A 144179-nucleotide genomic window follows, 5' to 3' on the forward strand; every position below is an offset into this window, starting at 1 on the left:
TGAGGCTGCAATGCTAACCAGTGTGCCGCCCAAACAGAAAACCTGGCAACTCCAATTTCTGGTACTGTTTTGAAGACGTTTTGAACCATAGAAAAGTCATCGTAAATTCCTGGCTCTTCGAAAGAACTGTGCAGTTAATCCTATTGCCTTTTCTTTATAGCCCTTTGATCTCCTCCCCCATTCCCACCCACCCCGCACTTTTTAAGTATATATATTTCATTTTGAAAGTTACTATTGAATTTTCTTTCACTGCGCACCCTTGTTTTGGGGGTCTCAAAGCTGGAGGGAGAGGAATCTGGTGTTCATGGATTGCAGGACACATGAACGTACACCACTAACAGTTACTTTTTATCTGGAGCACAATCGCTTATTCTATAACCAAATATAGATAACTAAATTTGTAGATCACACAGAGATGGATGGAAAGTATGTTGTGAAGTAGACATAAGAAGATTGTAGGTAGATACAGATGGTTTGACAGTGTGCAGAATTCATGCAGATAGAGTATAATGTGGGAAAATGTGAAGTTGTTCACTTTTACATAAAGAAAATGTGAAGTTGTTCACAGAAAGAATAAGCAGCAGAGCACCACACAACTGAACAACCAGTGCAGAATTCGAACGTCCGGTCTCCATGTTGTACTCGACGGCTGGCGATACCTCCAGGGCTGCGGGCGTCGCTGTGTGTGGAGTCCGGGCTGTACCTCGAGTACTGCAGGTGGAACTGTGCCCTTAGTCCGAGCACGACCTCCAGTGCTGCGGATGGCGCAATGTCGGGAGTCAAGGCAGCATCCCTAGAGCTGCGAGTGGCGCTGTGTCTGGAGTCAGGGCAATCCCTCCAGTGCTGCGGGCGGCGCTGTGTCTGGAGTCCGGTATCCAGGTTATGCGAGGCTGCTGGTGGAGCTGTGTCGGCAGTCCGCATTGTACCTCCAGGGCTGCGGGTGGCGCTGTGTCGGGAGTCAAGACTGTACCTCCAGGACTGCGGGTGGCGCTGTGTCTGGAGTTCAGCGTCCGGGCAGTGCCTCCCGTAGCTGCGGATGGCGCTGTGTCTGGAGTCCGGGCAGTTCCTCCAGTGCTGCGGGTGGCGCTGTGTCTGGAGTCCGGGCAGTGCCTCCAGTGCTGCGGGTGGCGCTGTGTCTGGAGTCCGAGCAGTGCCTCCAGTGCTGCGGGTGGCGCTGTGTCTGGAGTCCGGGCTCCGGGTTGTGCGGGGCTGCAGGGGACGCTGTGTTATGTTGCTGTGTGGAGGTGCTGGTGATGAAACTGAGTCGCGATCCGTTGGGCGTCCATCTGACATAGGGGCCGGACCCCGGCTTTCCGTGAAGAGGCAGAATCGGCTGCTGACACGGAGCGGGTGTATGGGGTAAGTAAGAGCCGCCCGGAGAGTTTGAAGTGGGCAGTAGCGGGGCTGCTGTTAAGGCCCAGGTGGAACGGCGGTGGGGCAGGGTTACAGCCAGAGCTCCATCGCTGACTGTTACCTCTGAGTGCCTGAACAATACTGTCTGCTCATTCACAAGCCTTTACCTAACAGGCTCTGTGATGTGAGAAGCAGGTCAGTAAGAAATCTGTCCAATTTAATTCATTCAGTGTATCTGGTTGAAGGTCAATGAAACCTAACAGATAAATACTATACTGACTGGCAAATAACTTTTAGGATCTGGTTCCAGTGAGTAGATTGTTTACTGGATCTGAATTCTATATTTTTTTTTAAGTTTATTTATTATTATCACAAGTAGGCTCACATTAACACTGCAATGAAGTTACTGTGAAAACCCCCTAGTTGTCATACTACAGCGCCATTTCGGGTACACTGAGAGAGAATTTAGCACGGCCAGTGCACCTAACCAGCACGTCTTTCAGACTGTGGGAGGAAACTGGAGCACCCGGAGGAAACCCACGCAGACGTGGGCAAAACGTGCAGACACTGCACAGTCAGTGACCCAAGCTGGGAATCAAACCTGGGTTCCTGGTGCTGTGAGACAGCAGTGCATTGCCCTGGGATAGATTCTATCTATCTCTGTATCTGTCACTGTATCTATTGTTAGTGTGTGTGAAAATGGCAGCTTTGTTTGTTATTACTCCAACTGGAAAATTAGATTGATATGGAAATTGTTTATTCAGTAAACATGATCAGAGGTTTATGAATGATGCATGTAAATTAGTGTTTGGGAAGCTTGTTTTCTTTCTATTTGGGTCAGAAGGGCGGTGCCATTTGCAAACGTACTAAATTACATGATTTCGTTTGTGTGTTGCTGTTAATGGGTTTAATTTGGGAGATCCTCAAGAAGATCAAAGATCAGTAACGGATCTATTAAGTTGGCAGACCCACTTGCCCGAATAATGAAGTGACCTGAAACCAGAAAGTGAGCTGCAGTCAATCTGTCAGGGGTACATCTGCAGAACGTGAAGCTACACCACACCAAACATTTACTCAGTGTGTGGCCACAGTGTCCTGTTGGAATGCATCTAAGTGGCCGACAAGGGCAAAAAGCCTGAATGCTTTATAGAATGATTAGTTTTATGAACATTAGCTGTGGAAAGATTATTTAATTTTGTGCATTCTACATATATTTGCACTTTGAGTTATCAATCTCTCTCGTTTGGGGGGAGGGGGGAAGATTCAACAGCCCATGTTTCCCCTGAGACCTGCCAAACTGAGAGAACTGGCTTCATGATTCTTATCCAATTGCAAACTGGCCACGATTCCCAGGCATTGGAAGGGCGAACAGCCTGATGAACATTTGGCAACAGTGTGCTTTTCTTCATATTGCTCAACTGATAATGACCTCATTTTCAGCTTCCTTATTCTGACTCATGGTTTCAAAGCTTGTGATTTGTACATGACCTGCAGACTTTATTCCCTTAATCATCATCCTTCAGTGTGCTATACTGGAATAGTTTTGGACTGTAAAATGCAGATCTTTACCCATGCCAACCTGTGTGTGGAGAATTTTTACAGCTTTGAAGACTAATATCTAGCATTTCTAGCTGTGCAGCAATCAACCAATCCAATACTGCTTACAGGAGTCAGTGACTTTAATCACCATCAATAGTTTGGTAGAATTTTCCAGCCCTTCCCACTGGAGTCTTCCAGTCCCGGTGAAGTCAATGGACTCTTGGCTGGCTTCGCGCAGGATGAAAATCGTGGCTTTTGCCTTTGGAGGTATGCAGTGAAAACCCTTTGCCAGCTGGGAGGCTGTAAATCTGAAGTAATATAGGCAGCACCATATTAATAATGAGCCAGTGTACACGTCCTCAGATATGACAGCTCAGTCTCCCTGTCTGAAATTGCATCCAGTGATGCGTGTGTAATGTCACCTGGATTACGCAGAAAATAAACGGGGGTTTCACAACACCAACTCAGTTTAAAGTTTGCAACCCAAAGTAATCAACTGGTGTGAATGAATGAATGAACGAATGTGTGAAGTTTTCCTCACAATTCTAATACTATTATTGGGCATTGCTAAACAGCCATCCTGTCAAATATTCTAGGCTGCTAAAATAGCACCAGTAACTGGAATGGCTATAGCTCCAAATCTTGCTTTGTACAACAAATGCATTTGAATACAAGAAGTCTGTATTGCCACACTCAATTTCTTCCCATTTTCTTATTGTGAAAAATGGGATATGCAGAATATTAATAGGATATTAGATAATTTTTACTCAAGTCATAAGGGCTGTCGACCAGACTTGGGGGAATTTACTTGCAGTTATTTGAGTGTAACCTTGAAGGGGACAAAATTATCATTTGCTCCGGAGTATTTCTACCCTTGGTTGCATGTCCTTGCATCCTAGAATTATAGGCTAAGATATGAAGTTGTGTGCCATATCATTTCCAAAGATCTGTCACTGTAACGTGACAGTTCAGCTGATACGGTAGCTGTTGGGCAGTAACCTATTAAACCTCCTGACTTAGCACCTGGGAGACATTTTGCAAGAAGTTCAGATATTAGTATGTCCTGTGGGTATTTGGGTCACTTATTGCAAGCAGGAGGGATACATGTTTGTTTAAGAGGTGAACTGAAAACAATTAGAGTAAGGTAAGGATCAAGTTTTACATCAACGTTTTAGTGCATGTGGTGTGATTAATTCTCCATATTCCAAGGCGCAGGAACTGAATCCCATGAATCTGATTGTCTTAATCGACTGTTTACTTATTTAATTACTATAAATAACAATATGTTACTAAATCTAATTGGTACCTTAGCTGCAGTATAATTGTGATGCAATTTACTTGCTGTAAGAGTGTGGAGGACTCGAAGACAAAGGATTCACATAAATGAAAATAGTGATTTATTTAAAAAAAAATCCTCAAATGTGCTCAATGACCCAGACAATGAGCATGTAAGGCTTACACTGAGTGTATGTAGTGAGTGAGGACTCGCATACAGATGTGGTCACAGAATCCTACAATGCAGAAGGAGGCCATTCGGCCCATCAAGTAGACAACGACCACCATCCCACCCAGGCCCTAACCCCCATGCATTTGCCCTAGATAGGGCCTCTGATACTAAGGGACAATTTAGCATGGCCAATCCACCTAATGTGCGCATTTTTTGGACTGTGGGAGGAAACTGGAGCACCCGGAGGAAACCCATGCAGACTCCGCAGACAGGGTACCTGAGCCGGAAATTGAATCCGGGTGCCCTGGCACTGTGGAGCAGCAGTGCTAACCACTGTGCTACCAGCACTGTCCCTGTTGCTGGTCATGAGGAAAACAACTATGGTAAAAGGCCAATAAAATCTTGTACGAATGATTATTTGCAGCTAACTTGGTCCGTTGTTTGCCTTTTTTAAAACTTGCCCCCTGCCTGCAGCTGAACAAACTTTCTGAGCTGGTCTTCTGTGCTGACTCTTATCAAAGTCTGATAGATTTCACCAACTCAAATAATTTAATGGGATAAATGACATTCTAAAATGTTTGTTCAGACCAAAAGGCGCTGACCTGTCCCAATTGTGTGTTCTGTTTTGTGGAATAGAAAGAATGATTTTTCTTGCTGTTGTTTAGTTGAGTTTTTGAAGGAAGGAATCAGCTTTCAGGAGAGATTAAAATGTTACGTGCTTCAGGGACGTTGGAACAGATTGCTAATTGTTGCTGATACTGTGATTTGTTGGCGTACACTTCAGAAAGATCCTGGGCAATGCTCTGTACTGTATTTCACTTTCAGCTGGAGCGGAGTGAGATTGCAGCTTTCAGTACAGTGCGAGTGGAATAGGAGTATGTGAGCTGGTGTTAAATTGCTACTTTATTTGCTTCTGTGAAGCACCTTTGGATGTTTGACTATGTCGCAAGTGCTGTATAAATACAGGTTGTTGTTCTGCAGTACCCTTTTCAAATGCTTTTTGAACGTCTGAGTTACACTGTTCCTCCTTACCTACCCTGCTAGTTACAGCCTCAAGAACCTCTAATAGATTTTTCAAACATGAATCTCTTTTCATAAATCCATGTTGAAACTGCCCAAATGTGATTTTGTAAGTGCCCTGTTACCTAAATAATAGATTCTAGCATTTCCCCTACTACTGTCAGAGAAACCGCCTATAGTTACTTCCCTGTTTCACTTATCCTACTTTCCTATGTTTGCTGCCTTCCACTCTATTATAAAATCCAGGGAATTCTTGAAGATCAAAGCCAGCATGCCCACAATCTCTGGAGCCACTCTTTTAAAACTCCAGGAATTAGGCTATCAGGTCTGGTGGATTTGGTTTCATTAATTTCTCTAGTCCTATTCTCGCGCTAGCACTAATTTCTTTCAGTTCTCATTCTCACTTGACCCTTGATTCCCCACTTTTGTCGGACTGTATGAAGTTGTGTTTAACATCCATTTGAAGATAAAGGGGGATTAATGGCTGTCCAGTATTTGGATTTTCACTGTGAAGGCTGATATAATATATTGGTTTGATGTCTTTGCCATTATTCTGATTATAAGTTTAGTTTTTCCCTAAAAGGGAGCTGTGTTTAGTTTTGATCTGTTCCCTTTCACATACCTATAGAAACAATTAAAATTATTACAAGCTATTTTATCTTTTTTGTTAATTTACTCGCATCTGTTTCCTTTCTGGCCATCTAAAGGAATGAACCATAGGTTGGAACTAGTGGCACAGACGGTGTGAGCTCTGTCACAGGGTTGGAGGCTGTTGCAAATATTTTGAAACAAACATTCAGAATGCTCTTCCATGTGTTGGGGCTTCTCAAAGCCTACCTTGAGAGAGGAATGAAACAGGATAACCATTGTACCTTTAAATAGGCATGGACGATAACTTCTGAATACATTGCATGCTTGTGACAAATCGTAGATGAATGATTCTGTTGGAAAAGCCCACGTTGACTTGGGTGTTCTGTGTATGAACTGAGAGGTGTTAAGTGGAGTCCATTGGTTGTCTTTGTCCTGCACTTCTGTACATTTCATTGTATTTACGTTAAAGTTTTAGTTAAAGCAACCTGAGTTCATTGACCTTAATCAACATTCTAGTTGCATTTTATCAGTCTCTTCAATTAAAATTGTTACAATCCAGCTGGGCGACCCAGGCTCTGTCCTGTAAACAACAAACCTCGTGTTTCTGACCTTGCCTGTACTGACATCCTGAGGTTGAAGTTTTGAGCTCATTGGCCAAATATTGCTGCAGATCACTTGAGCGTTCGGCTGTGATAAAATGCTTAAACTTTTGTGCGTGCGAGAGGAGAGGAAAAAGCCTGTATGTTATGTTTTTTATTTGCTGAAAATTCAAGCAGTATGTATCCTGAATTCCATCGGAACTTACTGGCGACAGAGTGACAGTGCTGGTGAAAAGGGATTAGAAATAGCAAAACATCAAGGTAACATTTTTAAAAGCCTTGTCTTTAAAGCATTGGAATCCATTAGTTATTTTCCGTACACAAGTGCCCCAGTTTTATTTGGCATATTAATAATGTGCCAGTATTCTCTGTGAATCACAAAAACGATCATGCAGAAATGGCAAATAATTGGGAAGGAAGGAAAGTGGAATGTTAGCCTTTACTGCACGAGGGATGGAGTGGGGCTGCACCTGAAGTACTGTTAGGCTCCTTTACTTAAGGAGGGATGTATTTGCGTAGGAGGCAGTTAATGTTCACTAGGCTGTGGAATGAAGGGGTTGTCTTATGAGGAAATGTTGAGTAGGTTGGAATTTAGCAGAATGAGAGATGATCTTATTAAGACATCTGTAATTCTGAGGGGCCTTGACAGTGTAGATGCTGAGAGGATGTTTCTGCTCATAAGACATAGAAGCAGAATTAGGCCACTTGGCCCATCGAATCTGCTCCGCCTTTCAATCATGGCTGATATTTTTCTTGTCCCCATTCTCCTGCCTTTTCCCCATAAACCCGATCCCCTTATTAATCAAGAACCTATCTATCTTTGTCTTAAAGGGACTCAATGACATGGGGGGACACAGTTTTGAAAATATAGAGTCACCTATTTGAGACTCGTGGAGATGCCGGCATTGGACGGGGGTGGGCACAGTAAGAAGTCTCTCAACACCAGGTTAAAGCCTAAAAGGTTTATTTGGAATCACAAGCTTTCAGAATGCTGCTCCTTCATCAGGTGCACCGAAAGGTCATGATTTCAAATAAACCTGTTGGGCTTTAACCTGGTGTGGTGAAACTTCTTATTTGAGACCGAGATGAGAAAATTTTTTCTCACAGAGAGCCATTAGTCTTTGGAACTCTCTTCCCCAGAGAGCAGTGGAATCTGGATCAGCAAATATGTTAGTTAGGCCGCTTTTTCATCCACAAGTGTTATGGTTTAGAGACAAGAAAGTGGAGTTAGGGCCACAATAAGATCAGTCATGATCTTATTGAATAATGGCGCTGGTTCCAAGGGCCAAAAGAATTACTCTTGCTCCTATTTCTTATGATCTATTATTAATCAGTTGCCTTTAAATATTTGTAAGGGGTTAAAGTTCTTACTGTGCACGCACTGTGGAACAAGTTGCAAGACTATTCATGTATATGGTTTGGAAAGTTGCGATAATTCTGTAAATAAATAAAAAATAATCAATGATAAATTGCCAGTGATATGGCACTAGACTAATTTAACCTGGATTGTGAAATCCTAAACAGTTTGGAGTTGGGCAGACGTTGGCTAGCAGTGTCAATATGGTGCACGATGAGCTACAAGTTTGAAAATCACCAAGAATGAAACTAATTCCAAGTGCTTTTATTGTAAACTTAAATTTAAAAATTGTATTTAGTGGCAAGAGCTGCTGTTAGTTGATGCTTCTGCTTTTAAAAAGTGCTTTATAATGATAATGTGCTGTCGGCAAAGATGTGCCAGATCCTTAGCAGCGACAAATAATGGTAAGTGCTTCTGCCACATGTATGTCTGTGTTGTACTGGTCCAACTGAGTTCTTCTTAATGACTGGGGGAGTTCTGAGGGCTTCCTGTAGTATAAACAGTGCTTGAACCTCATGGGTATTGATTCTAACTGCATCAAGCAGTTCTAGCTTTGTTGTTCCCTGCCAAATTCATTCACTACTCTAGGATTATCCTGAAGAGTAAGGTTAACCCCTTTTCTCCATACATCTACCAAACATAAACTTGCCCAACTACCCTCTGCATGCGAAGAGCTTGAGGACTGTTTTTTGGTCACAAAGATTGAGACCATCTGTTCATCGCTGCTGTTGCAACTCTGTCACCTCTTGTTCACTGCGTCAAACCACCTTCAAGGATGATCTTCACCTCCTTGCTAACCTTAAGCCTCCGTGTTTCTGTAGTTTCCTGCTTTCCTTTGACCTCTTTCCTAGGGGGTTACATAGATTGGAGAAGTTGGAGCTGTTCTGCTGGAGACAAAAAGATTGTGAGGGGATTTGATTCAAACCATGAAGGATCTGGACAGAGTGGATAGAGAGAAATTGTTGTTCTTGGAGAAAGGGTTGAGAACCAGGGTAAGTTGCACAAAGTTGACAGTGGAGACTGAAAACTTTAGTCTGGGAATTTGATAATTGCAGACTTTCAAGGGTTGATTTCTTTCTAAAGGTTAGTCAAAATGCTAGATGTGTGTTTTACGTTCAGCAAATTGTAGTTTTCTTCAGTGTTAAACAACCTCACTGCTAGAGATAGCTGTGGTTAGTCAATTAGGTAACTAGTTTGAACTGGTTCCCCAGCCAGCAGCAGCAGCTGACTCAGCTCATAGGGATCTGAGCTAATATAAATACAGGAGACACATGGAGCAGATCACTTGAAGGTGATAGTGGAACCCCGAGTGAATAAATCTGGTAAGCGAGAGTTCAGTGCAGAGTGGAAGGAGGTGCTGATCTGACGTTCACAAGAAAGGAGAAGTCCAAGAGTGGGAGCTAGAGACAGTGAACCCTAGCAGTGCAGCCTGGAGGCATTAATTAGGTGTGCAGCCAAGTGTTTGATGAGTTTTTAGTTTTTTCCTCTCTAAAATGGGACAGTAGTTTATTCCAGTGCTGGAAGATGTTATGTATTATACTAAATTTGTAGCATAATTGGTTGAACTCCTTAATATAACTCTGCACAATCATTGGGTAATACTGTAAATTTGAAACCTAATTAATTGACTAAAAGCAGAATAAAGATGGTGAAGGGGGTGGGGTGGGTGATGTGTTACAGTTGAAGCATATGTGTACTGATGGACACCCGTATGATCCATGGTAACCACGTCTGCAGTAAACATTTGCAGTTCGTGGAAGTTCAGCTTGGAGTTGGTGAGTTGGAGCATGAACTTTGGACACTGCAGAGGGGGACAGTTGTTCCAGGAGGCAGTCACACCCACTGAGACTAGGTGCTTCAGACCAGTGAGAGGAGTGTGTGACCAAGAGAGGGGGGTACGGGAATTCAGAAGGTAGCAATTGTCCCAACAGATTCAATGTTTTTGCAGCTTGTGTGGACGGGAGCTAAAGGGTGGATGAGCAAACTGACCATAACACCGGTGCAGGAAACCATTCAAGTTGTGTAGAGTTGTGGGGTGATGCAAAAAGGAACATACCTGCAGTCAGGGACAATATCATTAGACATCTTTCTTCACTCCAGCCAAAATTGTGAGCTTTGAAGGTCATGTTGTCTGCCCAGCGCCAGGGTTAAGGACGCGCCCTCAGGGCTGGAGAAGAATTTGGAGTAGGAGGGGAAGGATCCAGTTGTCATGATCCATGTGGATAAAATGACAAAGGTTCTGCTGAGGGAGTTAGAGCAGTTAGGGACAAAATTTAAAAAGCAGAACCACGAAAAGATAATCTCTAGAATACTGCATGGTTCGCAACCAAATTGGTGAAGGGGAAACAAGATTAAAGAGTTGAATGCATGATTGTGTTGGGAGAAATGGATTCTGGTTCATGGAGCACCAGGACTGCAGAAAGTGGGAGCTTTTTACCTGATCTGTGATGGGCCAAGTATATAAATCACAAATGAACCTCTTTGACTAGATTTGTGTCTCTGCTACAGCACTGAAAAATCTCGAATCGAAGCTTTAAATGACATCCCCTTAGGATTGACCTTGTTTCATTCCGGTGTTGCCTATTCAATTATTGCCACAGTGTTTCCAGCAATGAGTTTCTTCCTGACCCTGCATGCACTCTTACCTCTCCTGTCCCTTCAGGATGTATTGCTGTGGTTCACTGAGGAAGGAAATATGGCTGTGGCTTCAGGATCTATGTTTGGAGCCCTCTTATTCATTGCCTTTACATTGACTGTCCTAAAAGCCCACCCCTTGATCCAAGCATTTAGTCACCCCTTATAATATGTCTTTTTTGGCTTGATATTACTGCATTAAATCATTTGTATTTAAGTAATACTTTTGGTTTCTTAACATCAATTTAGAAGTATGTTTTATTTGTATTAGTCAATGTTTTTGGCTTTACTCACTCCTGTCCTCGCAGCTGTTGGCATTGGGTATTTTGAATCTTGTATTCCATGCATGTTTGCAAATCTTTGTTCTGTGTGTGACATTTGCTCTGAAGTGATGCAATCTGGAACTCCTGGTGTCTGGCCAGGTCTTATCAGAGCTAATTCAGCTCCCTGTCCTTTGAGAGGTAATGCTGACACGCTGAAACCACCCATGGCACTGTCAGGAACAGCAGATGTTCTGGTTTGCTGTTCATTATTTCTCCAACAACAAATATCACCAAAAACTAACAGACTGACAGGCCATTCATCTCTATGCCTTTGCTTAATAACAGCCACTACATGATAAAAATAAATTGTTGTGAGAAGCACTCTGACTAGCAAAGATGCAGTACTCTGCTTTGGTAAGTATTGTCATCATCAACAAGTAGGCAGGAATAATTTGGATTCGAGTCCTGAATTTGCCCCTTGTTATATTTTTGTAATGGCCTATAATGCCTTTTTGATTTGATTCAATTTATTATTGTCATGTGTACCAAAATACAGTGAAAAGTATTGTTTTGCCTGCTATTCAAACAAATCATACCATAGGTCTCAAGAGTTGCTATAGTCCTGTACCATCTTGGAATATGGATACGGTCAATCCATAATGAGAGAAGTCCCACATCCCCATTCTCTCTCTCTGCTCCCTGTATTGTGGGGACTGGCTGCAAATATTTTAGGGCTTTGTGTGGAGGTTATGTTTTATGAACTGAAGGAACATGAGCAATAGGAAAGAAAGAAATGAAGTTTTAAAATAAACTAAAAACAAATTGAAGATAGCAACTTGCACGATGGGTTACTTATTGATTTTTGCGTTTTTCATCTTTACTTCCATTGGTAAATGTCCATTTCTTAATAAATTCTTCAGTCCTTGATTACGTTTTACAATTCAGCATGTGTTAACTGTGGAAGGTCACTGTATTAATGATGACAATACTTACTAAAGCAGAGTACTGCGTCTTTGCTACTCAGAGTGCTTCTCACAGTGATTTTTTATCATGTAGTTATTTACGTTATCATAGATTCCAATTTTCGTCTGACCAAAGCAATGTAGAAACCTTGTTCCTTCAAAATTCTTTAAAGTGGCATTTAAACCAATTGTCTTCAAGTTTATGTTGTGATTTAGAGGGAAACTGAAAGGAGTGACGGAGATAAGAGTAAAGAGTATAGAACAGAAACAAAGCCTGTGGAGGACTAATCGCTGCCACAGTTGACTGAAATATTCAATCGGGGGCAGATTGTATAGAAATAAGTTGGATAATGGAATGAGGCAGAATTGAAGCTTTTGCCACCCGTGGTAATGAAAACAGAAAATCTTGGATAAACTCAGCAAGTCTGGCAGCATCTGTGGAGAGAGAAACACAGTTAATGTTTCAAGACCATTGACTCTACTACAGAACTGGAATTCTGTAAGAGCTCTGTTGCATTCTGGTTCCATAGAACGGTCAATGGATTGAGTTTATCCAGGTATTTATTTCAGATTTCCAGCATCCGCAATATTTAGCTTTTATTTCAGTTGCCTGTGGAACAGATTATAGAAATCATAGAAACCTCACAGTACAAAAAGAGGCCATTCGGCCCATCGAGTCTGCACCGACCACAATCCCACCCAGGCTCCACACCCAATCCGTACATATTTTGCCCACTAATCCTCTCTAACCTATGCATCTATGGTCAATTTAGCATGGCCAATCAACTTAACCTGCACATCTTTGGACTATGGGAGGAAACCGGAGCACCCAGAGGAAACCCACGCAGACACAAGGAGGATGTGTAAACTCCACACAGACAGTGACCCAAGCCGGGAATCGAACCCGGGCCTCTGGAGCTGTGAAGCAGCAGTGCTAATAGTGTGCTGCCATGCCACCCAAGTTATATTGAGGTCAATGTAATCCACATTATAATGAGGTCAAAACATTCAGGAGGAACTAGGGAAGATTTATTGAATGGTGGATGAATATTTTCCAAAATGAATGTAGCAAATGTTATGTAAGCTCACTCAATACTGAGGACAACTGCATTATCACATACTATTCATACTATTTTCAATCTTTGGTTTTGATTTGATTTATTATTGCTACAAGTATTAGTATACAGTGGAAAGTATTATTTCTTGCGCACTATACAGACCAAGCACACCGTTCATAGAGAAGGAAAGGAGAGAGTACAGAATGTAGTGTTACAGCCATAGCTAGGGTGTAGAGAAAGATCAACTTAATGTAAGGCTAGGTCCATTCAAAAGTCTGATGGCAGCGGGGATGAAGCTGTTCTTGAATCGATTGGTATGTGACTTCAGACTTTTTCCCGAAGGAAGAAGGTGGAAGACAGTATGTCGGTGTGTGAGGTATTTAATTACTGGCTGGAAGTGTAGACAGAGTCAGTGGATGGGAGGTTAGTTTGTGTGATCGATTGAGCTTCATTCATGGACCCTTTGTAGTTTCTTGTGGTCTTAGTCAGAGCAGGAGCCATACCGAGCTGTGATACAACCAAGAATGCTTTCTTTGGGGCATCTGAAAGTTGGTGAGAGTTGTACCTGACATGCCAAATTTCCTTAGTCTTCTGAGAAAGTAGAGACACTGGTGGGCTTTCTTAATTATAGTGTCGGCATGGGGGGGATCAGGACACATTGTTGGTGATCTGGACACCCAAAAACTTGAAGCTCTTGACCATTTCTGCTTCGTCCACATTGATGTAGACAGGGGCATGGTCTCCTTTACGCTTCCTGAAGTCAATGACTATCTCCTTTGTTTTGTTGACATTGAGGGTGAGATTATTGTCGTTGCACCAGTTTACCAGATTCTCTATCTCATTCCTGTACTCATCATTTGTTTGAGATTCAACCCGTTACAGTGGTGTCGTTAGCAAACTTGAAAATTGAGTTGGAGGAGAATTTGGCCTCTCAGAATCTGCTTTTCTGTTAATGCAAGATGTTGACGCAAACCAGTTCTAAACATAAAAGTATTTTTCTTGCATTGAAAATACTGTGGAGTATCTTAACATCTTACAATTTAACCCGTGCTTAGCTTAGTTATTGAATGCTGGTCAGCAGTTTTGGGTATTCGAGTCCTGATGTTAAAGAATTGCCTCATCTGCTACAAGTAATTAGGAGGCCCTTATTAAGTTGTTCAAATATTAAGCTGCTTCCAAACAGCAGCTGTGCTGCAGGCAAATGGTTTGCTTGTCTTATGTAACTGGCAGAAACGTAAACTGGACAGAAAGGCTTTTTTTATTTTTAAACTGGAACTTTCCCATTGCTGCAACTCTTGTCATCCCCCAGCCGCTGAACTTTTGATTTAATTTATTATTGTTGCATGTATTTGTATAAAGTGAAACGTATTGTTTTCTTGCGCGCTATACAGACAAAGGACACTGTTCGTAGAGAAGGAAAGGAGAGAGTGCAGAATGTAGTGTTACAGTCATAGCTAGGGTGTAGAGAAAAATCAACTTAATGCGAGGTAGGTCTATTCAGAAGTCTGACAGCAGCAGGGAAGAAGCTGTTCTTGAGTCGGTTGATATGTGACTTTTGTATCTTTTTCCCGACGGAGGAAGGTGGAAGAAAGAATGTCCAGGGTGCGTGGGGTCCTTAATTATGCTGGCTGCTTTGCAGAGTCAATGGATGGGAGGCTGGTTTGCGTGATTGATTAGAACTCCACAACCACTGGGCTCCCTGCACATTGATATCAAGGTGCAGTACCTTGAAATCAACAGCAACAATGCAAGCTGCTGGTTTGAAACGGTTGTACATTTTGTTTCTGTTGGTTAAATTAATGGTTACTTTATCCTTACTAACAGCAATAACTTGTAATTTTTTAAATTCATTCGTGGGGCATAGGCGTCACTGGCTAGCCAGCATTTATTGCCCATCCCTTGTTGCCCCAGGGCAGTTGAGAGTGAACAACATTGCTGTGGCTCTGGGGTCATGTGTAGGCCAGACCAGGTAAGGACGGCAGATTTCCTTCCCTAAAGAACATTAGTGATCCAGATAAGTTTTTCTGACAATTGGCAATAGTTTCATAGTCATCAGTAGATTCCTGATTCCAGGTTTTTATTTTCACAAGTAATTACAGTCCTTATAACATAGAAACATATTTAAAGTTTATTTATTAGTGTCACAAGTAGGCTTACATTAACACTGCAATGAAGCTACTGTGAAAATCCCCTAGTCGCCACACTCTGGCACCTGTTCAGGTACACTGAGGGAGAATTTAGCACAGCCAATGCATCTAACCAGTACACCTTTCGGACTGAGGGGTAACCAGAGCACCCGGAGGAAACCCATGCTGACACAGGGAGGATGTACAAACTCCTCACAGTGACCCAAGCTATGAATCAAACCCAGGTCCCTGGTGCTATGAGGCAGCTCGCTCAATACAGAGTGAGTATTAATTTCATTAATAATCATTAATTTCAATGCAAGGAAAATACTTTTATCTTTAGAACTGGTTTGCGTCAACATCCTGTATTAACAGTCAAGTAGATTCTGAGGCCAAATTCTCCTCCAACTCGATTTTCAAGTTTGCTGACGACACCACTGGATTGAATCTCAAACAAAGATGAGTGCCACTGTGCTGTCCCTTTAAGGCACTTCAGAGGCCTAATATGAAATAGCTGGACATTGAGTTAATGCAGGCCATGACGGATGTTGTTTTAAGAAGTGCTTTGAAGAAAGAGAGTAGTCAGGCCATTCCAAAGCATGGATCCTAGACGGCTGAAGACAAAAATCTGCAAATGGTGGGGCAGAAGGAGAGGGGGATACACATTCCGAGGAACGTAGAGAGCAGAACGGGGCTGGAAGTAGTTGGCGATTAAGAGAATCAAGGCAGTGAAAGGATTTGAGCTTGAAGGTCAGAATTTTAAATTGATTCCTGGTTCTCCAACATCCCCAGACTGCAAGGTTGAATGAGACTTGGTGCAAGAAGGGATATGGGCAGAAAGTTGTGGATGCGCTGATGTTTACAGAGGGAGTCTGACTAGAAGAACATTGAAACTGTTGGGTTTGAATGTAATAAATGCTTGGGTAAGAGTTTAGGCTGCTGATGGATTGAGGTAGGAGTAGAGGTGGGTTAGTGGTGGAAGTAGACAGCCTTTTTGCTGGGCAGGATATGAGATTGGAAACTCAGCTTGGGCTTGAGTAGGACTGTAAAGTTGCAAACAATCTGCTTTGTTGGAAGTGTTGATTGGAAAAGGGTAGGGTTGGTGAGAAATACCAATGTTGTCAAATATGGCCTTTTTAAAACAATAAATGCAATGGGAGCAGAGATGCTGAAGATAATACAAGATTAAAGGGTGTTGGTGAATATGGAGAGAGAGAGATTTTGGGAATAAAAGGAGGTAGGGAATTCAGAGGCCAAATTACAGCAGGAGCTGAGATGGAGATTAAAATTGTCAAGAAGTAGGAGTCACTTGGTGTTGAGACTGAAGGGGCAATGGAGGGAAATATCTTGAGGATCAGTTTTGGGAGCATTTCATTATTATATTGACAGACATTAAACAGTATCTTTTTCATTTGTAGTGGAGAATAAATTAGTCACTTTGAGTTGGATATGTAGAGGACAGGAGCAAATCAAATGCAGTTCTGCGTTTAAACACTGAGCACAAAGGTAAAGAATTAGTTGTTCCTGCAGCATTACTGTATATTTTTATGACTGTGTTGGTAGCTTGATTTGTATCGATGATTCCAGCATCTTGTTTCTGTTGGGAGAATATTAGTTGCAATTTGATGTTACTGATTTGACGCTGCTTCTTTTCCTAGTGTAGACTATCTCTTGAATGTTCTGGAACACATTTAATAGTCTGAGGAGAACTACTCGTTCTCTTTTGCTTCCCCACTGGCCACAGGATAATGCCAAGTTGTTAATGAACCCTAACTCTATTTCAAATGCTTATGTCTGCTCGATTTTATTATATATTTTGAGGAGCGGCTTGCTTGTTGTGCAGGGCTGGGCTGAAGATATGTGTCACAAACGGCAGAGAAAGCAATTCAAGATACTGCCTTTGGAGTTAGTTTTTTCTTCTGCAATGTATTAAGGGTGGGGTTTCATCAATTATCTCTGACATGATTACCCACTTGGTCAATTGGGATATTTTTGTGTGAATAAACCACCTTCTGCTCAATTATGTTTATTGAAAAATGATTACGTTCAAAGGTGAATTCCCAAAACAGATTTTTCAGTGAAATGCAGTCACATCCTGTTAAATCCATCTTTTTTATGTGCCATGGGATAGATTGCACCAATCCTAATAAAACCATGGACTTAGATTCAAAACATTTCTGAAAGCATCTATTTTAGATATGGATTCACATTTCCGAGAAACGTCTGCATTAATGGGCTTGAAGCCTGTGCTAAAAATGGTACAAGAGACTGCAATGCAATTTTTACAAAATACAATATTTATTAATTGTATTTCATTAGCCAAAGATTGGTAGCTAAGGTTATTTATATCTATATTAAAGAGCATTCTTCCTTCAAATGATTTATTTAATTTATTATTGTCACATGTATTAACATTCAGTGAGAAGTATTGCTTCTTGTGTGCTATACAGACAAAACATACTGCTCATAGAGAAGGAAACGGGAGAGTGCAGAATATAGTGTTAAAGAGTTAGAATGAAGTTTTAGAAGCAATTTAGAAGACCGGCAGGGACAGGCAATGTCTTGTGTTGAATTGTCCTAGTAAAATGAAGAATCCTTATTCTTAGAAACATTCTGCAATACAATGGTAAAAATATTTTTTACACTGAACCAGATATTCTGCAAAGTAACCAAATATGTATTTCCACTCACATACACAAAACAAAAACAGAAAAATGCTGGAAAATCTCAACAGGTCTGACAGCATCTGTGGAGAGAATAGAGTCAATGTTTCGAGTCTAGGTGACCCTTCATTTAGCTCTGACGAAGGGCCTTTTCTAGACTTCAAAGGTTGGCTCTACTCTCTCTCCACAGATGCTGTCAGACCTGCTGAAATTTTCCAGGATTTTTCTGTTTTTGATTCAGATTCCAACATCTGCAGTTTTTTGTGTTTGTCTGTACTTCCACCCAGTTGTTTGACTGTTTGTGTTTTTCATTTTACAGCTAAAACATGACGGGGAGTCACTTCACTATCAGACGCTGGACCAGCAAGCATGTGGCCAAGTGGCTCAAGGAGGAAGGCTTCAGCGAATATGTTGATCTTCTATGTAATAAGCACAGACTGGATGGTATTGCCTTGTTAACTTTGACCGAAAATGATTTACGCTGCCCGCCTTTGGAACTGAAAGTGTTGGGTGATATTAAAAGGCTTATGGTATCTATTCGGAAGCTGCAAAAACAGCATAAGGATATCTTGGCGGAGATGGGATATGCCTGTGAGGAATGCCTTGTTGCACACGCTGGTAATTCATTGCAAAGCAAAGACTGTCAGTGTAACGGTGTGGATCATTCCAGGGACAGTGGCGGTTCTAGTGGGGACTTGAGAACTGAACAGTATCAGAATGGTAAATACTACAAACACCAAGCACGAAGACTTGACTCAGAGTTTTGGAAGACAGCTCTGAGCTCTGTTTACGTATTTGTAGTCTTTGGGTTTACATCGATTGTTATGGTAGTAGTTCACGAGCGTGTGCCTGACATGCAAACTTATCCACCCCTACCAGACATATTCCTGGATAGGTAAGTATTACGTTAATGTGACTTTGATTTATACTTTTAAAATAACTTTTCTCCTAATAGAGTAGTTATTTCTAGATGTTCAGATACAGCTGCCTTCGCAAACCTGAGAAGCTATTGTGGGCGGCACAGTGATTAGCACTGCTGTCTCACAGCACCAGGGACTTCGGTTCGATCTCCAACTTAGGTCACTATCTGTGTGGAGTTTGCACGTTCTCCCTGTGTCTGCATGGGTTTCCTCTGGTTGCCCCGGTTTTCTCCCACAGTCTGAAAGACATGCAGGTTAATCGCATTGATCCGAACAGGTGCTGGAGTGTGGCGACTAGGGGAATTTCACAGTAACTTCATTGCAGTGTTAATGTAAGCCTTACTTGTGATTAATAAATGTTACTTTATTTCTGTAGCCCAAATGTGGTCTACTCTTCTGAAGCATCTAAGGCAGTTTTCTGGAACCACTCAGCAGGTTAGGCAGCATCTGTGGAGAGAGAACCATTTAACTTTTCAAGTCTGCGACCTTCACGTTTCTTTCTCCAAGCATGCTACCAATCCTGATGAGTGTTTACTGATTTTATTTCAGATTTCCAGGGTCCACAATGCTTTATTTTAGTAGAGCAAATTTCCGTCACTTATCATTCCCAAAATGCTTCTAATCTATTTTGTCTTTTCTGCTCTCCTTTCTTCACTTACTATTTACCATTAAAGAGGTATGGAAATCCACGTAATAATCATTCTGCAATTTTACTCCTTTTTCTAAATTTTAGTTGGGCAGAAAGCATGATTCGAATATGCAAGCTTTAATTTCTTTTAATCTTTTGGCTGAAATTGCTCTTATTTCCCTCCAGCTTTGTTAGAGAAGGATGAGGCAGAATCTGTTTACAGTCCACTTGCTGCTCTGATCAAAGCATTGCCGAGAACCCATGTTACACTCTCCTGATCATTTCTCTCCATTTTTTACAGTAATCCACTTAGCCTCTGCTTGCTCCCACTCTAATCAAACCATACTGGAGATTTTCTAGTGCTATGGGAATCAAACCTCTTTCGTCTACTCGAAAATATTTCACTTTTTAAAATTACAACAATGCACATTCGTGGACACACCCTAAATGAGGACTGGCAAATTAAACTTTGAATTTAAGATCCCTTTGGGTTGAGCCCCTGCACTCAGTACTGCAGGAACTATTTTATACTGATTTGTATTCGAAGGCAAATGGACATTGGCCCATAATTTCTGAGAGGCAGGGTATTGTACTGGGGTAGTCACCCAAAGATGTGTTGGTGGACCTCGTTGGAAGATTGCAGGTAAGAAATACTTGGCAATTGCCCGGGATTTCTGTAGGGCACTTGTCCTGTCATGGGAATCATGCTGATTTGAATTGCTAATGCCGGATGAAAGCTTCTGACTGTTTTACAATATTGGTTATCCAAAAACAATAGGAAGAATTAAAACTACTCCTAACTCCCAGGTGACCCAATCCCACTGCCAGCTGCCTTCTTACTGCTAATGCTGTAAATATGACGGCTTCCTTTTCATTGCCTGTAACTCAGCTGCACTTGATAGAAGGCCTCAGGAAACCACTTGACTGCATCTTTCTCACCCTGCCCAGATTGGAAGGTCAGGCGAGAAGATTGTGTCCGCATTTCAGGATGAGTAACTCGGAGGAGAGTGGTAATCCCCTCCACGGAAGTTATGACCTGTTCTCTTAAGTTATGTGACTGTTTTGAATCATTGTAAAGCAAGATACAACAGGCAGATAAATTGTGACGGTGCCAACAGACACATTGTGATATGGAGACTGCTTCAAATTTTTCTTTCAATAAATAGTTGCTGCATTTCATTGTGCATTTGGTTATTGAGTTCAATTACAGTCACTGCAATGTGCTCACTGTTGGACTACTCCTAAAGGATTAGAGCATTAATCAGAGTCTAGACGGAAGTGAAAGATCTAATGGTGCTTTTCAAAGATCAGGAGGACTCTTTTTGTGTCCTGGACAATATTTATCCCTCGGTGAGCATCAGAAAACCAGATTAACTGGTCATTTACCTCAATCTTCTTTGCTGGGCATAAATGGGCTGTTGTGTTTGCAAACATCATGATAGTATATTTTAAAAGGAATGAGTTGGCTGCAAGCCACTTCATTCACACCGAGCATCTGTTCTTTTCTTTATCACTTCTGTCATTTCTCTTCACCCTCTGCTTCACTGTCTGAACATAAGAACATAAGAAATAGGAGCAGGAGTAGGCCATCTAGCCCTTCGAGCCTGCCCTGCCATTCAATAAGATCATGGCTGATCTGTCGTGGCTCAGTTCCACATTCCCGCCCTCTCCCCATAACCCTTAATCCCCTCTCTTATCGAGAACCCATCAACCCGCTTCTTAAAAATATTTAGCGAGGCAGCCTCCACCACTTCAACGGGCAGAGAATTCCAGAGATTCACCACCCTTTGAGTGAAGAAGTTCCTCCTCAACTCCGTTCTAAACCGCCTCCCCTTTATCTTGAGGCTGTGCCCCCTAGTCCTACTGTCTTTTTTGAGCGGGAAGAGTCTCTCCACCTCTATCCTATCCATCCCATTCATCATCTTATACGTCTCAATGAGATCTCCCCTCATTCTTCTAAACTCTAACGAGTACAAGCCTAGTTTATTCAGCCTCTCCTCATAGCTCAATCCCCTCAACTCCGGTATCAGCCTAGTAAACCTCCTCTGCACTCCCTCCAGGGCCAAAATATCCTTGCGCAGGTGCGGCGCCCAAAACTGCACACAGTACTCCAGCTGCGGCCTCACCAATGCCCTATACAGCTGCAGCAAGACCTCCCTACTTTTATATTCAATCCCCCTCGCTATGAAGGCCAGCATCCCATTCGCCTTCCTGACCACCTGCTGCACCTGCAAGCTGGGTTTTTGCGACTCATGCACAAGGACCCCGAGGTCCCTCTGCACCGTCGCCTGCTGCAGTTTTTCGCCCCGTAAGTAATAGTCCTTCCTACCATTCTTCCTACCAAAGTGGACCACCTCACACTTGCCAACATTAAATTCCATTTGAGCACTTGTAAGACCATCTGAATTCTTGTGCAGCTTTTAACATGTATGGATGCCAATCAGTATATATAGAACTGTATCTCCTTTTCTGAATTAACTTTTAAAGGATTTCTACTCTGTCACTACTCTGTCATCCATGCTACAGAAGCTAGTGGCTGCTTCACTTATAATGTTTCCCCAGACACGTTCAATTTTCATTATCGGCACTCTGAAATTCATTGACAGAAGAAAAATATCTCTCACTGCCAACAAAGAATATTCTGGTCATACATTAATAATGTAGAGTGATAACTTGGCTCCTTTTTGTACTGATATTAAAAATAAATTGGGGAGACAGTTTGGAGTTCTATTTGTACCATCAGGCAGCAGACTGGAATTCACAAAGTGAAAAGCGAACAGACTTCCTCTCATCCTCTTATTTTATAAGACATACGATATACAAAATAGGAGCAGAAGGAGGCCATTCAGCCCTCCATTCAATAAGAAGCCACTCTTGCGCACTACTGGGACTTTTGGCCTCACATGCTATCTTCCTGGCTAGCCACGCTGTTTGACCAGAGCTGGGAGCTGGTAAGATTGCGACCATTGCATTTCTAACATTGAACAGAATGGTGGCCATTCAGCACTAAAATCAATCATTTAATACTATTCTTTGGGTTCTATTATGCTTTATGCACAGGTTTTAACCAAGCACACTCATTGCACAGCAACGTCGGCAGCACAGTCATTCTTTGAGGTTCTATACATGTATGTGTGGATCATTATTCAGGATGTTAGTTAATGGAAGATTCAAGAAACAGCCAATGTTAATTTGAGGTCCGACATGTGGTTGCATAGTAGTCACGTGAAGTCAATGCAATTTGCTCCTAAATCCACTTAACGAAATCTGATGAGTCAGGAGCCGTCATTCCTACTTGTACTTTAAGTTTAATATTGGATTGACACTAAATTCCAGATCACTGAAGTACATAGTGTACCTTGCCTGGATTTTGATAAAACAGAAGCTATTTGATTACATTTTCATTTCCAATAGCTTTCAATGAGTGAGTTAGCTGGAACAACTTACCTCTGAAGTGTAGCCATGTTCCAGTTTCTAAGTGAATGGTACCCCAAAATCGACTTTGTGCTGTTGGGACACAGTTTGCATCCTTGAATTGTAAAATTATTGCAACGCTAAGTAGCTTCCGTAAAGGGAACATACCTTATAGGAACCTGGGCAGTTACGCCCAAGATCCCTAAACGGCAGGAGACCCGTAGGTCTTGAAAGCTTGAATATTCATGTACTAATGCTTTATTAGCATTCATGAATACATTTGTTTACTATTTTAATGGTTCACAATAATGAGATTAGTGCCTCAGTCATCTACACATGTGACCAAGAAAAGTGCTATCCATATCCAAAACATTGATTTTCTATATATGCTGTTTTAGGGATGGGAGGTGATTACATAGAGGATGAATAAAAACATAGTAAAAACGAAATTCAGAGCAGGGTTTGGCTATTAGAATAAGATTTCCCCTCAGTCCAACAGTGGTCCTCTACATTCTGGCCAGTTACTGTTCAAGATTCTGTGGGGAATACTTCTTTTTAAACAGTGCTGGCAAAGGTGGCAGTGGTACAGTGGTTAGCATTGCTGCCTCACAGTTCCAGGGACCCGGGTTTGATTCCCAGCTGAGGTCATTGTCTGTGTGGAGTTTGCACATTCTCCCTGTGTCTGTGTGGGTTTCCTCGGGATGCTCAAATCAAATTTTTGATTCTAATTGCACTGTCAACTGAAATTTTAAGAAAGGGTATCTTTGCTATCAACTGGACTATAAACCACTGATCAGAAATCATAGCATTATCCTGAAGGTGTTTATATCTAGTTTGTGATTAATGCATTCAGAGATCCCCTTCTTACATCAGTAGATGTAGTTTCCTGCAACTACAATGAAAATCTGAAGTTGCAACATTTCTCGCTAAAGCGGAGGTCTGTTTGCACTGTACTGAAATCGATGGTGCGAAGCACAAGTTTGTTAAATTTACTTAAGTCTCCTTTGTAAAAACACTTTATGACACTGATTAGCAGATTGTTGATTGGCTGGACAATAAATGACCAGATTCCATTAGACCATGAATACTAGTTTTCACCTTTCTCATGGGTGGCATGGTGGCACAGTGATTAGCAGTGCTGCCTCACAGCGCCAGGGAGCTGGGTTCGATTCCTGGTTTGGGTCACTGTTCTATATAGAGTCTGCACATTCTCCCCGTATCTGTGTGGATTCCCTCTGGGTGCTGCAGTTTTCCCTCACATTCTGAAAGACATGCTGGTTAGGTGGATTGGCCATGCTAAGTTCTCTGTGTATACGAACAGGTGCCAGACTTTGGCGACTAGGGGATTTTCACAGTAACTTCATTGCAGTGTTAATGTAAGCCTTACTTGTGGCACGAATAAATTAACTTTAACTAATCTATCATTAGTCTTAGTCCTAGCTGTGCCATGTGACCACTCATAACCTTTTCTCTATAACCTTTCCTACAATCCTCAGAACTCTGACCCTCTGAATCTGCTTCTTTCAATTAGTCCTTTTGAGCCAACCTTAGTGGCTGCGCTTTCAACTGTCTAGGCTGTTGGCTCAGAATTTCTGTTGCTCCACATATGAGAATCATAAAATCCTACAGTGCAGAAGGAGGCCACTCGGCCTATTGGGTCTACACCGACCACAACCCCACTCAGGCCCCACCCGTCTACCCCAGCTAATCCCCTCTGACACTAAGGGCAAACTTAGTGTGGCCAATCCATTTAACCCGCACATGTTTGGATTGTGGGAGGAAACACACGCAGACACAGGGAGAACATGCAAGTCCACACAGACAGTGACCTAAACAAAGGAACAACTGTGTGCATTTGTATAGCACCTTTATGGCAAAAAGGCACTTCCCAAAATTTGATTAATTATTGTCACATGTATTAACATACAGTGAAAAGTATTGTTTCTTGCATGCTATACAGACAAAGAATACTGCTCATAGAGAAGGAAAGTAAAGAATGCAGAATGTAGTGTTACATTCATTGTCAGTGTGTCCAGAAAGATCGACTTAATGCAAGGTAGGTCCATTCAAAAGTCTTGACAGCTGCAGAGAGGAAGCTGTTCTTGAGTTGGTTGGTACACGATGTCATATTTTTGTATCTTTTTCCCAATGGAAGAAGCTGAAAGAATGAATGTCTGGGGTACATGGGGTCCTTAATTATGCTGGCTGCTTTGCAGAGTCACTGGATGGGAGGCTGGTTTGTGTGATGGACTGGGCTCCATTCACGACCTTTTATAGTTCCTTGCGGTCTTGGGTAGAATGTAATCCAAATCATATTGTCACAAAATCAAAAGAAGGAAATGTTTAGACAGATGACCAGCAGTTTAGCCAAAGAGGTAGATTTTAAGGTACATATGAAAGGAAGTAAAAAAGGTGGAGAGGTTTAGGGGGGTAATTCCAGAGTTGAGGGTCTGAGTGGTTGACAACATGACCACCAATAATAGATTGAAGCAAGTGGCCATTGCACCAGGGGCTAGCATTGGTGCAAGAGCTTATTGAGATGGAGGAACTTTAACACGTGGATGCAAATTTTAAAATGGAGACATTGCTTTACCTGGAACCAGTGTAAATACTGCTGTTGAACATTGTTACGGGTGAAAATTCTGATGTCTTGATGTGAACATCGCAACTGTAGCTCTTTCATGATGTTATTGTACGCTGCTTACAACTCAGCCCAGTAGAGTCTCTTATTTACAAATAATACGTCTTGCGAGCTTCAAGTTTAGTAACACTCTATTGTAGCCTTTTTGCAGCTGAAAAATATTTTTCAAAGTTAATTTTACTGTTTGTCGTGCTGTCAACTTTCTGAGCTGATGTGCACTTGTGACTTCCTTGTATTGGCTCATTTTGAGTTAGAAGCTTTGTTTTCATGAACAGTAGTTCCATTTTATGCTGCTTGTTTGCCTGGGACATCTGGTTTGCATATGATGTAAGGGACAATTTTTTTGTCAAGTTGCAGAAAACAGAATTCATGAATTGAAGGGATGCTTTCTTTGTTGTGTTGTACATGTCTACCAAGTGAGTATAATTATCAGTCACTTACAACATCAACATGTCTTGAGGCATGTCATCTATCACCATAGCTAGAATGGACACAGCACAGCCCTACAATATGGCTACTGCTGGTTTTATTTATCTCACTCTAACATTGTAGCACAGTGGTTAGCACTGTTGCCTCACAGCACCAGGGACCTGGCCTTGGGTCACTGTCTGTGTGGTGTTTGCATATTCTCCCTGTGTCTGCGTGGGTTTCCTCTGGGTGCTCCGGTTTCCTCCCACAGTCCAAAGATGTATGGGTTAGGTGGATTGGCCATGCTAGATTACCCTTGGTGTCAGGGGGACTAGCTAGGGTAAATGGACAAGTAGGGTTTATGTGGATAGAGCCTGGGTGGGATTGTGGTTGGAGCAGACTCAATGGGCCAAATGGCCACCTTCTGCACTATAGGATCCTATGAACAGTGGCCTAAATTCAAATATGTGTGTTCATCATGACTCTGAGAAGGCTGTATGTTAGATAAGCCTGTGGAAGCAATCCCTGATTTCCTCTTTTGCTGCTTCTTCCTCTAGCTTCTGCTCCCAATTGTATTCCTATTGAATTGAAACACCTATTTGAAATAATGGCGTTATGTTCTGAAATGAACTTGCTTTGAAATTCTGTACAGATGGAAAAATGGAGGAGGATTGTGTACAGCACGCCCTTTATATTTGTAATAGACTTTACACTTTTAACACTTGTGATGGTAAAGCCTCAGTTTGCAACCTAGTTTATAAATTGCAAAGAAGAAATATCAGAATAAAACAAAATCCTACTTATCCAAATCAAATTATTCTCAGATATCTAATTATATATTGTGCTGTTTTTGTTGCCAGTGTCCCTAGAATACCCTGGGCTTTCGCAATGGCTGAAGTCTGTGGCGTTGTGCTCTGCACTATTTGGCTATTACTGCTGCTGCTTCATAAGCACAGGTAGGTTTTAGGGTCTCTGACATTGTGTTTCTGAAAGAAAAAAAATGAGCAGGCTTTTCAACTTAAATGTTGAAGCCTTGATTTTTAATGCAGACATATTGGAGCTGGACAAAGGAATAAACTGGGAAATGAGAAGAGGGAGTGAGAGAGTTTCCATTCTGGAAGCCATACTTAATGCATGTGCTGAATTGAAATGTATAAAATTTGTAAATGGGTGTTCTATTGCTGAGAGAGACTCAGATGCAATCCTCTGGGAAGCAACCCATTTTGTTTGTTAAAAGAAGCAACCAAGGTATATTGGGCTGCAAATGGAGCCTTGCACCCCATTCCCAGAAATTCCTGTTATAATTTAGTTTGCTAATCCTTGTACCTACCCTGCAAGTGGTGAAAGGGGATGTTTTTAAGAAGTATTTATTGCATTAGGATTGTGTTCTTTAACAAGTGCAAGTTACGGATTGTAACTTGGTGTCCACTTTTCCAAGTTCCTTTTCAAAGCTAGGTGCAGCATTCTTCACAGAAGCTGTGCAGCAGTATCCATGCTCAGTTTGGACAGATGAACTTCCTTTGCAAAACATCTGATAATATTTCAAATCCAGATTTTTTCCAAATGGACCCACAGCCAAACCTTCTTGAAAGTGAAGTATAAAATCACAACGGAGAATTAGTGTTTTAATATAGTTAAAATATTTAAAGTAAATTACAATTTGAAGCAAGTGTTTTGGCTGATAATTGAATATCTTTGAAAGTACTGTAATTAATGCAGTATTTACTTCTAATTGTTTAAAACTAACCTTTTGCCTGCCACAGAACACCTTTCACACAACCACTGAAGCATTACAGTGCAGGAGGCCATTTGGCCCTTTGAGTCATCATTGTTCACTGGCTTCCCATTGTAATTTTGTTCATTCTTTTCAGACATCAATCCAATTTCCTTTTAAGTACCTCGATCAAACCTGCTTCCACCACCACTCTCTCAGGAAGTTTGTTCCAAACTCCAAACATCCTCTGGGTTCATACTTTTCCTCACATCATTTCTGCTCCTCTTATCAATTATTTTGAATCTGTGTCCTCTAATTTTTGATGCTCTGAGTGGGAATGTTTCTTACTCTTTACCCTGTCCTCTATACCCCTCATATACTAGAATTACTTATTTAGGAATTCATGGGAAGCAAGTGGGAGGGTGGGGGGAACGGGACAGCAGCCTCCAAGGTAAGATAATAAAATCCCAACTAAAATATGCACAGTGTTTTTTTTTGCAGACTTTGGACTTGAATTCACATGAAATCCTTCCGGAAATATACCGTAGTGAGATTTAATGCACTGTTTTGAAGCATATATTATGCTGTAATGATATTAAACATGTCATCATATGTTGATACTCAGCTGTCCTGATTCACTGGCTGTCTGATATAAAGCACCACCAATGTCATAATGGAAGTGATGTTTCACTGAAATTACTAGCTATTCTTTAGGCTGTAGGAGTGTTAAATTATCTGTTTCTCTTTATCTCCTACTTAGAAATTTATTTTCGGTACTGACGGTCAGCCATGTAGTGTTATGTAGTATCCAATAAATGGAAAACGCAGCAGTCAGGCTGTGTATTTTAGCACTGAGCTTTCACCTGTGGGATCTGGGTTTGATCCACCTTAAGGGATGAAGAGCTCGTCACTCTGTCAGTTAGCAAGTTTGTCCAGTGTTGCTGATGATGAATTCAGCATCAAGCTCTTTCTGACAACCTGAGACTGACTAGTGAGAGGGATTGAAAAATAAATGCTTTTAAGTTGGTTTTGAGAAAGTTACTTGATCAGCAGAAGGAATCTGTGCCCCGTATCTATTCAGTAATAGCACCAAAAGTGAAAGAAGATCCATTTCACTTCTTCTCGAAAGAAATTGACAAACAAAAGCAAAACCCTGATTGTTTCAAAATGTTTCTTAAACTTAATAGACTTTGTAGTTCAGAGAAAAAGTTGTTACAAATGCAATAAATGTTTTGAAATGAGGTGGCCTACTCACTCCAAACTATAGAGGAACAGTATATTCTTTCATGGGGCGTGAGTGTCGCTAGCAAAGCCAACATTTGAATACTCATCCCTAATTACCCTTCAACTGAGCAGTTAAGAGTCAACCAAGAATCATGTAGGCCAGACCAGATAAGGGGTGGCAGATTTCCTTCCTTAAAGGACATTAGTGAACCAGGCAGGTTTGCTTTTAACAATAATCGATGTTTGATGTCATGGTCACCATTACTAAAACTAGCTTTATATTCCAGACTTATTAATTAATTGAATTTAAATTCCACTAACTGCTGTGATGGGATTTCAACTCATGTCCCCAGAGTACTAGCCTTGGCCTCTGGATGACTAGTTCAGTGACATTGGCTGGAATGTTACCAGTGTGCCCATCCCAGAATCGGGGCTGGTGAGGCTCATAGAACGGCATTCTTTATTGGCCTCGGGTGGGATCTTAACAGCCTCGGGTGGGTGAGGCAGTAAAATTCTCTCAGTTATCTCTACGCCACCATCTCCTCTATTTTGTTATGCTGCTGGTGCTCTGACATACGCACCTGAGTGAGTTCACATCTGCAGTCAGGAGTTCGTTATCTTGCCTGTGCTGCAGTGATGAATGGATGTTAGATTTGAATGCAGATTTTCACCCGGGTTGACACCCATGTTACTTTTCATAGAATAGACAGGGTCGTGGTTACATACTAACTTATTCTCGGGTCAATCGGGTAGAAGCACTGCTGCAGGAGGGAAAATAATGAAGTTTTAAAGAAAAACTATTTTGTGGTTTCCTTAATTGTGGAGCGGACAATCTTTAAAAATTTGCTGTTGTCATTTAAGCACAACTTTATAATAAAAAGAAAGTCTGTAAAAGTTTCTAAAAAATATCCTGCAAAAGGTTTTTCTCTAAAGGGCCCCTTCAGGTTTGGATGCTCAAGTACAGTGTGCGGGAGATCAACAGTATTCAGTGTTGTTAAAAATTTTCGTCTTCTGAGGGGAATGGAGAATGTAAATCTGTTTTGAATACAGTGATAAAGAGTAATTTAATCAGAATTATGACTGAATTGCACTGCTTATTAACTGTATTTCTGGCTTTTTTTTCACCACACTGCAGGTCCATCCTTTTACGCCGCATGTGTAGCCTGATGGGAACAGTGTTCCTATTGCGCTGTGTTACTATGTTTGTTACCTCACTCTCTGTGCCTGGCCATCATCTACAGTGTTCTGGAAAAGTAAGTGTGTGTGAACTGTGCTGACCAAACAGTTAATTGTATAATAGGATGGCTCATAGTAGTTACCTTTGTGTGAGAAGTAGGAGGTACCCAACCCGAGGCCAGTCAGTTTGTATGGATTACACCCGAGCAACTGACTCAATCCTTGGGGGGGAACTCGATCGGCTTAGTTGTCACCGTTAGGTTTCAACCGTCGAGCCCATCCAAAGAGACACCTCTGGGGACACCGATCCCACTTCCCTCCCCCCCCCTGCTCTTGAAATCAAAGACACGGCGGAGTCATTCTACGTCAGTTTATTCAATCTTGCAGGTACACACACACACAATACATGATTCTGCCTTATATGCCTATGCAGTTTATCATACATCTCCCTTCCCTTGTTAATTGGCTCCCGCGCCGCGCTTCCTTATCGTGAACTGCTCAGCTAGTTCTGTCCTTGGTTTCCACGCTCCCTTATCGTGAACTGCTCAGCTAGCTTCACCCTCCTACATCTCTCTTCCCTTGTTCTATCTTTGGCGCCTATTCCTCCTTTTTATGGTTTGTAGTAGCCGTTTCTTTATCATACCCAACCCATGACTACTGGTACTGTGATCGCAAGCAACTGATTTCATACTTGTTTTTTTTTTAAGCACCTGCCCCTGCAAAACGTTTATACAGTATATTTTACTTCTCGATTTTCCCGCTCTGTCAGCCCGTTTTCTCAAAAATTGCATCGGCTTCCCCTTACACCTTTATTTAAAAAAAAGGTCTTTTGCAAAATTTCTTGTTAATAAAACAAATATCGGACTATAAATGTGTAAGTTTTGATTTGGTGTATGAAGCTTATATGTTAAAAGTGAGCACATCATGCTTCTGCACACTTTGCAAAGCTGAATGTGAAGGGTGAGGTTCATGCATTTGGAAGTGGTAAATACACAAAGTAATCCATTATACCAGTAAAAGGGGCACTGTGGGAATTAATATTGAAAGCATTGCAAAGGGTCATTGTAGTCCAGACACCCTCCCTGCAAAACATAATGATACAGTCATTGTCTAAACTCAGGCAGTTTTACAGAGATTGCAATATCTTGAGAAAAGTAGTGGAACTAACCAGAGATCTTTGGTTAACAATGCATGTTTTCTTTTTCAGCTGTATGGGGATGTGTGGGCGAAGTTTCAAAGGGCACTTGCAATCTGGAGTGGTTTTGGAATGACACTAACAGGTGTACATACTTGTGGAGACTATATGTTCAGTGGCCACACAGTTGTCATCACCATGCTTAATTTCTTTGTCACAGAATGTAAGTATAAAAATGCTGTTAACCATAGTAGGCCAAGGATCTTTATTTTAAAATAAGGCAATGATTTGTTACCAACAGTGATGCTAGTGCAATGACTCAAGCTATTGTGTACTCCTAACTATTGGTGACTAAGATCTTGGAAACAAGTTATGTGAAGAGTATTGTTTTTTAAGTGAGAGAGAAAACCCACAAAATTAATTTACTGTGACTCTACAACTCTAGTAAATGTCAAATGTTACTTAAGTCTCAAGAAGGCCTGGTACAATGGTTGAATGAAGTACATTCTTAATGATATAAAACATTCCCTAAAGCTTGTGAACTGTACTTAACATGCCTCTAACTGCTAGGTTTTAAACTATATGACATTTGGGATGATCTTACCAAACAAACTCTGAATGACCGTGAAAATAGGAGAAATCGCACCCTCATTTTGGGCGAGCTCCCAGACTTAATGGCACATAGAGAAAATAAATGTGATTCTCGCCAGTAGGGGGGACTAGACAGAATCTACTCATGCTAGGAAGCCGGCTGCAGTCTGCTGGAGGACACTATTGTGCTTGTGCCCTGATTTCCCAGGCTGACTCGCTGGCTGAACAGGGCTGGTAATATTGCAAGAAACTGGGTGTGAACCTGGTTTTTCGCCTCCTGATCGTCAAGCCAATCGACTGGCATATGAGCCGGTAAGATTGCCCTCAAAAGCTTTATTCTGCAACTTTCAAAATAATCCTGTTCCTTTTTTTTGTAAGAAGTCTCACAACACCAGGTTAAAGTCCAATAGGTTTATTTGGTAGCACAAGTCACTAGCTTTCGGAGCACTGCCCCTTCATTAAGTGAGTGGGAGTTCTATTCACAAACAGGGCATATAAAAACACAAACTCAATTTACAAAATAGTGGTTGGAATGTGAGTCTTTACAGGAAATCAAGTTTTAAAGGTACAGACAATGTGAATGGAGAAAGGATTAAGCACAGGTTAAAGTGTCTGGAAATGTCTGTTGTGATCCTCTTCATCTGAGCAGATCCTGTATCTAGTGTATGGCATTGGTTGAAGGCCGTGTACTATCCTGTGCAACTGGTACTATACACCATCAGACTCACCATGGACTATTCTCCAGAATTGGTTGCATTCTTGGACACACATATCTCCATCAAGGACGGTCACCTCAGCACTTCACGTATCGCAAGCCCACAGATAACCTCACGATGCTCCACTTCTCCAGGTTCCACCCTAAACACATTAAAAAAGCCATTCTCTAAGGACAAGCCCTCCGTATATACAGGATCTGCCCAGATGAGAAGGATTGCTCCAGACACTGAAAGATGCCCTCTTAAGAACACAATATGGTGCTAGACTCATCGATCGACAGTTCTGATGCGCCGCAGTGAAAAACCGCACCAACCCCCTTAGAAGACAAACATGGGACATGGCGGACAAAGTACCCTTCTTCGTCCAGTGCTTCCCTGGAGCGGAGAAGCTACGCCATCTTCTCCGGAGCTTTCAACATGTCATTGATGAAGATGAATTTCTCGCCAAGGCCATCCCACACCCTCACTTCTTGTTTTCAAACAACCGCACAACCTCAAACAGACCATTGTCCACAGCAAATTACCCAGCCTTCAGGAGACCAGTGACCATGACACCACAACCCTGCCACAGCAACCTCTGCAAGACATGCCGGATCATCGACACGGATACCATCATCTAATGCGAGAACACCATCCACCAGGTACACAGTACATACACTTGCAACTCGGCCAACGTTGTCTACCTGATACGCCGCAGGAAAAGATGTCTTGAGGCATGGTACATTGGGGAGACCATGCAGACTCTACGACAACGGATGAATGAACACTGCTCGACAATCACCAGGCAAGAACGTTTTCTTCCTGTTGGCAAACACTTCAGAGGTCACGGGCATTTGGCCTCTAATCTTCGGGTAAGCGTTCTCCAAGGTGGCCTTCACGAGCACGGCAATGCAGACTCGCTGAGCAGAGACTGGTGACCTGGTCTGCACACATGAGGACGGCCTTGGCCGGGATCTTGGGTTCATGTCGCACTATCTGTAACCCCCATGACTTGCCTGGACTTGCAAAATCTCACTTACTGTCCTGGCTGGAGACAATATACATCTCTTTTACCTGTGCTTAACCCTCTCTCCACTCACATTGCCTGTACCTTTAAGACTTGGTTACCTGTAAAGACTCGCATTCCAATCATTATTTTGTAAATTGAGTTTGTGTTTTTATGTGCCTTTTTGTGAACAGGACTCCCACTCTGAAAGCTAGTGGCTTGTGCTACCAAATAAACCTGTTGGACTTTATCCTGGTGTTATGAGACTTCTTACTGTGTTTACCCCAGTCCATCGCTGGCATCTCTTTTTTTTTTGTTTCATACCATGTATTTCAATATAGGGCATTGCCTGAGTAAATACAATTGTATATTTATATGCTCATCAAATTAATTTATTTTGCATAATTAAAATTCTATTTAAGCTAGCTTTGTAAAGTTCCTGGTAGGTATCGGAGAGAAGATTAGAAGGATAGGCTGTTAGGGTAGTAAGATAAAGTAGAGTGGGTGGAGGTTCATGAAGCATAAACCAGTTGTACTAAAATGACTTGTTTCTGTGTTATAAATTCTGTGTAATTGCCATATACTTAAGTTTATTTTCTTTCAACTTAAAATTATTTAACCTGTGCAATTTGATGAACTCTCCATTAATCTTCAAACTGCTGAACATCAGTTTGCTTATAGAAAAGCTTGAAGGGGCAGAAATTCAGCTTGGGCATGACCACAGAGTGGGCTGTATCCCATTAAGGATCTGTTCAACTTAACACCCGTTAGTGAAGCCAGTGGCTCAGAATGTAGGGCAGGGCATGTAATGAACACATGTCAAAACCTGAGTGTAACATTACACTGAAATTATATTTTAAGTGTTGCCAAACTCAATCGGTATGAGCTTGGGAAAGAACTGTCATCTCACGTCTCAGTCCTCTGGTGTAAAATCAGGATCTGAATCTAGAATTATGTTATAGCATGGAGAGTGCAGTGATGTAGAAATTGCTGTATAAGTGCATATGGTACAGTGGTTAGCACTGCTGCATCACAGCCCAGGAACCCAGATTTGATTCCCAGTTTGGGTCACTGTCTGTGTGGAGTTTGCACGTTCTCCCCGTGTCTGCACGGGTTCGGGTGCTCCGGTTTCCTCCCACACTCCAAAGATGTACAGATTAGATGGATTGGCCGTGCTATGCCCTTTAGTGTCAGGGAGACCAGCTAGAGTAAATGCATGGGGTTATGGAGATAGGGCTTGGGTGGGAATTGTGGTCAGTGCAAACTTGATGGGCTGAATGGCCTCCTGCTGCACTATAGGATTCTGTGCAGAGTATCTTATATTTATTCTTGAATTGGCATTTCCATTTCATGTCAACAGTGAGTAACACCTTTAGGAAACTTATTGAAAATATTGTGAAATTATTTTAAAAAGCATTTTGATTTATGATTCTGTAAATCTAACAATGCCAAACAACTTTGTGTGCTGATCTTTTTCACCATATTTATTCAGTGTGCACAGCAATAGGTGAGCAAGGTTTTTCATCATTAGACTCTAGACGTTCTGGTATAAGAGTGCCCTCTAGTGTAATGAAAAATCAAACCTACTGCTGAGGATAGTTGCTGTTGTTGGTAGTCGCTGGGTTTGTTGATGCTATCTATTCAAGGTTGTGAGTTTCTGCCATGGGTCTTGATGAAGTTAGTAATCAGAAACCAAGCAGAAGTGCTGGGGGGCACTCAACAGGTCAGGCAGCTACTATAGAGAGTAGTGAAATTCATCTGGCAGATGCCAGGCCCTTTGCCAAAATATTCTGAAAGGTCCACACCTGAAATATTGATTTGTTTATTCTTCCACAAAGTGCTGGATGAGTGGAAAGGATGAATGAATCCTGGTTAGGCTGGTTCAATAACAGCACTTTAAAAGGGAGTTGTACAGATGCAAATTGCAGGTAAAAGAGTGATTTAATTGATTTCAAAGATCCAGTACAGGTACAAGGGGTGAATCATTAAGTGCTGTCTGATTGTGTGTCAGTAAAGTTTGGGAAGTCTTGTGGGTAGCATCCTTACCTCTGGGCCAGGAGCCCCAGGTTCATGTCCCACTTCAGGGGTTTGATGGCCACCAAAAGTGTGCTTATAGCCAGCCCTTAAACCCTGATGGCAGGCAGTGGGGAGAGGGAGAAAGTGCAAAAGACAATGGGAAACCACTATAGTACTTTGTCAAACATAGTCATACACCAGTCCTCTTAGGGAAAGGTACTTGGAGGAGCTCAAGGTAAAGTTTAATCTGAAGATTAAAGCAGATTATAGTTTATTACAGGCTGTGAAGTGATTGCTCAAAATCAGTATTGCATTTGAGGATATGTTTGCTTATGGTAACTGGGCTGAAGTGAAAAATTAAACATGATGCTTAATATTTCCTTTTTTTTCAACTCTCAATTAGACACACCAAGGAGCTGGAACTTCTTGCACACCTTGTCTTGGGTGTTGAACCTGTTCGGGATCTTCTTCATCCTCGCTGCACATGAACATTATTCAATTGATGTCTTCATCGCATTTTATATCACCACAAGACTCTTTTTGTACTACCACACACTAGCCAACACACGAGCATATCAGCAAAGCCGAAGGGCGCGGATTTGGTTCCCAATGTTTTCATTCTTTGAATGCAATGTCAACGGCCCTGTACCAAATGAATATAGTTGGCCACTTTCCAGACCAAGGTTATTGAAAGCATTAATTGGATAAATAGCCATCTACACTAATGAGTTATTTTCTGTTGTTGAACAAGGAAATGACTAATGGAACAATAGTTGGTTTTATATCCAAGACTAGTACAATGGCTTGCGTCAAGCCAGATGCAAACATGAAAGGGAAGGAGACTTTGACATACAGTTGATGGTTAGTTTGATTTGTCCATTAAATCGGAAATGTGCTCCTTTTGTTCCCCTCCACCCCCCAAAAATGAGTCAAATTGTCTTAATTTGGGGAACCTTACTTCAGTTGGTGGCCTTATACAGTGTGCACATTTTGAACAGACAGGCATTTCACCCAGCGATGTACCTGGACCTGATGGGCTGTGAGACAGTGAGTCGTGGGTAGTGGTGATGAGAAAGCAGTAGCAACCAATGCAAATTAACATTACTAAATTTAAAACCTGCCTTGCTGTCCTTGAGAGAAAAGTTAACACCATGTTTTTTTTGAAAATCAGTGAGTCGCTGGGGTTGTTCAGAACATTTGAGACCTTTGAAAGGATTTTTCCTAATGGTAGGTTTCTTAATAATGTTGGCTTAAAAAAGAAACAGATCCCTGTTTTTGCAGTGTTTTCCATGCAGTTTTGTTTTGGGAAGGTGTGCTTTTGCACTTGCAGCAAACAGTGCTAGTCACAGGAAATCTGAAAAAAATCTTAAAAAGCCAATGGAAAACATCGTTGTTATATTGCATTACTGGTATTCCCCTGATTACCACATAGGTATTTAACCAAAAATTACTCGAAAGTATCTGTTCTTGAAGCAATAAAAATGTTTTCCAGTACTGTCCCTTTGGAGGGTATACCTAATATTAGTCTTAATTATTTTTGTTTTGAGGTGTTCAGTGGTTAGCTACAACTTCACTTAATCGCTTCACAGACCTCAATTCTTTTCCATGCAGTATTAATAGTGATTCTTGGAAATAAACACTCTCAATGCACTTGTAGACTAAAGAACTCAGAGATCCACTTGTAACCTGTTTACACAAATCAGTAGAGTTTATTAGAATATACAATTTGCAATTAATGTCTATTTGAATTATCTAAATGTAAATTAGGCACAATTCCTAAAATAACTTGGTAGTTCTTTTAGCTGGCATTTAGCATTGATACTGTAAGGTTAAGATGCAAGAAAACACTGCTAGTAGGTAGACTTCTTCCTGTAATGTAGGAGGTGTTGTGATAGTAATAATCTTTTAGCCACCTATCATAAGCACTTTTTACCTGTTGACTTGCAAGCTTTAGTTCATTTTGCCTGGGTTTGTCAGCTTTGGTGAAGTAGTACCTTTGCAGTAATAAAACACCACACATGTATTACTGTTCTAAAAAGAAATTAAATATTTTAACAGCTACATAAAGCTACAGTTTTAATTTTCTTCAATTGGCCATTATCAACATATACATTTTGACTATATGGTATAACGTAAGAATTTCACTATATTTCAGTGCGAATACTCAATTTATTTGTCAGAAAACAATTTGGACAAATGTGGGCAGGTTTGCTATTGCATTTGCAGGTTAGAACACAAGACTGACATTGATTTGTTAGGTTGTTTTATCATTTTTAGAATTTTTTTGATGCAGGTGTATGTCCTATGATGCTGATAATTGGAAAACAAATTAGTTTGAAATGTTCAAATTTATACCTTCATGTAGAGGACTTATCCGGGGTTAGTTGACACAACTGGCAACACCCACCACTTTTAGTTTGCTACTCAAAAGTATGCTGCAAATCAAATATTCGTTCTCTAAATTGTACCACTACCTGGTTTAATGTAGATGTGTTGCCATTGTACTAAACAGCCTCAGCACATTTCGATTTGGCTGTGTTTATCTGTAGCATACGTCAATTGTCTAGGTATTAAACTGGGAAGCAAAGCATTTCACTGCATTTGCGATTGACTGCATCGGTCTTGTGTAGATAGAAACCACCTACAGCACTGGATCTGAAAGAAGTGACTGTACCATGCTCATAGCTGGTTCTGTCAATGATTGTTTACATTTCATTTCTACTGATAGCTGTTTAATGATACAAAATTCAATTTCTGCTCAGCTTTAATGTTCATTCCCTGAATTGTATGCATTACAAGTCTTTGTAGCAGAGCTTACAGAATTTTAACTTTAGAATGATGAAATGACATTTACCAATGAGAGTGTTTATGCATGCACTTGAAAACTTAAAATTTTAAAATTCTTAATGGCAACAGACTTTATAAGGCACATTCTTAACTGGTTGTGTTATCACATAGTTAAACTAACAACATTTACCTGTAGTCGTCCATAAAACCCTACTAAATATTTTCGATATTGAATGTTAGTTCATGGGTCAGTTGTTCCTGTTTCCTATTTAAATTCCTAAATGAATGTCTCAGTGGCATTACAAGAATACAAACCCTTTTCTTCCCATTTGTTGCAAAATGGTGAGCTTTTCTGCAGTTCTTGAGTGACGTTGCAAGTATAATACCACCCCTATTCTGCAGTTTAATTTCACTTTCAAAGCAGAGTTGCGGACAGTAACCAAAATAATCGCCACTTTTGAGAAGTGTGTAGCTGTTCTGTCCTGCATTGTTCGTACTAATTCTGCCATTAAGGTTACTTTATTTGATTAACCACTTTTATCCAAAAAATTCAACTTATTGCTGTTTCCTTGTCTCATCAGGCTAGTTGGTGCAATGATTAAGTAATCATCCCTTGCGAAATGGCAATAAATTAGGTTAGATTGTGAAAGAACTATAGCAGTTTGTACAGTGCACGAGTGGAACCCTGCCAATTTGCAGACGCACCCAATATCACTGGATGGTAATGGGTGAAAGTTAACTTTTGTGCCATTGTATCAGCACTAACAGTGTGCAATAGTTTCTCAGGCACGTACAACAGTTGGATTGTAAGAGTTAGAGAACAGAGAATGTGGCCCAATTAATTGTCCAATAATTCAGCAAATTTGCAACCAGAGATAAGCTGTTTTCTCACTCCATCTTAATTTATCTTTGAGAATTTATTAGGGTTGATATTTTTGCGTGTGTATAACCCTTCAATGCCTGTCCCCTTGGTTCCTCATGAAATGCAATTAAAGTTAATGCCACAGGAATCAAAGAGACATTGAAGACAGGGACTCTTCCGCAGATTATCTGCATCCTGTTGTTTCATAGAAAATCACTGAGGGGTGGTGGTTTGTTCTAAGGGTATCACCTGGGAATTATGTGACCTTTTACATGTGTGCATTTCTTTAGGTTCTGATGGAATGCAAGAGCCGTTCATTAGTTTGCTGGGACTCTGATATTATTACAGTGCTATAACATGCATCACTTTTACTCTTAATATTTTTCCTCCTGTCTTACATGATCTACCGTTTTCCATATTGTGAACTGATAACGTGTTTCGAAGCCTTTCCCAATGATCGTCTTGAGTTGGATGTTTGAGCTGCGTGTGGCATGGGCCAATTCTGATTAGTGTCTGTTGGCCATCCTCCCATTGGGTGGGGTGGGCAGTGGGGAGTTGAGAGTGCTTGAATCCATGGCATCAGCCAGTTCCAACGATGGGCCAGCTTACTAAAACTTTACACTTCCAGGAGCACAATGGAGGAACTAAATAGGTGAGTTTTCCTTATCTAGTATCAATGCAGCTAGGAAAGGCAAGAATAAACCAGTTTCTGTGTCACACTGATTTTATTGCAAAATAGTTACAATTTCCTGCCAACTGACACCACGATACCCTTGCAGAGCAAAGTCTAGTATTAGTAATTGCCATGGAGAACAAGATCTGTTATCTCTGAATGGGAAAGCTTTGGCATGATATTAATTATTCCAAAATAACGAATATTGTATTACAATTTTTAACACTTGGGTGAACTTCTAATTTATTGTATCTCCTCTCAATCCCCTCTCCCTCCATGCTCCTGAATGTGGTGTCATCTTTGCAATGTCATTTCGCACATAATGGTGATATTGTACCAGTTGTTTGAAAAAGGAATTGATTCAGCCATTGTTGAGGCCACTTTGGAAAGAGGGATAGTCGAACCCGAGAGGTTCTGAAGCAAAGAAAACAAGCCAGTGCAGGAGAATAAAAGCCATTTATACTTTTGTAAAGCAAAAACTGCACATAGTAGCTGACCTGAGTGAATCTGAACTTTTTGCTGTGAGGGCACAGTCAGTTACTTGAGGCAGTGTGGAAAGGGGGGCCTGCTTGCATGGCACTAAACTAGTCTTAGAGGATTGTAGGTTTTTGAAATAAACACTCAATCAGAAATTTCTAAATTTAGACACATATAGCTGCCCTTGGATCTTGTGCAACGCACAAGTGTTTTATTCAAACCAACAACAACATCAGAAAAGAAACAGGGCTATCAGTACGTTATTTTCACACATGCACCCAACTAGTTTTGTTTTTATAAACTATCTCTGCATATATCTAAAATGAAACACTAAAATTAAAAGAACTGTTAATGGGCTGTTTTGTTTTGGGTTTAAATGCTATTCAGTATTAATGTTATTTAATGAGTTTGGATGAGAGGTATTTAATGTTTACATTTGTATTATTTGTCCTATTAAAATGAATAAAGTGAACTAGGTAAAACAGTAATGTTTTCAGATTTCTGTACTTTAGCTCAGTGTAATTCCATCTTTACAATGGTGCCTTTAGTTGATAGCATTCAGTACAAAGTCCAGAATGTTTTTTGTGTACAACTTCTAAATAAATCTGTTCGATACTTGTTACCAATGTTTTGTTTTGTCTCACTTGCCTCCTCTCTCCTGTCCTAATTAGACACAGCTGGAAGAATATCACCAATAGTTATGTTCCAGTATGTGATGATGGTTAAGACTGGAACATACTCTTGACACTTCAGCATCTGGTTCTCCATTATGAATATGTCACCCATCTATTCAAATAATGGACAGAAAATCTAGCTGGAGACGTTGCTTGGCTCAATTTTCCCTTTACCATAATGGCAAATGAAATTTCATGTCTTTTGAAAATAGTCTTGATGAAGTTCAAAGATAAAATATCATTCCGTACTGCTCTACTTAAATCCTTGTTCCAAGGTGTTGATTTGATTTGATTTGATTTATTATTATCACATGTATTGGTATGCAGTGAAAAGTATTGTTTATTGTGCACTAGACAGACAAGGCATACTGTTCGTAGAGAAGGAAACGAGAGTGCAGAAGGTAGTGTTACAGTCATAGCTAGGGTGTAGAGAAAGATCAACTTAATGCAAGCAAGTCCATTCAAAAGTCTGACAGCAGCAGGGAAAAAGCTGTTGTTGAGTCATATCTCAGACTTCTGTATCTTTTTCCCGAAGGAAGAAGGTGGAAGAGAGAATATCCAGGATGCGTGCGGTCCTTAATTATGTTGGTTGCTTTGCTGAGGAAATGGGAAGTGTAGACAGTCAATGGATGGAAGGCTGCTTTGCGTGATGGATGGGTTTTTGGAGTTCCTTGCAGTCTTTGTCAGAGCAGGAGCCATACCAAACTCTGATACAACCAGAAAGAATGTTTTCTATGTTGCATCTGTAAAAGTTGGAGAGAGTCATAGCTGACATGCCGAATTTCCTTAGTCTTCTGACAAAGTAGAGACATTGGTGGGCTTTCTTAACTATAGCGTCGGCTTTGGGGGACCAGGACAGGTTGGTGATTTGGACACCTAAAAATGTGAAGCTCTCGACCGTTTCTACTTAATTCCTGTTGATGTAGACAGGGGCATGTTCTCCACTATGCTTCCTGAAGTTGATGACGACTTTTTTTCTGACCTTGTGAGAGAGATTATTGTTGTCGCATCAGTTCACCTATCTCATTCCTGTACTCTGTCTTGTCATCGTTTGAGATCTGACTTACTGGTGTCATCAGTAAATTTGAAAATTGAGTTGGACAGGAAGTTGGCCATCGTAATAGGTGTATAAGAAGTATAGAGGTGGCTGAGAACTCAGCCTTGTGGGGCACCAGTGTTGAGAATGAAATGTTGCCTATCTTTACTAATTGTCTGTGGATTAGGAAGTTCAGGATCCAGTCGCAGAGGGAAGAGCCGAGGCCCAGGCCAAGGAATTCGGGGACGAGTTTCATTTGAATAGTAGTGAAGGCTGAGCTGTAGTCAATAAGAGTCTGACATAGGTGTTCTTGTTATGTAGGTGTTCCAAGGTTGAGTGCAGGGCCAGGGAAATGGCGTCTGCTGTGGACCTGTTGCAGCAATAGGCGAACTGTAGTGGATCCAGGCGATCTGGGAGGTGGAATTGATTTGTGCCATGACTAACCTTTTGAAGCACTTCATAATGATGGATGTCAGTGCCATTGCAAGATAGTCATTAAGGCATGCTGCTTGGCTTTTCTTTGGTATTGGGATGATGGTCGTCATCTTGAAGCAGATAGGGACAATGTTATAAAGAGAAGTTGAAGATGTCGGCGAATACCCCTGCCGACTGATCCGTGCAGGATCTGAGTGCTCGTCCGGATACCCCATCCGGGCCAGTCACTTTCCGTGCGTTGATCTTCGAGATAGCTGCACTGACATCTGCAGTGGTGACCTCAGATACAGTTCATCTAAGGTTTCCAGGGTGGAGGGCGTGCTCTCGCTGATCTCTTGCTCAAAATGGACGTAGAATGCATTGAGCTCATCAGCAAAGGGTACATTGGAGCTGGCAATTTTACATGCCTTCATCTTGTAGCCTGTTATGTCTTGCAGACCTTGTCATAGTCGGTGGGTATCCATGTGGCTAGTCTGGGACTCTAGCTTGATCCAGTACTTTCTTTGGCATCTTTGATGGATCGCCTTAGATTGTATCTGGCTTTCTTGTATAGGTCAGAGTCGCCTGATTTGAATGTCACAGTGGGCAGCACAGTGGTTAACACTGTTGCCTCAGTTCCAGAGACCGAGGTTCGATTCCCAGCTTGGGTCTCTGTCTGTGTGGAGTCTGCACATTCTCCCTGTGTCTGCATGAGTTTCCTCCAGGTGCTCCGTTTCCTCCCACAGTCCAAAGATGTGTGGGTTAGGTGGTTTGGACATGCTATAAATTGCCCTTTAGTGTCAGGGGGACTAGCTAGGGTAAATGCATGGGGTTATGGGGATAGGGCCTGCTTGCGATTGTGGTCGGTGCTGACTTGATGGGCCGAATAGCCTCCTTCTGCACTGTAGGATCTGATAATGATTATTACCAAGACTTAAGCAATGGATATCCCTGCTCATCCATGGTTTCCAGTTGGGAAGAACGGGGATTTGCTTCTTTGGCGCGCATTTTTCTACAAACTTACTAATGAAGTCAGCTATTGTAGTGGCATACTCGTTCAGGCCTATCACAGAGTTTTTAAACACTACTTGTCCACTGACTCTAAGCAGTCCTGTAGGAGATCATCTGATTCCTCAGATCATCATTGTACTACTTTTTTGATGGATTCTCCTGCTTCAGTTTTTGCTAGTAAGCCAGGAGCAGGAGCACAGCCTTGTGGTCTGATTTGCCAACGTGTGGGCAGGTGATAGAGCGGTTGACATGTTTGATATTTGTGTAGCAGTAGTCTAGGATATTTGGGCCTTTGGCGGAACGGGAGACTGTTGGTGGTAACTTGGTAATATGCTCTTGAGCTTGGCCTGATTTGAAGGCTCCGGCCACAATGAACACAGTCTCGGGGTGTTGGGACAAATGAGCAAAAGCTTGATCGCAGGTTTTAAGGAGGACAGAGAGGTGAAGTGGTTTGCAGAAGGAATTCTAGAGTTTGGACCCTGGGAAGCTGAAGGGTCAGTTGCCAATGGTGGGGTATGGACATTTGGGGATGTACAAAAGAATGGAAGAACTCTAAGCCCTCTGAGGGTTGTAGGCCTGGAGAAAGGGGAAGAACATGGAGGAATTTGAACACAAGGATAAGAATTTTAAAAATGAAACATTGCTGGTTTGGGAACCAATTTAGGACATTAACATCTGGAAAATGATCAGGAATGAGAATTGTGATCTAAATGGGTGACATAGATCTGTTCCACACATGGATCTATCTTTAAGCTTTAACAATAAAGGATTGGCACAAACTTTTCAAATCTGTGGCAGGTTTGCATCTTGACCTAATTAGTGAGTTAACTGTTGTCTTTCACTTAACTGATCCAATGCAGAATGAGTTTGTGACCTCAAGTTCAGGGTCTAGTACAGTATGAACGGCCCTATGGAAAAGAATGTCCCTCTAAATGCGTAATAAATAGCATTGTAGATTTATCCACTAAATCCAACAGAATTCCCGATGCCTGTCACAAGTTTAACTGCTGCTTTAGGGATTGCTTCTCTGAAATTTGTTCCTTTTTTTCTGTAATAATAAGGAGGCTATCAGCACCTCTGTTTACAGGATAAGACCGACCACCCAATGTCTGCAGAAATGGAGATAAATGTCGATGTCTGGATGTTGTTTTTGGTGATATCCTACTCTGCAGCGTGTGGCAGCTTACATCAATGGAATCTGCACGAGGATCATAATGTTTGCAGTGTGTGAGTTTTTGAGTGTTTAACATTTAATTACTAACAGCATCTTGGATGGTGAATAACTAATTTTATAAGCATAGAATCTTGTTCCTGCAAAAGAAAGATAATGTTGGATTAATGCTTTGTATTAGATTCCAACCAGAAATCAGTTTGGTCCAAGAGGTAGAACTCTTGCTCTGAGTTACAAGGCTCAGGGTTAAAGTCCTACTCCAGGCAGCACAGTAGTTAGCACTGCTATCTCACAGTGCCAGAGACCTGGGTTCGATTCCTGGCTTGAGTCACTGTGTGGAGTTTGCACATTCTCCATGTCTATGTGGGTTTCCTCCCACACGCTAAAGACATGTGGGCTAGGTTGATTGGTCTGCTAAATTGCCTTTACTGTCAGGAGGTTAGTAGTGTTAATAGGTGGGGTTACAGAGATAGGAGCTGGGTGGGATTTTGGTTGGTACAGATTTGCTGGGTCAAACGGTCTCCTTTTGACTGTAGGAATTCTTTGGATTCTATGAAATCAATGCTAATGCTCAGATTGTCTGGTCTTTATAACATATTTCATGTGAAAATTCATGTTTTGTTGGTGGGAATTTGCTCTGTGTAAGTTAGCATTTCCTACATTACAACAGTGATTATACTTTATTGACTGCAAAGCACCTTGGGACATCCATGGCTGTGACAAACATTTAAAAGTTTATTTTGTTATTGTCACAAGCAGACACTCCAATGAAGTTACTGTGAAAAGCTCCTAGTCATCACTCCGGTGCTTGTTCGGGTACACTGAGGGAATTTAGCATAACCAGTGCACCTAACTAGCACATTTTTCAGACTGTGGGAGGAAATCGGAGCACCCAGAAGAAACCCATGCAGACAGGGGAAGAATGCGAGGCTCTACACAGTGACCAAAGTCGGGAATTGAACCTGGGTCCCTGGTGCTGTGAGGCAGTAATGTTAACCACCGTGCCACCCTGTATCAATTCAAGTTTTATTTTTTGACCAGCCTGCTTCAGGTCTTTAAGTGAACATTGAAAGCTATCCATGGATAAACGCAAAATACTGTTGATATTGAAATCTAAAACAATAACAGAAAAAGCTGGAAAATCTCAGCAAGCCTGACAGCAGCTGTGTGGAAAAAGTAGAACCAAAGTTTTGAATCTAGATGACGAAGGGTCACCCAGACTCAACGTTAGCTCTATTCTCTCTTCACAGATACTGTCAGACCTGCTGAGATTTTCCAGCATTTTTCTGGTTTTCATAGAATCATAGAAACCTTACAGTGCAGAAAGGGGCTATCTGGCCCATTGAATCTGCACTGACCACAATCCTACCCAGGCCCTACCCCGTATCCCCACATATTTACCCACTAATCCCTTTAACCTATGCATCTCAGGACACTAAGGGGCAATTTTAGCATAGCCAATCTACCTAACTCGCACATCTTTGGACTGTGGGAGGAAACCGAAGCAAACCCACGCAAACACGAGGAGAATGTGCAGACTCCACACAGACAGTGACCCAAGCTGGGAATCGAACCCAGGTCCTTGGAGCTGTGAAGCAGCAGTGCTAACCTTTGTGCTGCCAAACCAAGCCACTCTGTTTTTGTTGAAAGCTATCCCTCCATGGTGGAGAATTATTTTTTATCCCCTAAAAAATCTACTTTCTTTATAAATCTGAGAGAACATTAAAATCATTCCAAAATGTCCATGACATGAAAAGCAATAATATAGTCATGGTGTTTCCACGTAGTTAGTGTGGGGAGTGCCAGTGTTTCCTCACCCAGTGTGTTTAGGGGTGGGAGATTTGGCCAATGTCACCTTGTCCCAGGGCCACAGAAATGTAGCCATAGAACAGGACTTTAGCTGAACCAGAGCGCAGCACTGATCAAAATAGGAGATGAATGGAATGGAATATTTTCAATCAGCATTAGGGGGAGAGGAATGAGGGAGAAGCGCTGTTGTTTTCAGTGTTGGGACTGAGGGAAGGTGTGGATTGGAGACAGGCGGCCGCAGCGGACAGCTTAGGCGGCCGGGGTCCTGGCGCCGTGGCCCCGCCCCCTGTCAGTGCGCAGGCGCGGGCGCAGTCTCCTTCAGTTCGCCCTTAAAGCCGGAGAGAGAAGAGAGGCAGGTAGTGTATCCGGGGAGAGGGTAAGGGAAACCTGGTAATACAGCCGGGGCGAGGGTAAGAGAAACCCGGTAACACGCTTGGGTAATTACCGGAGAGAAAGTCAGCGAGGTAATGCACCCGGGTCGAGAGATGCGTACCCGGATAAATACGGTAATACCCGGGCTGCGGGGTAATGCTGGGGAGGGGGTCTCACCCCGAGTAAATACGGTAATGCTGCTGAGGGGAGCGGGGTCTATCCGCGAGTAAATACGGTAATATTGAGGCAGGGGAGTGGGACCTAACCCCGGGTAAATACGGTGATATTGGGGAGCGGGATCTAACCCCCAAGTAAATACGGTAATGCTGTTGAAGGGAGCGGGGTCTAACCCCGGGTAAATACGGTAATTGCTGGGGAGGGGGAGCGGTGTGACCCACGGTAAATACGGTAATAGCTAGGGTGAAAGTCAGAGAGCCGGCAGGTAATACCCGGGAGGAGAGGGCGCCTGACTTCTGGCGAAAGGGGCTCTAACCCTGGGGAAACACCCCACGTCCATCCCCTCATCCTCCCCTTGTATGCGCTGCGCAGGCGGCTCTTCGCCGCCCGTCCGCAACCTCAGCCTCAGGCTTCGGGGCCGAGCCTAGGCCCCGGGGCCGGGCTGGGCCTTTCTTTCAGCCTGAAGCCGCTGTACCCCCCCCCCCCCCAGGGAGCGATGGGTTACTCACACCCTCCCCTCGGGAGTGGGGGGTGGGTAGGTATATTTACCTCCCCACCTGGGCTGGTGTGAGACCCCCATCTCCCCGGGGCGGGCAGGCTGAAGGCCGCTCTCCCCCGGAGTGAGTCGACTCTGTAAGATGGCGCCGGGATGCGGGCCAGGCCTGAGAGAGCCGGGGGAGGGAGGGGATTTCCAGGCGATCCCTCCCTAGAGCAGCCCCACTCGGTCAAGGTGATCGCTTTGACCTCAGCATCTGGCCGGCCGCTCAGTGTAGTTGTGCATCCCCCCGCCCGAATTTCATTGAATAAAATCTCCTCTATTCATTCCCCCCCCCCCCCCCGCCTTTGCTACAATATTTTGATTTATTTCAAGCTCCAGAACACACTTTTTTTCTTAGTGAGGAGAGTTCCTGGTTTATTATTGACGACTTTTCCTGAAAGGAGGAAATTGCTGCATTGCATGGAAGGCCGACATGTGCATCTTGGGAGGCAGAATGAATGTCATTCCTTTCCTTTAGTCACGCCTTTCCTTTTATGCCCGTGCTGTGTCTTCTCATAATTGCTCTGCACAACCCACGGAAATAGTCTTTGCTGCTAAAACACTCAATTCCTTCACTGATTTACAGGAAAAATTACATCTGCAGTAGGGTTGATCTGGCTGAGGAATGTATTCCAAAGAAAATTACAGTGCAGGAACAGGCCCTGTGGCCTTTCAAACCTGCACCAACCATGCAGCCCGACTGAACTAAAACCCCCTACCCTTCAAGGGACCATATCCCTCTATTCCCATCCCGTTCATGTATTTGTCCAGGCGCCCCTTTAAAAGTCTGCTTCCACTACCTCACCTGACTTGATTTTGATCAGAAACCTTTTTATTCGTGACACTTAGGTTATAAAGCAATCATAGAACCAGAAGTGTAAAATATTTACCCGTAACCAGGCCATTTCAAATTTCTAGCTTTACTCTTAAGGTCCAGGATTATGTTTCTTGTCTTCACTGGCTGTTGAATGGTTGGGTGGGGATGAATGTGCAGTGTGTTCAGATGCAGTCTTTCCAATTATTCATGATGGCTGCACAATCTTAGTAGTGTTGTTTTCCAATTCATATGAACTTGGTGTGCAAGCTCTCTCTCTCTCTCTCCTCCCCCACCCCCCGCCAATCGTCTGCAGAGGTACATATTCAGAGCCTCTGAGGTTTGGTGAGGAAGAAATGGGATATGTTAAGTACAAATCCATATTTTCACAGACTGTCATAGTGCTGATAATAGGAATTTTCTACCAAAGAGTCAACAGTGCTGATAGGAATGTATCAAAAGGCTACCTGCTCTAGGTTAAACTAATGTTCAGCTCAGCTTATGATAAAGGTTTCTAATTTGAAATAGCCAACTTGTTTCAAAGTTGTAACTTATTTTTTGTTTTAATCATTTGGAAGTGTTAAGAAATTATTTATTGTGTACGAGTGTAGATTCTTGAGAATGTAACTTTAGCAAACCAGAATTTCCAGTTTTTATGAGCTCTATATACAAATTAAGACACAGTTTATATAGTACAAGAGAAAATTGTGTCCATGACAATGTAAATAATGTCACCTGTTTGTGTTTCTGATAGACTGGTTGAAAGTTGGGTTGAATAGTCTGTTTATCTGCTCTAAATACTGAATGTAAATTAAGATTTAATCTTTTTGATCTTATTGCTACATATATTTCATATTTGTTTTATACCCCCATTTAAAGGTTGGAATAGACTCACTTTTAAATGTGATTTGATTTATCATTGTCACATGTATTATTATAGTGAAAAGTAATGTTTCTTGTGCGCTATACAGACAAAGTGTACTGTTCATAAAGAAAGGAGGTAGTGCAAAATGTAGTGTCATAGTCATAGCTAGAGTATAGAGAAAGATTAACTTAATGCAAGGTAGTCTAATCAAAAATCTGATGGCAGCAGAGAAGTTGTTGTTCTTGTCAGTTAGTACATGAGCTCAGACTTTTATATCTTTTTCCTGACAGAAGATGATAAATGTGCGGTATCACCATAATCTTAGTTTGTGTCTAAAATGCTAACTGTTCTTCCAATCTTTGCAGTTAATAAGTCCTGCTATATTGAAGTAATGCCTTGGCCTGTCACATTTTTCACTGTGAAAAGGAAATCTAAACTCCTAGTACTCACTGTTAGTTACATGACATCAGTAAGCTTAAGAAAAAAGAGAGTTTGGTATTGACCTTAATCTTTATTTCAGAAGCTGCCTAATCATCACATTGTGGACACCTGTCCAAGTATTAAAGTTTTGAAAACAAGTACCTGATACAGGTCTAGTTTCAATCTGCTGTGACGAGCAGTTTTTCCAGCTCCTCCTTCCATATTGTCTTTTTGCTCATGATAATGGGCAAGATTTGGGTACGTTTACTCTGCGTGGGCTGGAAAAGATCATGTTCAATCCATTTATAGGATGTACCCAAATCAAACACGCATCAAACCCCTTAAGCATTTACCTTTTAATTTTTCACAAGCAAGATTGGCCTCCAAAATTTGAACTTTTACACTGATGTGCTACTTAAGTGAATTTTTGGTCTATATCAAGGTGGAGTGGAATTTGCATTTTTATTCTTTCATGGGACGTCAGTGAGGTCAGAATTTGTTGCCCTTGGACTGAGTGGCTTGCTGGGTCATTTCAGAGGGCACGTTGTTGAGAATCTGGAGTCCCATGTAGACCAGACCAGGTGTTTCCTTCTCTAAAGGGCATAGGTGAACCAAATGGATATTTACAACAGTGGTTTTATGGACACCATTGCTGAAATTAACTTTCGGTTCCAGATTTTTTGTTAATTGAATTGTGGGATTTGAATCATGCTCCTATACTCTGGGCTTCTGGATCACTAATTTAGTGCCAGTACCAATGGACCACCATCTCTCCTGAATTGGCTCTTTAAAAGAGCTGACATGTGGACTGACTGGTCTCTTTCTGGGCTGTATTTTGATTCCTACGTTTATTTGGTAGCGCTGCTAGCAAGAGTTAATGGTAAGCAGAGTAAAGCTTGTTGTCCGTTGGTAGGCACTAACCATCCTACAGCTAGGAACTGTTCATGTAACTACTTGGATCAGATGCTAAAACGATCAGTTTCTGTCACCAGTAATGCATTAATTGCATAAATTAGCTGCAACTAAGTGACCCTTGTAAGTACATTTCAAATTTGCTATCCTCAGTATTGAACATCTGTCAAGTGTGATTATGCACAATATGACATTTAATACAAAGATGCTGTTGGCTACACTCAAACTGAATGCTTTGAGTCTAACATCAATAAAACAGTACAATTATTTAGACACCTTGCTGCACTGTTTTTTGAAGTTGGAAACTGTCACAACTTTTCCCAGTCTTGTTTCTGTAGTTTCTGTTATATAATATCTTCGTAAGTGAGTAATTCTTAATCGTGGACTTTTTGGAAATCATAAAGCAGGACACGACAGGGAGAAAATGTGACAGTGATTGGGTGATGCAGACCTTGGTATTTAAAACCCTCTGAATTAACATTTTTAAGGAAGGAAGACTGAGGAATGGACTTGATTTCAGTGCAGTAGATGCAGAATGACATGATTTGACTTTAGTAGGAATATAAGAGCTCAGATCAGTGTGGACTATATAATTAAGATAGAAATAAGGGCCCCTGGGGAGGAAGGAAGGAAGAAGAGGCTTAGGGGATTTGGTGCCGGAAGAGTTGGCTGTCAGGCAAAACATTTACTTTATTCTGATGGAAGATTGGGTCTTTACTGGGAGCTGTATCTGGTGCATCTTAGTTTTCAGTCTGTATGCCAGTTCTATTTTGTGTCCATGTGGCATCCTTGGCAATTTGGATTCATTTAATCTGTCTCCATTACTGCATTTGTTTGCTTTCATAAGGGGGAGCAAGTCTCAGGTTCATGTTCCTTTTGCAATGTTTGTGGTAATTTTCAAATCTGGATTGCAAATGAAACAAACTTTTGGTTTTACCTCTTTCTGCCTGAGTTTAATTGAATGTGAAACTTCCTCATTTTCAGTCCTAGCACTGAGACCGTTCCGCTATACCGTACACTGGTTAGGATTTTAAATCTTTCTTGTACCTGTCCAGTCATGGTTAACTGGATTTGAAAAGCGTCCCTTATTGATTTGTCGGTAATGAAGCAAATTAAAAGCAGGTTACTCAACATCTTAGCTGCAATTTCTTTCCTAGGTCCTCTGATTACCCTTCACAACAAATGGTCCCTCCTCCGAAGGTGAAGAAAAACCTGTATTTTCTGTTGTATGGTATAGGAATAAGTGAAATACATTGAGAGCAATGTTTTTGCACAGGACTTGATTTTTTTTGCTCAAGCAAAGTGGCATCAGGCCTTATCCCATGACAGTCGTGGTCGTAATTGGTGCACTCGTATGTTTCAGTTGTGCTTAATCAATATCTACATTGGCCACACCTTTGTCAGTTTTTTTATATGTTCTATGATTTGGCATTGTTGGGGATTAGCATTTGATGGACCTAATGGTCGTCTCTTTGTTTTTGCTTGTTGGCAGTTGCTTCACTGCATGTGGTGATGTAAGTGTGCAGACAAGGATGCAAGCTTTATTATTGAATAAAACCCACACTTTGTATATAGATCTTTTGCAAATATTGAAATAGTGAACTTTAGCCCATTTTTGAAGCCGGTGATAAAGTCTAGAATTTACAAGCATGTTCTTGCAGTGAAGTACGGGGACAGTAATATAAGATTGAAGGTGTTTTGAAGAATTGCACAGGATGTATATTCATCGTATACCAGCATACGGAAACCATGCATTGTGCATTGTGTGTTGTTGCTTTGCCCCCTTTGGTTTCCATGCCCTGGATTTTTTTTACTGAGGTGTTTAATCAACAGGGATCATAAGTTGCTTCATGCTTCTGTGCGACCATCTCTCTGTCTCTCTCTCTCTCTCTCTCTCTGTTCCCCAACACAGCTGGGTTATGCAATGTGAGCAGAACAGACCATCTGTCTTTGCAATGTTATTGGTAGCATATGGCTATGTTTGAGGGATAGAATGATAGAAGATTGCAGAGAAAGTTAATGGTTGGCAATATTTTTACGCAATGAACAACATGCAGAGGTGCATGGAAAATTTTCTGTATTGGGCAGGATTCAACTAACTGCAATCACAAACTTGCACTACTGGGGAAGAGGAAACACATTAGGATTTAAAACTATAATTTTAATGTTTAAAGTAAACAATTCCATTCTGGCCTGGTAGTTGAATTTTGTTTACTTTCTATCCATCGGCATTCTGGCGCCTTGCAGGGGTTCGTTACATTGGTATTATGTGAAATTTGTAAGTTTCTATGAAGCCTTGTGACTAGTGGACTGTGTAGATGTGACATGATAGTTCTTTTCCTTTTAAAGTATTATGGCTGTATGATCAAATCTTAACCAAAGGTAATATATCTTAATTAAGGTAATATTTACATTTTATTTGCCTAGTAGTGAAGCGTCATAAAAGCCACTTAGCAAATATTTGTGTGCTGCTCCCTCAGGAGCAAAGGACAATATTTTAATGTGTTAGGTTACTGGTAGGTATTTTCAGAATAACCGAGATGTCTATTTGATTATTCCAACAACAAGATGGTTAGTATTGAGATGCTGAGGTTAACGTGACTTATTTTTCTCAGTGTAAAGGGTTACGGGAAAAGGACAGGAAAATGGATGAGAGGAATGTTGGATCAGCCATGATCCTGTTGAATGGCGGAACAGGCTCAAGGGGCTGAATGGCCTATTCCTGTTCCTATTTCTTATGGTCTTTCTTGATGAATGTAAACACTTAAGTGGAAGCTTGAAAGTTTATCACTAAATCCTGATGGGCCTTTCGACTTGGCAGGAATTGGTTAGGATAGTTCATAGTTTTTTTTTTAAAAAGCTAATAATTGTGGTTGGTTCTGGCCTTTCTCTACTCAGTGTGTAATATTGATTCCATGATGGCTATGTGCAGACTCTGCTTTCCCCAGATTACAGAAATATTGATGGTGCAGTGCAGGGAGAGGAAGCTGTTTGACCTATCATGTTTGTGTTGCGCCTTTGCTTGGACAACCCAAAACAAATCCCATACCCATCCCTGTCATTCTCTTTTTAAAATACTTAAACTGATTTGAGAATATTCAAGGATTGAAGGTTCACATTTGGCTGTTTGAAACTGATTTAACAGTGGATCTGGATGCATTGCCAGGGTTTGCTGCATTCCCAATTCTGAAAGTTGGGGTTTCAGACTTCCTTCTGGAAATAAGCCATGCTTTCAGTTACTTGAATCTGATCATTTAATTAGATTATGATTGATCTGATACTTCCCTTCATTTACCTGAATTTGTTCCATATTCTTTAGTTGCCTTAACTAACAAAGGCCTATTTTTCTCAGTGTTGATGTTTTTGAGTCTTGTCAGCTGTTTTAAACGAGTGCCCTGGGTTCCCATGACTCTTGACATGAAGCAGTGCTTTTTGACATTGTTCTTGGCCTAGCTCTAACCTCCAGATGATGTTCCCCTGTTCTGGATTGTCCTCCATGTGAAAAATCCTTTCTCAATCTGCCCTACTAAATCCTTTAATTGTAAATACCCCAATGAGATTATCCATTAATGTACTCTGACAAAGGGTCACCCAGACTCGACATTAGCCCTGTTTGCTCTCTCCCCAGGTGCTGTCAAACCTCCTGAGATTTTCCAGCATTTTCTGCTTCAGATTCCAGCATCTGCAATAATTTGCTTTTATCACTCATTTAATCTGCTGTACTTGAGGGAACTACTGCCTACCCCACGCAAATTGTCTTTCAATGTATCTTTACAGATACCTATTGTGAATTTTTTGTGTCTGATTGTGAGGTAATTCATGAAAGCTTACCTTCTAAACTTTGTTCCTTGCCTGAGGTGCGGGGGTCCTCAGTTTAAAATCACCACCAGTTGGCGCTCTGCCCTCATAAAGAAGTCATGATGTGGGTATGCCGGCGTTGGACTGGCGTAAACACAGTAAAAAGTCTGACAACACCAGGTTTTAGTCCAACTGATTTATTTGATAATAGACTCACAAGCTTTCGGGGTTAGTCCCTTCGTCAGGTCATTCACCTGACGAAGGGACTAACCCCGAAAGCTTGTGAGTCTATTATCAAATAAATCGGTTGGACTAAAACCTGGTGTTGTCAGACTTTTTACTCATAAGGAAGAGCAGCTCATGGTCGTCAGGGGTCATGGTGACTTTACCTTTATTTGTTAAACTGGTTTCGGCTATACTTACTGTTAGTGAAGACGAAGTTAATTTTAACTCTTTCAACTGTTGCATGTTAGTTGTGTTAAGTGGTCTTTGAGTAATTTCCCTGGGCATTTCCTAGATCAAGCTGTGCAGTTTAGTAATTTTGCTTTTGGGTGGTAATCTCTTTAGCTTAAAAGAAAGAAAATGTTAGGAATACTCCGCAGCTTCACTACCATCCTTGGTGAACGAAATAGTTTTGATTTGGGTCTGCAAACTTTAGTCAGAAGTCTAAAATGGTTTAGATTTAGAGCAAGTGAAAGTGGGAGGATGGGGAAAAGGCCTGTGATATTTTATTGATGTATATTTCTTTACAGATATAATGGCTGTACCTCCATCATATGCAGACCTGGGCAAGGCGGCCAGGGATATTTTCAACAAAGGCTACGGTACGGTATTTCTACTGTCAACGTTTTGGAAAATATACCTTTAATTTCTAAATGTGTTTACCCTGTTTGTGCTTTCTCATTTACAGTCCAAATCAGTTCACATCTTGAAACTCTGGCTGTAATTGACTAATCAATTTCTGCACACTTTTTTCTGTTTTCTCATTTTTTTAATAGATTTCCTCAATACTTACCTAATTTCTTTGTGAATTGTTGCGTATTGGTCACTTCTGGTAAAGTGGTCCAAAGTCCCTGATAACCTTACCTTTTTATTCTTCCAGTGATTGTTTCTGTTCTGTAACCACCAGTTTGTAGAAATTGTCTTTCATTATTGATCCTCTGGTCATAGAATCCCTACAATGCAGAAGAGGCCATTCAGCCCATCGAGTCTACACTGACAACAATCACGTCCAGGTCCTATCCTCATAACCCATGTATTTATCCTGCTAATCTCCCTGACGCTGAGGGTAATTTAACATGGCCAGTCAACCTAACTTGCACAACTTTGGACTGTGGGAGGAAACTCCACACAGTCACTTGAGGCAAGAGTTAAACCTAGGTCCCTGGTGCTGTAATGCAGCAATCCTTTGGTCAGGGTGGTTCAGTTTTATCCCCACCTATGTGAGGTGTGGCTGTCTCTTCGTGACTGTTTCTAGTCAGCAATGATTGCTCTGTCACAGCAGAATGGGCAAGTTTCTTTAATAGTAAAATAAAGGACTTGGTTAAATATTTTGGTTGATCAGCAGAAAAGTGAAAATGTGGAATTTGGTGTGCATGCACTTATGCCATTCTCTAGATCGTGCAATGCCTACACTGCGGAATGAGGCCATTCGGCCCGTTGAGCCTGCACTGACAATCCCACCCAGTCCCTATCTCTGTAATCCCATGTATTTACCCTGCTAATCCCCTTGACATTAAGGGGCAATTTAACATGGCTGATCGACCTAACCCACACATCTTTGGACTGTGGGAGGAAACCCACGCAGACATGGAGTCTTGTCAGATTATGATAGCCACTATCCACTGGTGTCAAATTAGAAATCCAGGTGTGGCTGTAATAGATTTGAGCATGTAATATGAATTCTTGTTTGTGTCCGCCTGTTGGTGAAATGATGAAATAAATAAGATTGGATGAGTATTTTTTTGGTTGTTGTTGTGTTTTACTTCCCAATGGATAGTTAAATATATGCAAGTGCAGTATTTCCCTGTGATGTACGAGTGTATGCAAGATATTTAAGACTAAAATTACTGCTTGTAGCTAAAATGGTATGATGATAGTCTGAAATATCTATAGCACACAGTTAGGATATAAATGTCAAGAGTTATCCATACCAGTGAATGGCAGCGAAACAATCCAAAACCAAAACTTTGCCAGTTGGTGGACTGTTTACGATGATTCTACTTTGAATGTGTAATTGGTATCAGGTGCACGCTCCCATCACTCGAATACTCCAGGTTTCAATGCTGCTTGAGCAGTTTTCCCATTGTTGTGCAATCTGCTTCTCAAATATGCCACCTCTGCTAAACCTGTGGACATGGCTTTGTGGTATGTGACACAAAGTTGGTGCTTTCATCAATTCTGTGTCACACGCTGCTCTACAAATGCCGCTTTCAGCCTTGTCTCAGTCCTCCTGCTCACCAATTCTAGTCACTTCTGAAGCAAAAAGATAGAAATTTTAAAATGTAATTTCAATAAAATGGCACTGGGAAGTTATGTACAGGCAAGTCTATGGACCAGCTACTAACTGTCCTGCAGACAACATTCACATCAAGGATGCTAAGCTCATGTAGTTCAAGACTGTCAGTCAGACTGTACCGCTGACCAAAGATTGGTAAACGTTTCTTTTTTTAAATAGACATCAGCCATCACTCTTTGAACAGCTTTTAAGGATGGGTTGGTGCAGACCCAAAGTAAATTTGCAATGTAAATTAAGATCCATGTCTCGAACCAGTTTTGAAGCACAAACCTCTTGCGCAGAGTCTCACCAATCTGGTTTCAGTATGAACTGTAACTCCGGATTTGGATTAACCAAACTAACTGTTAGTGCACCTTTCCCACCTTGCCTGGCATTAATATTTCTGACTACCTACACTTTTACACTTCAGGGTAAACTATCTTAAACTCTCAATACATCTGCATACATTTAAACACAGTAAGAAATCTCTCAACACCAGGTTAGAATCCAACCAGTTTATTTGATAGTAATTTCTTAAGCTTTCGGAAATGGTGTTCCTTTGTCAGGTGTGTGGAAGGTTCTGATTGGAGAAGGGCATATAAAGTCACACACATTGACACTGTGTGGGTTTACTATCAAATAAACTGGTTGGTCTCTAAGTTGGTGTTGTGAGACTTCTTACTGTGTTTATGCCAGTCCAACGCCGGCACCTTTACCTTATATTTAAACATCCATTAGAGGGAAGTAAAACACTGCAATGATCCAAAAGGTACTCAGCCGCCATGATATTTTATCATGTCACCGAGCACGTATGCGCATTGTGCAAATGGAAATTAATATTGCATGGCTGTGTCCATAACTAATAATCAGCCACATCTGATTTCCAGTTGGTCACATCTGCATATTAGCTAATGTATTGGTTAACACTTCCTATTGGTGGCACTGTGTGTTGAGTGCAGCATTTTGGGCCAAGTTTAGAAGAGCTTATTAGCCTGCTGTGTAGGTCAGTAATGCCCTTGTAACACAGGTGGTTCCTGTTTAGATTCACAATATTATGACCATTCATAATGTGAAAGTATTGTGTGTGTGTAAAACCCCTTTGCTATACTCGTTCTGCAATATAAATTGAGATATTACTGCCAATGAGAAGGGGCACAATTATGCAGTGGTTACAACAGATAAAAAGATAATTTACTAAAACCTGCTGGCTGGATAATCAGGTGAACCTTTGTAAGATATTTAGAAACATGTAGTGTTAGCGAGTATAATAAAGTGCTCTCAGCATTCCACCCAAAGGATTCACGTGGTGTTTATGCTCCATACCTAACCCTGAGAACATATCCTGCTGTTTATTTTTTTCTTCCTTTGGTTATCTGGCTCCTCTCTTAAATACATCTTTGCTATTATGGAGTGAGTTCGATATTCTAACCAGATCAGGGGAACCTGGATACCCTATTGGATTTAAAGTCCGTCATGTTTATGGCAACTCATTCTGGTCTCCAAGTAGAAATCTCATTTTGTCTACTCTATCAAACAATTTCTGCCCTGTTAAATCACCACTTTAGTTGCCTCCTCTTCAGAAAAGAGCCCTAGTCTGTTCAGTTTTTCCTGATGGGTATAGCTTTTAGTTATTGTATAATTCTAGTACTTTATAAAACGTATTGCTTGTGGAGTTGTATGTTCTACCTGTGTCTGTGTGGGTTTCCTCTTGGTACTCTGGTTTCCTCCCATGCTCCAAAGATGTGCTGGTTAAGTGGATTGACCATGCTAAGTTTCCTCCCTAGATGAGGTGGAATAGCCAAGGTAAAGGTTGGAGGGGGGGAGAGTGTGAGTGGTAGCGATGCTCTTTTGGGGAGTAGGTGCAGACTTGATGGGCTAAATGGCTTCTTTGTGCTGTATGGATTCTATGGTGTTGTAGTGAATACACAATCTATACTTCAGTCACTTAATTCTTACAGCTTCAATGATGGTACCTTACTAACTTCACCCATTTATATGCTGTTAACAGAAATGTTTTTATAGGATAGATTTGAGTTAGTATCGATTCCGCTATACAGAGTGCGAATGCACCTTTATTAAACATGACTTTTCTGTTCTCTAGGTTTCGGTTTGGTAAAGCTTGAAGTGAAAACCAAGTCTCACAGTGGAGTGGTGAGATCAATTAATGTTTATCCACACTCTGGTATTTTAAATGTTTGGATCCTGTAGTTCCAGTGGGGAAAATGTTTTTTTATTAGGTGTCACCTCTATTTTATTGAATAATTTTTAGAGGAACCAATCAATAGCCTGTATTCTGAATCATGAGGGGGTTAGACAGAGTGGTTAGGGACTAACTGTTCCCATTGGTGGGAGGATAGACTACATCTGTTAAAAGATGAATAACGAAAAAGCCTAAGGCAACATCAAGAAAATCTTCCTTCTGCAGCAAGTTAGATTTGGGAATATGCAGTGTGAAATTGTGGTGGAGGCAGATTCCGTCATGGCTTCTAAAAGGTAATTGGGTAATTATCTGCAGAGAGAGAGAACTTGTGAGGCAATAGGGATAGAGCAGGGACGGGGGACTGAGTTGCTGTGGTAGAGAGCTGACACAGACACGAAGGGGCAAATGCCTGCCTCTCGACTGTAAGCATTTTTTTGATTCTGTTCTATATCTGACAGTTCGTGCTCTGATTTTTGAGCTCAGGTTGGTTCAGAGCAATGATGTGACAACATTGAAACAAATGCGTTCTGGAACATTAAACGTTTGCATAGTGATTGTGATTTGATGTTTCAGTTTGGGGTTTGCCCCAAAATTGGAGTGCGGTATGTACAGAGAAGCAACGCCTTGAGAAGGCAGTGTAGTCAGCTATGAAGGCTGCTTAACCTAAATGGCACCGTTTTCATTTGGTGGAAAGTCCTAACCTCATTCTTTTGAGACCACTGAGATCCTGGCAATATCTCACCTGTATTGTGGCACAGTAATGAACGTGGATAGATCACTGCTCATTCTGTTGGTCAACTGTTTGCCTCTCAATACTTAACAAGTTTAATCTGAGTGTATTGGAATATGTGTGGGGTGTAGCAGTTCTTGCTATTTTAATGGGAAATAAATAGAAACATGCATTCACTATGCAACCATTTCTTTATTGATGTTGTGCCTCAAGTTATGTAGAATTCTTTTGGCGGCAAAATATTTTGTGTAGTTATTTGTTCCTCGTGAGCTCTGTCCCACCCCATCAACATGACTGTTAAGTATCCAATACAGAAATGCAATTTTTCTAACGTGCTTGGCACCTTGAATTGGATGCCTATTTTGGGACTGGTTGATCTCTTAGCAACCCTAATAATCATCTTTTGATATGCCATGTACATCACATGGCTCCTGGAACTAGTACTATGATATAAGGAACCTGCCCTGCACTACTTTGGATGCAAGGATTAGCACTTTTATCAGATGGTCTGTTACCTTTGATAGGAGCTCGTAACACAGTTATATGATTGCCATTCTGCTTTGCAGCCTGCTTAGCCACATTATTTTGGTCAGGTTCAGACAGAGCACTCAATTTGCTCATTCTCAGAGGGCAGACTTGGAGATTAATGCAGTCTGACTGCCTTAATGCTACATTTCTGCTGACGCTGAAACATGTTCTGTTATAAGAAATATTTATTAGTAGCAAATGATGCTTGTCAAAATTTACATGCAGTAAAACATGGCTCTGCTTGTCATAGTTCTAGTGTGACTTCGATACATATGTTACTGTTGCTAGAAACCATAGATTAAGTAGTTATTCAGAATAATGAACAGCTGATGAGTGAGTGGTGAAATGATGTGTACAAAGCTGTAATTTAAAGAATTTTACTTATTTGAGTTTGTGATACAATTAAGTTTGTGTGCATTGTCGGTTGAATCTTAATAGCCAAATGATAATTGAAATGTAGTACCCCTTGTCAACACATTTCTGTGCAAAAATGCAGTCAGTTGTTACTTTTTGGCCTGTTAATTACTGCAATGACTGTGTGTGCCCTCTCCCCCAACTTAAAACTTTGCTGCTCAGCCTATCCCCTGAATTTGTTAGCACAGATACTTGCAGCTCTTTGGTGAACTGCCTAAAGTTCCATTATTATAGGATCCTCAGTAGTGAATCCTGTCCACGTGCAGTTACATATAGAAGTTGTTGGACTGTAACAGGAACAGGACCCACACAGACCCTCCCCCCCAGTGCTTATAGGGCTGCTGAAACTATCCAAGTGGAGATCAGCTAAATATTAGGAATTCAATCTAAATTGTGTTTTTTTTTAAAAACTGCTTTGAAATATTTGAGATGCATTGAGGTGAGATACAATTACAAGTCTGTTTTTGTCACCATTGTTTTATAATGGGGGGAGGGGTGTGATTCTCTTATATAATGATGGATAAATCTATAAAGTCTAAAATGACATCTATTTATAAATAAGCTAAACTCTTGTTTGAATTTTGTGTGCTTAAAGACAGCCATAAGTAAATTGACGTGGGTAGATGTCCCATATATTTACAAGTAAATGAAATGTGAGTGTGGAGGGTACTAATTTTCACTCCTCCCGTTCTCAAAATTGACAGGAATTCACAACTTCGGGTTCATCAAACACTGAAAGCGGTAAAGTATCTGGAAGCTTGGAAACCAAATACAAGTGGTCTGAATATGGCCTCACATTTACAGAGAAGTGGAACACTGATAACACTTTGGGCACAGAAATTGCAATTGAAGATCAGGTAACCTTTTAACCATGTGGCAGATCAAAATCTAATGCTGTATTTTAGCTCCTGCAGATTGAGTGGAAAACGGATGAAGAATGCAAGATTGTGCAACTAATCTGATAGTGCCAGTTTGTAAATTAGCACTGTATGGCTCACTAGATATTTAAGTGTATTTGTGGAAGAACCCAAGTACTCTGTAATTTTCATCGTTAAAATAATGAGCAGTTAATCTTTACATCCATCATCCAACTGTTTTAAAGTAACCTTTGCGATATTAGATGAGACAGAAATTTGTTGTGGTTGCATTTAGCTCTAAAGGAATAACATCATGCATATTGAACTGTACACTGAAACACTTGTTTTCTTCTTCCTTTACCAGCTTGCCAAAGGTCTGAAATTGACATTTGACACCACCTTCTCACCTAACACTGGGTAATTATAGTGGTTTAAAAATGGGCAGGTTGTTTTGGGAACTGATTTGCTCATACATTGGATACTAAATTGTCCCCATTTTGCCTCCTCAGCAAGAAGAGTGGCAGAGTGAAGACTGCCTACAAGCGTGAATATGTCAACCTGGGCTGCGATGTAGATTTTGACTTTGCAGGCCCCGCGATCCACGCTTCAGCAGTTGCTGGTTATGAAGGATGGCTTGCTGGTTATCAAATGTCCTTCGATACGGCCAAATCAAAACTGACCCAGAACAACTTTGCAGTGGGCTACAAAACTGGAGACTTCCAATTGCACACTAACGTGTAAGTTGTGCTGGTGGTATGATACTTGGTTTCATATTCACTTTAACTCTGGTTTGCTCGATTTTATTTTTGCTAATTTTGGTCTCACAGTGCCAGGACCTGGGTTCATTTCCAGCCTTGGGTCACTGTCTGTGTGGAGGTTGCATGTTCTCCCTTTGTGTGGATTTCCTCCATGTGCTCCCGTTTCCTCCCACGGTCTGAAAGATGTGCTGGTTAGGTCTATTGGGTGTGCTAAATTCTCCCTCAGTGTATCCAAACAAATGCCTGTGTATGTCGATTAGGGGATTTTCACAGTAACTTCATTGCAGTGTTAATGTGAGTCTAATTGTGACATTAATAAACTTTAAACTTATTAAGAGTGAATACACTTAGTCTGTGCAACGTAAATATCTTCTCAAATAATAGAATTTTTATTTCACTGCTTTGGATCAAGCTTGAGACACCCAAACCAAATGTTTATTTTAAGGTGTGGTTTAAATCTTCAGGAATGATGGTGCTGAATTTGGAGGTTCCATCTACCAGAAGGTGAGTGAAAACCTGGATACAGCTGTAAATCTTGCCTGGACTGCAGGTAACAACAGTACCCGCTTTGGCATTGCTGCTAAGTACCAGCTCGACCCTACTGCTTCCATTTCTGTGAGTGCCACTTTCTTTATTCTGCTCATGAGAATTTCAATGCTTTCTGATATTCTTTGGTGTGTATTACTGATTTCCACTAATATATTTCAGGCAAAAGTCAATAACGCCAGCCTAATTGGAATAGGTTACAGCCAAATTCTGAGGCCAGGTAGGTTTCCATTCGTTTTGTTACATTTGTTTGAAGACCATGATGATGGGTAGTTCATTGAACTGTAAAGTGTTTATAGAAGCTGTGAATTCTTACACTTTCAACCAGATTGAGATTAAAGGTTCCTGTAGATTGCAGTGCATTCATTAGATTCAGTGGTTACTATTTCTTACACCTGACAATGTTCTGTTAGATACTTGGCAAAAACAGGACTTGAGAATCTTGACTACCTAATAAGGCAGAGACAGTATCTGGAGTTAAAGCAAAATACTATGGATGCTGGAATGTTTCGAATCTGGATGACCGTTCGTCAGAGCAGCATCTGGGATCCTTCGAATGAGCCGATTAATACAGCTTGAATGATTCCAAGTGCAGCTGATGACCAGGAAAATTCTTGCCTAAACCTTTATTATAAATACAATGTCTCTAAACCCGTTAAGGTTAAATACCTTCAATCCAGGTTCTAAATCTTTGCAGGAAAAATTATCTCAAATTGAATGGGTATGGTCAGCACAACTAATGTGTGGCAGTTATATTGGGTGGGATTCAACAAGGTTGCTGAAGGGCAACTTGACACGTCCCATTCCAACTGATTTATCTTCCATGTTACTGCAGGTCCCTGCTATTACCTGTAAGTTGAAGTTTGTTTCGTATATCTCTGGAGCATAGGAGACTGAGGGGTGATCTTACAGAGGTCTGTAAAGTAACGAGGGGCACAGATCAGCTAGATAGTCAATATCTTTTCCCAAAAGTAGGGGTGTCCAAAACTAGAGGGCAGGGGTTTAAGGTGAGAAGGGAGGGATACAAAAGGGTCCTGAGGGGCATTTTTTTTTTTTACACACAGCGTGGTGTGTCTGGAACAAGATGCCAGAGGTGGTAGTAGAAGTGGGTACAATTTTTGTCTTATAAAAAGCATTTAGACATTACATGGGTAAGATGAATATAGAGGGATGTGGGCAAATGGGACTAGCTTAGAGGTTTAAAAAAAAGGCATGGACAAGTTGGGCCAAAGGACCTGTTTCTGTGCTGTAAACGTCTATGACCGCTCTATAATTCTACATTGATGCGAGTGAAACAGGCTGATCACTACCTAATTTCTGATTTTTCCTCTGCTTGTCTTAAAGTGGAGGAAAGAAGGGCTCAAACTAGATCATGATTTGCAGATCTTTTTACTGGTCTGGTCATGGTTGGATTACTTTGAATTGTCATTAAACAAAAAACATTTAAAGCTTCTGCTGTGAAGGTCCATGCCATTGAGGCACTGATTAGTTCTGGTTCCTGCTTAAGATTAAGCTGTGGATGGTTTTGGCCAAATTGGATCTTGAAGGAAGTGAGTCCAGTATACCTTAATATTTCTAACCACCTCCAATTTGTCCACTGCAGGTATAAAACTCACTCTGTGTTCCCTAATTGATGGAAAGAGCATCAATTCTGGCGGTCACAAACTTGGTCTGGGTCTTGAATTGGAAGCTTAAGAAATGCACCTTTTATCTTCGATGACAAAGGGATATCGGAAGAAAGCAGCATTTGGCCATAACATGTAATTTCAACTTGACCAATGGGCTTTTCTGGAAAGGAAGTTTCAATTCAACCACGTACCTGTATTTTTAGTACTTTAAAACTGTAATAATTGTTTTTGAGTGAAATTGGTTATCTAGAAGGTGATACAGAAGTCATATGTCACTCATTTATACATAATTTAAACATGTATTTAACTGTTAATACAACAGTCCTAATAATGGAATAGGCCTTTACAAAACTCAAGTCGTGACTGCATGTTTCCTGGTTTAATGTCTATTTTGAGACGTTGTGCTGTGTCAGTTCACCTACAGTTGGATAAATTGAAGTTATCCAAGTTGCAATTAAATTTTATGGAATCTGTGTATAGCAAAAAGAAAAATCACAACTATTTTCGGTATCCCAAACCCATACAGTTGATGCTGAATAAAGAGAATCAAATACAGTGTGTTGTTTTATCCCTTTCCTCTTCATGTAACTTTTGAAGGTGCTTACTGCTGTGCACGCTTCTCCCAGGGAGCAATGGGTCAGTTTGATGCACTTTATGGTGGCTGTGGAAGATTTTTGTGGACTTGGTTTGCATTTCCTTCACTTTTGCTCAATTGTATGTACACAACACCTCATACACACCAACTGCTCCACATTGAGTTTACTGCAACTTCCTTAGTTTATCCAGGGGATTAGTGCAAGACCTGTCTCTGGTGTAGAATGGTCACCACCAATGTATAAGATGATACTGGCCCCCACAGTATCTAATAGGCATATGGTGTTTTCAGAACAGAAAGGATCCCCACACGCATCAGAGAGACAGGTGCTGAGCCACTGTGAGAATGTTGAAAAATTACCAGGAAATAGGTGGAAGAAAGGTTAAAGTTGGAAAGTCAGGAGGGCGTCTGTGTAGGGCTGACAACTGTAGGCTGTCTCACCGTTGGTGTGGAAGAGATAATGTCAGACAGTCAGAGGATTGAAGTGATGGTGTAGTGGCTTCCTGTCACATATCCAGTTTACCTCTTTATTTCTCTGTGCTTAGCTGCATTGACTGTTTAAAATTCTGTGTAATATCATTTGCTTAGGAGAAGAAGCTGAGCAAATTAGTGTTTAAAATAGTCTGGTTCAGACAGTTTGTACACCGGAGACTTTAAAGTAGGTGCAGAAATTAATGAAGAATACCTTCGTCACTTCATTAAATTCAGGTAACATTTAACATATTTGAAAACTGGGCCCAGACATTGTGAGACCAAATATATCAATAAGCGTGAATTTGCTTGTTTTTTTAAAAAGTGATGTTAACAAACTTTCTGGTCTTTTTCTTACAGTTGGTCTGTGCGTGGAAAGCTTTTGATGAGGTTCCATGTTTGTGATAGTTAAAGTGAGTAGACAGGAAGATGAGGTATGGCAGATAGTGTTTTTTCTAAAAAAAAAACTATTAGCCTATATCAGTCTTACTAATCTTGCATTGTGTAGATTTTGCTTTCAATCCTAATTCAACATTTGTTCTATTTTATGACCCCATCCTTTTGGCGAAAATCATTCAATTTGAATTAATATTAAGTTCAGGTGTTTTACAACAAAGCTGAAGTCATATACCAATCTTTTCTTATACTTTCATTTGGGATGCCATTGTATCTCCATCTTCGATACTTTATTTTCCACAGACCTAGGTTTGTAATTGTAGCTTATTTGCAATATTGTTTAATTAAAGCTGAGACAGTGGAATAATTCTGAGTTTAATTAGTTATTGAAGGTGCGGCATAGTCAGGAACAGCATCCATCTCATTGGTGTAAACTGCAGTACAGTAACTGAATTAATTGTCAAAGGAGCCTAAAAGATCTGTCGCACAGTTCAGGTGCTCCTCCATACTGCTTTTTCCCATCTTCACAAGGGAAGGCAATTTTCATTAACCTACAATTTTGGGATAGAAAAATAGTGCTTTTACAAGTGTTTGTTTTCTGTAATGTGTAATGTATCCCATACAAACTTCTGTTACTTTGCCCTTAACAGGAGAGAGAAAGAAATACTTCCCATTGTTGGTTAAAGCAGCCACCCAACCCATTGGAACAATTTAGCTATTTGGGTTTTTTGCATGATTTATGTTTCATACAATTCTGAAAACAGCATCGAGGCTCTGCTTTTGATTAGTGACCACTAATAGTAGCAGAAACCTCCCTGTATAAAACAAGTTTGCCTTGCCTGCCGTGACTCATCTGTAGCAGCAAGTAGAACCCCTATTTCTAGATGATCACTGGCCACACAACATCTTGGATCTAATTGAGTTGGAAGAATCTCATCTTTTTGAGTACTTGTAATAAAATCCTGGAAAGCACCAAGCTAAATTCCTAGTTTGCAACTCTGCTTGCCTGAGCATGTTGATTGTAGGTGTTTTATTTTGAATGGCAATTCCCACAATCTTCATGGATGTAGAAATGAACATATGATAGTATAGCAGAGCAAAAGTGAGGGAAATCTAGGCAACTTCAATGTTTGTTATTTAGATACTTCTAATTATGTGGCCTTATAGTGTGTTCCCAGAGTACAATTATTTTTGTGTCTTTGCACCCTTCTGTTAATGGCCTGATCATATTAGTTAGGTTGCTGGGCTCCTATTGTAGGTCAATGTGAAATTCCATTCTCATTCACTTAGATTTCTTTCTTGTTCTCATTAAGAGTGCCAGTGTCTTTGACAGGTTACTTCCATCTATTAGTCTGTGAAGTATGTCAATTAATGTGTTGAAGCTCTTGGGTCAACTGTATCCCACAGGAACAGCCCCGCAAAGGATCACTGAGTAGTATGGTATCTGCAGAAATCCACAGACTTGCTTGATCTGAACTTTCAGATGAAATGTAATAATACTAAGGTATAGATATGCTGCTGTGTGCTCAATGTGCTAAATAACATGGTGTTGGATTTCTGTGGAGCAACATTGATGCCAATAAAGTTCTGATATTTACTGCACTCCACTGCATCTTGTGATCAAGTGTGTTAGATAGTATAATTAGGCCTTTATTGCAGTGTAGACAAATGCAATTATAGGAATTAAAGTTTAAGCCAGAATAATTCAAAGAAATTGTTAACCTTGAACACCCTTGTCACATGCCTTTTATCTAATTGAATTTTAATTACATGAACAATAAAAAAAAATGCACACAGCAGAGTTGAGATTTTTGTAAAACTAATTGCTTCTTTACATTTGTTTCTAATATGTATGTTAAAAAGAATCAAGGATACTGGAAAAACTCAGCAGGCCTGGCAGCATTTGTAAGGAGAGAAAGCTGTGTTAACATTTTGAGTCTTTTTTGGTTATTTATTATAACTTTTTTTTCCTCATAGTAATTCTTGCAGCTACTGAGATAGGGGTTCGTTTTGATGTTTCAACTGAAAGGTGAACATTAAGAATGATAGTATAAACAGCCAATGTTCAGTGTAGTTGCGAGATACACAATGATTAACTCCAAGCTAATCTGCATATTTGGAAAACGCAGCAAATTCAGGGTCACTGATAAGATTCAGGTGTAATCAGATCAGGTGCGATGTGACTGGAAATGTCCCAGATCAGCAATAGAATAAGCTCCAGATATAGGTTCATCTGTTGGTTAATGGGGATAGGTTTCCAAAGCTTGTAGCTGACCTGGAAACCTCCTGTCAACAGCCACCTATTGTTCTCCATCAGTTGATGTATTCACCATGGAGGAGCACTAATTAATTAATTATAGAAAAAAGCACAAAGTAGCAAGGGCAAATCTGCAATGTTCAGACCAGGAGTGACTCAGTAACATTACTACTGCCCTGAAGGGGCCCTGTGGCAGATGGTGAGAGAACTGAAAAGGAGGGAGGAACCTGCTCGACTTTGTGCCCACCAATCTATTTGACTGATGTACCTGTCCAACATCCATGGTTGGAGTGCCCACTGTGCAGTCCTTGGAGACTGTCTTCAGACTGAGGACACCTTCCATATGTTGTGTGGTATTTCCACTGCTAAATGGGATAAATTCAGAATAGATCTAGGAGCTCAAAACTGGGCAAACATGAGGCTATCAACAGCAGAATTATATTTAAGCATAAACTAATTTGATGACCCACCATATCTCTCATTTTACCATTGCTGTTAAGTTCGAAGACCAATCCTGGTGAGGATAAGGGAGCATAACAATAGCAGCATCAGGCATATCTAAAAATGTGTTAATCTGGTGAAGCGCGAACCCAAAACTGCATGCATGCTAGTCAACACAAGTAACATGAGTCTACAGTCAACGGATTGGATCAAAACTCTGCATTGATACCCTATCCAATAGTGAATGGTGCTGGACAATTAAACAAGTAACCAGAGGAGGAGACTCTAGAAAATATTCCCTTCCTCAATGGTAGTGAAGCCCAGCATATCAGTGCACAAAACAAGGCACAAGTATTTGCAACAATCGTTAGCCAGAAGTGTTGGGTGGATGATCCATCTCAGGTCTTACACAAGGATGTTTTGGCCCTGGGGGGAGTGCAGGGGAGGTTTACTAGGCTGATGCCAGAGTTGAGGGTTGAACTATGAATAGAGGCTGAATAAACTGGGCTTGTACTCGTCGGAGTTTAGAAGAATGAGGGGAGATCTCATTGAGACATATAGGATGATGAATGGGATGGATAGGGTAGAGATGGAGAGGCTCTTCCTGCTCAGAAAGGACAGTAGGACTAGAGGGCACAGCATCAAGATAAAGGGGGGGTGGTTTAGAACAGAGTTGAGGAGGAACTTCTTCACTCAAAGGGTGGTGAATCTCTGGAATTCTCTGCCTGTTGAAGTGGTGGAGGCTGCCTTGCTAAATATATTTAAGACACGGGTTGATAGGTTTTTGATAGGCAAGGGGATTAAGGGTTATGGGGAGAGGGCGGGAAAGTGGAACTGAGCCACGACAGATCAGCCATGATCTTATTGAATGGCGGGGCAGGCTCGAGGGGCTAGGTGGCCTGCTCCTGCTCCTGTTTCTTATGTCCTTCCTGGGGTCCAGCTTTCAGCAATTGGGTTCACTTGATATCAGGAAATGCCTAAAGGCACTGGATATAATGAAGGGCATGGATCCTGATAACATTTGATTTGTTACTATCACATGTATACAGTGAAAAGCATTGTTTCTTGCATGTATGCAGACAAAGCATACCATTCATAGAAAAGGAAAGGAGAGAGTGCAGAATGTAGTGTTACAGTCATAGTGAAGATGTAGAGTAAGAGGTCCATTCAAAAGCCTGATGGCAGTAGTGAAGAAGCTGCTCTCGAGTTGGTTGGTACGTGACCTCAGCTTTTTGTATCTTTCTTAACAGAAGAAGGTGGAAGAGAGAATGGCTGGGGTGTGTAGGGTCCTTAGTTATGCTGGCTGCTTTGTCGAGGCAGCGAGAAGTGCAGATAGTGCCAATGAATGGGAGGCTGGTTTGTGTGATGGACTAGGCTTCATTCACAACCCTTTGTAATTTCTTGTAGCCTTGGTCAGAGCAGGAGCCGCACTAAACTATGATACAACCAGAAAGAATGCTTTCTATGGTGCATCTGTATAAGCTGGTGAGATATGTCGCAGACATGCCAAATTTTGTTAATCTCCTGAGCAAGTAGAGGCATTGGTGGGCTTTTGTAATTATAGTGTCTGCATGGAGGGACCAGGACAGGTTGTTGTATCAAGGATCCTAGCAGTAGTAATGAAGATTTGTGTTCCAGAGCTAACTGCACCACAGGCCAGTCTGTTCCAGTACAGCTACAACACTAGCGTCTACTAAAATGTGAAATACTGCCCAGATGTGTCCTGTCCATAAGAAAAGGACAAATTCAATCAATCTGACCAATGACCATCTCATCAATCTCTCATTAAAGAGCAAAGTGATAGAAGGTGTTGTCGACATTGCTATCAAACTGCATTTACTCAGCAATAACCTGCTTACTGATTACCTGAGTCTTGCCAGGCCTGACCTCATCACAGCTTTGCTTTAAATATTGGTGAAAGATCTGAACTGGAAGTGAGATGGGATTAGCCTGCTGTTGATATTGAGGAAGAATTTGACAAATGGCATCAAAGAGCCTTAACAAAATTGAAGATGATGGGAATGGGGGGGGCTTGTGGGGGCAGAGGGGTGACTCCAGTGGTTGAAGTTATCCCAGAACAAAGGAAAATGGTTCTGGTTGTTGGAGGCCCCAGGAAATTACTGGTGCTTGTCCATAACCCTTAGGATCTTAAATATCTACCAAGTCTCCTCAGCTGCCTTTTCTCTAAGAAAAACAGACTCAATCTCTCCAATCTAGTCTCATAATTACAGTGGTTATCCTTGGGTTCATTCTTGTGAATCTCTTCTGTACTCTCTCCAATGCCCTCACATCTCTTAAGTACGGTGCCCAGAGCTTGATGAGTGCCCCAGGTGAGGCCCTAATCAGTGTTTCACAAGTTCAAAATGATCTCCTTGCTCTTGTACTCAGTACCTCAATTAATAAAATCTGGGATACTATAGCTCCAGTGCGAACAAACCAAGTTTCTCCAACCTCTCCTCATAGCTAATGCCGTTCATACCAGGCAACATCCTGATAAATCTTTTCTGTATCCTTTCCAAAGCCTCCACAACCTCCTGGTAGTAATGCGACCAGAATTGAACACTACATTCCAAGTGCAGCCTAAGGTTCTGTAAAGCTGCAACATGATTTGCCAATTTTAAACTCAATACCTTGGCTGATGAAGGCAAGCCTGCTGTATGCCTTCTTGACTACCTTCTCCACCTGCATTGTCACTTTCAGTGACCTGTGTGCCTGTACACCCAGATCCCTTTGCCTATTAAAAATAAGGTAAAGCGACTATTGGTTTTGTCCCAGACTATAGTTTCCAATGTTTCCCTACCACTGAAGTCAAATTGACTGGTCTGTAGTCACTGGCATTATCCTTGCATCCTTTTTTGAAGAAGGGTGTAACATTTGCAATTCTTCAGCCTATCCATGTCTAAGAAAGATTAGAAGATTATCACCAGTGCCTCAGAAATTTCCACTCTCACATCCTTCAGTCTTCTTGGGTGCATCTCATCCAGTCCTGGCGCCTTCTCAATTTTAAGTGAAGCCAGCCTTTCTAACACCTCTTTCTTCTGACCCTGTAAATTCCTTGAACACATCGGTTACCTCGCTTACCTCGGCTTGGAAAGCATCCTCTTCCTTTGCAAAGACAGATGCAAAATACTCATTTAATATCTCCAGTACTTCTGCCTCCACGTGCCAATCTTCTTTTATTATTTACATGCTTATAGAAGACCTTGAGATTTCCTTTTATGTTAAGAAAAAATCCAACCATCTCTTAACTCCAACTACTTTACCATTGCTGAATTCCCCCCATCAATATCCTGGAGGCTTGCTATTGACAAGAAACTTAACTGGACCAGCCATATAAATACTGTGGCTACCTGAGAAAGACAAACAGTTGGAAATGCTGCAGCAAATAACTCGCCTCCTGTCCCCCATCTAAAACAGTAAGAAGTCTCAGAACACCAGGTTAAAGTCCAATCAGTTTATTTGATAGTAAACCCACAAGCTTTTGGAAACGCTGTTCCTTCGTCAGGTGTGTGGAAAGTTGGCATTATCCAACCCCATCTAGGGGTTAGAGGTCACAGGCTTGGAAGGCACTGCTGAAGTGCACCCCATAACGGTACACACTGCTGACACTGCAGTCCTGGTGAAGGAAATGTTTAAAGTGGTGGGTGGAGTGCTGGTCAAGTGGGTCGCTTTCTCCGAGAAGGTGTCGAGATTCTTGTTGGAACTGCACACATCCAGGCAAGCGGACAATATTCCATCACATTCCTGACTTTTAGATGGTGGTCATGATGTGGAGATGCCAGCGTTGGACTGGGTAAACACAGTAAGAAGTCTCACGACACCAGGTTAAAGTCCAACCAGTTTATTTGATAGTAAACCTATAAGCTTTCGGAAATGCTGTCCTTCGTCAGGTGTATGGAAAGTCCTCATACTGGGTGGGTGAAGGTGCCACCTACAAGTTCTTATCGACCCATTCCACAAAGCTATCCGCCACAAACCCGACACCCAATGGATCACAAAGCCTGTGCACAAGCACAGGGAGATACATGACCTAACATCTACTGGCAAGAAGAGCCATGGTTTGGGCAAGGGTCACAAATCCCATCTCACTATTGGTGGCTCTCATTGTGCTGCATGGAGAAGACGCAATACACTGCAGCTCTGTCGCTACCGTTAATGTGTGGTATCTGTATGTTTTACATTGGTAAATAAATTGTTTTAAGGATTTTCCGGCAAAAAAATTGCTTCCTTATTTGCTTGGAAGTAATACCCAAGGCATTCCATGTATTGTGTCCTGTGGAGGAGTTTATCCTTTCAAACAGAGTAATGTTGGTAATTATACTCTTCTCAACGCCACTTAACCTCACTGTGAATTGGATACTCATAGGCTGAGGATCGTTTTTTGAATCTTCGTTGCCCTCCCAGGTCGCAGCAGTGATCATTCTCATTGTTGGGGTGGGACATGGATGGCATAATGGTTAGCACCACTGCCTCCCAGGGCCAGGGACCTGGATTCGATTCCCGGCTTGGGTCACTTTCTCTGGGAGTCTGCATGTTCTCCCCATGTCTGATGGGTTTGCTCCGGTTTCCTCCCACAGTCCAGAAGACTGGTTGGGTGGATTGACCATGCTAAGTTCTCCCTCAGTGTACCTGATCAGGCACCAGAGTGTGGCGTCTAGGGGATTTTCACAGTAACTTCAGTGCAGTGTCAATGTAAGCCTACTTTTGATGCTAATAAATAAACTTTTTAAAGAACTGCAAAGGTGTTCCTTCACCAGTTTAGGGAATATATAACTCATTTATTTACAGGGTAAAACTATTCAGAGGCTCGAAGCCTCGTGGCTGTAATCAGATGGCTCTGAGTACAAAGCCTGTACCCTCCAAGGTGATCTCCCACTCTGCTTCCTGATAGGTTCCCCAGGCCATGTGACCCTTACTCCTCAGCATGATCCTCAAGGGGACAATCACCACTGGCCAACATAACCACCTTTTGCTGCACTAACTGCACAAGCTTACCCAGCAAGGAGTTGCATTTCTATAGCGCCCCAATGCATTGAAAGTGAATCCAAGCCAGAGGACAAAAGAAAGACTGAAAGAAAGACTATAAAGTAATGAGGGCCGAGAACAACTGGGGTAGAGTGAGGTGGGGTGAAAGCCTTCTTTCTGAAAGGAAGGCCTCTTGGTCCTGCCTGATGATAGTGTAGGCCTGAGGCCAGCAACCACTCATTTTTGTGATTTTGTATTTAATTTCTGCTGTCCTTTTGGATTTCGCAAGGTAAAAAGAAGCAGGCACAAATATAATGACCTAAATGACCCGATGAGCCTTTCTCTAAGTCTGTATGTTCTCCGATCTATAAATAGCAGCAAGCTCAAATCCCACTGGCTTGCTCTCTAGGGAGGGATGTACGTGGAGATTTAAAGCTATATTACTGCAGGATATTGAAGTTTTCTTGGACATTTATTGCAACAATGCCTTTTCTTGCACTGAATTGTTTTGATTTGAATAAGGAATTAATTCTTATATAAATTGGCTGCTTTCACTATATGTTTTAATCTACTGGGATTCTCCATCATACGGCAAGGGCCTGGAACCCCAGTTATGGCTGTTGCTTCAGATCAAATCTTGGTGTCGTTACAATCCTGTGTAAGAGTTCTCTCTGTTTCAGCTCAGCAGGATATTAAAGACAGTCCCAAGATTTGGCCGCATTACAATTGAATGCGTTTTGCTGTAAATTTAACTGAAAGCTTCAAATCACCCCATGACTGCATTTTCAAATTGGACAACAATGAATGTGTATTTTCGACAAATGCAAGCATTCGGAATTCTTTTACACTCATTGTCAGAACGATAGGAACCTGCAAAGCTAAATGTCATTCAGAGAGCAGAACAACAGATTAAAATTCACTTGTTGCAGATCTTCTTTGAGTCATAGAGGTTTACAGCATGGAAACAGGCCCTTTGGCCCAAGTTGTCCATGCTGCCTTTTTTTTAACCACTAAGCTAGTCTTATGTTAGTCTTATGTTCTTATGTTCTTATGTAAGCTAGTCCCAATTGCCTGCGTTTGTCCCATATCCCTCTATCCCCATCTTACCCATGTAACTGTCTGAATGCTTGTTAAAATACAAATGCTTGTAAATGCTTGTTAAAATACAAATGCTTGTAAATGCTTGTTAAAATACAACCCTCTGCTACTATCTCTGGCAGTTCGTTCCAGACACTCACTATCCTCTGTGTGAAAAAATTGCTCCTCTGGCAATTTGTATCGCTCTCCTCTCACCTTAAACCTATGCCCTCTAGTTTTAGACTCCTCTATCTTTGGGAAAAGATGTTGACTATCTCACTGATCTATGCCCCTCATTATTTTATAGCCCTCTATGAGATCACCCTAAGCTTCCTATGTTCCAGGGAAAAAAGTCCCAGTCTATCCAGCCTCTCCTTATAACTCTACTTTGCGCACAGAAAGCTCCAGGCTCTCATTCCAGGACAGTAAGGTAATGCTGCTCTGTGGCAGGTGCTGGTTTGCCAATGAGAGATTCAACTGAGATCTTTTCTGCCTGCTCTGGTGGATGTAAAAGATCCCATTTGAAGAAAGGCAGTGGAGTTGTGCCTGGGATCCATAAGACAATAGACCGTAAGATATAGGAGCAGAATTAGGCCATTCGGCCCATCAATCTGCTCTGCCGTTCAATAACACCTGATAAGTTTCTTAATGCTGTTCTCCCGCCTTTTCTCTGTAATCTTTGATCTCCTTATCAATCAAGAACCTATTTATCCCTGCCTTAAATACAATCAATGATCTGGCCTCCGCAGCCTTCTGTGGCAATTAATTCCACAGATTCACCACCCTCTGGCTGAAGAAAAGATCCTGACTAATACTTACAAATCAATATCACAAGACTAGATTATTTGGTCATTACATCTTGATATTTGGGGGAATTTATTGAGCACAAATTGGCTGCTGGATTTCTTACAACAGTTACCAAGTTCAAAAGGACTTCACTGGAGGTAAAACACTTTGAGACAACTGGTGCAATCTAAATGCGAGTTTTACTTATTCACTACTGCCCTACTGGGATGAAGGAGATCTGTCAGTCTTACCCAGTCTGGTCTATAAATCCTGGTTAGGTGCGTTGGCCATGCTAAATTTTTCCTGAGTGTGGCAAATAGGGGATTTTCACAGTAACTTCATTGCAGTGTTAATGTAAGCCTACTTGTGACACTAATAAATAAACTTAAGCCCCTTGCTTTTGTGTTTCCAGGTTCTGATGTAGTTGTTGATGAAAATAAACGATAAATCTGCCATTAAACCATTCTATTAATTCACTCTCACTTATACCATGCACCCTGCAATCGCTTCTGAGGATATTGGAGTGATAATGTAAAAGTTTTTTGCAGTACTTAGATCCGATGTGTTATAACAATGAGTGATGAAGACAGCATGCTGTCTTGGGGAGATCGGGAATCCCAGCTGGAATTCATTTACCTGCAGTGGGGAAAATGGTTGTATCTGCATGAATAAATAGGAACAGATCACCAAGGAATTAGTCTCATATTGTTTACAATTCACAGCAAATTATATTTAATATTTTAAAAAACAGCCAGTCTATGGAAGATAAGATACTATCTCATTTTCAAATTTTATCAGTGTAGTAGTGTTGTTAATTAGCGCACTGAATATGTGATCTGTATTAACCTGTATTTATTAGTCACAAGTAGGCTTACATTAACACTGCAATGAAGTTACTGAGAAAATCCCCTAGTTGTCACACTCTGGCGCCTGTTCTGATACACTGAGGGAGAATCTGGCATAGCCAATGCACCTAATCAGCACATTTTTTGGACTGTGGGGAGAAACCGGATCATCTGGAGGAAACCCCCACAAATGCGCAGAGAATGCGCAGGCTCCGCACAGACAGTGACCCAAGCCAGGACTCGAACCTAGTCCCTGGTGCTGTGAGGTAGCAGTGCTAAACACTGTGCACCATGCCACCTAATCCCTGGCTTCCTGGCACTGCATCAGGCACTTTGGCACTGCCATAGGAACAGTGCCATGAGGCAGTGCCATGGGTTATTGCTAAGGTGCTGCTGGGGGTTAGGAGCAGTGCCATGGGGCAGTTCCAGGGTGCAATGGCAGGGCAGGTTTCAACGGGAGGGGATCATATGGCGGAGAAGTTTTTTAATGACATTCTAATTTATTTAAATTAGGTTCCTGCCCTTTCTGGGAGGGAACCTCTTTACATCACTGGCAGGGCGCCGGATAGAAAGAATCTGAAATCGAGATCTTGCTGGCGACATTCTTGTTTTCTGACTCGCGATAGTTTGTCCCCACATTGGCATTCACAGGTGCAAAATTGCAGCCATGATTGGTGGCACAGTAATTAGCACTGCTGTCTCACAGTGCCAGGGACTCGGGTTCAATTCTGGCACAGGTCACTGCCTGTGTGGACTTTGCATGTTCTCCTCATGTCTGAGTGGGTTTCCTCCGGGTGCTCCGGTTTCCTCCCACAGTCCAAAGATGTGCGGGTTCGATGGATTGGCCATGCTAAGTCGACTCTTACTGACCCAAGATGCACAGGTTAGGTAGATTGGCCATGCTAAATTGTCCTTTAGTGTCCCAAGATGTACCAGTTGGGTGGATTGGCCATGATAAATCGACCCTAGTGTCAGGAGGATTAGCAGAATAAATGAGGGTTACGGGAATAGGGCTGTGTGGGATTGTGGACTGTATAGACTCGATGGGTCGACTGGGTTCCATCAGTACTGTAGGGATTCTATGAAATGTGAATGACCAGTTTTAGATAACTGATATAAAAAAAAATTGGGTAAAGTAGTGGAATAGGTAATTAATTTCGGAATGAATTGCAAAGATCATGACCATCTGATCTCAGTTCCATTACAGCTTTAGCATTGCCTGAGGGAAAGGCTGAGAGGATTAAGGCAGGTCTGAATGAAATGCTTTTCGCATTTTCTTTAATGATTTGAAATATAACATCCATTAATCAGATTAAAATTGAACCGTGTTGCTGTCTAATAACAGCAGGTACAGAGCGTGGGTTCAGCCCATTCCAATCTTAGATATTGATATTCTATACACTCTGATTGAGCTCCTGTTTAAGTCAATTGTTTCATCTTAAGTGGTGATAAATACTGGCATTGCCCATTGGTAATAGTGAACTGTCATTTCAATGGCTCGTATCTCTCAACTGTAAAGTGTCATTGTCAGCACTTAGTAATAATTAGGATATTCGTGAAAAATTGCACTTCGTAATAAGGATAATCTTGATTAATAAGTGAGGCGCAAATGTTTACAAAGGATAGCCAGCACTTTCAAAGCTTGTTTTGCCACCATGCATGGACTCTGCTATGATCACCAGGTGAAAGAGTGATATCGTAGAACAGAATCATAGATAGATGGTTGCAGCAAAAGATTGACTTGCATTAGATTAGACAGATGTACCATACAGCAGGCTTTAATTTGCCAATGTACCCTTCAGTATTTATGTAAGTTGGGTCTTGAATAGATTTTGCAACCAAACGTGTTTGTGCTACATAATAGCCCAAGAGGTGTCCATTGTAAAACTGTGTGCCAATTCAACACATCTTTCAATGATGAAACAGGCTGACCAAGCTCAGATCTGCATCATAGAATCATAGAATCCCTACACTGCAGAAGGAGGCAATTTGGCCCATCAATTCTGCACCAGCAAAATCCCATCCAGGCCCCATCCCTGTAACCCCATATATTTACCCCACGAACCCCTCTAACCTACACATCTGGGGACACTAAGGGGCAATTTAGCATGGCCAATGCACTTAACCCTTTGGAGTATGGGAGGAAACTGGAGCACCCGGAGGAAACCCCCAGCAGACACAGGGAGAAAGTGCAAACTCCACACAAACAGTCACCCAAGCCAGGAATTGAACCCTGGTCCCTGGCTCTGTGAGGCAACAATGCTAACCACTGTGCCGCCCCCTACATCTGAGGAGCAAAATATGGGCAGGGTGGTAGGATTGTGTACTTATTTATTGTTGTAAAATGTGTTTTTCAGTTGTTGAAAAAATAATTCAACAAAATATGTGCCGCACATTAATGTCTCTTACATCAGTTGTTTTTACTTTTGGTTGTATGGTAGAATTGCAGGAAGAGGTGAAAGTGTGTCTTATCTCACTGAACATGCAGCAGAGATTGATATTAATGCCACAATTGCTATGGGAGCAGAGTGAATAATTACACAAGGATGGATACCAGCACTCCTGATATAATTAAACTTCAATGGTGTTAGTTTTCTAGAATGATGGATTGGGACATTAGATTGAGTTTCTCTGCTATCTCTGCCTGGGCAGTTTGGATCTCCTTCTGCTCAAGAGGCCTCTCCAGTCCCTTTCCTCCACACAAGGCCCCCATGGAATTGCGACGAAACGTCGGAGTTTACTCCACTAACATCTTTGCACACAGTTTTGGCAAAGGATCGATATTTGATTCCACCCAGATTCCACTCTCTTTCACTGTATTCGACTGTCTTCAGTGCCATCAATAAACCTCCAAAAGCTGCCAGTTCACCCAAATTGGCATATCTCAACTAATTGTCACATCGACCAGCCTCCCTGCTCACGAATAGAGGGGATTAATGTTCTCCCCCGTCCCCCGAATGTGCCCCACATTGTGACTGTGCCTTCAGCCACCACTATCTGGAATACCTCCTTTAACACTTTTACCTCTTCCCATTACCAAGACCTTCTTGGGTGGGATTGTTGTCAGTGCAGACTCAATGGCCTCCTCCTGCACTCTATGATTCTTTTAAATCCGTCACCAATGAAATGTTTGGTCACTGATCCTAATTTCCCCTTCTTTCCCTAGAGACCTGTATTCTTTACCTTTCTGTGAAGCCACTTGGGATCTTTCTCTGTGCTAAGGGTACTATATAAATGCAAGGTTGTGACAGCTCTTTGACAAATGGTATATTTGTTTGCTTAAATCTATTAACATCCATCTAATGAGCGAGTAAACATCTCTGATTGAAGTTTCTTTTATTAGCACATATTTATATACATTGAACCTCAGGAAACTTCAGTGCACTGTCAAACAGATTGATGCCTGCTGTATTTAATATGCAGGTATACATGCAGCAACAAACTCATTTAAATTATTGCCCTGAGAATATCTCATTTCCTCGTTTGTAAACAGATTCTTTAATCATGTAATCTCTCTGATTTTGGAAGTCATGTGTCCATTAACATGCATTTCTCATTGTATCATTCCAGTTTTAATTTTATTGGACATTTGGCAATAGTTGCAGTTAGCCTTTCTTTTGTTTAATCACCGTTTCTTCTCTTTACTCCTCAGTTTTCGCTGCAGAAGCTGGTTGATGTTTAACTTCTGAATGTGTTGTTTATTTTGGTTTTTTTTCTGTGGTTCCAGTCGAGTCAGACCCATCTCCCACAGACTTCTCAACACTTTCTTTCTCAGTCTCTTCTTTCACTTCAGTGGCTTTTACGTCTTCACCCTTTTCTTTTGATTTGGCCACATCTTGTTCCTTGTCGTCTGCTTTTGGATCAGTGGTTTTTCCCTCTGCAATTCTTTGTGGTTCAACCGCTTTCTTCTCCTCATCCTTTTCCTCTTCAGATTTAGGAACCTCCTTCTCCTCATCCTTTTCCTTTTCAGATTTAGGAACCTCCTTCTCCTCAGCTTTTTCCTTTTCAGATTTTGGAACCTCCTTCTCCTCAGCTTTTTCCTCTTCTGCTTTATCTTCAGCTTTTTCTTCAGCTTTTTCTTCTTCTGGTTTTGGAACCTCCTCTTTTTCCTCCACTGATTTTGGAACCTCCTTCTCTTCCTTTTCCTCTTCATCCTTCTCCACAGCCTTTTTCTCTTCAGCTTCTGGTGATTCAGCAGTTTTTATCTCTTTATCCTCTTTCTCCTCAGCCTCTTTTGGTTGGACAGTCTCCTTCTCTCCAGCGCTTTCCCCTTCAGGCTTTTGTTCTTCCATCTTCTCTTCAGCCTTTGCCTTTTCTGCCTCTTCTGATTTAGGAAGCTCCTTCACTTCAGCCGTTTCCTCCTCAGCCTTCTCCTCCTCAGCTTTTTTCTCCTCAATGTCTTGTGATTCAGCAGCTTCCTTCTCTTCATCCTTCTCAGCTTCGGTCTTTTCATCCTCTGTCTTCTTCTCTTCCTCTTTCTCCTCTTCAGTCTTCTTCTCTTCAGCCTTTTCCTCTTTAATGTCTTGTGATTCAGCGGCTTCCGCTCCTTCATCCTTCTCCACTTCAGCCTTCTCCTCTTCAGCCTTCTCATCCTCTGTCTTCTCCTCTTCCACCTTCTCCCCTTCCCCCTTCGCTTCCTCTTTCTCCTCTTCCTCTTTCTCCTCTTCAGTCTTTTTCTCTTCAATGTCAGCGGCTTCCTTCTCTTCACCCTTCTCTACTTCAGTCTTCTCATCCTCTGTCTTCACCTCTTCCTCCTTTTCTTCTTCCTTCACCTCTTCCTCCTTTTCCTCTTCTTCCTTCTCCTCCTCCTCCTTCTTCTCCTCCTTCTCCTCTTCCTCCTTCTCTTCTTCCTCTTTCTCCTCTTCCTCCTTCTTCTCTTCTTCCTTCTCCTCCTCCTCCTGTGATCCAGTAGCTTCTTCTTCTCCTTCGTGCTTCTCCTCAGCTTCTTCTGATCCAACAGATTCTTTCTCTGTTGGTCCTTCGTCCTTTGCAGCAACTTCTAGCTCTGCCATATCAACTTCCTTTGTCGTTGCACTGATAATTTCTTCTACAAACCTATATTGAGGCATAGCCTTTGTAGGGGCGACTTTTGTCTTTGTTGCCACGGCTGATGGAGGCTGTGGTTTGTATATAGGTGATGGAAGAGTGAAGCCACCAAATCTTGTTTCTTCACCTTCAAGGAGTTTCCTTTAAATAGAAAGTAAATACCATTAGTGCATCGACAACTTATTTATTACTTAGATGTTATTGAAGCAAGGGACATATAGAATTATAACAAGTCTCTAATCATGAATTAAGTTTGTAATTAAGGTTAATGAATATTAAATTAAGGTGAAATGAATGAGTGACTTGCTTTATTTGATGAACTGGGATGTGATGCACTATTTCCTATGTGATACAGGTAACACAGTTTGTTAATCTGCTGCCCTTTCACCTCTGGGCATGAGTTCATAGCCATCCCACAGTTGAATTGCAGACTCTAAGAGCACTAACTGAAATATGATTGGGTAAACTTACTGGTGGAACCTGAATGGCCAACCTGGGGGTTGGGATGGGAATAGGGGTGGGTGGGAAAGTGAGTGGGGGGCGGGGGGGGTGGTTTCTTTAGAAAGGAGACACGCGATCCTGCTGGCAATGGAGTCATATTGGCATCAGCTACCCAGCTGGACTCAGTGGACAGACAGTTGGTTGCAATTAGGTGGCTTCTTGGAAGCAGAGTTGGTGACATGGTAGAATCTTCCATTGCTGATGCCCAGCAGAAGTCTGGAAACAGGTTTCCTGCAGCAGGCCCAGGGGACTGCAAGGCCTCCTTTACACCCCAGTCCTGAGCGGGGGTGGCAGAGGGCTACAGCTGTGGATTCAGCCCATATTCTCTGGAGGGAATCCCTTTCCACAACATGGGTTTCCTCCAGATGCAGAAGTTCCCTCCCACACTCCAAAGATGTGTGCGTTAGGTGGTTTGGCCATGCTAAATTTCCCCTTTAGTGTGAGGGGGACTAGCTAGGGTAAATGTATGGGGTTAATGGGATAGGGCCTAGATGGGATTGTGGTTGGTGCACAATGGGCCAAAGGGCCTCCTTCTGCATTGTAGGGATTCTATTCTATCAACAGCCATGGCCTGGTGACCTTCAGGAGTCTTCGGAGGGTGTTTGAATTCACTGCAGATGGGTGAGCTTCAAACACCATGTGGCTTGGGACTCGCTAAGATATTCTAAACGAGTTTAAAACTGGAACAACTAGTTCTGAATACACCTTACTAAAAAAAAGCAGTTATCACTTTGTATATTCTGATTAAACATTTCACTTTTAATTATGTTGCATGGATTTTGTGTTCATTGAGATCAAGGAGTTAACCGTTATGGAGTGGGACAATTTTGTCACCTAGTGCTGGCAACAAGCAGGCTGGTTGTCTGGCCAGACACATAAAGTAATACATTGTAATCCCTATCCTAAATTGCTGTCCTTTAAAATTTACACTTCATCTGCAAAGTTATTCATTTTCCTTTCCTCCATTCTTCCTTCAGACTAGTGGTAGGTTTGTCTGCGGAGACAAGCAGAGACTAGCTGCTCTTAGCTCTCAGCACCAGGGATCGCAGGTTCTAAAGGATTCCTTGTGTTCCTGCAATGACTTTAATCAGGCAATTGAGGTGGGCCTGTTAGAATATGAACTCCCTGATTAAGGGCCAAATTGATAGGTCAGTCAGGGAGCTTCTCTTGCTTTGTACCTAACCAGGAGTGTCAGTTCCTCTGGCACTCCTAGTGTAGGCTGTTAACTGAGAGCACTCCATATGCAGTTGTCAGCCTTGTGAATAAAGGGATTTTGGTGAAGGAACTTCTTCCTCCGAGGACTTACTATAGTTCCATACTCGTTTGTAGTCATTCAGCAGGGAACAGCACCTAACGGGGAGGAAAACCTTCATCCGAGGATGAATATGAGGCTCGTTGCCAGAGGTGCTAACTCAATGCATTAACTGGCCCCCTTCAACAATGTTACTGAATGAATCCTGTGCTTATAACTGTGACAGGTGGAAACAAGCCCCATTTTACAGTAAGGTTTCACACATGTGACTCTTGCAGCACCGTCACAAGTGGCATCATCCAGGGAGTGCTCTCAGTATCAATCAGCTGCATTTATCTATCCTGTGTTTGCCAATCGATTTTCTAATCATGACTCATTTGACTTGTGAACTGCTGTTTTAAATCAATTAGGTTGAAATCCTGGATTGGGAATTTTAGCTTTGGTCAGCACAGACGGTGCACATTCTTTTATGTCATCCTGCCCTTACTTTAGTTTAACTTTTAAGTTTATTTGTGTGTGTCACAAGTCAGCTTACATTAACACTGCAATGAAATTACTGTGAAAATTCCCCAATTGCCACACTCTGGCACCTGTTCGGGTACGCTGAGGGAGAATTTAGCATGGCCAATGTACCTAACCAGCCTGTCTTTTGAACTGTGGGAGGAAACTGGAGGAAACCCACACAGACACGGGGAGAATGTGCAGACTCCGCACAGACAGTGACCCAAGCCAGGAATCGAACCCAGTCTCTGGCGCTATGAGGTAGCAGTGCTAACCATTGTGTCACCATGCCACAATGTGTAGATTAGTGGACAGAAAATCAGTCAGGCTTCATTTGAGTGTGTAATGTTCCCTGTCAGAATTTGCTCCCAGGCTATCATTTCGCACAGAGAGCAGCAAGAGGAAAATCTACCCAAATGTTAGCAAAGAAATTTCATCAAAGCTGAACATCACCCTGCTGTCAAAGTATTTTTTGTCTGGATTTGGGTGGGAGGTTGTCCCTTTAAATACAGTCGCAACACCTCAAAGGCATTTCAGCCTGCTTCAGTTAAAACCAAGTCAAACATCTGTATGAATGCAAATGCTACAAGGACTAATCGAACTGGTTTTCAAACCTTAGGCTGGTGGTGAGAGGCTAAACCAGCATTCATTTTGACAAACTGTGAGATGGGCTGTTCTATCTGAATGTTAGTGTTGATGATTCAACCCATTGTGGTCCGGGAAATACTTGACAACATCGAGATGTGCAGAAATGCGGAATCAATCCACTGAGTGAGAACCCTCAAAAATCTGCTGCTGAAATACTGAAACTATGACAAAATGAATCATAGTGTAGTTGAAGTGCAAACCTGGAAGGAAACTGCTGCAGGAGAAGAATTGAACCTTATTTTCCATTTAAGGAGCTAAATTGTATAACTTCTATGAGAACACAGACATGTGGAGTTATGGGGAGAGGGCCTGGGTGGGATTGTGGCCAGCGCAGACTCGATGGGCCAAATAACCTCCTGCACTGTAGGGATTCTATGATTAGAGTCACGTGCCGGAATTTTTCGCCATGCCTGCCCAAGCCTTGTAGGATCCTGTCCGAGACCAACAGAGAATGCTGTTCTATGAGCCTCGCCTGCCCCAATTGCAGGATGGCCGTGCTGGTAAAACTCCGGTTATAGAGTCATTGAGGTATGGAAACAGGCGCTCCAACCCAACTTACCTCATTTTTCAACCACTAAGCTCATCCCAGTTGCCTGCATTTGGCCCATATCCCTCTATATCTCTATGTTATCTTGCGGTCATATGTTCACTCATTTATTTGATAGTTTAACCATAAAATGAAGTCTGATGCTGTGATACCTAATGGCTTGAACACAGGAAACAAGTCCTGCTGAGACATTGGTTTATTCTAGTATAATGGGATCCTTAGCAAGGGTTTCATTCTGTTCAATAATCTAGGCCCATTGCAGCAACTTTCCCGAGTTATTGAGCTTGGCACTGCTGCTGTCAAAGTGATGGGGAATCAGGAATTGCATGGAAGAGGAATCTAAAACACAAAGTATAGGATTCTCTGAGCTTGCCTGCCGCTGCCCCGCTGAAAGCGACAATGGAGAATCTGGCGCTCAGCCAAAAACTGCAGTCACTGCAGTGGTGCTGGAGAATCCCAGCTGCGGGTGTGGTCAGAGGATGGCAAAAACCTGTGCGGTCAGAGGGTGGCAAAAACCTGCGCGGTCAGAGGGTGGCAAAAACCTGCGCGGTCAGAGGGTGGCAAAAACCTGCGCGGTCAGAGGGTGGCAAAAACCTGCAAAATCTGGAATTTTGAAGGTGGGAAATAATCCAGTTCCCTGATGTACTTTCCAGCAACGGTTACTGGGCTGTGGCTAAAAATCATAGAACAGTACAGCCAGAAGCCATTCGACCCATTGCATCTGTGCTAGCTCTTTTGAAGTGCAATCCAGTTAGTCCCACATGCCTCTGGCCTCTTTCTGATATCACTCCTCCTTCGAGTATGTCCAATTCCTTTGGAAGGTTAGCATTGAATCTGTATGGTGGTCTATTCCAAATCCCAATTACTCATTGCATTAGGAGATTGTCCTTCATGTTACATCTGGTTCTTTTGCTCATCATCTTGATTCTATGTCCTCTGGTTACCACCATTGAAAACAGTTTTAGGTTACTTGCTGTGGCGAAACCTTTCAAGATTTTACTATCTCTAACTATTTAATATTCTCCACTCTCAGGGGAACACAGCCTATCCAATGTTGGCTGCAGAGACCCGACTAAGTTTGTTTCTTCTCCCCCTGATACTAATTGCATTAGTGTTCTGTGCAATTTGAGGCAAGTTTGACAGATTGTAGAGCTTAAAGTTTATTTATTAGTGTCAGAAGAAAGATTTCATTAACACTGCATTGAAGTGACTGTGAAAATTGCCTAGATGTCACAGCGTTAGGGTACACTGAGGGAGAATTTAGCATGGCCAATGCACCTGATCTGCACATCTTTAGACTGTGGGAGGAAACCCATGCAGACGGGGGGAATGTGCAGACTCCGCACAGGCAGTGACCTGCGACGGGAATCGAACCCTGATCCCTGGCGCTGTGAGGCAGCAGTGCTAACCACTATACTGCCCCAAATATCTTAAATAATTCTGCACCAATCCTTGCAAAATCAGTGGGACTAGATCAGATTAATTACCTTGCATTTTACTTAAAAACTCTTTCATTTTGGCTCAGATTAAGTCTAAACCAATTGTGATTTTGGCTTTTCAGCTTCATCGTATGAATTACGTAAGATTAGTAAAAGGCAATAGTTTTCTGCACATTTTAAATTTAGTGTAAAGTACAAGCGCTGCAGCAGTTCTGGATGTTGACATAAAGGTGAAAGAGCCATTTTATATTTCCGCATTTAGGCTCACTTAGCCTACTGGTAATGTACGCTTGCCCCATTATTGCCCAATTCCGATCAACGGGTTTTCCGCAGGCCAGGAACCAAGCCAAAGAAGGAGTGGTGTGGAATTTACCGCTATTTGCCGGGGTTTTAATTCACAACGACAGCTGACTATAAAACCAGAAAAAGCTGGAAAAATTCAGCAGGTCTGACGTTATGTGTGGAGAGAGAAACAGAGTTAACTTTCTGTGCCCTTATGGCTCTTCATCAGAAGAAGAACTGACTCAAAACTCTGCTCTCTCTCTTTCTCTCTCTCACTCTGCAGATGCTGTCAGACCTGCTGAGTTTCTCTGCTGCGATTTTACATCTCCAGCATCCGCAATGTTTTGCTTTTATTTTAGCAGCTGAATGTGTGTTTTGCCCTGAAAATTATCCTTTAAAAAGAAAACCACTGAATAATGCTGGATTTCCGACATTGTTTAATCAAAATGGAATCACTTTGTCATCTACAAATAGAAGAGTATAATGGTGTGAATGGGACTTCTTGTGTTTGTAGGAGGATTGTATAAATGCTCTGTGCAATCTGAGGCAAATTGGACAGATTAAGGAGCTATATCTTAATTTAAATAATTTTGCACTAATCCTGGCAAAATCAGCGGGAATAGAGCAGATTGCTGTGTGTTTTATTTAAAAACTCTCACTTTGACTCAGTTTAAATATAAACTAGTTGTGATTTTATCATTCCAAATGCATCAAATGAATTGTATAACATCAGCAGAAAGCAATAGTTGTTTGCACATTTTTAATTTAGTGTAAAGTATATGGGCTGCAACAATTCTGGAAGTCAACGTAAAGGCCATTTTATATTTCCGCATTTAGGCTCACGAAGCTAAATTAAATGGAACTGAAGTAAACTAAACTGAGCTAAGACAAACTGTATTGCTGACCTTACTCTGCTACCGTTCCACTGCAGCATTCTAAGATTAATTATTCTTGCAGTAGTACTGCATTTGGCAGAGAGTTAATTTATTGATCCCCTGTCAGGATTATATGTGTGCTTCATAAAGTGCAAAATAAGATGGTGATTGGGAATGCTGCAATTTTAACCCTTTCTTGCACTTTTTTCCTGTGTCTCACACTGGGAAAAAATGGGATTGCTGCCTCCAAAATTGCATGGGGGGGGGTGAGGGGGGAGGTGTGTAGTTGGGGAGGAGGTTGTTGCTGGTTTCCTGTGTAACATTCACTCCCTCCCTCAGTGCCACACAGTGGCTGGGTGTGTACCACCTACAAGATACACTGCAGCAACTTGTCAAGGCTTCCTCGGCAGTAACTTCCAAACCTGTGACCTCTACCACCTAGAAGGTCAAAGGCAACCAGTGCACACCAGGTAACACCACCATCTGCAAGTTTCCCTCAGACCCCATTCTGAACCTGGAAATATCATCGCTGCATCAAAATCCTAGAACTCCCTCCCTAACTGCACTGTGGGTGTACCTACCATACCGCATGGACTGCAGCTCACCATTACCTTCTCAAGGGCAATTAGGTTTGGACAAGAATATTGGTCTCATACTGGTTGTGAGTGAATGAGAGCAAAAGTTTGGTGACTGTGGTCTGAGGGATCCAGATTTTTGCTGTTATTGTCAGTTTTTCATTTGTGTTTTAATGGGAGGTCAATCATTCATCCTTCCTGAGCAGCGAGGGGCAATGCACTCCTTAGTCTAAGAGTTCCTAGTCCTTTGGTTTATTCAGGACCTGTATAATACTTTGGTGTTTTCACGAGGACAATCAGTTTTTGGTTGATTGGCTCCATTGCCAAGTTTCTGTTAGGAATGGAGAGGCAAACACTTGTTTCCACTGGCCCCAAAACAAAATGGCATCTCACTGATCTCATAAACATGGGTGTGGATCAGTGCTGGAGACCATCTTTGGCATTGCCAGTCCAGAAGTCTGTGGCCCACATTTCTTACTTTGGAATTAATTTGGAATTGGATGGCACAGTGCCACTGTGGTTAGCTGCCTCACAGACCGAAGGACATGTCTGTGCAGAGTCTGCGCGGTCTCCCCGTGTCTGCGTGGGTATGGTGACTAGGGGATTTTCACAGTAACTTCTTTGCAATGTTAATATCAGCCTACTTGTGATGCTAATAAATAAACTTTAAAACTAAAAAAAAACTTACAAATAAAAGAACTCCACTAAATGATGTGATATTTTTTCGCCTGTGGAGTCAGCGCATAATATGCTCACCTGACCAAAAGAAGATGATGAAGCATATTTATTTTCAGTATCAAACCAACCCAATGTTCTCCATCATTCACTGAATTATTGCGGTTAACGGCATGGATGTTGCCCGGACTGGGGAATATGAGTAATAAAGATTGGATAGCCTGGGCTTGTTTTTATTAGAACACACAAGTCTGAGGAGAATTTGAATTGAAGTATATAAAATTCTGAGGGGTCCAGAGAGAGTGAATAAAAATTTCTCGTCCCCTTGGTGTCGGGGTCCGTAACTGGGATTGGGGAGGAGGGGCAGGGCGTGAGGTGGGGGGAGTAGATTCAGGGCATGCTGTAGATGTTTGGAGATGATCAGGGGGTTAGCACCCAAAAGGTGGTTGGGAGTGGGTTGGGGGGGAACCTGGAAAATGCTCACTGAGAGGGTGATAAAGGTAGGCAGTCTCATAACATTAAATAAGTACTTGGATATGTAACCTATCAGGCTGTGGACTAAGAGCTGGAAGATGGGGCTAGATTGGGTGGTTACCTGATGCAGACATGATGGATTGAATGGCCTCCTTCCATGCTGTACATTTTGGTGATTCTGTGATTCTAATCATTTATTCTGTTACAGGGGGCGTGATTACAGTCAGGGCTCCAGTAACCCTCTCCTGGCAATCACATTCGTAACTACATTCGTAACTACATCAAACAATAACTCATCGCAGAAGCAAATGTAATTGCTTTGCACAGGCTGTGTTTGAGTTTATCATGATCCCCCAGCATTTGTTTCAGCTGCAATTACATTCATTCCCTCATTGCTAATTGATTGTAAAGACCAGGCGCTCTGAAACAAAATGGTTAGCTGACCCTACCTGTAGGAGGCAATCTCCACATCGAGAGCCATTTTGACATTCAGTAGATTGTGATATTCTCTCAGGTGAAGGGTCATTTCATGTTTTGTATTTTTCAGCTCATTTTCTAATTGTTGGATGATATCCTGTAAAGCAAACAGCAAATTGTGTTTAATTATGGAGCAAATGGAGTTGAATCAAACAGTTCCACTTTGCAGTGTCTGGAATTCTTACCTGATATTGGATTATTTCTGAATGGTTTCTGTTTTCAGCCTCACTCAGCTGTTTCTCCAAAGTCTCCTTCCTCCCTCTCACTGTCTCCAGCTCCAGGTTCTTGCTCTGTAGCTGTCGGTTGTACTCACTGATCTCCTGCCTTGTGTTCTGCAAAGCCTCTCTGTTTGTTGCTGCTGCATCGTTGAGTTTGGCCACTCTTGATGTGAACCATTCCTCTGCTTGCTGCAAGTTCACGTCTGTGTAGCCTTCCAGCTGAGCCCGGATCTCCTTCAGAGCCCCCGTCAGGTCAGGTTTGAGGTAATCCTTCATCTCCACACTGACCTGGGAATCTTGGATCTGGGAGAAGAGGTCAGCCACCTCTTCCTCGTGATTGTTCTTCAGGAAGGCTATCTCCTCGACAAGAGATTGTGCTTTCCTTTCTAGCTCTGATTTAATCAGGTTGCTGTTCTCCCTGTCTTTCTTGCAGGCCTGAATATTAGCTTCAGTGTCGTGTCGATTCTGTCTCTCTTCCTCGTATTTTCTCTTCAATCGGTGGAGATCTTCCTCCAGGTGATCGCGGTCCAACTGAAACTGTATCTTCTGCTTCTCGGTTTCCTGAATGAGGTTTCGTATCTCTGCCATTTCGGGTTCGTAGATACTCGCGAGGCTGGACTGGGTGATTTGCCTCTCTCTGAGCTCCGTGATCTCGGTCTCCAGCCCCTTGTTGTGCTGCTCCAGTTGTCGGACCTTTTCAATGAAGCTGGCAAAGCGGTCATTGAGACCCTGCATCAACTCTTTCTCGTTGACCCCCGCCACTTGGTAATCTCCATTGAAGATAGGGGAGAACTGCATACTCTCTGATGATCTAGGGACCGGTGAACTGTAGCCCCGGCTCACAGACAGGCTGCTGTACTTGAGGGATGAAGGGGTTCCTCTGGACCAGCTTTGGGTGCGGAAGGCCATGTCCTGGGACAGGCTCCTGGAGGAATCCGAGTGCAGTTTTCTTGTTGGAAAGGCATCGAGAATATCCCAGCTGTAACTCATCTTGCTGCCGCAGGGCTGTCTGTAACAATGCAGAGTCTCTCCTTCCTCTGGAGCTTTTATCGGGAAACCTCCTGCTGACGCTGCTGGTTTGATTATTTTACGACTTAAAGGAAAATTTGTGAGGGTTGCATTCCTTTGCTGTTTTGCATTTAAAATGGCAATGCAGGTTTTACTTGGACATTCTGCAAACCATTTCTCATTCAAATAAAACCACTTGAAAGAATCAAATTTGATTTGATTTATTATTGTCATGTGTATTAGTATACTGGGGTGGCACAGTGGTTGGCACTGCTGCCTCACTGGGACGTGTGTTCGATTCTTGGCTTGGGTCACTGTCTGTGTGGAGTTTGTACATTCTCCCTGTGTCTGCGTGGGTTTCCTCTGGGTGCTTTGGTTTCCTCCCCCTGTCCGAAAAATGTGCTGGTTAGGTGCATTGACCCGAACAGGCCCCAGAGTGAGGCAACTCGGAGAATTTCACAGTAACTTCATTGTAGTGTTAATGTAAGTTTTACTTGTGACGAATAAATAAGTAAACTTTTACTTTACACAGTGAAAAGTATTGTTTCTTGCATGCTATGCAGACAAAGCATACTGTTCATAGAGAAAGAAATGAGAAAGTGCAGCATGTGTCCTCAGACTTTTGTATCTTTTTGCCAACGGAAGAAGGTGGAAGAGAGAATGTCGGGGTGCATGGGGTCCTTGATTATCCTGGCTGCTTTGCTGAGGCAGCGGGAAAGAATTCAGGTAGTAATTAGTAAGAAAAAGGAGTTTCCCCATCACCGCCCCTCAATGTGTGTGCCTACTAAAATTGACATTTTGGCAAATGTCGCTATGATGCCAGAAAGTAGGTGGCACAATAGATAGCATCCCTGTTGCTGGACCAGATACTCCAGGTTCAAGCCCCACTTCAGTACTTGGTGATCATGGAAGCTATGTTCAAATTAAAGAAAACAGATTGTTTATCGGCCTGTAAACCTTCCCAATACACCTGATTGGTAGGAATGGGAGAGTTTCCTGATCAGCCACACTGATACATCCAATTCTCCACCAACATCCAGTGCCACCTGTGGCCACCTGTGACTTCCACTGAATAATTGACACCAAATTAGGACTTATTTGGAAGGTCTGTTAACCCATTCCTAACCCACTGCGCAAGGCAACGGCAAACCACCGCAGTCATGAACCAATGGCGATATGGTGGCACAGTGGTTAGCACTGCTGCCTCCCAGAGCCAGGGATCCGGGTTCGATCACTTATAATTTTACAGGAGATAATACACTATTTCAGTTAGAGGGTAAAAGACAAATTGTAGTGATCTTGTTTAATATGGAATGGCATTTTGGACATCAATGATTTGATTTGATTTATTATTGTCACATATATTTGCATACAGTGAAAAGTATTGTTTCTTGCACACTATATGGGCAGAGCACACCGCTCATAGAGAAGGAAAGGAGAGGGCGCAGAGTCATAGCTAGGGTGCAGAGAAAGATCAACTTAACATGAGGTGGGTCCATTCAAAAGTCTGATGGCAGCAGGGAAGAAGCTGTCCTTGAGTCGGTTGGTACGTGACCTGACTTTTGTATCTTTTTTCTGACAGAAGAAAGTGGAAGAGAGAATGCCAGGGTGCTCGGGGTCCTTAATTATGCTGGCTGCTTTTCTGAGGCAGCTGGAAGTGTAGATGGAGTCAATGGATGGGAGGCCGGGTTGCATGATGGACTGAGCTTTGTTTACGACCCTTTGTAATTTCTGGCGGCTTTGGTCAGAGCAGGTACCATACCAAGCTGTGAAATATGCAGAAAGGATGCTTTCTGTGGTGCATCTGTAAAAGCTGGTGAGAGTCATAGCGGGCATACCAAATTTCCTTAGTCTTCTGAGAAAGTAGAGGCATTGGTGGGGTTTCTAACTTATAGCAACGGCATGGAGGGACCAGGACAGGTGATTTGGACGCCTAGAAACTTGAAACTTGTGACCTTTGCATTCCATCCCTGTTGATATAGACAGGGGCATGTCCTCCACTATGAGATGATTAGTCATGAACCATTCAATTTGTTTATAGCAGATAGAGTGAGCTAAAACAATCAGCAAAGCAGGGGAGGATGCTCCCCTTTAAGAGCTTTCCGTATAGAGCAACTCAATCTCCCCTCACTGCATTGATGAGATGTCTGCTTTGCTGAGTCATTTGCAGTTGCTGTTCTCTTGCCAGCTGCATCCTTTGCAGCAGGGTCTGCTTTTCTGTGAGTGAGAGAACGAGCAGCAGGCTTGGGAAGGTGATGCTGTCTCTGTCTGTAACACTGCAATTTTCGTGTACAGTTAGAATTCCTATAAATTAAATAAAATGAGTGCAATCAGATAAAAAGACACCAAGGACATTATGTTAATCCTGATTTAAAGCAGTAAGATATTATACCTCGACATAACCACAAGGGATTTGTTTTCTTTCTTGGAGGAGGTAGAGAGGAGGATTTAGGGTCAGTGGCCAGAGGGTAACCCCATCAGCGACCTCAGTGCCCATCTCGTAAAGGACCAGCAACTGCACCCCCTAAGCACTGAAGGAAAAGAATATAATTCCTTGTCACACTGGGCACTTGTCACCTGCTACTGACTGCAGAACAAGGACACAATTTTGGTGAACTAGTGTCAAGCCAGCGTGTGACTGCACCCCTTCAACAATCATCAAATTACGGTAAAATCTCAAAACGCCAACCTCGGATGGCACAAAGTTCTGCTTGTGTCCATGTGACCAGCCATTCTCCCAATCAGAGGGTAATGGCTAGACCTCAACATGCTCAGATTTCTCCGTTAGTTATTCATTCGTGGGACATGGGCATTGCGGGCTGGCCAGCATTTATTGCCCATCCCTAGTTGCCCGAGGGCAGTTGAGAGTCAACCACATTGCTGTGGCTCTGGAGTCACATATAGGCTAGACTGGGTAAAGATGGTAGATTTCCTTCCCTAAAGGACACCAGTGAATCGGATGGGTGTTTACGACAATGGTTTCATGGTCATCAGTAGATTCTTAATTCCAGATTTTAAAAAAATTGAATTCAAATTCCACCATCTGCCATGCTGGAATTCAAACCCAAGTCCCCAGAACATTAGCTGAGTTTCTGGATTAACAGTCTAGCGATAATACCACCATGCCATCAACCTCCCCATAGGGAGGGTCTTACTAAGTGTGTGAGTATGGAAAATCCCCTGGGAACGTTAAAATTATTGTGAACAGGAGAGAAGGTGAGGCCGACAGAGCAAGTGGGAACCGTGGTGTAAAGCAGAAAACAGACATTGCAGAAGGGCAGGAGATTCTGCCATGTAGTCAATCTACCTCTCTGAAAGTCTTGGAGAACATCTTGGATCAATTTCACAAACAGGTATTCCCCCCAGCAGGGTGAGAATTGCTGTCCTGATGTTGAAGAAACTCTGCTGATATGGTTCAAGGCAGCAGGAGCACAGAATGTTCCCATCTCCGATAGGAAAGGGAGTGACCATGATGATGGATCTGGACCACATGGAGTCCACCTGCAGTGATGGATGGCTGGGGTGATTCAGACTGAGGCAGGAGACTGAGTTCCACACAGTAAGCAGTGAGAATGAGGTAGTTACGGCAGCAAGGGTAGGCAGTTGGCTCCAAATCAGCCTCGCCCATATCTTGAATGACCATACATAGAGACACTTTAAATGTTGATGAAACCACACTATTGTAGTGTCTTTTGCCAGGTCACTCTTTGATGTTTAAGGCAAACATTTGTGATAGAGGAAAGTGGAACAAGTGGAACACCTCATTGTTTCGCTCTGAGGTCAACACAGAGAGATTGGAAATTTTCTGCTTCTTGTGATTGGCAAATTCAGGAATCCATGATACTTTGCACAATCAAGACCCTTCCCACTTAGGAAGCAAAAAAATACACCTGGATGTCCTCCAGCATTTTTGAGGGTCAAGAAAGTGGACAAAACCTTTCAATGAATAAAAAGGACAATTGCCATCATCATGGACAGCTCTTCACACAGCCTGGTGGCAGGATGACACAGTGGTTAACACTGCTGCCTCACAGCGCCAGGGAACTGGGTTCAATTCCAGTCTCGGGTTACTGTCTGTGTGGAGTCTGCATGTTCTCCTGGTGTCTGCGTGGGTTTCCTCCGGGTGCTCCTGTTTCCTCCCACAGTCCAAAGATGCACGGGTTAGGTTGATTGGCCATGTTAAATTAACGCTAATGCCAGGGGGATTAGCAGGGTAAACATGTGAGGTTATGGGATAGGACCTGGGTGGGATTGTGGTCAGTACAGACTCGATGGCTGAATGGCCTCCTTTCTGCACTATAGCATTCTATATTCTATGATTCTAAATCTGCTGCTTTTTTCAGCAAAATGAATCTCTGTGTATCATAGAGGGCACTCGCGTGAACCTCGATAAAAATCAGGGGGCAGGGCCAATTCTCACTGGAAAGGCAGGCAGCATAGCGCTGAGCAGGCCACTGCGCAGGGACCAATCTGTCAACGCTGAGATCGGTCCTGCACTGCTGGCCTTCTGATCGCTGGGTAGCACTGCAACCCCCTTTTGCAGCGTCTTTGACGTCCCCCCCCCCAAGCTCCCACCCTCTGTTTGCTGGCCTCCCGGATGTGTCTGGGTGAGCCCCCCGCCCGTTTTGATCTCACTTTTTCCCCACAGGCAGTCCTGATTTTCCCAACCCGCAAACCTCCTTCTTCCCAGCAAGTTGACCCTCCACCCCAATGGCCAGCCCTTCCCTCCACTGTCACCGATCCCAACTGCAGAGTAGCAGCAGGAACCCCCACTGATCTCCCCACATTAGGCCCCACCCCCTTTGGCGCTTCCTGATATCTGGTGGGCAGTGCCAAGTTGTCTCTTGGGCTTTGCCACTTTGCTCCTTGGGCAGTGTCAGGGGCCCAAGGTGGCACTGCCAAGCTGGCAAGACCTGGGGCATCCCCTCCATATCCCCAACTTCTTGGGAGCCTCCCTGGGCCCCTTCACTCCATGGGGGGGGTCAGGCTGCCAGCTCCCCTGTTAGTGGGGACCTGTGGTAAACCTCGCTAGAGTGAACCATTCCCGGCTGTGGCGGGAGGATGGGGGTGCAGATGGGGGTAGAGCAACAACGGGGTACCTTTTTTTTGATTTGATTTATTACTTCATGTGATTGTTTCTTGCGTGATATATTGACAAAACATACCATTCATATAATACATAGGGGAGAAGGAAAGGAGAGAATGCAGACTGTAATGTTACAGTCACAGCTGGGATATAGAGAAAGATCAGCTTAGTGCAAGTTAGGTCCATTCAAAAGTCTGATGGCAGCAGGGAATGAGTTGCTTTTGAGTCAGTTGGTACATGATCTCAGACTTTTGTATCTTTTTCCTGATGGAAAAAGGTGGAAGACAGTATGCCCGGGATGCATGGGTTCCTTGATTATGCTGACTGTTTTACCGAGGCAGCGGGAAGTGTAGACAGAATCAATGGATGGGAGGCTGGTTTGCAGTCATACTGGGCTACATTCATGACCTTTTGTAGTTTCTTGCAGTCTATGACTCTCACCAACCTCTACAGAGGTACCATAGAAAGCATTCTTTCTGGTTGTATCACAGCTTGGTATGGCTCCTGCTCTGCCCAAGACCGCAAGGAACTACAAAGGGTTGTGAATGTAGCCCAATCCATCACACAAACCAGCCTCCCATCCACTGACTCTGTCTGCACTTGCCACTGCCTCAGAAAAGCAGCCAGCATAATTAAGGACCCCACTCACCCCGAACATTTTCTCTTCCACCTTCTTTCTTTGGGAAAATGATACAAAAAATCTGAGCTCACGTACGAACCAACTCAAGAGCAGCTCCTTCCCTGCTGCTGTCAGACTTTTGAATGGACTTACCTTACATTAAGTCGATCTTTCTCTACACCTTAGCTATGGCTGTAACATTACATTCTGCACCCTCTCCTTTCCCTCCTTATGAATGGCATGCTTTGTCTGTATAGTGTGCAAGAAACAATATTTTTCACTGTATGTTAATACATGTGACAAAAATAAATCAAATCAAATCAAATCATTCAGCTGAGCTGGGGAGAGGTGGCCTTCCCTTGCTAACCTTTGAAGGATTATTTTCCACAATGGCATTAAGAGACAGCTAGAATGCTATGCGGTGTGGACATTTCAATTGATCTATGACTGCTCAATACTGATATGGTGAGGAAAAGGACTCAGCACTTTTGTTCCTGAGTGGCACTCATCTAACAGACCTATAGATATTGAACAGTATTTTATGCATGTCTGTCTGAGGACCCGCTAGCAAGATAGCAAACAAGAAATAAAGTGACCACAATATAGACATTGGATAGCGGGATTGTTCAACATAGGAAAAAATGAAAGAGAAAAAAGAAATATGAGACAATCCAATTGAATAAAGAAAAGGGAAGTTTGACCAGATCAATAATAATTGAATGACAAAACTGAAATAAAAGAGGGAGAAGAGACAGGGATTTGCTGAACACAGTGTCAAATATTAGAATGGCCAATTTCTTAATAAACAAGATTGTAGAATTATACTTAAGAAAATATGAGGCTTGTTCTCAGTCCAGCTCAATTATTTCTTTTTAACGCTAACAACGCTGTTTAACAGAGGAGACAAGATTGACTGGGGTAAAAATAGACCATCAGTGTGATGTCAGTAATCTGGAAGATGTTTGAGGGAAAGGGGATGTATGATTTGATTACTCGGAGACCAGTCACCAGCAATTGGCATTGTAACCATTGCGCGTTATTCGGTTATTAATGATCTAGCTATTGACACAGTGGTTAGTACTGCTGCCTCACAACGCCAGGGACAAGGGTTCGATTCCTGGCTTGGGTCACTGTCTGTGCAGAGTCTGCACATTCTTGCTGTGTCTGGGTGGGTTCCCTCCGGCTGCTCTGGTTTCTTCCCACAATCTGAAAGAAGTGCTGGTTAGGGTGTATTGGCCGTGCTAAATTCTCCCTCAGAATAGCCGCTGGAGTGTGGCGACTAGGGGATTTTCACAGTAACTTCATTGCAGTGTTAATGTAAGCCTACTCGTCACACTAATAAACTTTAAAACTACTGTGAATGGGGTTAACAACATAGAAATTAGGAGCAGAAGTTGGTAATTCAGACCTTTGTGTCTGCACCCCATTCAATCAGATCATGGCTGATCTCTTCCTGGTCTCAAATCTACTTCCCCACCTGCTTTTCATATCGCTTTAACCCTTCTTTATCAGAAATATATCTTTTGCTTCTTGAAACCATTTAATGATTCAGACTCCACCGTGCTATGGGGCAGTGAGTTCCACAAATTCACCACCCTCTGCGACAAGTAAACCCTCCTCATCTCAGTTTTAAATTCACTGCCTCTCAACCTATACCTGTGACCTCTTGTGCTAGATTGCCCCATAAGAGGAAACGTTTGGGGGGGCCGGAATTCTCCCCAAAAAATTCTAAGTGTCAAATTTGCGTGAAAACGAGTAAATCACGCTGTTTTTTTCAGTGGGAATTCAGACAAGGATCTCCCACACTCAGTGCTGTGCAGAGTGCATCACCATAAATGCTGTTAAAAATCGGGTGCTGGGGCCTTCCCCCAGCCGGGAGGCCGGCAGCATCGTGCTGAGTGGGCCACTGCGCGTAAGCCAATCTGTCAGCACCAAGATCATGCACAGTAGCCCCTGTCTGCTGGCCTTCCAATTGTGGCCAGCCCAGACATCCCGCATTGCCAATCATGCAACCACCCCCTGACCCCGCCACAGCCTAATCACTGGCCCCCTCAAGCATGCCTGGCCCCAGCCTCGTCCCTGACCCTCTCCCCCAACCCCTCAAACAGGCTGCCCCTCCCCCCACAACCCACCTCAATGGCGGGCCCCGATCACTGTCCTCCCTCCCCCTCCACCGATCCTGACTGCAGAGTGGCAGTGCGTTTCCCCACTCCCACCGATCACCCCCAGAGGCCCTGACCTCTTCAGGCTCCTCCCCATTAGGCCCCTTGGCACTGCCCCATTCCCTGGGCATTGGCACTTTGCCACATGGGCGGAGTAGGAGGAAACCAGAACACATGCGAACTCCACACAGACAGTGACGCAAGACTGGAATTGAACCTGGGCCCCTGGCGTTGTGAGGCAGCAGTGCTAACCACCTGCCACCGTGCCACCCTAAGGTTCATTTATTAGTCTCACAAATAGGCTTACATTAACACTGCAATGAAGTTACTGTGAAAATCCCCTAGTTGCCACACTCCGGCACCTGTTCGGGTACACTGAGGGAGAATTTAGCATGGCCAATGCATCTAACCAGCACGTCTTTCGGACTGTGGGAAGAACACCCAGAGGAAATCCAATAAGACAGAGGGAGAATGTGCAAACTCCACACAGACAGTGATCCAAGCTGGGAATTGAACCTGGGTCCCTGGCGCTGTAAGGCAGCAGTGCTAACCACTGTGCCACCCACTTGAGAGAACACAAATATCAGTTCAGTGAACATATTAGAGCTCGGACTAAGAACGAGGTTTAACCTTTTTGCCAAAGGTGCAACGAGTGGAATGAAATATCAGAGGATAAAATTAGTTCATATGGAAGCAAATGTCCAGAGATGTTCAGTTGTCAAAACCTCCAGCATTAGCCTGGGGTCAACAGGAATTAGCAATAAATCCCTTGGACACGGTAGCTGGTAAACCTGGGAGAAAAATCATAAGGACAGTTAAAAGAAGATGCATTTTTGAAAAAATTTTCTCTGAACACATTCAGTCATCAGTTATACAAACATCAGAGAAGGAATACAGGTGGATTGTGAGAGTGGGGCTATTGGAAGTGGAAGGTCACATGATGAAAGCATCAGGAACAGGGAATATTCAGGGAAGGTGATGGCCTAGTGGTGTTATTGCTGGACTATTAATCCAGAAACACAGCTAACATTCTGGGGACCCGGGTTCGAATCCCGCCACGGCAGATGGTGGAATTTGAATGCAAGTAAAAAATATCTGGAATTAAAAATCTACTGATGGCCATGAAACCATTGCCAAAAAAACCCATCTGGTTCACTAGTCTCCTTTAGGGAAGGAAATCTGCCATCTTTACATGGTCTGGCCTATTTGGTCCAGAGCCACAACAATGTGGTTGACTCCCAACTACCCTTCAAGGGCAACTAGGGATGGGCAACAAATGCTGGCCATACAGCGATGCCCATGTCCCATGAATGAATAAAAAGAGAGATGTCCAGCCAGACATGGCAACTCAGAGAGATGCATTGAGCTGAGGGTTTAGCTGACTCTAGGTGAGCCTTGAATCGTAATACGAGGGCTGGAAATATAAACAACAGTTACTGGTAAAGGCAACAGAACAGGAGGGCAGGGGAACATTTGATGAAATTGACTTTGCAATCAACAAAGGGGAAAAAAAGACTAAAATTCAAGTTACTCGACAGCGCACAGCTGATAATATAGTCATGGTGTAACCTGGAGAATTACTGAACAGAGACCAAGAGAGAAAATGCTGGAAAATCTCAGCAGGTCTGGCAGCATCTGTTAGGAGAGAAAACAGACTGGATGTTTCGAGTCCAGATGACACTAAAAGGCATAGAAAGTGGGAGATATTTACACTGCAGGCATGAAAGAAGGCTCAAAGCCACAAAAACAAGGGGAAAGGCGCTAATGGCAGCCCATGGAGAGAATAATGTATCAATATCTCCCACTTTCTATGCCTTTCAGTTTTAACAAAGGGTCATCTGGACTCGAAATGTCAGCTCTTTTCTCTCCTTACAGATGCTGCCAGACCTGCTGAGATTTTCCAGCATTTTCTCTTTTGGTTTCAGATTCCAGCATCCGCAGTAATTTGTTTTCTCCTGAACAGAGAATTTGATTCTGGTTTTCACAATTGTAGTTAATGTGTAAATGATAGCAGCTTATCTCCTCTGATTTTTGTATTGGCGACAATGAAATGATAGTGCCACATTTAACCTGTTCAACTGAAATTCTTTGCTCCACTATCTAATTGAAGGAAGTTAATGTTTCTGCTAAAGAGGCAGAGGATAAAACCTCAAAGACACATGTGGATAATTTTCACCTCACTGCAGACCTGAGATTGAAGTGTTTCTGATAATTTTATCTTTCCAATGTTCCTTTGTATCTGGAAATGCATTCAGTTGAAATAGTGCTCTTGTACATCATAGGGAAATGCCTGAGGACTTTAGAAGCAGTGGAAAGATTTGCATATGAAGACCCTTTACAATGGCAGGATGACCCTTGAGAGACAAAGAACAAAGAACAATACAGCACAGGAACAGGCCCTTCGGCCCTCCAAGCCTGTGCCGATCATATTTATCTATCTGGACCAACCACTTATATCTCTCTATTCCCCATTTGTTCATGTACCTATCAAGATAAGTCTTAAATATCACTAAAGTATCTGCCTCAACCACTCACTTGTCAGTCCATTCCAGGCACCACTACCTTCTGTGTAAAAATCTCCTCACCCCCCCGCCATATCGCCACTGAACTTTTCCCCTCTTATCTTGAACTCGTGCCCCCTTATAATTGTTATTTCTGCCCTGAGAAAAAGCTTCCAACTGTTCACCCGAATCTATACCTCTCATAATTTTATAAACTTCTATCAGGTCGCCCCTCAGCCTCTGTCTTCCCAGAGAGAACATTCCCAGTTTATTCAATCTCTCCTCATAGCTCATACCCTCCGTACCAGGCAACATCCCGGTAAATCTTTTCTGTACTCTCTCCAAAGTCCCCATGTGGAATGAAGTCCAGTCAGTGTTGGAATATATTCACTGCAGCGAATGTGCCCGCATGCGCAGCAAGGTGATAATGCCCTGATTATCTGTTTTTGGGCATTATTGATTGAGATTTAAATATTGACCAGTACACAAAAACTCCCTTCTTCTTCCTGGAAAATGCTCCAGGGGATGTTGAACATCCACTGAGATGGCAGAAAGGGCCAGAGCTAAAATATAGCAGCTCTGACAGGGCTGTGTCAGCGGCTATACTCAAATCTTGGAGTGGGGGCTGTGAACCCACACGCTCAGAGGAGCAAATATTACCAACTTGTTTATCAGATGCCTAAGTAAACGATTTAGACACAAACAGATCAGAATGTGGCTAATAACCAGCAGATCAGATTGTGAACCAAATCCTGCAAGTTCAGTTTAAAAGGTCATGTTTTTGTTAACATTAGAACACCTCGATTCTCCAATTAGTTTGCAGCTTATTTCCCTATCCATTCCACTCCGTGCACTGATGGCCGAGGGCTGGAGTGTGGGGGGCCGGGGGGGAGGATTTAATTTCACTTATTTCAGTTCAAACAAGGAGCTTTTGGAAACAGTTTCAGCAGCTTTACTGGATCAGTTCTCAAGTGAATTGATAAGTGTGTGCGGCTTGGGGATTACTGGGCGCAGACAAATGGGGGTGAGGGAACTGGTGTCAGTTCAGAACAACAAGCGAGCACCAGGGAGGGCAGAGGAACTGCTTCAAAGACACCCCCTTTGATTTGATTAGATTTGATTTATTCTTGTCACATGTATTAGTATACAGTGAAAAGTATTGTTTCTTGCGCGCTATGCAGACAAAGCATACCGTTCATAGAGAAGGAAAGGAGAGGGTGCAGAATGTAGTGTTACAGTCATAGCTAGGGTGTAGAGAAAGATCAGCTTAGTGCGAGGTAAGTCCATTCAAAAATCTGACAGCAGCAGGGAAGAAGCTGTTCTGGAGTCGGTTGGTATGTGAGCTCAGACTTTTGCATCTTTTTCCCAATGGAAGAAGGTGGAAGAGAGAATGTCCAGGGTGTGTGGGGTCTTAATTATGCTCCCTGCTTTGCTGAGCAGAGGGGAGTGTAGACAGAGTCAGTAGATGGGAGCCTGGTTTGCATGATGGATTGGGCTACATTCACAACCTTTCGTAGTTTCTTGCAGTCTTGGGCAGAGCAGGAGCCATAACAAGCTGTGATACAACCAGGAAGAATGCTTTCTAAGAATTCTTTCAAAACCTGCTTGTCCTAAGATCATCTGAAGTGGAGGAAAAGCTCTGGGAAGTAGCTGAACACCTCAAGTTTCATCACCAAGAATAAACTGAAGTTGAGTGTTGACAGCAAAAGGAGTGTGTGTATTATTCGGCTGATTTAAACTCTCCCCAAGTGTAATGTGACAAGCAAGGACAGGAGTTGACTCTTAATTCTCTTAACAACCTCTCTTTGTTTAACACTTTAGGTACCAAACTCAAACTTACAACAATTGCAACATTTCACTTCTTTTACTGAACTTTAACTCTGATCTGAACTTAACTCTTAACTGAACATTGACTCTTCACCGAACATTATCTCCTTAAGTGAACATTAACTCTAATTCTTTAAATGAAAATAGATACTACCCGGTTCAAAATGAAATGGCCAGGTCCCTTCCCAATGTAAATCTGCCCTAGACCCTTTCTCTGAAGATGTTCTTGAGGGCACTCTTGTGAACATAAGAACAAGTTATCGCTGGAAACCAAGGGCTGGAACATGTGCCTTTATCCTCAAAACTATCTTAACCTTCCAGAAAGTTCTGTGATATCCAGCCAATAGTATAACTAGAAACTGGTCACATTTCTAGATCAGGTCAAAGGAATTACTCACAGACAGCTCCATAGTACTGAGTTTAAATGTCATATAAGTCACATTGCCACACTCCACATCGGTGCCACCGTCTAACTCAAATTAAACAACTTCCCATATTTGGTCAACATAGGAAATGGCAGGTCATAGATTCATGGAATCCCTACAGTGCAGATGGAGGCCATTTGCCCCGTTGATTCTGCACCGACCACAATCCCACCCAGGCCCTATTTCCACAACCCTACTTATTTACCCTACTAATTCCCCGACACGAAGGAACAATTTAGCATGGTCAATCAACCTAACCCGTGCATATTGGAGTGTGGGAGGAAACCAGAGCATCTGGAGGAAACCCAGACAGACACGGGGAGAATGTGCAGACTCTGCACAGACAGTGAGCCAAGCTGGGAATCGAACCTGGGTACCTGGTGCTGTGAGGCAGCAGCACTAACTGTGCCACTGTGCTGGCCCAGACCACAGCTTGTAGCAATTTTACGATCTGCACCTGTCCTTAATTGTAAGTTGACCGAAAATCCCAAGCATGCTTAACTCTCATTACAATTACCCTTTAAAGCCAATATTGCCATTGTTACAGCCATTATTATAGTTGTCCTTCTCTGTCCACAGTTGGCAATCCAGGCCCTCTACCCACCTATTCTTCCAACCACCGTCTGCCCCACCTGTCACAGAGACTGTAGGTCACACAGTAGACCCGAGAACTCATTTTTACTGTGGGAGCAAGTTAGCCTTAATTCCAAGGGAGTGCCTGAAGAACAAGCCCTTCTGCTAACACCTCTGTCTCTTCATTTCTCTCTCTTTCAGAGGCTCTGTAAACCTACATCTTTGTCCGAGCTTTTGTCACCTGCCTTGCTGACATTTGCTTTGTTTGTTTATGATGCCTTGACCCATTTTACAACATTGAATATTGAAAATCAATTCTAGTTGTTTGTTATTTTGTCTCATCCTGGATGGCGAGGTGTTAAGTTAATGCTGAGGGAGAGGAGGTTTAAAACTGTGGCCAAACAGGCCACCTAAAATGATGATTTGCAAAGCACTCTGGGACAATAGGGCAAGAACTAAAACAGGAGGCTGTAGCCTGAAAGATAGAGAAAAGCAGACTGCAGCTCAGAATACACAGGAAGTGGGTCATCTCCAGAACAAAGGGGACTTTTTGATCAAACTGGGTTGTTTACCAGACATAGGAGAGCCTTAACCTCTTATTTGGGAGGGAGGTCTGTGTCCTATGTGCTCCCAGAACCTACAGACATGGCCATTGGGATTACATTAAGAAGTCTCACAACACCAGGTTGAAGTCCAACAGGTTTATTTGGCAGCACAAGCTTTCGGAGTCTCAGGCTCCTTCTCCAGGTGGGGACATACCCAGAGATTGGCGTGGCAGCGCCTGATTGGACTTTAATGATCAGTGTGATCAAGTCCTGATCGATTGACTGGCAATGGCCAAAGGGGGCACGAAAACCAACGGGGTATAAAGGGTGCTGCGCAAACAAGAATCTCTCTCTCTCTGACCCCATGAATGAGCTACAACAACAGTGACCATCACCAGCAATGACCAGCACGAGGAGAGCCACCACACCCGAGAAGGAAGGAAAACTAGAGTCAGAGTGTCAGTCCAAACCAAAAGACCAGAACACGCAGAGGACAACAGAGACCAGTGCACAGATAAAGGCCAATCTCTGCCGGGGTACTTGCCAGTCACGCAAAATTAAGTCAAGGTCTTGTATTGAACTTGAACTTTAGTATTTCTGTAAGATAACTGATTGTTGGTTGGGTGGATGATTATTTATTGTGTGTTTAAATAAATATTGTTGCACTAACAAGAAGCCTACTCGCAGTTCTTTGTCCACTGCATAAGGGTTAAAATACATTATGTGGCAGGCAGAACAAAACATTAATCGATCAGTTCAGATTTCTGATCTATGAAAAGGAAGTCATGACTTTAAAGAAAATGAAAGAATATTTGTTACATTGAGATGTCCTTAAACCCTGGGCTGACTTCCCGCAGAATTGATTTTCTTATGGCACAGAATAAAATTATATCATCAGAGAGAGAGGCCTTGGATGGTGAGGAGTTCCAGAGAGTTTGTGCTTTCACTCTGAACAAAGGCAAAGTGAATGAATAATGTGACAAGCTCATACTGTCAGCCTGCTAAATGTAGGATAATTATTTTATGCTTTTAAGCAGTGATAAATGATGGCCTTCAAGAAGAACAAAGTTAGTATCTTTGTCAACATAGGGTAACCTGGGCTTCAGGAGCTGAAATGGCGACAGAATCAACTTTTCTGCTCCACCTGAACCCGGAACTAATAGACCCTTGCCCCTCGTTTTAGCCTAGTTCATTTGTCTGTACTGCTTGCACATTCTCCCTGTGTCTGTGTGGGTTTCCTCCAGGTGCTCCGGTTTCCTCCCACAGCCCAACGATGTGCGGGTTAGGTTGATTGGCCACAGTGAATTGACCATAGTGTCAGGGGGACTAGCAAGGTAAATATGTGGAGTTGCGGGGATAGGACCTGGATGGGATTGTTGTCAGTGCAGGCTCAATGGGCCAAATGGCCTCCTACTGCACTGTAAGGATTCTGTGATACAAGCACAGGGGGTGTGTGTGGTGTGGGCACTGCCTCCAAGGACATACCCAGACCCTCCTCCCCAGTTTTCCCTCCCCCTCTTTCAATCTGTCGGAACAAAGAACCCACCTGCCCACGTCAACTGTATTGCAGTGTAGGCAGCATGATATTTGGGTCAATTTGTTTGTTAATAAGCTCAATTTCCCTTTAATTATCTTTTTAAAAATGGCATGCATTCTGCCAATTTTAGCACACTCCCACCGACTGTATTTGGAGAACGTTTTGGGAGTGGCCAAGTAGGCAGTTGGCTTGTCACTGCCATATTTGACATGCCTCCCCCCTCCCCCCATTGCAAACATGATTTGATTTGATTTATTATTGTCACATGCATTAACATACAGTGAAAAGTATTGTTTATTGTGCACTATGCAGACAAAACATACCATTCATAGAGAAGGAAATGAGAGAGTGCAGAATGTACTGTTACAGACATCATTAAAGCATTGTTAGAGAGTTTAAGAGAGTTAGAACGAAGTTTTAGAGGCATAGAACGAGAGTAAAAGATAGAATTAGAAGGTGTGCTGGGCATGGCTTGCAAGAAGTTGCCTTGCTCCGGTGCCATCTTGGAAATCATGTCCAGCAGGCTGTAAGATCCAGTCCATATTTCCAGATCTCTAGATTACTCAACAAGTAACATTAAAAACCACCTGTTCCCCACTCCCTCCAAATCCTCCTATCCTATTCCAAGTGAGAGGCAGGGTCCTGAGGCTGCAGGTCCAATCGCATGGCCCTCAATAATGTCTGGCTGACAGCCCAGTTAAAGGTACATCGCTCCAGAAAACCACTGGTAGAAATGAAAGTGAAATAATCCTCTGCCCCTTTAAGACGTCTTGTGCAAACAAAATCTTTCCTTTTTTTATTCATTTGTGGAACATGGGTGTCACTGGCTGGCCAACATTTATTGCCCATCCCTAGTTGCCCTTGTTCAGAGGGCAGTTGAGAGTCAACCACAATGCTGTGGCTCTGGAGTCACATGTAGTCCAGACCAGATAAGGACATCAGATTTCCTTCCCTAAAGGACATTAGTGATCCAGACGGATTTTTCCGACAATTCAAATTCCACCATCTGCTGTGGTGGGATTGGAACTCAGGTCCCCAGAACATTAGCTGAGTTTCTAGATTAATAGTCTAGTGATAGTACCACTAGGCCATCGCCTCCCCATTTTCTTGTAGTGCAGATGGCACACAACATGTGATCCTGTCCCAAAGAGATGGGAGATCACATCAGGGGACTTTAACACTCATCAAAACTCTTTGACATTTGCGTTGAAGGTTCAGATTGGCAGAAAAAGGCAGCTGGACAATGACAGGCAAAACTGATGGAAACCAAATCCATTGGAAGGGATGTCCATCTGGATTCTCAGTCCTGGAATGTACATGCTACAGAATTGGCCTGTAAACATAGCCAATTGAGTACAAAAGGAATGCGGTTTAGATATCAGTATAAGATTTTTATTATAAGGGCCAGCAGTGATGTCCAGTTGTTGGAATTGGAAGCTAGTTTTCAAATAGGACACACTGTTCACTATATAGAAAATGCTGGAAAATCCCAGCAGGTCTGACAGCATCTGTAGGGAGAGAATAGAGTCAATGTTTCGAGCCCAGATGACTCTCAGCTAACAAAGGGGCATCCAGACTCAAAACGCTGGCTCTATTCTCTCCCCACAGACGCTGTCAGACCTGCTGAGATTTTCCAGCATTTTCTGTTTTTGTTTCAGATTCCAACATTTTGCTTTTATCTGATCGCTGGATAATTTGATTTAGAAATAATCCACCTCAGAGCGTGCATAAAGACCTTCCAAGTAATGTTGTACAGGGTAGGCTATCAGTGACAGTGGCGTAGTTAATGTTTGATATCAGGAAAACCTATTCTGAAAGATGTGAATGATGGAGAAGCTGTTTGGTTCACGTCTGTCGCTGTTCAATCAGGGAGTCTTTGCTGACTTTATCCTCATGATTATTTAGTGAGGCCAGAAATATATCTGTCAAATATTAAAACAAGATTTAGTTAAGTAATAAAAGCAAAGCAACTTTCCATTGTAGAGTGTTTGAGAAATTGGATTTCTTCCAGACTTGATGAAATTAGATTAGATTCAGACAGATACTCTTTATTTCCTGATGCCCCTGGGACAGATTGCACCATTTATATGATGTCCCACATCAGGAATTAGCAGAAATGGAATATGTTTGAAAATCCTGTTTGTGGACATATAACTTTCAATAGCTGCCAGGGGATCGCTTGCTTCTGTGATTCCGAAGTGTGAGGAAGTAAATCAATAGGTGGTGCTAGAGTTTGATACTTCCATCTGTTTGGAGCTCCGCTCACTCTGTGAGTTGAAGTTCTCTTTGTAGAGGAGAGGGAAGTTACATTCCAAATTCACTGGGGGTGATTTTACCACTACGTTGCGCCTGTTTTCGGGCGTGACATGGTGATAAAGTGGGACATAAAGTGCTTAGTGTAATTGGTGCCGGTTTCTGTGACCAACACTATTTTACGACGTGGACTTCTGATGTGGTCTACTTCACACCGGAAGTGGGCGAGAGGCAGGTTAATGTATGGAAATTTATTTAAATACTATTTAACATCTGCTTAGCGAGTCCGGCGCTCAATTGTCTGGGCTCGCCCCCTTTATGATCTTGCCACGAAAGGTTCACACCAGCGAGGAGTAGACACACTCCCCATGAACGGGGATTTGGTCTCGTCGGGGGAACCAGAGGCCATTGAGTCCCCTCAGGGAGGTCAAGGGTAAAGGGAGGGGGTCTCTTGGGCAGCGCCAGACTGACACCTGGGCAATGCTCATTGGGTAATACCTGGGGTGGAGCTAATAGGGGAGGGGCCACTGAGGGCAGGGCCAATGTGGGGAAGGGGCCTTCTGCCACTCTGCACCGATCAGTGAAGGGAGGGCAGCAGAGGACTATATCGCAGGCCACGGCCTCCACAATTGCGAGATGGGGGACCTGCTTCAGGCAGTCTGCAGCAGCAGGGGCCTGACAGCTCTCTCTTTTCTCTCAGACAGCTGCTACTGCTAATTTGTGTGCAGCATCAGAGGCCTGCACATGTGCAGTACCTTCTTCTTCAGGCTTTCTTGTGCGGTAAGCCTCGCCCACAGGCTTCTGCAGCGAGCAACAAAAATCTTGCAGGCGGAGTGCGAATGAGGGGGGAGTCTAAAAACACACTCAAAAGACAGATATGAAACCCTCCCAGTTTCAAACCCACCCAGCACTTAGACAAAAAATGGTAACATTGGGTGGAAGTTCCATTCTCTGCACAGAGTCCTGGCAGAGATGAGACAATCTGCATGTAGCTCGCCAGCTACACAGCCAACATTTCTCTGCAGATAATCCAGCTCTCTGTACAGAGAGAAGCTGGAGATGTGGCCCACATCCTCACACTGGCCAGGTGGGGATAGAAAGAACTGACGGCTAGGATTCCCGGGAATCTTCAAAAAGGGAACACGGGAAAACCCAACACCCATAGGGTGACACATAGGAGACCCCATACCTCATGGACATGGGGTCCTCACCCCTCTTCTGACATGGGTGACTCTCCCTCATTCCCCTCACAAGAAGGGAAATTCTCCCCAACTGTAAAGGAGACCCCCCCCCCTCAATGGAGTTCCCCAAAGGGCTCCCCTGATGGGGCAGTGCCATGGGGCACTGCCAAGGTTTCTGGGGACAGTACCAGGGTAGTGCCAGGGGACAATACCAGGGCACTGCCTGGGTACATCCCCTTCCCTTCGGGGGCTATACTTACCTGTGCGCCAGTGGCTGGTTCCCTTCACCAGGTTCTTGTTTTTAAAAAGCAGTTGCAAATCTCACCAATGCGACCTCAGATTGGCGAGGGGGGCATTCCAAATGTGGGGGGAGGATATGGCAGGGAAGTCTGCTAATTGTATTTAAGTTTACTGAAATGAGATTCCCAGCCTCCAAGAAGGCAGCTCACCACCACCTTCACAGGGGCAACTAGGGATGGGCAATAAATGCTGGCCCAGCCAGCGATGCCCACGTCCCACAGACGAATTACAAAATGTCTCCAGTTTGGATTACCACACACTTATACCAGACCTCTAACTGATTAAAGCATTCCAAAGCAATTCGCCCGAGTGTTAATCACAACATATGACACTGAGTCACTGTTGGCGCTATTAGGACTTGGCTAAAGATGTTAGTTTTAAGGAACATCTTAAAGCAAGAATGTGAGCTCAGAGAAACGGAGAGATGGGGGCAAGAATGTCGGAGTTTCTCATAAAATCTTTATAGTGCAAAAGGAGGCCAATCAGCAATGGAGTCTGAACTGACAATCCCACCCAGACCCTATCCCCATAATCCCATGTATTTACCCAGCTAATCTCCCTGACACTTAGGGACAATTTAGCATGGCTAATGCATCTCACCCGTATATCTTTGGACTGTGGGAGGAAACCAGAGCACCCGGAGGAAACCCACACAGACGTGGGGAGGACGTGCAGATTCCACAGTGAAAGTTATACGAAGCCAGAATAGAACCCGGATTCCTGGCACTGTGAGGCGGCAGTGCCAACCATTGTACCACCGTGCTGCCTGAGGCAGTTGAAGACTACAACCACAAATGGTAGGGTGAAAAAAATGTTTTATATGCAAGAGACTACACGGCACTAGATGGCTCCCTGATCCATCAGAAAAGATGTTATGCGTGGCTGTCCTTGGAGCTGCGTGTACTCTGCACTGTGTGTGGCAGAGTGCTGTTTGTGTGAACATAGATTTTCTCCACAATGCCAGCAATATCACACCAATGGAGTGGGGGCAGACCTTGAGGATATTTATGCTGGAGTATCTATGGGAAGAGAAATAGGACACTTTCATATGTGCTGGACAGGATATGTAAAACCAGAACAGCAAGTCATAGAATGCAGCAGAAGGCCATTCGGCCCACTGAGTCTGCACTGACTCTCTGATAGAGCATCTTACCCAGGCCCTACTCCTGTGACCCCACTAATCCCCCGACCTACGCATCTTGGGATGCTTAGAGGCAATTTAACGTGGCCAATCCCCTGACCTGCACATCCTTGAACACTAAGGGTCAATTTAGCATGGCCAATTCACCTATCTCGCATGTTCTTTGGTGTGTGGGAGGAAACCGGAGCACCCGGAAGAAACCCACGCAGACATGGGAAGAATGTGCAAACTCCACACAGACAGTGACCTAAAGCCGGGAACTGAACCTGGGTCTGCGACGCCATGAGGCAGCAGTGCTAACCACTGTGCCACCATATCGTACCTTGTTACTTACAAACTTTGTTGGACATTTCTTGGAGTAAAACGCTGCCCAACAAAGTGGAGGTTATATCAATATTCTGGATTAATTATTATCTGAAAGAGAGAACTGTACATTGCGGTCAGATAGGGTGCTGAGGGTGCAGTGGAACCTTTCACAATTACAGTATCAATGAACAGATCCGTAACCCTCGGTGTCTCTGGGTTAAAGATGGGAGAAGGTTGTTGGAAAGTAGCAGCTTGTGGGTGTTGGCTGAGAAGGAATATGGACCGGAATTCTCCCATCCCGCCTGCCACTGGAATTCGAGCGGGTGGGTGGTGGACCATGGAAAGGTCCATTGGAGTTGGGTGGGAACGCCTGGTTTTCAGCTGAGCGGGGCCAGAGAATCGCACACGTGGACTGGGCTGTGATGGCTCTTGTGGTTGAGCAACCAAGAATAGTCATTGAGTGTGTGGTGTCAGAGGGTTCCTAATATCATTCCAAATGCCTCCTTGTTCCAGGACAGCAGGGAAGAACAGTAGGAGTATGCTACAATTCTATTCTGTTTAAAGACCGTAAAGTAAAGAGGATGAAACAATCTAAAATGATTGGCAATGGAACAAATTGTCTATTCATGCACTTAATTCTCAACGTAAAATTGTTTTCCATTCGACCATTGCCTTTAGAGTCATAGGCCAGAATTTTACCACCATACCTGCCCCGATCCTGGGGGCTGGCGAGGCTCGGAGGATGGCATTCTCCATTGGCCTTGAGCGGGATGTAGGAATCTTGGAAGGACATGCCGGTAAAATTCTGCCCATAGAGCCATAGAGATTTACAGCATGGAAACAGGCCCTTTCGCCCAGCTTGTCCATGCCACCCAGTTTTTACCATTAAGCTAGTCCCCATTACCCGCGCCTGGCCCATATCCCTCTATACCAACCTCACCCATGTAATTGTCTAAAAGCTTCTTAAAAGACAAAATTGTACCAGCCTCTACTACTACCTCTGGCAGCTTGTTCCAGACACTCATCACCCTCTGTGTGAAAAATTTGCCCCTCTGGACACTTTTGTATCTCTCCCCTCTCACCTTAAACATATACTCTCTATTTTAGACTCCCCTAATTTTGGGAAAATATATTGATTGTCTAGCTGATCTGTGCCCCTCGTTATTTTGTAGCCCTGTATAAGATCACCCCTCAGCCTCCTATGCTCCAGGGAAAAAAAGTCCCAGTCTATTCAGTCTCTTGTTATAACTCAAACCATCAAGTCCCTTCTATCTGACATACCATTACTGTATGATCTATTCAGTAACCTGATTACTGTATTTATCATGTATTTATATACGTTAAGGCAGATTTTAGGCACTCGCGCAGCTGGTGGAGTGGATCGAATGGCTGCCACTCACTCCAGCGCAGGTTCCATTCATTTTGAGGACCTGGCTTCATTATCATGCCGACGGCAAGATGCAGAGGAATCCTGCAAAAGTTGGTCAGCTTGGGGCTATTTCTCAATAATTTATTAGATTATCTTACGTTAATAGACACATTGCTTATTTCTCTTTGTCTTGACAGTGCAGTGGAGCTAGGCTTACAAAGAGAAACATGCACCCAGTTGCTGTTTTAAATCTTTACAGTGCAGTAGCTCTGTCTGTCTCCCCTTTTCTCTGGAGATTAGGGTCTGGGACTTGCCAGCAAATAGGTCACATTCTCTAAGGTTCTGAAATCTTTCTGTGAACTTTGAAACCCCTCTCCCACTTTGATTCTTTTTCAAATTCCATTTCAGTGCACCCTGCAGACCTGATGTGCAGGATGTTAGTAGCTTGTGAACAGGCTCAGCTGGTGGCCAACTTGGCAAAGCTTATCAAGGCAAAGAATGTGATTGAGATTGGTGAGTAACCCTCCAGCAGAACCAATCCACAAACATGGTTAAAGAGCCACTCCCAATGGGGAGCTACCAAGCTACATGACAGCGTGGTGGCAGCATCTGTTTTGGGTGGCACGGTGGCACAGTGGTTAGCACTGCTGCCTCACAGCACAGGGACCCGAGTTCGATTTCAGCTCGGGTCACTATCTGTGTGGAACTTGCACATTCTCCCCGTGTCTGTGTGGGTTTCCTGTGGGTGCTCCAGTTTCTTCCAAAGATGTGCGAATTAGGTTGACTGGCCATGGTAAATTGACGCCAGTCTTGGGGGCTTAGTAGGGTAAATATGTGGGGTTCAGGGAATAGGGCCTGGATGGGATTGTGGTCAGTGTAGACTCAATGGGCAAAATGGCCTCTTCCTGTGCTGTGGAGATTCTATGATTCTATACATGCTACAATGTAACCAATGGTAACATGCTGTGAGGGTCAGCTGACCTGGTAGACAATTTAACCAATGGCAAAGTGATGTGGTGGTCAGCTGACCTGGTATAAATAGAGAGCAGGTGGTGGTTGTGTAACATCATTTATGATCCAGGTGGTGATGGAATGAGGTTTCTTTAGTAAATCCTTTCTTTGATTGACTTTGTGAAGCTCTTTTATCACTTGTTATTGGAGTATCCTTACTGCTGGATGAACCATACAGAACAATCAGTACAAGGGGGTTAGTGCAGGTGAGTCACACCTTGGCCTTTCCAATAACCAACAGAAATACAGCTTTTATCCAAGCAGCAGGAGATTTACTGAGATCTGGGTATGTGGTTAACAAATGTGTTCAGTGAAAAATTGCTCTTTGTATTTGAACCAGACTAGTGTTCGCAAGGATCATTCTAAACTGGTTTCTGTGATAATTAGATTCTGTACTATCTGAGTGTTGGTGTGTTTTAATAAAGAAATGTCACTAACTATATTGAGATTGTTCATATACTTGGGGCAGCTAGTGTTCAGATTAAGTGCTTTGAAGAGAAGGAACATCCTGATGGTTCATGTGAGAGAGAGAGGGGTAGATGCTGAAGATTTACTGGGAGGATTTGGAGAGCTGACTGAAAGCTTGATCAAAGATAAAATAGCATCCTTGCAGTGCAGAAGGAGGCCATTTGGCCCATCAAGTCTACACTGACCACAATCCCACCCAGGCCTTATTCCTGGAACCCTTCATGTTTACTCTGCTAATCCCCCTGATGCTAAGGGTCAATTTAGCATAGTCAATCAACCTAACATGCACATCTTTGGACTGTGGGAGGAAACCAGAGCACCTGGAGGAAACCCATGCAAACATGGGGGGAAGGTACAAGACAGTGATCTGGAGTTGGAATTGAACCTGGGTTCTGCTGCTATGGGCAACAGTGCTAGCCATTGCCCATTTGTGCTACTGTATTGCCCATAGATGGATGTGCAAGTCCTTTAAAAGGGTAGGGCAGAGATGGGGAGAAAGTGTATTGCATTTATATAGTGCCTTTCACATTCTCAGCAATGTCCCAAAGTGCTTCATTGCTACTTACTTTTGAAGGGTCATCACTGCTGTCATTCAGGAAAATTGGTCTGCAATTTGCACACAAAAATCCCAGGAAGGAGCTAATGCATGGAAGAACTGATACAGTGATGATGATTGAAGGATTAATATTGTCCAGGACACCAGGGAGAACTGTGCTGCTTTTCAAACTATCATGGGAACTGTGTAGCCAATCTGATGGGGCCTTGGGTTACAGTTTTGCCATGGAGAGAGTATATTACAGCGTAACACACGCTCAGTACTTCACTGGAGTGTCAGCCTGGGGATTGTGTAGGAAGGGTTTGAACTCTCAACATTCTGACTCCTGTGGCAAGAGTTCTGGCTCTGAGCCACAGCAAAGATCCCAGTCGGAGAGGCTGGGAGTGTACAGGATGGTGGAGACAGGGAGGTTTGGAAAGGCCCATAAAGATGTGGAAACCTCCACTGGTGGGGTAGGCTTAGGCCATGGAGTGATGTGAAAGTGAGGAATATCATTCCCACCTCCTGGGGAACGGAGCCAGTCGAGGTTATTTGTACCACAGGCTCAAGGAGGATCAAAGACTGGTTTAACACGGGGCTCAGAGTATCTTTTCCCGTGGATGTATTAATCGGGGGGGCAGTTAGAGAAAACAAGACTGTTTTGAGGTCAGGTAGAAACCTGTGGACAAACAGAAACATGCGACACAAATCCCATCGTATTTAGTACAAGAGACTCGATCATCGAACCAAACACAATGATACCTCCCAGCACCTTGTGCAGCTTTCAGAGCCCAAACTGTAGGTTTGACTAAGCAACTGGCAATGATACAAAACTCGATTCAGCTCAATCCAGGTGACTACATTCAGCAATGCCAATTGGACTCTGTTATAAGCTCATTCATTCATGTAGTCAGGCTGTCAGCAAAAGTTGCTTTTTTTCTGATTTGCATTTTATTTGCAAGGCACATTTTTTACTGGCCTGCCTGCCACGGGAATCAGGGTGGGTGAGGGGTGGACAATGGGGAGATCCACTGACCTTGGGTGGGATTTTATGGCTTCAGGATGAGCGAGGCTGTACTATCCCGTTCAGCGTGTGCATTTATAAGGCAATGTGCAGACTAGCTCTGTTCAACTGGATTTAAATATAATCATTATAGTTTAATCTGCAGTCAGTTTCAAACATATTGCTAAGCCTTTGAAATGCCTTGAGTGCACACATTCTGTTTTGAAATAGAACTTGCTGATTATGCCAGTTACTTGGTACTGGCAAACACAGATGCTCTTGAATTTCAATGGGAAGCCCTAGCCTCTTCAGTGAAGGTTAAAATCACGTTCGGACAGCCCTCCACAGCCATGTGTACTCAGATAATGTGGACCTTACTATAAACCTTAAACCACTCTGGATGATGATCCATTTTCTCTGCCTGTAGTGCAACTCTCGTCATGAAACTAAAAGCCTGGTTAAAGTTTCCAAATGCCTTCCTGAATCTAGTGAGTTTTGGAAAATTAAAATCAATGCATCAACTATCTCACCAGCCAATTCTTTTAACACTATGTTAAGGTCCATCAGGATCTGGGGATTTGTCAGCCCACGGATCCTACAATTTGGTCAGTAACTGCTTCTCTGGTGATTAGAAAGTTCCTCCCTCCCTTCCATTTCCTGCTCTATAGCTGATCCTGGGTTATTACATGTATCCTCGAGAGTGGAGACTGATGAGAAGTACCTGTCCAATTCATCTGCCATCACCTTGTTTTCCATTAGCAATTTTCCAGATTCACTTTCTGTAGAACACTCACTTTGTTAACTTTTGTTTTAAATTATTTATAAAAGCTCTTAAGAGGTGTGTTAAGTGACTGATATTGATTGGTTCTGAAAGGTGGCATAGTGACAGTGGTTAGCACGGCTGCCTCACAGTTCCAGGGACCTGGATTCGATTCTGGCCTTGGGTGACTGTCTGTGTGGAGTTTGCACATTCTCTCCCAGTCTGTGTGGGTTTCCTCCCACACTCTAAAGGTGTGTAGTTTAGATGGTTTGGCCATACTAAATTGTCCCTTAGTGTCCCAAGATGTGTAGACTTGATGGATTAGCCATGGGAAATGTGTGGTGTTACAGGGATAGGGCAGGGGAGAGGGCAGAGAGTCAGTGCAGACTTGATGGACTGAATGGCCTCTTCTGCACTGTTGGGATTCTATAATTAAGGTGATCGACATAAAGTTTATTTAACAGCATCACAAGTCAGTTTACATTTTCACTGCAATGAAGTTACTGTGAAAATCCCCTAGTTGCCACACTCTGGCACCTGTTCAGGTACACTGAGGGGAAAATTTAGTGTGGCCAATGCACCTAACCAGCACATCTTTCCTCCTTGGAGTGTACGGTGAGTACTCATAATGTAGAGTCCACACAGTGACCCAAGCTGGGAATTGAACCCAGGTCCCTGGCGCTGTGAGACAGCTGTGCTAACCACTGTGCCACCACGCCTCCCTCAATCTAATTGTAATTGAACCCTCGCTGACAATTAAGCTTTCCAGAATGAGAAATAAATCTGCTATGGATAGTGAGAAACATACAGATCGGTCCTGCATGATTGGATATGGGTCAGGTACCGGAGTTGAGATATCCTGATTAGCCTGTTAATGCCAGATTGAAGCAGGCCAGTGTTATTTGACTTGGAGCCCAGAGGGGGTAGCTGCTGCTCCATTAGCAATATCTTTGTCCCTTGGTGTGTGCAGTGAGTAATTCATACTTAATCTGGTGTCTGCACCTGGGAGGGCACGGGACAAACACCATCATCTTCAAAGAAAAACATTGAAAGAAGATTTTTTGTTAATAGCACACCCCAGTCAGATACTGGAAGTGGGCAGGAGTGCTGCTGATTCTAGAGCTCTTGCTTCAGCTGTGCTACGCAGTGTATTTTAGCCGCTCTGGACAAGAAGAATCATCTCCCAACTGAACTAAAGATAAGCGGGCAATGTCTAATCCTGCTGTGTTGGAAATATCTGATGGATGCTCAATTCTAACTGGGGTATTGATGTGGAGAAAAAATGTTGGAATAGAAAGGCTAAACACAGCAATTGGCCATTGTTGCAGAAAGGAATCAATTAAGATTCAGGATACAGATCCTTTGTTAGATTTGAGCAGATATATAAGGCACATTTACAAGACTGAATAAAAGAGCACAATGTAAAATGGAGGGGAATATACTGACCTCCTCCCCACCCCCACCCCACCCCTCCCCTCACTGACCATCCCAGGATTAATGCCCTAAATATACTGACCCCATTTACTGACCATCCCAGGATTAATGTCCTGAATATACTGACCCCCCCCTCACTGACCATCCCAGGATTAATATCCTGAATATACTGACTCCCCACCCTGCCCCCCCCACCCCCCTCACTGACCGTCCGAGGATTAATGTCCTGAATATACTGACTCCACCCGCCCATCTCACTGACTGTTTGAGGATTAATGTCCTGACTATACTGACCTCCCCCCCCTCACTGACCATCCCAGGATTAATGTGAAACATAGAAGGTAGGAGCAGGAGGAGGCCATTTGGCCCTTTGAGCCTGCTCTGCCATTCATCATGATCATGGCTGAATGTCCAACTCATTAGCTTAATCCTGCTTTGTCCCCATAACCTTTGATCCCATTGCCTCAAGTGCTATATCCAGCCACCTCTTGAATACGTTCAATGTTTTGGCATCAACTACTTGTGGTAATGAATTCCACAGGCTCACCACTCTTTGGGTGAAGAAATGTCCCCTCACCTCACCAATAGGATATTTCTCTACAGAAAGGCGAAGGGGAAAAAACATTCTGATGTCTTTTCAGTAATGTGCTGAGATTTCAGGGATCCTGGGTTTGGTTAAGAACCCCACTAGTGTTAGCTTTGACAATGTGTCTCAACCCCAAAGGATAACTAGAACCGTTGGTTCTTAGTGGTGCACATTTGTTCCTCACATTATTCCAAACTATGTATAACCCAGTGAGGAACCAGTCCAGTCGTTGTGGAAACAATAAAGAATATTTATTAAAATACAAGAAAAGAAAAATATACAAGTAAGACTAATATACACTATGGCACTTGCGTATATGAATAACTAAACACACCATTTTATCTGAAATTACCTCTTGTTCCCAAAATACACATGTTCCTTGAGCTCAGATTAACCCAGTTTCCCAAACAATATCCACTTTGTCAAATCCTGCTTATAGTTACCACACAATACAGCTCAGATGACCAAGTCTGGGAAAATATCTTCTGGTTCAGTAAAGGTACAAAACTGTTGTTTAGAGGAGAGTATCTATTATCTGCTGATGGAACAAGTCTTTGTAGCTCACCTGTCTGACAGTTGGATGGAAATCTAGCCTCCTCCGATGAGGGTGCTGCTAGTTATACTGTTCAGTCTCTTTGACATCCCACCCTGTAGATTCAGCCATCTATTTCTCTCAAGTTCCTTGAATTTAGAAGTTATTTTTTTGAATAGCCTCATTGATTTCTGGTAAACAATATTTCTGATAGGGCAATTCATATCTTAATCTTTCCAGATGCCTGCTAACCTTGTTACTGGTAAATCACATCTGTGTTCCTCTGGAAACCTCCTAAGCTTTTACCTATTTGTCATTTTGTTTTCATCTCAAGTTCACAGTTAACCTCTAACTTCCAAACTCCTAACTATTTAAACTGGAATGAGTGCTGTTTTTGAGTTGTAGTTTCCATTATTAAACAGTGACCAGATGTCTACCATTTAACATTTATTTTAAACGTTTTTCCTTTTGCATTGTTTGGTGACTCTCTCAGCCTGGTGATCCAGAGAGGAGACTGGATTGGAGTTGCATTTATTTCTGCATATCTCCAATCTGGCCCCTTGAGCATCCCTGATTATAACTGCTCTACCATTGAAGCCATATCTTCAGTTGCCTAATTTCTAATCTGAAAACTCCACCCCCCCCGCCCCCGCCAATTCCCACTCTACCTCATCTCCTTCATGTCATGCCTTAAAACCTACCTCTTTGACAGAGCTTTCGAAAGAACTGAAATCTGAGTCCACGATCATCCTCAACACTTGTGTCCCACAAGACTGTGTCCTCAGCCCGTACTATATTCCTTATACCCTTGACTGTGTGTCTAAATTCCCCTTCAATTCAATTTGGTGATTACATCACTATAGTGGGTCGGACCTCAAACAATGATGAGGTACAAGAATGTGATAGAGAATCTGGTGAACTGGCACAATGACAATCTCTCCCTCAATGTCAACAAAACAAAGGATAGTTATCGACTTCAGGAAACAGTTGAGAACACGCCCCTGTCTACAGTAATGGTAATGAAGTAGAAATGGCCGAGAGCTTCAAGTTTATTAGGTGTCCAGACCACCAATAACCAATCCTGGTTGCCCCATGTTGACACTATAGTTAAGAAAGCCCACCAATGCCTCGACTTTTTCAAAAGACTAAGGAAATTTGGCAAGTCAACTATGACTCTCTCCAACTTTTACAGATGCACCATAGAAAGCATTCTTTCTGGTTGTATCACAGCTTGGTATGGCTCCTGCTCTGCCCAAGTCTGCAAAGATCTACAAAAGGTCATGAATGTAGCTCAATCCATCATGCAAACCAGCCTCCCGTACACTGACTGTCTACACCTCTCACTGCCTTGGCAAAACATCCAGCATAGTTAAGGACCCCATGTACCCTGGATATTCTCTCTCCCCCTTTCTTCCATTGGGGAAAAAGATACAAAGATCTGAGGTAGCGTACCAACTGACTCAAGAACAACTTTTTCCCTGCTGCCATCAGACTTTTGAATGGGCCTATCTTGCATTAAGTTGATATTTCTAGCTATGACTGTAACACTGCATTCTGCACTTTCTCCTTTTCTTTATGAACGGTATGTTTTGTCTGTATAGCAGAATGGTAGAGAGTGGGGTAGCTTGATCTTGGGTTTGGACGTAGCTGAGCAGAACATTGAAGGCCGAAGGGTGTACTGTGGTGTACTGTTCTATGTTTCTATAGCTCAAGAAACAATACTTTTCACTGTTAATATGTGACAATAATAAATCAAATCAAAAATCAGTGTTTTACTGTTGTGTGAAAATGGGGCTCCCTTGAAGCACCTTGGGGCAGTTTAATTACTTTAAAGGTACTACATAAATGTAAATTTGTGTAGGGCCTTTGACAGCCTGGAACTCTCAATGACACTACAGCCAAAGAACCCAAGTAAACATGGAGAATATCTTCACGCAACGTGTAGTGAGAATTTGCCTGAACGGGTGGTTGGCGACAGATTCAACAATAGCCTTCAGAAGAGAAAGGAATAAAGGCTGGAAGGGGAAAAGTGGCAAGAATCTGAGGAAGAAGAGCTCTTCAAAGAGGCAGTAGAACCTTGATGGGCCTACAAAAAGAGGCTGTGCTATTCAGTCTATGCAGTATATTTTTTCTTTGGAAGTGTAGTTACTGATGTTACACAAGGAATCATGTCAATTTGGACGTGAATGAAGCAAAGTCCCAAGTTTAGAAAAGGCTGAGCCATTGTCACACACCCTAGTAGCCAGTGACTGAGAGCAAGTGGCAGGGGCCTCTGCAAATGTTAACAGAGACTCATACATAGAATTACTCAGTGCAGAAGGAAGCCATTCAGCCCATCGAGCCTGACTGACGACAATCCCACCCAAACCCCATCCCCGTAACCCCATGTATTTACTCTGCTAATCCCCCTGACATTAAGGGTCAACTTAGCATGGCCAATGCACCTAACCCGCACACTTTTGGACTGTGGGAGGAAACTAGAGCATCTGGAGGAACCCACACAGCCACAGGGGAAAATGTGTGACTCTATGTAGACAGTCACCTGAGGCTGGAATTGAACCCAGGTCCCTGGGGCTGTGAGGCAGCAGTGCTAACCACCATGCCACTATCCCATTGGAGGGAAATGGGACCAAGAGGAGCAAGGAGCTGGAAGAGGAATAAATAAACTAGTTTGTTGTATTATTCTCTTGGCAGTGTTACATACCAACCAGTAACGACCAAAAAGACACATATTGAGGTGCCACACAAGTGGGTTATAGTAAAACACAATGCAGGTTTATTAAGGAAGTGTTGCTAGTTCCAGGTCTTTAGATAAAAGAGCCCAAAAGCCCACAAATCTCTCTGCTTACCTTGCTCCAGGGCTATGACATTGTACTCAGCAGAGAGGCTACCACTTTAGACCATAATAGCCAGGAAATTGGGAAACAACAATCTAGGGAATGCTGCCTGGGATGCTTTCAGTGATGACTGGTTTGGGGAGTGGTAGGGAGATGTGCGGCAAGGATTGTGAGAGCAGGATAATGATCTGACCCCTGCAAGGTGCCTTTTTATAAATATATAAAAAGGAAGAGGCTGGCTAGGGTGAACGTTGGACCCTTAGAGGATGAGAGGGGGGACTTAGTGGTAGGGGATGGGGAAATGGCTGAGGTCTTGAATAACTTTGTTTCGGTCTTCACGGAGGAGGACGTGAATAAATTGCTGGGTGTTAGTGATGGAAAGGTGGTAGGACTGGAGGGTCTCAATGACATTATTGTTACTAGAGAGGCGGTGCTCGACAGACTGGAGGGAACTGATTGTGGACAAGTCCCCAGGACCGGATGGAATGCATCTGAGGGTTCTGAAAGAAATGGCGGAGGTGATAGTGGATGCCTTGGTGGTTATTTTCCAAACGTCGCTGGATGGCAGGGAGGTGCCAGAAGATTGGAAAACGGCTAATGTTACGCCGTTGTGTAAGGAGGGTGGCAGGCAAAAGGCAGGGATTTATAGGCCAGTTACTTTAACGTCTGTTGTAGGTAAAACGTTAGAATCTGTCATCAAGGAGGAAATAGCGAGGCATCTTGAGGGGAATTGCTTGATAGAGCAGACGCAGCACAGTTTCATTAAGGGCAAGTCGTGTCTGACAAATTTACTGGAGTTCTGAGGATGTGTCTAGGGCGGTGGATAGAGGAGAGCCGGTGGATGTGGTCTTTCTTGATTTTCAGAAGGCGTTTGACAAGGTACCTCAAGAGGTTATTGCAGAAGGTAAGGGGGCATGGAGTTGGGGGTAGGGTGTTAGCGTGGATAGAGGATTGGTTGTCAAATAGGAGGCAGAGAGTGGGGGTCAATGGGTGCTATTCGGATTGGTGGTTGGTGACTAGTGGAGTACCCCAGGGGTCGGTGCTGGGGCCTCAGCTATTTACCATTTATATAGATGATCTGGAGGAGGGAACCGAGTGTATGGTGTCGAAATTTGCTGATGACACCAAGATTGGTGGAACGGCAAATTGCGCGGAGGGTGGTGAGAGTCTGCAGAAGGATCTAGATAGGCTGGGCGAATGGGCCAGGAAATGGCAAATGGAATTTAATGTTGCAAGTGCGAGGTGGTCCACTTTATTAGGAATAATGGTAGGAAGGACTATTACGTGGCGAAAAACTGCAGCAGGCGACGGTGCAGAGGGACCTCGGGATCCTTGTGCATGAGTCACAAAAACCCAGCCTGCAGGTGCAGCAGGTGGTCAGGAAGGCGAATGGGATGCTGGCCTTCATAGCGAGGGGGATTGAATATAAAAGTAGGGAGGTCTTGCTGCAGCTGTATAGGGCATTGGTGAGGCTGCAGCTGGAGTACTGTGTGCAGTTTTGGTCGCCGCACTTACGCAAGGATATTTTGGCCTTGGAGGGAGTGCAGAGGAGGTTTACTAGGCTGATGCCGGAGTTGAGGGGGTTGAGCTATGAGGAGAGGCTGAATAAACTAGGCTTGTACGAGGGGAGATCTCATTGAGACGTATAAGATGATGAATGGGATGGATAGGATAGAGGTGGAGAGACTCTTCCCGCTCAAAGGACAGTAGGACTAGAGGGCACAGCCTCAAGATAAAGGGGGGGTGGTTTAGAACGGAGTTGAGGAGGAACTTCTTCACTCAAAGGGTGGTGAATCTCAAATTCTCTGCCCGTTGAAGTGGTGGAGGCTGCCTTGCTAAATATTTTTAAGAAGCGGGTTGATGGGTTGTTGATGAGTGAGGGGATTAAGGGTTATGGGGAGAGGGCGGGAAAGTGGAACTGAGTCACGACAGATCAGCCATGATCTTATTGAATAGCGGGGCAGGCTCGAAGGGCTAGATGGCCTACTCCTGCTCCTATTTCTTATGTTCTTAAGGTGCCACTTTATGAAGATTAATCAGCCGTTACCTGAGGCCACCTCCGGGTAGTAACAAACTTCTACAGGAAGCCCATCTTTATTTTCAAATTACTGAGCTGGATTCCCAAGTCTGGAGTTTATTTATTGTGGATAATGCCCTCCAGCAAGCTGAACTTTACAAGCTGCCAGCCTGTGTGTAGTGGGAGAGCAGACAGCTATAGAAAGTCAGTGATTTACTCCTGAGATTGGAGTGAGGTATGACACAAACACACATCCTGCTGGGCTTCACTGGTAACTGCTGTAACCCAGATCCATTATATCTCGTTACCCTTGTCTTAACTGATGCTACCCTGCTGTGAGAGCAGGTCTAAAAGTGGCTTTCTCACAGATTGTATTGTATCATCATTCATTCATGGAACATAGGCACTGACTGGCCAACATTTATTGCCCATCTCTAGTTGCCCAAGGGCAGTTGAGTCAACCACATTGCTGTGACTCTGGAGTCACATGTGAGCCAGACCAGGTAAGGACAGCAGATTTCCCTCCCTAAAGGACATCAGTGAACCAGATGGGTTTTTCCGACAATTGACTGGTTTCATTGTCATCGATAGATTCTTAGTTCCAGATTTTTTAAATTGAATTCAAATTCCACCATTTGCTGTGGTAGGATTCGAACCCGGGTCCCCAACAGTTTCTGGATTAATAATCTAGTGATAATATCACTAGGCCATCGCCTCCCAATAAATGCCAGTTAAGTTGTGTGCAGTGCCAGGTCACTGGAGGGTTATCTGAGTCAGAAAATGCTGCACAGGTTCCAACTGCCCCTTGTGTGGGCCCAGGTTTCTGGCAGACATCTTCTGGCAACAGTAAGTTGGGTGGAAGGATTTTTGTGGGGAACGGGGAGTGATGGGAGTGGGAGGGGGGGGTTGGGTGGAATTGCTTAACTGCATTTTTCTTTGTGTTACCTGTACAAATTTCCAGGAAATTGTTCTAGTGGCAGGTGTAGATTGTAGAACCAAAGGGCGGGGTTGCCCATAGAAACACCATTAAAATGGCGGTTTATATGTAAAGATGGTGGCCAGCATTCTCCAGCTGTTCCTGCACCGCTGTTGGCGGAAATGGGGAATGTAGCACTGTCATATCTCCATTCACTGCAGTGGGACTGGAGAATTTTAACCACCGGCGAGGTTGGAAAATTCCAACCACTAGCTGTGGCCGGTCTTTGGATTGCAGAACGTTAAAGGAGAGAAGGAGGCCATTTGGCCGGTCATGTCCTTGCCAGCTCTGTAAATACTGAGCGTAGGATTTCCTGTTGAACATTTATTCCTGTTGTGCTGTTTATTAAACAAATTGAAATTTAAATGCAGCAATTGGCTCATTTTTGTTGATTCCAGTGAATTTTCCTCTTCGAGGGGGTGGCACAGTGGTTAGCACTGCTGCCTCATAGGTTCAATTCTGACCTCGGTACACTGCCTAGTGGAGTTTGCACATTCTCCCCATGTCTGCAGGTTTCTTCCGGGTGCTCTGGTTTCCTCCCATAGTCCAAAGATGTGCAGGTTAGGTAGATTGGCCATGCTAATTGGATTGGAAAATGATTGGAAAACGGCTAATGTTACGCCGTTGTTTAAGAAGGGTGCCAGGCAAAAGGCGGGGAATTATAGGCCGGTTAGTTTAACATCTGTGGTAAGTAAAATGTTAGAATCTGTCATTAAGGAGGAAATTGCGAGGCATCTTGAAGGGAATTGCTTGATAGAGCAGACGCAGCACGGTTTCATTAAAGGGAAGTCGTGTCTGACAAATTTACTGGAGTTCTATGAGGATGTGTCTAGGGCGGTGGATAGAGGAGAGCCGGTGGATGTGGTCTTTCTAGATTTTCAGAAAGCGTTTGACAAAGTGCCTCACAAGAGGTTATTGCAGAAGGTCGAGGGACATGGAGTTGGGGGTAGGGTGTTAGCGTGGATAGAGGATTGGTTGTCAAATAGGAGACAGAGTGGGGGTCAACGGGTGCTATTCGGATTGGCGGATGGTGACTAGTGGAGTGCCCCAGGGGTCGGTGCTGGGGCCTCAGCTTTTTACCATTTATATAGATGATCTGGAGGAGGGAACCGAGTGTAGAGTGTCGAAATTTGCTGATGACACCAAGATTGGGGGAACGGCAAATTGTGCGGAGGATGTGGAGAGTCTGCAGAAGGATCTAGATAGGCTGGGGGAATGGGCCAAGAAATGGCAAATGGAATTTAATGTTGGCAAGTGTGAGGTGGTCCACTTTGGTAGGAAAAATGGTAGGAAGGACTATTACTTACGAGGCGAAAAACTGCAGCAGGCGACGGTGCAGAGGGACCTCGGGGTCCTTGTGCATGAGTCGCAAAAACCCAGCTTGCAGGTGCAGCAGGTGGTCAGGAAGGCGAATGGGATGCTGGCCTTCATAGCGAAGGGGATTGAATATAAAAGTAGGGAGGTCTTGCTGCAGCTGTATAGGGCATTGGTGAGGCCGCAACTGGAGTACTGTGTGCATTTTTGGGCGCCGCACCTGCGCAAAGATATTTTGGCCTTGGAGGGAGTGCAGAGGAGGTTTACTAGGCTGATACCGGAGTTGAGGGGGTTGAGCTATGAGGAGAGGCTGAATAAACTGGGCTTGTACTCGTTAGAGTTTAGAAGAATGAGAGGAGATCTCATTGAGACGTATAAGATGATGAATGGGATGGATAGGATAGAGGTGGAAAGACTCTTCCCGCTCAAAAAAGACAATAGGACTAGGGGGCACAGCCTCAAGATAAAAGGGGGGCGGTTTAGAACGGAGTTGAGGAGGAACTTCTTCACTCAAAGGGTGGTGAATCTCTGGAATTCTCTGCCCGTTGAAGTGGTGGAGGCTGCCTCGCTAAATATTTTTAAGACGCGGGTTGATGGGTTTTTGATAGGAGAGGGGATTAAGGGTTATGGGGAGAGGGCGGGAAAGTGGAACTGAGCAGCGACAGATCAGCCATGATCTTATTGAATGGCGGGGCAGGCTCGAAGGGCTGGATGGCCTACTCCTGCTCCTATTTCTTATGTTCTTATGTTCTTAAATTGTCCTTGGCACTGTGAGGCAGCAGTGCTATCCATGGTGCTGAATGATCTGACTCATTTTTAGGCTCTGTCCCCAGCTCAAGACGTTCCAACCAATAGAAATAGAGAATATCTGAGAGTTCAGAAATGAGGCTGGATATGGCTACTCAGCCTTTCGTTCAATAAGATCATAGCTTACCCACCTCCACTCCACCTTCCCATACTATCCCGATTTCCCTTAATTCCATTAATACGCAAAATTCCACCCATTTCTATCTTGAATATGCTACGCCCAGCTCACCCACAGCTTAGATTTCCAAAGAATCAAAACCCTTTGGTGTGGAGAGATTTCTCCTAATCTTGGAACTAAATAGCTGTGTCTGTGTGGGTTTCCTCCTGGTGTTCAGCTTTCCTCCCACAATCCAAAGGTATGTGGGTTAGGTTGATTGGCCATGCTAAATTGCCTTTTAGTGTCAGGGGGAGTAGCTAGGGTGAAGTCATGGGGTTACGGGGAATAGGGTCTGTGTGGGATTGCGGTCAATGCAGACTCGATGGGCCAAATGGCCTCCTGCATTGTGGGGGTTCTATGATACCTCTGTTTTTCAAGTTCCCTCTAATTCTGTTTCTTGAATCATTTTAGTCCTACTCTTCACATATACAGGAACTCTACCTGGGCCCACTCTCATCTGGGGCTCTTGTTGCTGCTTCCTGTCTCCTGGGACTGTCAGACAGAAGAACCTGTTGCCCTCCTGCCCCCCCACACACTGCCTGAACCAATGCAGCAAATCTGCCAGAGCACTGAGGGTGTGTGGACCTGAACAACCTCTGCTGTCAGTCAAAGCATTGATTGTTCATGGGTGAACAATTTGACTTTCTGAAGGGTGTTCAGCTCCTGTCACTCACATCAGCTGGCACTGCAGTGGCTGAGCTGGTGACAGGACTGGCTCACAGTGAGGCCAAGCCAGGCCACTCTGGAGGTGAGTGTTGCTACTTTGAGCACTAGATGTGCGGTGGAGGAGACAGAATGGATTTACATGTCCCATAACGCTTGTAGTCATCAATGAACCTAATCTAACCAAAGTAGAGAGAGGCTGAATTAATTTGGTGTCTGGGTTTTACTCCTGCTGTTTGATGTTATCTCAGTTCCTTAACTTTGGATTTAGACCTGTATTTTTTGTTTGATTTCCATTAATTCTCCCTCTGATCTGCTGTGTGTTAATGAAATGTGAGCTCTGTAATGCTTCCTAAAGCTTCAATTCATTTGCACGTTTTGTCAAATTTCACATAGTTTCCAACCAGCATAGAATTAAACTTAGTTCATTTATTCGTCACAAGTCGGCTTATATTAACACTGCAATGAAGTTACTGTGAAAATCCCCTAACCACCACACTCTGGCACCTGTTTGGGGATATTGAGGGAGAATTTAGCATGGTTAATGCATCTAACCAGCATGTCTTTCGGACTGTGGGAGGAAACTGGAGTGCCCAGAGGAAATCCACACAGACACAGGGAGAATGTGAAAACTCTGCGCACACAGTGGCCCAAGCTGGAAATTGAACCCGGGTCACTGGAGCTGTGAGGCAGCAGTGCTAACCACCATACTGCCCTACTTTCTCCAATTTTTAATGGCCTGTGTGGTAAGAGATTGTGACGAGGATAAAGCGAAACAGCGCTGACCGACTCAATTTTTGGACATCATTTCTAAACACAACTTAACATTTGAGAAATAAAATGATGTGCAAATAATGAGACCAGTACAAATAACTTACATTTCTTCTCTCTCCTCCTCCCCTTCCTTTCCCCCTCTTCCTTACTATTTGCCCTCATTCTTCTAAGTCTATGACTGAAAGATTCAGGTGAGCTGTTGGGAGGGACAGTTGGCATCAGAGTTTGTGACGGGGTGGGAAGAGGTCAGGCTGAGAAGGTTCACTGTTCAAGGATTGGGGTGGAGAGCACTTAAGAGTCCATGATTTGGTGGGGGGATGGGTGTGATAAGGGTGTGGATGGTGGGGCATGGGGCAGGGAGCTGTCAATAGCACCCCTTAAAATGTGATCGTGAATAACTCTCCTGCATTCACTGAAGTTACTTGCCTCAGTTGGTTTCTTACAATGGCTGCAGGATGAACCAATGTTGTAGCAGGGCCCCTGAGCAGATGTTAGGCCCCCTTTGTGTATGTGAGTACTGTGGTTAACATCTGCTTCAGGTTGTTTGACCTTGCCAGGGGCCAGGACTCCTTTGACAAGAAACATTTACTGGGGATTTTGGCCTGTCAATTGGGCCTTGACCTTAGTAGACTGCATGATGCCTGTAAAATGGCCACTGCCAAGCCTAATGTTTAAGCCGCTGACTTCACTCTGAAATTAAAAATGTACTGTCGGCTGGCGATTTGCATAATTATACTAGTTCCACACTTGAGCTTGATGTTTAATCACTGCTCTCCTCTCATTGGATAGATTGCTGAGCTGTATGTTGTGACTGATGTTGAGAGTTTCTTACGACTATTTATTTGAAGATCTGGCCACAATTGCCTAGAGCAGCTAAGGTAATCCTGCTCACTGTCCCCGTGTGAATAAAGGTGTCAAGGTCCCAATGTACTTGGTGTCTAACAACCTCCTTCTTGTTTCCCATCCCTCTCTGGAGTGAGGGGGATTTGAGAAGGTTAGTTGGTTCCGGTGGATGGTTGGTGATGTGGCCAGCTGTGAGCTGGTGCTTGGCCGTTTTGACGGCCCCCGTTCTGTCAGTGTGACGAATGAGCCTTTGCTGCTGTGGGGCCTGTGATGAATTCAAGCCCAGACCCTTCGCTCTCGAACTGGGATTGGTTTACCCGGGTCCCACTGGGGGAACCTCAGCACATTCTGCAAGGGCGGCTCATTCTCCTGCCCCGTCGGAAACATTCACCGAGAACAAACTAAACATTATTAAATTCAGGTTGGGATTCTGTGTCTTTTTAATGTGATTTCTGGACTGATTTAACTGCAGGCTGGAGTGGAGCATAAAATCAACCTACAAATCCAACCAGCAGCTGACACACTTGGTAAGCTCTGTAAAGCACAGGAAATGTGAACCAAATAATGATTAATTCTTTAACTCTGGCATTGCTTTTACACCAGGATTTTAATCTAGTCCCATTGTCCTCTCATCTTGGTTGAATATAGGAGGATAGTTCACTCTTCCAGATGTCCCTTTACTCTACCCAGCTACACACTCATATATTCCACAACTGTGGGTCTATCTTTAAAACTCTTGAGGCCTCTCGCCAGCATTTTAAAGGAAATGGTGTTTTTCTGCCTCTGCTGAGTCCTGTTCCCAGCCTCCCAAGTCCAAAGGTTGTGGGTTCAAGACCCAGTTTCCAGCCGACACTCCGAGGGAGTCCTGCGGGAATGCTGTATTGTTGGAGTTTCCAATGAGGAGCTGAAACCATTTGTCCTCAGGTGGACATGAGATCCTGTCCATCGCACTCTTTCAAAGAGTCCTCAGCACGCTAATCCCCAACCAGCAGGTTATCTGGTTATGCTGTTTCTGAACTATGGTAGATGGTGAATTTTGAGCTCAACAAAAAAAATGCCCGCTGCTGTGTCATTCTGTTTAGGGACAGCAGTGATTAGCACGGCTGACTCTCAGTGCCAGGGACCCAAATTCAATTCTGACCTTGGGTGACTGGTTTTTGTGGAATCTGCACATCCTGCCCCGTCTGAGTGGGTTTCCTTTGGGTGCTCTGGTTTCCTCCCACAGTCCAAGGGTGTGCGGGTTAGGTGGATCGGCCATGCTAAATTGCCCCTTAGTATTTTGAGATATGCAGGTTAGGTGGATTAGCCATGAGAAATGCACAGGGCTATGGCGATAGAGCAGGAAGGTGGACCCATGGTAAGGTGCTCTTTCAGAGAGTTAGTGCAGATTCAATACTGAATGGCCTCTTCCTGTACTGTAGGGATTCTATGATGCAAACTGATTTGGGGTTCATGGCAAAAAAACTCCAAAGGCAACCTGAGATCGAATATTTATTTTGAATGCAGTAAGTGGGATCTGGAATGTGTTGCCTGAGAGTGTGTGGAGGAGGCTGATTCCAGCATGGCTTTCAGAAGGGAAGTGAATGATTAATTGAAAGGAGGAACATCTTCTGGGCTATGGGACAGGCAGGGGTATTAGTGCTCAAATGGCCACATCCTTCTAGGGAACCATTTTCCAATTCTGTGTGTGGGATTCCACGGAAACAGTTAAAATATCACAGCTGCTGCTCCAAAATGGAGGTATTTGACTTGTGTCAGACATCCCAGCTCTCTTGCACATCCACATACAAACACATGCATCCACACAGACACACACAGACAAAGCATACACGCGCATGCGCCATCTTGCAGTTGTCAACATCCATAGGTATTGCAGAGTTGGTTTAAAAATCATAGAATCCCTACAGTGCATTAGGAGGCCATTCAGCCCATCGAGTTTGCACTGACAACAATCCCACCTGGGCCCTATTCCCCAAAACCCAATGCGTTTACCCTAGCTAGTCTCTCTGATACTAAGGGGCAATTTATCATGACCAATCCACCTAACCCACACATCTTTGGACTGTGGGAGGAAACTGGAGCACCTGGAGGAAACCCACGGGGAGAATGTGCACACAGATAGTGACCCAAGCCAGGAATTGAACCTGGGTCTGTGGTGCTGAGGCAGCAGTACTAGTGTCCCACCATGCCATCCCAAATGTCCAAGTTAAAATTGCTTCCTGACACATTGAGTTGCACCAACAGTTGTGGCCAGGGACTTAGCTGTCCATATCATAGGATCTAGTGTCAGTGCAACTGGACAATCAGAACACAGGGAATTAGGAAAAATCTTTCCTTTTTGAATTTTATTTGTGCAGACATTCAGTTCAATCTGGTGGATGTGGCTTTGCTTTTCCTAAGTGTCTCCTATCCCCTGTTTAAAAAAAAAATTACTCTCCGCTTTGGCTGTCATTTGAACTCTGACTGAAACAGTTCCTGAATTCTGTTTCAATGCTGTGATATCTTTTAATGCTCCCACTTCCTCTAACAGGAGATTTGTTATTTTAATGTGCGCTGAGCGTGTAGATTGTCCAGCATCTATCGAAAGTGAACCAGTCCACAGGGTTCAGTAATAGTTGTAGAATTAGTGAACCTCCTTCCCTCTAATTCCTTGAATGAACACAATTAATGATGTTGCTATCTGAGTGAGAAAGCTGGCTCTTTGTAAATTATCTTGCAAATAATAGTGTTTGTGTTTTGTTCACATGGGAACTGAACCAATCAAAGCTGCTTCTTGGAAATTCAGATCAAGTTGTCGATCTTGAGGTTTAAGCCAGTGATTTAGGTTTATTGGATTTTTCAGATTGATTCACTAATGGAAACGGGATCTGTCTGGTTACGGACCAGGAACAGCATTCACTTTGGGACATCCTGAATTGTGAATATTTAAATCACCGAATCCCTACTGTGCAGAAGGAGGCCACTCAGTCCATTGAGTCTGCACCAACAACTATCCCACCCAGGCCCAATCCCTGTAACCCACACACGTTTACCCTGCTGGCCCCCTTGACACTAAGGGGCAATTTAGCATGGTCAGTCCACCTAACCTGCACATCTAACCTGGACTGAGGAAATCGGAGCATCTGGAGAAAGCCCACACAGGCACAGGAAGAATGTGCAAACTCCATGCAGAGCTCCACCAAGACTAGAATTGAATCTGGGTCCCTGCCGCTGAGGCAGTAGTGCTAACCACTGCGCTACCATGCTGCACATGATCAGATGCATAGCCTTGATAACGTTAACAGCTAAGTTTCTGCTCAAAGTCTCAGCCATGACTCAGGTAAGTAGGAAGCTCACCCACCAAGTCAGAAGGTTCAAGTCCCACTCCAGGGATCCAGGCTGAAACTCCAGTGCGGTACTGTGGGAGTGTGGAAGTGTCAGAGGTGCCGTCTTTCAAATGAGACACTAAACAGACGTCTCGTCTGCCAGCCTTGGGATATGTCAAAGATTCCTGAAACAATGTGGAAGAAAACCAAGGGAGTTATGCCTGAGACTTGGCCAATATTTATCCCTTAATCAGTATCTAACAAGAACAGATTACATAGACATTATCACAATGCTACCTTTGTGATCTTGCTGTGCACTAGTAGACAATCCTTTCATTCATTGTAAAGTGCATTGGAACATCCGAAGGTTGTGAATACTAAACATACAGAAGTTTCTAGTGTTTAAGTGATGCTTCCATTAATGTTTTGTCAGATAGAATTGGTAAATAGTCTGCTGCTGATCGATGCCTTTAACATTCCCCTGGTGAAAGGCTTCTGTCCAATCTTTTCACTTGCGATGATTGAGCCAGAAACATCACAGTTAGTGACCAAGGGGCTTTGAGATGTTTGCAGTGGACCCAGCTCCAGCATCACCTGTACCTTGCTGGTTGTGTGGCACAGGGCATGTGTGGGTGCACTGGTTTGGACATCTCTGCATTGAGATGTGCCCAGACTGCTTTGTGATGGTTGGCTGCCTAAGAGCAGCTGCAACAGGTTAGCAATTCATTGGTTCTTGTTTCTCTGTGGAAAGCCTTAAACATTCCCACTTGTCCTCAGTGCCAGTATAATCAACCTTGATGGAGGTGGTGGGGTTGTCATTGGACTAGCTATCCAGAGACCCAGGGTGATGTTCTGGGGGCCCGGGTTCAAATCCCAATACAACAGTTGGTAATATTTGAATTCAATAAGAATCTAGAATTAAAAGTTGAATGATGACCAGCAGACAAGACCATTGTCAATTGTCATAAAAACCCATCTGGTTCACTAATGTCCTGTAGGGAAGGACATCTGCTGTCCTTACCTGATCTGGCCTACATGTGACTCCAGAGCCACAGCAATGTGGTTGATTCTCAGCTTCCCTCTGGAATGACTTTGCAAGCCACTCAGTTCAAGGACAATTAGGGATGGGCAATGAATGCTGGCCCAGCCAGTGGTGCCATGTCCCATGAACAAATAAAACAAACTTTTGTAAGTCTTTCCACTCTGCAGTTGGAGAATTATTGCTCAGTTCCTCTCTATCTAACTTCAATCTTCAGCAAGGTTATAAAACACTCAATCACAACTGTTACTGTGGAACAGATTGGAGATTTAGACTGAATGTAGGAGCGAGACCCACTGCTCTGTTGCAAAGATTTTGTTCAGTTTGTGATCCCAGGCAGTATTTTCTCCCCCCTGTTTTTGGTGGGCAGGAAAGGCAACCTGGGTGGAAATTCCAGCAGGAGTCAAGAGATTTTCACACCAGTGAGATGTCCTCTCTGGATTCTGCCTGCCCCCCTGACTCCCTCATACTCCCCTCACCAGTGGTGTAATGGCATTTCTGCCATGCTTTAATGGAGACCCCATTTAAATACTTTTTAGTAAAGTTAAAGTTTATTTATTAGTCACAATAACGCTGCAATGAAGTTACTGTGAAAATCCCTTCGTCACCACATTTAGTGCCTGTTCAAGTACACTAAGGGAGAATTTAGCATGGCCAATGCATCTAACCAGTATGTCTTTCAGACTGTGGGAGGAAACCAGAGCACTGAGGAAACCCACACAGACATGGGGAGAATGTGCAAACTCCAGACAAACAGTGACTCAAAGCTGGGAATTGAACCCAGGTCCCTGGTGCTGAGACAGCAGTGCTAACCACTGTGCTGCCTGTTAGTGAGTTTCCTCCCTCTATTACACCTCCCTCCATGCGATATTTGTAAGGATTACAACAGCTTCTGCATCACAGGCGAACGGCCCCTGCCTCATACAATTATCCTGCCCTTTAAAATCTGATTTGTTTTTACCTCTCCCAGCTGATTAGCTTACTGTTGTGAAACGATGTTTGAGGTAACAGGACTATGGGTTTGGCTGGATGGAGCTAGTCGTTTCCTTTCCATCATTTTCTTATGGACTCAAAGAAAAAAGGCCATTCAAAGGAGGGTTAAGCAGCCGAACTGATGAATATGGCACAGTGATTAGCACTGCTGCCTCAGTGTCAGGCACCTGGGTCCAATTCTGACCTGAGTCAGTGTGGAGTTTGCACATTCTCCCAGTGTCTGCATGGGTTTCCTCCCACAGCCCAAAGATGTGTGGGTTAGGTGGATTGCTAAACTAGTCCCCCTAGTGACAGGGGGATTAGCTAGGGTAAATGTGTGGGGTTATGGGGATAGGGCCTGGGTTCAAATCCCACTATAACAGATGGTGATTTTTGAATTCAATAAAAATCTAGAATTAAAGGTCAAATGATGACCAGGAGACTATTGTTGATTGTCATAAAAACCCATCTGGTTCACTAATGTCCTGTAGGGAAGGAAATCTGTGGTCGGTGCAGACTTGATGGGCCAAATGGCCTCTTTCTGCACTGTGGAGAGTCAATGATGCTATGAATATGTGGGATAAAGCACAAATGTGCGTTGATGCTGAGGCGCTGAAGGATGTACTGATTTATTAGTGTGATTCACTGCAACACAGTAGTTTGAATAATTAAGAACTAAATCACTACTCTTGACAATGAAAAAAAATCCCACTTTCTACCTATTGAGATGGATGATATCAGACAGGTTTTGATTATATCCATTAATATTTGGATCAGTAATTTATTGTGTCAGTTCTTCACAATATTTCTATCAGTGCCTCTGGAAAATCCAATAAATCTATTCAACTTGCTTGTAGATTTCTAATCTTCAGTTTTACAGCTTTAACCATCTTAAGGATTTAAAATAGATCAGGATATAATTCCAATCTCTGCATCTCACCTCTCCTTCAAGAAGAATAATAAGGAAGTGTCTGTTCTGCCTGTCACCTTGGCCTTCCAGAGGACAGGACAGCATTCTGATAGGGCACCCTGAAATGAAATAGAAACAAGGATCTCTCACCAATGGACACAGACCACCCCCTCCCCCCTCCCCCATGCATATGGAGGCCAGTGCCCATGGGCTTTGAGGCAACACTCCTGGGAAATAGCCCTTTAATCCCCTCTGATCAGATCATGGTGGCACAGTGGTTAGCCCTGCTGCCTCACAGTGCCAGGAACCTGGGTTTGATTCCTGGCTTGGGTCACTGTCTGTGTGGAGTTTGCACATTCTCCTCATGTCTGCATGGGTTTCCTCCCACAGTCTGAAAGATGTGCTGGTTAGGTGCATTGGCCATGCTAAATTCTCCCTAATTGTACCTGAACAGGTGCCAGTGTGTGGTGACTAGGAGATTTTCACAGTAACTTCATTGTGGTGTTAATGTAACCTATTTGTGACATTAACAAAATAAACATTTAACTTTAGCTAGTACTGGAGACTGTATTTATCATGATCCAATTAACTTAGGTTTCCACCTGGTTTTTGTGTTCTGTAATATCAGTCACAGGCAGAAACTGCTCCAGTTCCCATTTATTAAGTAGTTTGTAACTTATTTCCTTTTCTATCCTCTCGGGAAAGAAAAAGCTCCATCTGGCTTAGTTCTGCCCTTGTCCATGGTCCTGAACCTTGCTAACCAATTTCAATTAAATGATCTGTCAATGCTGTCTCGTCCCTTCAGAATTTAAATCTTCCACCGGATCGCCTCAGAATCTATGTATTTCTAAAGTAAAAAGATGCCTCCTATTTAAGGTGTTTTAATGAGGAGGTATTTTTGTTCGTGGATCCTCTTCATGAGCCTTTTTCCAAAGTCTCGAATATGCCCATGTGGAAGGACAGAAGTTTCATATTCCCTCCTCCCTCCATCAGCTCCCATGGCCTAAGAGAGCACTGGTGACCATGGACTCCCATTGGATTACACTTGGCAAAGTACAGCACTAGTTTGCTGCTGCCTTCTGCAGTGCAGCTGACCAGGAAACTCTTCCGCTCTTACCGCCTGGCGTCAGGCGTATTTGGAAGGATTTACAGGCTGATAATTAACCTGTTTGGCCATGTTATGAACGCACCTTCCATGGCCATCAAGTCCTGAAGTGGGACTTGAACCTTGATCGTCTGGCTTAGACAGGGGTGCTACCCACTGCTCCACAGACTTCCTCCTCCTTTAACCTACAAAATCACAGCAGTGATTTTTGTAAGAGGAACTTCCTTCAGCAGGATTTGTGACAAACTTATGATTTATGGTTGCCAAACTCTGACTCTTGACCTGTCATTGTGTCATAAAATTATAGAATCCTTACAGTGCAGAAAGAGGCCATTTGGCCCATCAAGTCTGCACTGACCACAATCCCACCCAGGCCCTACCCCCATAACCCATGCATTTACCCTAGCTAGTCCCCCTGATGTTAAGGGACAATTTAGCATGGCCAATCCACCTAACCTGCACATCTTTGGACTGTAAGAGGAAACAAGAGCACCCGGAAGAAACCCATGCAGACACAGGGAGAATGTGCAAACACCACAGACAGTGACCCAAGCTGGGAATTGAACCCATGTCCCTGGTGCTGAGGCATGATGTGGAGATGCTGGCATTGGACTGGGATAAGCATACTTAAAAGTCTCAACACCAGGTTAAAGTCCAACAGGTTTATTTAATAGCGCAAGCTTTCAGAGCACTGCTCCTTCATGAGGTGAGTGGGAGTTCTGTTCACAAACAGGGCATATAAAGACAAACTGTGAGGCAACAGTGCTAACCACTGCCATTGTGTTGTCCTTGAAACATTTGTCTGGATTTTGCACTCAGTGGTGAAGAGGAACCTTGGCTTTTACTCGCACTTCCTGCTGCCTTCAGAGGTTGCACCTCTCCATCATATCCAACAGGAGCACTGTGTTTGGAGGGACAGTGATGCGTAAGTGAGAGAATGAAGGGTTTGGGGAACTTGAATAGCATTGTGAGGCAGATCCTTTGTCTCTGCTGCCATGGCCTTGAGTCTCTTTGACCTTGTGTAACTGACCAGTCCAAAACCATTACAAATAACTCAAAAGCTTGCTTATTAATCTTTTAACTTCAGAATACATTAAAGAGTAGTCCAGAGGTGGAGGAGTGATGGGAGAACTCTTTAAATAGGTTTCATAATCATATTATCCATTGTTTGGACAGAATGAGGCCAGAGTGAGAGATGATTATGTGCTAGCCTGCTTAATGTTGGCAGTTTTTAGAGCAGTGTAATATTACTGAATAAATCCTTGGCTGCAATTGGGAGCAATCTGAAAGAAATGGTAATTCAAGTTGAGCTTTGAATAAGCCAAGATTTTTTCCTAATGAATGACAGGTCACAAGTAAGTGGATGTCTCCATTAGCAATGTAACATTCATTACTCATGCTTCAGGTCAACGTTTCCCTGGGGGAAAGGCCAGCCTGGGTCTGGCCAGCTGTTTACTACACTTTGCCAATAAGCACTTAACTTTAATGAGAGTTCCTACAGACGCAGTAGCTTTGGTTAGCATTACTGCCTCCCAGTGCCAGGGACCCAGGTTTGATTCCTGGCTTTGGGTCACTGCCTGTGGAGTTTGCACATTCTCCCCATGTCTGTGTGGGTTTTCTCCGGGTGCTCTGGTTTCCTCCCACAGTTTGAAAGATGTGCTGGTTAGGTGCATTGGTCATGCTGAATTCTCCCTCAGTGTTACCTGAACAGGCAGTTTAGTGCGGCGGCTAGGGGATTTTCATAGTAACTTCATTGCGGTGTTAATGTAAGCCTACTTGTGACACTAATAAACTTTGAACATGCACCCACCCATTGGTGTAAAGATACTTCTGGTTCCTCATTACAGTAACTGGCAGGGTTAACTTTTCAAAAAACCATGAACTCTGCTACGTGATTGGTGAAAAACAGGACATCAGTGAGTGGAACTTGCTGAGTATATAAATAATATATATGGGGTTCACTATTGGTATGTAGTGGGTTAAGGACATCAAGAAGAAAAGTTTGAAAAAGGACTTTTGTAGCTTTCTAACCCTCGTCCCTTTACAGTGGTCTCATTCTCCTGGAGAGTGCTGTGCTACTTTGGACAATATCATCCTGGGATGGTACAGCACAGCTGTGAGCCAACTGGCCATGCCAACAATTGGGCATAGGCTGGAATTCTCTGACCTCGCCTGCAGCCGGGATTTTCCAATCCCAGTGGAGTGAATGAGATTCAGCTGAGTGCCAGATCCTCCCTCCTTGCTGGCGTGAGACTGGAGAATTCCGGCTGCAGATTTCTTTGTGTATTTCTAACAGTTCCTGTGTTGCCCAGGCATCCTCAAACCCAGGAGCTGCCATTAATATCGTTGTGTTGTCTAATAAAGCAAAAGTGAGCCAATAGTTTAGATCCTGCATTGCCTGCAGGTCCCAGAAGGCCTTGGGTGTACTGGTGGGCATTGCCTGTTATCCTTCCAAGACCACCTGGGCACAGATTAAACCACAAAATAAAGAGGCATCCAGACACCATCCCTCTCTGTGCCTCCCTCTTCCAGGGCATGAGTGGTAGTTTTGACTTGATCCTAGGAGGAAACCCATGAGGGAAGGTCCTGCATCAATGATGGTGACTATGAAACTACCAAATGCCACAAGAAGCCATTTAGTTCATTAAGGAAATTTGGCATCTCGGTTATAACTCTCTCCAACTTTTATAGATGCACCATAGAAAGCATTCTTTCTGGTTGTATCACAGCTTGGTATGGGCTCCTGCTCTGCCCAAACCCGCAAGAAACTACAAAAGGTCGTGAATGTAGTCCAGTCCATCATGCAAACCATCCACTGACTCTGTCTACACTTCCTGCTGCCTCGGAAAAGCAGCCAGCATAATTAATTACCCCACACACCCCGGACATTGTCTTCCACCTTCTTCCCTCGGGAAAAATATACAAAAGTCTGAGATCATGTACAACTGACTCAAGAACAGCTTCTTCCCTGCTGCCATAAGACTTTTGAATGGACCTATTTCGCACTAAGTTGGTTATTCTCTACACCCTAGCTATGACTGTAATATTACATTTTGCACTCTCTCCTTTCCTTCTATGAATGGTATGCTTTGTCTGTATAGCGTGCAAGAAACAATACTTTTCACTATATACTAATACAAGTGACAATAATAAATCAAATAAGTCTTTTCGACATCCTGATCCAGCCTGCCCCAAGCGTGACTCCAGACCAATATGGGATGTGGTCAATCCTCTCTCATTCTAGGAAGTAGCCTTGCAAGCCACTCAGTTATAGTCAAGAATGTAGCTCACTACCACTTTCTGAATGGAAAGTTAAGATGGGTAATAAATGCTGGTCTTATCAGCAACATGCACACCCTGTGAATGAATGACTTAAAAAAATTCTTTGATTTATTATTGTCACATGTATTAGCATACAGTGACAAGTGTTTCTTGTGTGCTATACAGGCAAAGCATTACCGTTCATAGAGAAGGGAAGGAGAGGATGCAGAATGTAGTGTTACAGTCATTGCTAGGGTGTAGAGAAAAATCAACTCAGTGCGAGGTCTGGTCTTAGACTGTGTTTTTCTTGTAGAATTGTAAAGGGTTGCATGTGTGAAGGGAACAGTAATCTATCTGTTACTATCTATTATTCCACTGAATCTCTGTTCCCTTGTAAATATGCAGAAGATCAGTTTACTGGCTTTTTCGGCAATGCGACCTTCTAGTTTGGATATTTTATTACAATAACATGGATATAATTCTTTTTAAAAACAATTTTATACCATGTTATCCAAGTTCTGCTTCCCCTCTGGGGAGATGAGTTTGTCCTCTGGATTTGAGCCATTTGTGTAGATTCGTGAGGACGTGTTTTCCGAGGAGATGGGGGCAGGGCTGCCAGAAATCCTTCTGCAGTGAAGATGTGTCTTTGCTTTGACTTTCCATTGAGGCAAACATAAACTGGTGTTCATTAATTAGACAACCTTGAAAGATTAATCGAATGTTAGCGGATCGATTTGGATAACATTTCGGTTCATAGAGTAAGCCGCTCAGGCTGAACCCTTGCCTTGGCTTGTAGCTTTCCAGCGATTGTTATTTCTAATTCCATTTGCTCTGTGGACAGCTTGGAGAAAGTGCCCAAACTGCCTCAGTAATTTTAGAAGCTGCCACATTTAAAATCCCATGAAAAGTGCTAATGGATGGAAGTCTGACATTGAAGTAAATCCCACACACATGCAACTGCAAACAACTCTCCAGTGTTCGAGTGAAGAGTAATAAGATAGACAGGCCAATGATAATTGCTATGGTAAACATTTCATGTGAATGTCACAGTTGCATCCCCCCAGGAAACAACAGGGAATAAAGTAACCCAGAATCTCCAGTGAAGATTGTGCTAATGCTAACAAACTCAGCCTGACAAATAATCCAATCCTTGTTGAAAGACCAGACATTATGGAACACCTGGTGCCAACTCCAGTAAAGCACCACATGCCTTATTCGGTAAGTGTTTGGCCAAGATTCTGTGTCTGAGTTTGGAAAGTAAAAGGATGTTCACTGTAAAGTTCTGATTGTCAAAGTCTGCCACTGCGGAAACATGACTTGAATCATTTCATGCAGATGATTTACAAATAGGCCTTTTCTATTCCAGAAATCTTTGTGTTAGATAGCTCGGCAATGAATTAAAATATCTGTAACATAAAAACATACCAATTAGGAGCAGGAATCAGGCTTTGATTTTTTTTAATATAAGGTTGCTGGTTTAGCATGGTCATTGAAGTTGCTTTCAGGCTAATGTTAATCTTACACCCCAGGTAGGTGGTCAACAGGTTTTAAATCCTATCCAATATTTGCTGGTTCGGTGGATTGGCCGTGCTAAATTCATCCTCAGTGTACCCGAACAGGCGCCAGAATGTGGCGACTAGGGGATTTTCACAGTAACTTCATTGCAGTGTTAATGTAAACCTACTTGTGACACCAACAAATAAACTTCAATATTTCAGAGAAGGTAAAAATTGGGTTGGGAGTAAATCCCCTCCATTTTACACCCAGCAAGCTAGGTTAGGTTGGCATGGTGGCACAGTGGTTAGCGCTGCTGCCTCGCAGTGTCAGGGACCCGGGTTAGATTCCAGGCTTGGGTCACTGAATGGAGTCTGTATGTTCTCCCCATGTCTGCATGGGTTTCCTCTGGCTGCTCCGGTTTCCTCCCAGTTTGAAATTCATGCTGGTGATGTGCATTGGCCATAATAAATTCCTCCTCATTGTACCCAAACAGATGCTGGAGTGTGGCAACGAGGGGATTTTCACAGTAACTTCAATGCAGTGTTAATGTAAACCTACTTGTGACACCAATAAATAACCTTAAAGCTTAAAATTACCCCAATATTCTGCCTTTTAGGGGTGGCATGGTGGCACAGTGGCTAGCACTTCTGCCTCACAGCACCAGGGACCCGGGTTCGATTCCTGACTTTGGTCACTGTGCAGAGTCTGCACATTCTCCCCATGGCTGCATGGGTTTCCTCTGGGAGCTCCAATTTCCCCTCATATTCCAAAAGCCGTATTGGTTAAGGTGCATTGGCCGTGCTAAATTCTGTGTACCTGAACAGGTGCTGGAGTGTGGCAACTAGGGAGATTTTGCAGTAACTTCATTAGTGTTAATGTAAGCTTGTGACACCAATAAATAAACTTAAAGTTTAAAATTGCCCCAGTCCTTTGCCTTTCGGTTATTTTGGCCCATTCTCACTATGCTACACATTTCTCTGGTGAATACTGTTAACACTTATAATTGTTAATCAATGCTAAATCACTACAAGAGAGATAGGTTTAAATGTCCCTTTGACACAAACTGCTGTTAAGATTGAAGAACTCTTAAACGTACATTGAAAGCAAACGTGATGTATTTTTCTGTGAAAATGAAATAAAAATCAAATGGAGAATGCATTGCATTTTGTGGATGAAAATACAAAGTTTAAAAATATAAGTAGACAATTTAGCCTGGTTTACGTTGGAGTAAATCATCCAGAAATCGATGTGTGTTTAATCAACACTGTTAGTATTTAATATTGCAGGATGTACTTGGATGCAAGGCATCTTATTGAGTTTGAGGATTTGGTCTGAAGTTTATTTGGGTTATTAATGGTGTCCTGCACTGATATATGATGACCTATGCTGTCAGCAGAGGCAGTTTGCTGGCAGGATCTTGAAGGGTCATATGGGAATAGCATTTATTTCCTGTGACTGAATTAATTTAGCAGCTAAAGGGTCCTCGAGGGAAGGTTGTTCATTTTTCCCTTTTGATAGATCCATATTTGGTGAAATCATGCCACTGACCTGTTTGCAAAATGAGATGTTAAGTTTTTAAAAGTTTTACTCAAGGTGAGATGCTTTGTCTCGATGTATAATTATTGTGTGTGTGTATTCAAGAGGCAGATTTTATGGGGCTTATCATAGGGTCAGAAATGGGTGGTTCTACATTTTTGGGTAGATTGAATTTGTGTAGGGGTAATTTAATCTAATTTATTAATGTTCAATAATCCAATTGGCTGTCTCATTATTACCTGCACCATTCCCCTAGACCCCCACCTTCCTTTGTCTTCATCATTCATCAGCTTAGCTCCAGAATGACATTGCTAACCTTGTGTCAGAATGTTCATGCCCCACTTTAGAAATTTGGAGGGTGGCACATTGGTTAGCACTGCTCTTCACAGCACCAGGCCCTGGGGTATAATTCTGACTTCGGGTGACTGTGTGGAGATTGCACATTGCATGGGTTTCTTCTGGTTTCCTCCCATAGTCCAAACATTGCAGGTTAGGTTGATTGGCCATGCTAAATTGACTTAGTGTCAAGGTAAATGCATGAGGCAACAGGGGCCTGGGTGGGATTGTAGTTGGAGCAGACTTGATGGGCCAAAGGGTCTCTGCACTGAAGAGATTCTATGGTTCTATGAAAATATAGACTGAGTGGTGGTGTGCTGCACTGACAGAGTGCTTTAGTTGTGATGTTTAAAGGTCTGTCTAATTGGATGATAGAACAGATTCCAGAGCACTATCTTAACCAACAGTTGAGAGATTTCACGACCAACAGTTATCCTTCAGTGACCAGTCGTAACAGACCATTTAACTCGCTGCTTTTAATGGGATCTTACTGTGCACAAATTGGCTGCAGCATTTTCTGGCACAATACTTTTGTAAGTAACTCTGACTCTGAAGTTCTTTGGAATGTACACTCTGGTAGTTCTGGCTGAAGATGTTCATGAACACGTCACTGGGTCAGTTGCATTCCTGCAACTGATGTGGCAAGATGGCAGAGCCTTGCTCTAATCCATTGGTTCTGGAGTTGCTTAGCTCTGTCTATAGCATGCTGCTCCCACACTCTAGCAGCACATAGTCCAGTGTTGAAGCTTCACAAGCTTAGTTCCTCATTTTTTTGTGTATGCTTAGTTTTGGTCCTGGCATACTCATTGACATTGTCTTCATTGAACCAGGGTTAAAATTCTGGCTTGTTAGTAATAGTAGAGTGTGAGGTATGTGACAGTCTGTGGTGCAGTACTAACCCTGCTGTTTGGACCACTGCCTCATGGTTGCCTAGGCTTAGATTGCTATATCTGTGCTTAATACCTCAATGGAAGTGACATAAGTGTCCTCAGTGTGAGGATTTGATCTGCATAAGGACACTGTCTGCACTTCCTGCTGCCTCAGCAAAGCAGCTAGCATGATTAAGGACAGCACGTACCCCAGACATTCTCTGTTCTTCCGTCGGGAAAAAGATACAAAAAAATCTGAGGTCCAACTGACCTGAAAACAGCTGCTTCCCTGCTGCCAACACCCTTTT

At 43.0% G+C, this 144179-nt stretch overlaps 3 protein-coding genes across 4 annotated transcripts; 2 read left to right on the forward strand and 1 right to left on the reverse strand.

Moving 5' to 3' along the window:
* The first annotated feature begins 1215 nt into the window (after positions 1-1215).
* Positions 1216-40587, forward strand: samd8b (sterile alpha motif domain containing 8b). Its single transcript, XM_080215693.1, has 6 exons — positions 1216-1359; positions 17932-18507; positions 26484-26579; positions 29697-29814; positions 30945-31095; positions 35584-40587. The coding sequence occupies exons 2-6, from the start codon at positions 17939-17941 to the stop codon at positions 35886-35888; spliced, it is 1239 nt and encodes a 412-aa protein (XP_080071819.1). The 5' UTR covers positions 1216-1359; positions 17932-17938; the 3' UTR covers positions 35889-40587.
* Positions 40588-46384: 5797 nt separating this feature from the next.
* Positions 46385-64703, forward strand: LOC145360580 (non-selective voltage-gated ion channel VDAC2). Of its 2 annotated transcripts, none has more exons than XM_080215908.1 (9): positions 46385-46450; positions 54743-54814; positions 58589-58638; positions 61064-61216; positions 61581-61633; positions 61726-61953; positions 62439-62589; positions 62683-62740; positions 64124-64703. In XM_080215908.1, exons 2-9 carry the CDS (start codon positions 54748-54750, stop codon positions 64213-64215), a joined length of 852 nt encoding a protein of 283 aa, XP_080072034.1. In that variant the 5' UTR covers positions 46385-46450; positions 54743-54747; the 3' UTR covers positions 64216-64703. The 2 variants fall into 2 exon arrangements, with proteins under 2 accessions (XP_080072034.1, XP_080072035.1); XM_080215909.1 differs by lacking the exon at positions 46385-46450 and adding an exon at positions 46463-46558.
* Positions 64704-79352: 14649 nt separating this feature from the next.
* LOC145360497 (neurofilament medium polypeptide-like) lies at positions 79353-90572 on the reverse strand. Its single transcript, XM_080215746.1, has 3 exons — positions 89459-90572; positions 89246-89370; positions 79353-81168 (listed from the first exon to the last, which is right to left on the reverse strand). Exons 1-3 carry the CDS (start codon positions 90479-90481, stop codon positions 79680-79682), a joined length of 2637 nt encoding a protein of 878 aa, XP_080071872.1. The 5' UTR covers positions 90482-90572; the 3' UTR covers positions 79353-79679.
* Between the last annotated feature and the right edge of the window lie 53607 nt (positions 90573-144179).

The sequence above is a fragment of the Carcharhinus amblyrhynchos genome, chromosome 31 (assembly GCF_965287045.1).
Source record: "Carcharhinus amblyrhynchos chromosome 31, sCarAmb.v2.hapA, whole genome shotgun sequence".
NCBI classification, from domain to species: domain Eukaryota; kingdom Metazoa; phylum Chordata; class Chondrichthyes; order Carcharhiniformes; family Carcharhinidae; genus Carcharhinus; species Carcharhinus amblyrhynchos.

Coding starts and splice junctions, on each gene's coding strand:
- samd8b (XM_080215693.1), top strand. CDS start 17,939: ATGACGGGGAGTCACTTCACTATCAGACGCTGGACCAGCAAGCATGTG. Junction 18,508..26,483: donor CCAGACATATTCCTGGATAG/GTAAGTATTACG, acceptor TTTTGTTGCCAG/TGTCCCTAGAATACCCTGGG. Junction 26,580..29,696: donor CTGCTGCTTCATAAGCACAG/GTAGGTTTTAGG, acceptor ACCACACTGCAG/GTCCATCCTTTTACGCCGCA.
- LOC145360497 (XM_080215746.1), bottom strand. CDS start 90,481: ATGAGTTACAGCTGGGATATTCTCGATGCCTTTCCAACAAGAAAACTG. Junction 89,371..89,458: donor CAGAAATAATCCAATATCAG/GTAAGAATTCCA, acceptor TTTGCTTTACAG/GATATCATCCAACAATTAGA. Junction 81,169..89,245: donor GTGGAGATTGCCTCCTACAG/GTAGGGTCAGCT, acceptor TTCTATTTAAAG/GAAACTCCTTGAAGGTGAAG.
- LOC145360580 (XM_080215908.1), top strand. CDS start 54,748: ATGGCTGTACCTCCATCATATGCAGACCTGGGCAAGGCGGCCAGGGAT. Junction 61,217..61,580: donor AAATTGCAATTGAAGATCAG/GTAACCTTTTAA, acceptor TTCCTTTACCAG/CTTGCCAAAGGTCTGAAATT. Junction 62,741..64,123: donor CAGCCAAATTCTGAGGCCAG/GTAGGTTTCCAT, acceptor TGTCCACTGCAG/GTATAAAACTCACTCTGTGT.